The 115,331-nt window shown below is 53.8% G+C and overlaps 3 protein-coding genes and 2 long non-coding RNA genes across 9 annotated transcripts; 2 read left to right on the top strand and 3 right to left on the bottom strand.

Moving 5' to 3' along the window:
- Positions 1 to 14,975: 14,975 nt before the first annotated feature.
- TRIT1 (tRNA isopentenyltransferase 1) lies at positions 14,976 to 38,788 on the bottom strand. 3 transcript variants are annotated; one of them, XM_039511242.1, is made up of 12 exons: positions 38,447 to 38,788; positions 37,277 to 37,514; positions 27,007 to 27,147; positions 26,049 to 26,147; positions 25,284 to 25,432; positions 23,560 to 23,702; positions 22,409 to 22,520; positions 21,855 to 21,967; positions 21,144 to 21,221; positions 18,829 to 18,938; positions 18,219 to 18,336; positions 14,976 to 15,607 (listed from the first exon to the last, which is right to left on the bottom strand). In XM_039511242.1, the coding sequence occupies exons 2-12, from the start codon at positions 37,355 to 37,357 to the stop codon at positions 15,459 to 15,461; spliced, it is 1,293 nt and encodes a 430-aa protein (XP_039367176.1). In that variant the 5' UTR covers positions 37,358 to 37,514; positions 38,447 to 38,788; the 3' UTR covers positions 14,976 to 15,458. The 3 variants fall into 3 exon arrangements, with proteins under 3 accessions (XP_039367176.1, XP_039367175.1, XP_039367177.1); XM_039511241.1 differs by lacking the exon at positions 37,277 to 37,514; XM_039511243.1 differs by lacking the exons at positions 37,277 to 37,514; positions 38,447 to 38,788 and adding an exon at positions 37,945 to 37,964.
- Positions 38,789 to 42,888: 4,100 nt separating this feature from the next.
- Positions 42,889 to 49,818, bottom strand: MYCL (MYCL proto-oncogene, bHLH transcription factor). 2 transcript variants are annotated; one of them, XM_039511904.1, is made up of 3 exons: positions 49,693 to 49,818; positions 48,666 to 49,186; positions 42,889 to 45,517 (listed from the first exon to the last, which is right to left on the bottom strand). In XM_039511904.1, the coding sequence occupies exons 2-3, from the start codon at positions 49,168 to 49,170 to the stop codon at positions 44,955 to 44,957; spliced, it is 1,068 nt and encodes a 355-aa protein (XP_039367838.1). In that variant the 5' UTR covers positions 49,171 to 49,186; positions 49,693 to 49,818; the 3' UTR covers positions 42,889 to 44,954. The 2 variants fall into 2 exon arrangements, with proteins under 2 accessions (XP_039367838.1, XP_039367839.1); XM_039511905.1 differs by lacking the exon at positions 49,693 to 49,818 and adding an exon at positions 49,498 to 49,629.
- On the top strand, positions 47,275 to 48,324 carry LOC120389377. Its single transcript, XR_005590896.1, has 2 exons — positions 47,275 to 47,340; positions 48,062 to 48,324. It is a non-coding gene; the product is annotated as an uncharacterized LOC120389377 (long non-coding RNA).
- Positions 49,819 to 72,131: 22,313 nt separating the features above from the next.
- Positions 72,132 to 89,397, bottom strand: LOC120389149. The gene is made up of 3 exons (XR_005590784.1): positions 89,270 to 89,397; positions 72,595 to 72,647; positions 72,132 to 72,207 (listed from the first exon to the last, which is right to left on the bottom strand). It is a non-coding gene; the product is annotated as an uncharacterized LOC120389149 (long non-coding RNA).
- MFSD2A (major facilitator superfamily domain containing 2A) lies at positions 88,930 to 110,981 on the top strand. 2 transcript variants are annotated; one of them, XM_039511454.1, is made up of 14 exons: positions 88,930 to 89,102; positions 91,590 to 91,715; positions 93,331 to 93,455; positions 100,814 to 100,937; positions 101,503 to 101,581; positions 102,326 to 102,498; positions 103,108 to 103,198; positions 104,781 to 104,902; positions 105,679 to 105,762; positions 107,083 to 107,166; positions 107,691 to 107,803; positions 108,219 to 108,362; positions 109,003 to 109,179; positions 110,235 to 110,981. In XM_039511454.1, the coding sequence occupies exons 1-14, from the start codon at positions 89,013 to 89,015 to the stop codon at positions 110,287 to 110,289; spliced, it is 1,587 nt and encodes a 528-aa protein (XP_039367388.1). In that variant the 5' UTR covers positions 88,930 to 89,012; the 3' UTR covers positions 110,290 to 110,981. The 2 variants fall into 2 exon arrangements, with proteins under 2 accessions (XP_039367388.1, XP_039367389.1); XM_039511455.1 differs by lacking the exon at positions 88,930 to 89,102 and adding an exon at positions 89,212 to 89,271.
- Positions 110,982 to 115,331: the final 4,350 nt, after the last annotated feature.

The raw sequence follows: 115,331 nt of genomic DNA, 5'->3' as shown, positions 1-115,331 counted from the left end.
GCAACGCTGGGCCCTGCAGCAGCGCTGGCGACGGCCAGAGTCGCTCCGGTGGCCTGCAGCGGGGGGAGCCGGGAGCGGTGCCCGTTTGCAGCCAGGGGAAACAAACTGGACCAGCGCCACTGATGCCCCTGGCTCACTGAGGTTGCCCAGCTCAGTTCAGCCGGTGTTTGTGCTGCATCTCTTGGCCAGCAGATGGCCCCACGACACTATTGGAGGCTGGCTGGTAATTGCATCGCTGCTCGTTTGCCCAAGAGCTCCCAGGCCAGAGCCCCATGCCCCATGCCCCATGCCCAGGCTCGGTCTCAGCAGCGCCAGAGAAATCCAAGCCCTGGCAGCACCTGCTGAGACGCAGCTGCCAGAGCTGAAGCCGTCAATTCTCTGCGCACGTTTGTATTAAAGAAGCCGAAGAACGGGCCGGCCGTTATGCTGGGGCTGTTCCCGTGATGGTACCAGCCATGGGGGAACGGTGCGGGAGTGACGAATGGGAGGGAATTTCCAGCCCGCAGTCAGCGGCGGCCCAGTGAGAATCAGCGAGCTCAGGGCAGGCCGAAGGCCACGCCAGGCCTGGGAGCTGCCCCAGCTCCCATCAGCTCCGAGCCAGGGCACCACGGTACAGCCCAGAGCCTCAGAGGCCCCCCGGGGACACGCCTCACCTGGGTGCGTTGGTTGAAATGGAACCTGCCCCATCGTGTCTGGATGTACGGCTGGGCCCAAGGGCGGGGGGGGGGTCAGGGTTTGTATCGACTTCAGCCCCCAACCCATTTATCTTTCTGGCCCAGGCACCAGACTCCCAGTCGTTGCACTGGGGGCACCATCTCCCCCAGCCCCCAGGACCGTGCCCCCCTACCTGTCCCCCCGCTTTCAGCTCCTGCCTCTCTGCCGATGACTCCCACCTTCACCTCTTCCGTCTCTTCCTCAGCTGCCTTTCCGGTACCTCAGGCAGGACATCTGGCCATGATCCATCAGCTCCAACTAATCCCAACCACTCCCCCGCCTCTAGCACAGGCGACAACCCGCTAGCCCTCGCACCCCGCCCCCAACAAGCTCCTCCATGCAGATTCTCCTCCCCACTCCGGGGGGTGGGGGGGTTAGCAGTGGGAGTGGGGAGGAGGCCTCGCTCCTCTCCACTGCAGCAGGCCCTGCCGTGCCAGTCTCTGGCCTCCACCCCCAGCCCAGCCACATCCCTCTGCCCTCCTCAAGTGCCCCTGGCTCCAGTGTCACCCCCTCCCCATCCCCTGTTTTGGAGCCTCTGCTGCTACCTGCATCTCAGCTCCAGCTCCTCGTCCCGGGCCCTCCGCTCTGCCCCTCTGGGCTCCACAGCACCCCAGGCCTGCGCAGCCTCCCATTCGCATCCCCCCCCCCACACACACACACACACTTTCACACTGCACACACTGCTCAACGCCAGGCGGAAATGCACTGATAAAACTGTACACAGCAAGACAGGCCAGAAGCCCTCTCTGGAGCGTTTCCCCGCTCGCTCGGCCAGTGCCCCCCGCAGTGCACATCGGGGTATCCGCCCCACCTCCGCTGCACACGCCTCGGGGCTGCAGACTCGCCTTATGCCGCGAAAGCGTCACCTGGCCAGCTAAGCACGTTGCAAAATTGAAAAGAAGTGTGTGTATGAGGGTGGGGGCGGCCTTAACGCGATTATTTATCAAATCACCAGTCTTGTGCCTGGGACACTGAACAGCTTTGCCAAGGGCCCTTTCCTATAACACGGGCCCAGACAGAGCTCCCATTGGCTACAAGGGGAACATCGCGGGCATCAGCAGCGCAGGATCGGGCCCAGACTTCACCCTTTGGTGGGTTTGTTTGCCAGGGGGAGCCAGCGCCTGGCGCCAGCTGCTGCAAAGACAGCGAATGGCACCGGACTCCAGGAAATAAGCAGCAATCGGTGGGTTATGTTAAACGCAAAGGAGAGTCCCTAAGGGAAGGAAAAAAATAAAAGCAAATAACCAACCACACAGGCCTCGAGGGGAGGCTCTGTGGTTAGAGTGAAGGCCTGGGAATCAGCCTGGGAATGGTGCTAAGCCCTCGGACACCCTGGAGAAGCTGCAGCTACTGCGCACCTCGCTTTTCCCCTTATTGCTTGGGGCGTGAGAGTAGCTAAGGGCCTCCTACACTTTCAGAAGTGACGAGAGATTTGGGGTGCTCAAGACACCCAAGAGGGGCCCGATATGCAGGGTGAGGACGCGCTGCATTTTCTGGCAATCTGGGCCCATGCTGGGGGCCCCCAAAACCTCCTGTCTCTTGAAAATTCACGGTCATGTTTGTAACATGCTCTGCGCTCCAGGGTGCTCTGACAGAGGCAGGGACCAAGTCTCGGGTGCACGGAAACACAGCCGAGCCCTGCCCGGGCCCTGCCGCCCCCCGCTGCACGGCCCAACCATGGGCAGCAGGTGCTGGCGGCTTTCCCAGGGACCCTGCCGCCAAATCTCCCTCAGTCACCGAGAGGCTCCTCTCCCAACCGCCACTCTCGCGCCGCAGGGCAAGAGTCCAAATTCCAAGAGGTTTTTCATTGTGCAAAGGGCCTTCCCCCGGCCAGTTTTGCCGCTAAGCCCCAGAGCCTTTCCCGCCGGGGCGCTCAGATTACCTCCCTCCCCCGCCCGCCTGATCATAGCAATCCAAACCGGCGCAAACTGCAGCTCTCACTCCCTTTGGCAACCTTCTGACTCCTCTGCCATGCACGAGCTGTTGGCAAGAGCCTTTCTGCTCAGGCCCTCCAGCTTCCCTGGCTGCGTTCCTCCGGGGGGCTGGAATACACAGCACATCCTCCTGCCCCACATCCCTGACCCCCACCGGGTGCCATTCCCCCTGCATCGCTTCAGCCACTTCTCCACTGGGAGCCACGAGTCGTGGGCTCTGGTCCTCAGGCATGTCTCTGTGACTCAGCTTCTCCGTCAGAAAAACGGGGACCCCGGTGCTCACCTACCTTTGTAAAGTGCTTGGAGATCCCCAGGTGAAAGAATCCAACAAAGGAGGGGCTCTGACCTGAAGGGCGTCCCGTGGGCCAACGCACGGACTGCAGCTGGCGCTCTCTGACCAAACGGGTGGCTCCTGAATCCACCGAGGCCTGATTTCCAAAGACGCGGACTTCCTGCAGCCCCCGGGACTATGCTGGGAGTTAGGGGCGTTCAGCAGCTCTGCAGGCCACAGATGTGCCTAATCTTAAGTGTAGGCTCCCAGGTTTGAAAAATTTGGCCTGTTTGTGGCTCATTAAAGAATGTCCCAGACCTCTCAAGCAGCGTATTTCCCCCGGGAACTAGAATCGGACCTTGGAACGGCTCTGAAGCTACTGTCACGTTCTCCAGTATCTCAGCTGGGTTTTTTGTTGTTGTTGTTGTTTTTTTTTTAAGACAGACCCGATTGCACAGAAAACATCAAAAAACTGCAAGCTTGGAGAGGTGTGAACTGCCCCAGTCATCTCCATGCCGTTAACTCAGACAGCCGGGCAATGATGCCAGTGTTAACTATCTCATTGCTCGTGTGAGGGAGGGGTGGGAGGGTCACAGAGTGCCCAATTCACCCCAACTGACCCCTCCTTTTGGTGGGCGGCGTGTGGGATGTGCCACACCACTGATTCTCCCAGTCAAGAAGCAGCCCAGCCCAGAGAAAGGAGCAGAGCCCAGCGCAGGGTCATGCTCAGCACGAGGGTTATGGACTGTTTCAAGCTGCAAGTGGCTAAGCAATGTCTCCCTCTGGAGACAGGGAAGGGGAACTGCCCTCCCCTGCCCCTCCACGTCAGGCAGCTGCTAGCGACCCCTTAGGAATCGCAGCTACAGCTGGGCGGGATGTCCACGAATCCCAGCAAATCTCTGCCTGCCCGGCCCAGGTTTCTCACTGACACCCCGTGTCTCAGCGGGTCCAGGGAAAACCCTGTGTCAACAGGGCACAGCTGGCGGAGCTCAGAGCTTGTCTCGAAGCCCAAAGCACAGAGAGGGCTGCATTGTGGGGCAACCCCGTGCTCTGGTGTGGGCACAACCCAGCCACACCGCGAAACCTGCTCTGCACTGCGGCCTGTTATCAGACCATGGGACTAACGGATCTGCCTTGGCTTTGGCCCAGAGAAGGGGACCCGGGGGGAAGGGGACGTGCCCCCCCCCCATTCCTTGGGTGAGAGCAGGTGGGAGGGCTGGGGCTGGGATGAGGTCTCCTGCTGCAGGCCAACGTTTTCAAACAGCTGCCTAGGAAAGTACCAGCCCTGGGAGGGGAAGGAGCAGAGAGTGGCCGGTGGGAGAAGAGAATAATTCCTTTGTTACTGGCGTTCCCTGAACTGCTGCTCACTGGGCCTGCAGCCAGGATCCAGGGAGTGTCTCTAAATTCTCTCCGCACTCAAAAAAAAAAAAAAGACCCGGGCTTTGCCGCCAAACTGTTTGACCCAGTGGCAGGTTCCTGCTCCGCCAGCGACCATAAATCTGTCCCACCCAGAGTAACAGAACAAGGACCTCAGCCACCCGTAGCCTGTGGGGAGGCAGGGCGCGCCCCAGCTCTTATCGCCGCAGCAGGGAAAACAGTTGGCATCAAATGCTTTATAGCGCGGGAACCACACGCTTATCTAATGGCCTGAGAGTGCAGGAGAACATACTCTGCTCCTGCCATAGCCTGCCGGAGGGGAGCTGGAGCCGAGCGGCTCTTCCCTCCCCAGTGACGCAGCCCTCACCAGGCCGGAGGGCACTATCATCCAACCTGTTTTGTGCCAGTTGGGGTTATTGGGGTCAGGGCTCCAGCGACTGGGGCGGTAGCAGCGGGCTGTAGTGGGGAGAGCACAGGAGTGGTGCTGTAGCCACAGGAGATCTGGGTTCTGATCCTGATCCTTGGGCAAGTCACCTCCCCGCTCTGAGCCGCCGTTTCCCTGTCTGTGAAATGGGGCAAATGGCAGCGACCTCCCTTGCAAAGCGCATTGAGAGCGAGGGACTAAAAGTGCGAGATAACAGCTGGGGATTCATTACTATGAATGGGACGCTTGCCTGGAGCACGAGACCTGCACGGCTGCCCCCGCACACGATGGAAGGAGACTGTCCCGGGCACGTCAGTTACACGACATGCTGCCTCCTTCACTTTCCAGCAGCATCGCCGTCGTTTGTGTCAGAAGCAGTGCCACACCTCCGGGGCCGGCCCAGTGCATTCTGGGACACCTAGTGCCCAGACACGGTGCTGGGATCAGGGGCTTCTGGGTAATTTCCAACCATGAACCAAAGCATTGTGGGATAGAAACGGAAAGACCCAGGGTAGCAATAAAGCCTGTGGAGAAAGCACCAGAGACAGCAGCAGCTGGGCTGATGACACCTCACGCTGGGCATTGTAATCGGGCCGCAGAGCCAACGCTTGGCAGAGCCGCAGGACAGCGGCTGGGCGTGACTGCCGCGTGGCTCGGTAAGCCCCAGCAGAGCCAGTGCCTTGTGGTGTGTCGGACGCTGACGGTGCTAAATACCCTGGGACCCACGTCCGCGGGGGAGAGGACGCAGATGGCTGAGCTGTGTTGGCTCTCCCGAAGGCTGTGGGTTTGTGTCCTGTACTAGTGACCGAGAACGGCACCTGTATCTGAACGCAATCGCATCCGGCTCAGGTGTGTGGGGAACATACCAGCCTCTGGCGCTGGGCGCATGGTGCAACATAAACGATCAGCAGCTGTTGGCAAAACACGGTGTGGAGGAGGAAATGCTGCTCTCAGGACCCAGCCCTAGAGCAACTGGAAGGAACATTTCAAACAGGGAAGTTGGCACCTGGTCGGGAAACTCCCAGGCATCATGTAAACAGCCTGTTTGTTCCCTCTATTTCGGCCAGGTTTGGGGGAAGGCAGCTGCTCCTCCTTCCATGCCCCTGCTCTATCCGTCCGTCCTAGCTCCGGGCACAGACAATGCCAGTCAGGAGCATGGCTGAGCAGAAACAGGCCCAGCTCTCTGCCCGCTGGAGACAACCTTAGTACAGTCACGAGAACCACCCCGAGCACCCACGTTCAGCAGAGCCCACAGGCACTGCTCACCGCCACGGCACGGGGTTCCCTCGGCGCTTGGAGCAGGCGCTAAAGGAAGCGCCCGACCCCCATCGCTTGGGGGAAGCCGATTCCCATGTGACTAGAAAAGTCCCAGCAAAGATGACAAGTGGGTTTGGGATATCAGCAATCCGGTCTCCTGTTCGACCCAACAAGCTGTAAAATCTCTCCCCCTAGTCAGGAATCAGGGCTGAGCAGGAGCAGAAGGGGTTAAAAGGCCCTGGGCTAGGAAGATCTGCCCCTGCTGAGAGCCTCTCCCCGGCTCAGATCCCCAGAGCCCAGGGCCAGCTAAGTGCAGAGATGATTAGCCAGCTAGCAGCCCAGCAGAGACCACCCAAGCCAGCCTCTCAGCTGCGGGTTCCTTAGCCTGCTCCCCGGGAGCTCGGCCACCGGCTGCCCTCTGGCCCAGGCAGTAGCTGCTGGGAGTCACCTCATGCCGCCTGGGAGCGGCTCGGTGGCACGGCCTTTGGGAAACGACTCAGCCTTGGCTTCCACGTCCCCAGGATCATCCCCAGGACTGGCCCTAGATGGGCCACGATGCCCGAGAGCTCCTCTTGCTCCTGCAGCCCCTTGGCAGGGGAGACGCTTCCACTGCTCTAAGGCCGCATCCCATCGCACAGGAGCACCGCACCGTCCTTACCATAGTGAGCCTCCCACCACCTCTTGGCGGTGCTGTTAACCCCACTGAGCAGAGAGCCCAGAGGCCGGGCTGAGCTGTGCCCCGCGAGCCGGCACATCGTGGATTCACCCCTGGCCTTGCCGTGCAGTAACTCGCTGCATAGACAAGCCCTAAGTGACTCACGTAAGGTCACACAGGGCAGCTATGGTGCAGCAGAGACTTGAACCTGGGTCTCCTTGAGGGCCAAGCTAATGCCCTACCCACTAAACTCTCCTTCCTCCCCATGCACCGGCCCCTGCCCCTTCTTCAGCTTGCCAAGGATTTGTGATCCCTACACGCCAGGTGCTTCCCGCCCTTGGGATGCGCTTGCCAGTCTGGGGTGTCCCTCTGCAGCCAGCCCAGACTTCCAGCCTGAACGGGGCACGCAGGGAACTGCCCCCTGGCTCAGTGATAATGGCATAAGATGTGGCAGGAGACTAGAGAGCCACCGGTGCATTTCTCAAACCAACCCTAGGGCTGGCAATTGCAGCTGTAGCTCCAGAAAGCGTGTGCTGTCTCGAAGAGCTGCACACAGGGAGTGCTTCCGCCGCACCTTTGTTTGCTCTGTGCCGTGGCGGGAGAACCGGCTGCTGGCTCCCAGTGAGCTACTGAGCTCTCTATAATTCACTCCTTGTTCCACCCTCACATGGTGGGGCTTGTGTCAGCCGCGACTCCTAGCAACCGAGGCAAAGCCCCGCTCCGGTACAATCGGTGCAAGGCAAGAAGTGCAGGGATTGCGTTCCAGCCCTGAGCGGAGCTGGCAGGGTGTGATGGGAACAGACAGGCATTGAGACTTGCCCAGTGTTCGGGAAGCTCAGATCGGAGAGATCTGCTGGGCCTGGGAAAAAGATAAAATCCCGATTTCCTGATGTGGCTCCAGATCTTCCCCAACGTTTGGGGGTGCTTGGATCCTGAGCCGCAGGGTGGCCCCCTCGCTAACCCGCACAGACATGTTTCTATGCGGCTGTCTATGCACATGGAGATCCGAACACAGCACTGGGAGCCAGCTGCACCCGAGTTCTAGTCCCAGCTCCGCCACTGATTCACTGTCTGACCTTGGACATGTCACTTTTGTGCCACAGTTTGCCCATCTGGTTCACGGCAATGCACCGAACCCCCGCAAAGCCCCTGTGAGGTGGGCAGTGAGCGAATACTGACCGAGGACTTTGAAGATGGAAAGCCCTGGATAAGCAGTATCATCACTAGTCTCTCAAAGAGCGGCGTGTGCATCAAAGGGCAGCCTTCCCCGTCCAGCAATGCAACGGAGGCAGCAGGAGGCGAGTTGCCCCTTGGTGCCGGGGCGTCGATATTTTCAGCACACAAGTCACGAGCAGATTGGAAAAGGGGATCTGGTGTCAGGAACCAGCACCGGGAAATCCTCAGCACTGGTGCCATAGGGTTGGCAAGGGAGTTATTACTGGCTGGTGCCCGAACTCAGCTCCGCCTTGTCACGCCTAGTGGAGGTTTCCTACGATCCACGGGTGCTCCAGTCTCGGCTGCGGGAACTCAACCCCCACGGCAAAGCTGCACAAAAGGCCTCGACTTGGAGTCCATCCACCAGAAACCCCGACCCCAACCAACAGCAGAGAAGCAGCAGGGCTGAGAATAGGAGTCTGGCTTCCAAGCGGATTCCCCCCCTGCTCCTAGTTTAGGAGGGCAGGGTCTGGAGAGACCCAGACACACAGGGCATCTCCTTCCGCCCCCTCCCCAAGTTGGCATAAGAAGAGTTAACATTGTCTTGCTGGATACAGGCACAAACCAACACCGGCCGGCGTGGTGGCGGGGGGGCGGCAATAGAAGAGACACCTTTGACTTGGACGCACAAAGAGTTCCCTGCTCTCATGCCGAGTGTAAGAAGGGAAGCTGACGCTCTCGCTGCTGTCTCCTCCCAGGCCCCGGCTGCACTAAAATCGAGACCCAAAGACCACGCAAGCGGCGCTGCTAATCCACAGTCCGTTTCAGTTTGTACCCTGCAGCTGCCATGTGTCTGCACAAATGTGCCTCCCCATGTGACACCAACCCCCAGACAGCCTCCTACCAGGTCAGAGTCTGCCGGGGCCAGGGACCAGCCCTCTCAGCGTGGGAACCCTCCCCAGGCGGGGCACATCGTACCACCAGGCAGCTGCCAAGTGGGAGTTAAAGGGTCGGGAAGGCTGCGGATTGGTCCCATGAACACCTGTGCACTAGATCCTCTTCTGACTTCGCTCCGTTCACTCCAGCAGGATTGGCCCTAGCGAGACGAGAACTGGGCCCAGTCTCTCATACCTCCACCCCTCTTCTCTCCCACAGGCAACCACCAGCCGATGACACCAAAGGGGAAAGACGCTATCTCCTCCCACACTCAAGGCAGACTGGACAGCATCCTGAAGACAAAAAAACCTCAGCCTTCCTGCCAGCCAGGCCTATCCCCACACCCTCTGCCACAGGCTGAGGCATTCTCCAGCCAGCAGAGAGAGATCACGGCCTTCAGCAGCAAAGAATGATCCCCTGGCTGCTAATCCCTTTGATCACATGACTGGAGACAGTGCTGAACGACAACACAATGGACGCACCAAACTCCCTTCCCATGTGCTCATGCAAATATGGGCTCACCACCTTTTTCCTTTGAAAATCAACAGCGCTGTATTACTGGGGAATCAGCAAAGACAGCCAGTGCATGCTTCAAACTGCTCTGAGGCGCCGCTCTCCGGAGTGCACAGGATGCAGCATGCAGAACTGTCCGCTGTGGTGGGGGCCCATCTGCAGACATTTCCCCGCATGCCTCAGGGGGAACAAACTGGAGAACTTACCGGCCTGGCGCGTGAGACAGGTCTGATGCCAGTGGTACAAGGAACCCAGCAGCTGCGCTGGAGACCCTGCAGAATGTCTTCTCAAAACAGGAGCTGATGCTTTCAATAAAACTAATCATATACATAGTGTCACTTCCCCAGCACCTTCCACTGGAGAACCTCGAAGTACTTTGCAAATTAGTAAGCACTGGGTAGGGTCCCATGGTCTGTGTTCTATAGGTCAGACTAGATGCTCATAAACAGTCTCTTCCGGCCTTAAAATCCAGAGTCCTGTACAGTTCACCGCCCCTGGCACAGTGGGTATTAGCCCCGTTTTACAGAAGGGAAAACAGAGGCACAGCGAGGGTAAGTGACTTGACCAAGATTGCCCAGCAAGTCAGTGGCAGAGACAGGGATCAGAGTGGTTGAATCCTGACTACCAGAACCCTGCTGTTGCCACATGACACCAGTGCCACCCTTAAACAAAAACCAGCAACGGCTCAATTATAATGATTTAGGCACAAGTTTCCCTTCCCCTTTGCACCGGAATTGCAAGTGGGCACTTCCCCATAATCAACGCGGAGGCTCTTTCGGCAGCACCTGCCTCACCTAGGCGCACGTTACACGGGGCAAGGGCCACCTGGCAGCCCAGCCACAGCTGGTCTTGGAGGGAGCTACCAGCTGTGGCCTTCTCCATTGTTCTAGGTTTCCTGATGTTCTCTCACAGAGGCTTTGCCGGAGCAGCGCTCGGGCTGGGTTTATGTAACACAATCTCTTGACCTCTTTTCTCCAGCACCTGTTGCCACGACGTTACCTGATGTCTTCCTTAGGCGAGAGAGGACAGCGTGGAGGGCTCTCGGCTGGCCACGTGTTCTCAGCTCCACTGACTGGGTATTGTGCGGAAACATGTGGGCTTGTTCTGTCCTAGGCTCTCACCATGGTCCGGACACCTGGGCTGGGCTCTAGTCCAATTTCCCTGCTTGGGGTTCGAGTCCCTCGGTGGTTTCTGTAACTCCCTCTCATTGTGCTGCAGAACACAGGGTGGGTTTATAAGCCAGGGAGCGTGCTAGCACCTGGCTGACTGCGGCCAGCTGCAAACGAGGCAGGCGCTGGCACTGCTCTGATCCCAGCCCAGATGGGGCTTTGCTTTGCTGACGACGGGTAGCCCGAGGGGCCGTCAGAACTACACGCCAGGACTAGACCTTCGATAACAAAGGCCCAGCTTATCCCCTTCAGTGGAACCTACAGGAGGGGACTCCGGGGTAGGACATCTCCATGACAATCTCCTGACAGGGATCCCACCAAGAAGCAGGAGGAGACATGGGATTTCCCAGGGGAACAGGCCTGCCCCAAACCTGGCAGAGCCCAGCCAAATTCCCCCGCAGCAGCACAGCTCCATTAGAAGCTGGGGAGTAAGAGAGCGTTATGGTTCCACAGACCCCATTTTAGTAGCGTAGCTGGGCCCTCTCCGGACGCTTTGTTCACACACCGGCAGGTACCGGCTGCGTTTCCAGCTGGTCACTTTCACGTACAATATCAAAGGTGGCACCTCGGAGTTTGCAACTTAGCAATAATGCAAAGAAGGAGCCATCAAGTAACTAAGGTGTAAAGAGACCTGGTTCTTGCAGGTGACCAGGTGCTACTGCTACTAATTAAAAACAGAGAAAAGTCTGAAGGGACAGCTGCAATCTCCCAGGGCTGGGAGTCTGGGATAAACGCCCAATGCTGCCACTGACTCACTGGGTGGCCATGGACGAGTCATGCCATTTCCCCAGGCCTCAGTGATGACACCAATGAAATGGAGACTCTTTCCCACCCTTCCCCAGCCATTTTCAGCAACGGATCTCAGCACAAATGAGGGCGCCGGGGATTAAAAACAGAGCAGGCTGTGATCAAACATCACTCTTCAGAGGCCTGCAGGGGAAAAAGGGAAAGCGAGCTTCCGAGAAGAATCCACAGGGATACAGCAGAAAAGCAAACTGGACAGACCACAGCTACGGGACCAGGCTGGCTTCTAGCCGCTTTCACCAGTTTCAGTTCTCAGAGATGGCTCATCCCTGGAAGGCCGAGATGACCCACGTGAGGTGACAAAAGGAACAGTGAACCCAATGACAGAGCTTTGTACGGGCGAATGAGAAACTCCTGACGAGGATCAGTGCTGAGGAAGAGCGCAAGGAAAAGGGATTTAATCCAAAGGGAAGTAAAGATGGAAGATCTGCCAGGACGGTAAATATCATGGGGAGATGGAAGAGCCACTAGGTCAGCTGGGTCCCCAGGGTGTGGGGCAGCATAAAACAAACATATAACGAGTTTCAGAGATTGCATGAGACAGAGCCAGACATTTTAGGAGCAACCGTTGCAATGAGCTAGTCTGACCCTGTATAACAGGCCATAACATTTCACCCATCAAGCCCAATAATATGTGACTGAATCGTATAAGCTGCTTACTATGGAGACAATGGGAATCCAGTGAATGGTTGGTGACACCCATGGAATGAGCGCTGTGGGTCTCAGTCCAAGTCACGGAGAGTAACTCAAAGCCACCAGCACACTTGGCACTTAGCTGGCAGCCTCAGCAGAGGTACTAAGAATCCCCCCTCTCACCCTTACTCTGCTTTCTCTTCTGTAGGGTTGGGGGCGTCACTCTCCAGGCTCCTCCTGCTAGCATCTCTCCTGAGCGCTAACGGCCCCTGTGATGGAAGGACACAGCTGGGAAGTGGGAGCAAAGCAGGAGCTCCGTGTTAATTGCTGATGGTCAGGGTGTTGGTGGCCCATGAGCTCCAAGGGAGGACTGCCCCTAAGGCAGGCCGTGCATTTCCTCAAACCTCTCTCTTTGGGAACCGACTACCTGCACTTCTAGTGCAGGGTCAGGGCCAGCCTAGCAAAGGTTTTTACTGACAGGCAAGGCTGGGCCTGTGCTGTTTTCTAATCCCACTGTAATTAATTACCTTATCTTTGGCCAAAGTCATGTAGATACAGTGCCTGGTGTGATAGTCCCTGAGGCTCTGGCAGCACAGATGGGAAGGCTGCATTTGTCTGGGGATTAGCGGAGGGCAGATGGAGCTAAGTGGCATTCCTCATCCTCATTCCACTCGAAACTGACAACAGCCTGAAACTCGAGACCCCACCAACTTTCTCAGGGAGGCTGATTTTTAACTGCGCTCTTTGCTGAAGGAGGCAGAGAGGGGGCCGGGTGCAACAAAACCAAGAGAGGGAAAACTGAACAAAGGTCACGCAGCACGGCAGCAGGAAGCCATTCGGGTCTTCGGCAGAACCCAGCCAGAACTGCCTTCAGACCAGGCCGCGTGCTGGCACTTACCTAACACTGGGGGGGGAAAAACAGCCTGTGATGGTTTTTCATACCTAGGGGTAACGTGCAGTTTGCTGGCTAAGTTCAGCTGCTGGCAGGTTCCCCGCTGGCCTCTCAGGGCGGCAGCTAAGGAGGAAGATCATTCAAAGAAGCATTAACTCCTCCCCACTCGAGACTGCAATCCGGAGCCAAGACAGCCTCTGCCCCTTCCCCTGGTATGGAGCATTTCCACTGCTCCAGCTGAATCTGCAGCAGGGTTGGGATCCTGAAAGTCTGAAGTCCACTAGAGACTTTACTTGCAGGATGCTCGGATACTGCGGTGATGGGTGGCAGTACAGGACCTACAGGGGCGGTGTCTTCTATCTGCACAAGAGGAGAAGATGCTCCGGCAAGGCCTCCATGTGCCAGTGACAGGGAGAAGCCTTGCACCTGACCCTTCCAGGTGCTGAGGGCCCTCTACTCCAGGACTCAAGGGGGCTTCTCTCAGGCTCAGCCCTGAATGAAGAGAAGGTTAAAGAGGGACTTGATTATAGTCTGTAGCATGCACACGGGGAGCAAACATTTCATCAGGGGCTCTTCAGTCTAGCAGAGGAAGGTCTAACATGAACCAGGGGCTGGAAGTTGAAGGTTAAAAATTCATCCTGGAAATAAGAGATCCATTTTTCACGGCGGGAGCAATAAAAAATGTACCCAGGCTCGGGGTGGATTTGTCATCACGGAAAATTTTTAAATCATGAGTGGGAAAAGCTGCTCCAGGAATTATTCTGGGGACATTCTCTGGCCTGCGCTACGCAGGAGGACACACTAGATGACCACAATGGTCCCTTGGAATCTATGACCCTTTGCATTTCACCAGTGGATTCATTTCCCAGCTCAGTCACGGGAGGAATGAGATAGTGAAACAGAACCTACAGTCACGCGGGCCGTATCCTCCTACCCCGGCCACGAGAGAGCGCAAGAGGAAGCGCGAGCATCACACACACAACATCGAGGAGAAGTGAAAAGCCCCCACCTGCAGCTCGGTGTCCATCGCTAATGGGATCGTCAATGGAATATGCAGACTAGCAGCAGCTATTTTAGTCGCATAACACTGTTAATCTTTGGAGATAGTGGAGTTCATATTAAACCGATTAGGCCCATTAAATCCATTTTTAACAGGGTGGTCATCTGACAGCACATGGTCCGTGAGGCAGATGGGATGCCTCCCCGTAATCCCGGCCTCATTCACAGTTTGCCTGGATGATCCCGACCCTGGCTGGGAAGACAGGGAGAGGGGGAGGGGAAGAGTCCTTACAAAATAGCAGCGTCGGAAGGTTTCAACGCCGGCGTTCAGCCCTTGCTGATTCCAGGGGAAAAGAGCGACACGTTATTTACAAATTCTCCCTGGATTTATCTTGACTGAGCTACCCCCAGTGGGTCACGCAAATCAACGATGCTGCTTTTCAGGGCATTACAGAAACAATTAAACATCGGGGAGCCAGAGAGCATGTCCCGGCAATTCAACCTAATCCCCAACCAAAGAGCCATCCCCAGAGCCTGCGATAGGGAATCTGTCCGGAGAGACTTTTTTAGTCATTCAATCCATTCCCAAGTGGGCAGAGCCCTGGGGCATTCATCTCATCCTGGCCACACTCAGTGATTCTGTGGCAGCTGCAGGAACACCTTGCGCTTTGAAGGCTAGAAGCCCCACGGGAGAAACCTGAGCCAAAACACAGTCTGCTCCCTTTGCAACAAGAATCCCACAAGCCCAGTCTGAAGACAGAATGGTTTTTACACCGGGAAATAAGGCAGGGTAGCTGGATCTCTTTGATCCATCAGAATGAAGCTCAGATGCATTCACTACCACATAGAAACCCACAGGAGTACATCTGCTCCAGGTACGGCTCTGCTCTCCAAGCATCAATGGATGTCCAACCACGGTATAAACCCCTGGGAATCAGGGTTTAGCTAGGATAGACTCACCTGTTGTCAACTCCAGGGATTTTAGTTCCAGTCCATTGTCAAGATCATTTCAAAGGTGCTAACAGGTGCTGGTGCTTTCACCACCTGCAATATGCAGAGAGATAAGACTACGTTCTGCGCACAGCACACAAAGGGCAAGTGACCGGCTTCCTCAGGCTCTGCAGAACGCATGTCTGGAGAAAAGGGCTGGACCTGGGGTAACATGCAGGCCCATGAGTAGCTCAGGGAAGCCTGGAACAGATCAGAGCTACCAAACCAAAGGGCTAATCGTTTTCACCAAAATGAGAGCGCCAACGTTTCTACTTTATTTAGATGTAAAAAAAAAAAGCCTTCATAAAAAATAAATCAAGGTAGTGAGAATTCCCTAGTATGTGGCTCTAATCTTTTGGCCAAGGCTGGTACGAACACAGTTAATTCTGTCCCTGAGAACGCCTCACTCAAATGCCAGCAAACTAGATCAAACCCCAAGGCTGGGATGCTGGGTCACTGCCTAGAATTAAAAACACAACTCAGCTCGGTTGCTCCTGATGAGCTTGCTTGGAGGTTCAGCAGTTTTCAGGCTGGGCTGGAGAAGTTTGGGGATCCTCACCCCATTCATGCCAGGTGAAGAGGATACGCTCTTGCCTACAGCAGGATGCTGAAAGCAAGACACCCAGCTTCTCCCCAGATCCTTCCTGCGCTCTGCTCCATTCAATCTCGATTCCATCGGGGATAGAACAGCTGCTGACCCGGCTCCCCAGCTGGTTGGCAGATGCAGAACTGAGTCTAGTTTCTGTCCTGTCCCAAGTTCTCTGCCCCTTCACTGGCTCCTTGAGTCTCTGTGACATTAACTTGGCTTTCCACAGCACTGAGCTTTGAGTGCAGCTTCAATCTTTTCTTCAGGTGGTGCAGATGGGACTTCGACTTTGTGTGAGCTGAGGGCAAAGACAAAGCAGAGCTTGTGATTCAGGGGGATCTTGGGGAAAGTAAATACCCAACTCGTCCAGTCCTGTGATGTGCTGAGCACCCTCAACTCCCATTCACTACTGGGGGAGGAGAGGATGCTCATTATCTCATAGGATCCAGCTCTCAAGCCCCTTTAGCCCGTTCCAGTCTCCTAGACTTATTCCTTTCAGGCCAAACCAATTCATACTCATTCTTAGCACTAAAGGGGAAGGCCTTGGTGTGTTTAAAATCCTGTCACCCACTTGAATAATCCAAATGGATAAACATTATATTATATCACACACACACGCTGCACTTTAAAGAGAGGCGCAAAACCATTTTTGTGCCAAAAGACTCACAAACGGGTGACCGCCACACTGCTGACGCGTCTAGCCCTCAGCGAGGAACAGCTGCCGCGAGACTCGTATCACAAAACGGTTTTCGTATCTCATCACGTCGTGAAGTTGGACAATTGTCTGCAGCACCACGAAGCCGAGACTATGTCTTTATAGCCAATATGCCACAGCTGGGTGTTTTGTGTGTCTATAGACTGGACGATGTTAACACCTCCAGAGTTGTGCAAAAGCACAGGTGTGCCACAGGTAGGCTCTGATCCTGCAAATACTCACGCTTGTGCATTCCTTTAAGCACCCAAGCAGTCCCATTGCTTAGGCCTGGCTTACACTCAAAGTTTTACTGGCGTCACTATGTCCGTAAGAGGTATGATTCATTTACAACACAGTTATGCCAGGCAAAGCACCAGTGTACATGCAGTTATATCGGCATGAGGTGCTTCACCAAACCAGAATAGTAACGGCAGTATAAGCACTTTTATGCTGGTATAACAGCCTCCACACTCGGGGGGGTTTGCTGCTCTAATCATGCCGGCATAGTTCAGGCAGCAATACTTCAGTGTAGACATTGCCTTAGTCAAGCATGTGCATATGTGTCTGCAGGATTGGGGCCCAAGGGTCTTTTCCAGACTTTGGGGGGGGGGAGGGGGGCTCCTTCTAAAGAAAATTACATGCAAATCTGGTACTTTATTGCAATGTTATTGGGACACCAGCAGGTTGCAATGAAATCGCACATCTCTGAAATCTTGTTACAAGTGGTACCAAAGTTTAATGGAGACGGTACATGTCTCTCCTGTCATTTGTGAGAGGCTTTCACTTTAAACAACATGACAGTGCAATTGTAAAAAACAGAAAAGAAAAAAAAAAAACTGAGAGGATCATCAGGGCCAGGAGCAGTTTCTGAAACTACTTCTAACTCATTTTTAGAAACTGACTAAATTTCAAGTTGACTCTGTGCCCCCAGTGCTTTCATTTCCTGCCTCCTGTGTTTAAATTTGTAGCGTTAAGATTCCATTTAATGGCAACATTTCAGTTCAGCTCTACATGCGTCCTCCCTCCCCCCAACACTGCTCCGGCACCATTTATGGGTTCGTGCCAAGTATGGATGGATACAGGGGATGCAGCATTGATCAAGGATAAATAAATATTATTAATAACCGGGAACTTGGGCAACACCCCCAGAAAAGGAATTTATGGCCCTGTAACTGTTGCTTACGAAAGTACCACTCTGGTCATGCTGCTTCCTGTGCCTAGCAGCATGGAGTGGGCTCTCAGCTCTTTCAGAGACACTCTCTCCTTGGTGTGTATGGATGTCTTTTAAAATGGCTTCAAACTAGGACAATACATGGATCTCCTAAAAACCAGATAACTACATTTATGATCTAAGCATATTAAAGAGAACTGCTACATTAAAAACACCAACTTCCCTACCTATGTTAGAAGCCACTCCTTGGATCAATAAAACTAAATTAATCTTTAAAACCTAGTTCTCGCTATTAATGCTGCATTTGCTTTCAGCATTTCACTCAGTTTGCACAATGAAGACAGACGTGTCAGTTTCACGTTTGTTGCTAGTCAGTTTCTAGCCAATTTCACTTTGAGGTTCTGAGCTTCAGGGAAGTGTTAATGTGTTTAAAATATTTTAATTCCAATGGGATTCAAATTCAATTTTCAAACTCATGGAAAATGTTCCTATCGACGTTAGATCTGGGAAAAGCTTTAGTTTTACAAAACCTAAATGCTGGAGCAAACCCGACTTTTTAAAAACTTTCCAGGATAAATTATTGTTGCTTTTAAATAAAAAAAAATGGATTGTAAAAGAAACAAGATTCTCGGTGCAGGTTCTCTAACCCTCCTGAATTGCTAGCAAGGACCAGCGGCTCAGAACGAACACTGACAAATTCAGAAGTGATGCGCTAAGAAGCGTGTTTTGACAGAGTGGGCTCCCACCACCCACTGCCAGAAGAGAATGTGAGCTTTACCGTTTCCCTCCCCGCAGCCTGGTGGTAAGAGCTGACAGATGGCTGCTGTGGCATGGCTGACATACCCCCTCCAGGCTTGCAAGTGGCTGCTTTTATCAGAGGGCTGGAAACAATCCTTGGAAGCCTGAGATCATGTGATGAAGGTCATATGGCCAACAGCAGGTATCTGTGGACTCATTTTGTTCCCTTGGCACAAACTGCAATCTCCACATTTAAGTTGTCCCATATATATTCCCTTTCCTCCCCCTCCCCCCCACGGATCTTACCTGCCCATTCTCTGTCCCCAATGATGACTCTGTTGCAGAGCTCACACATGTGATGACTCCGTTTGTCCTCATTTATCTCGCTCTCCATCTTTACAGGGTCTGCCGATGGCTGCCGCCCCTGAGGTTACAAATGTGTCAGGTCAGTTTCTATTCAGCGAGGTTTCTCTCGTCACTGCCACTGTCATGGGATTTGGAGATATGAGGCTTTCCTCCTGACCTTCGGGGGTCGGAGCTATGGAGTCCGTCTCCTCCCAGCATGAGAGGAGGGGTGTGCTTGGGGGTTCCTTGCTAACAGCAGGACAGAGTCGGAAATCTGGAGTTAGAGACACAGCAAGAACCCGTGGCCAGCCTGAGAGGGGCAAGTCTGGAGGCCAGAGGAGTAGAGAGGAAGCCCCTGGAATTGGGAGACAGTGAGCTCTAGGTCAGAGGCCTGGAGATCACAATCTCCCAGGGTGAAGCTCTGGGGAGAAAATCTCAGCTTGTAGCAGAGACCCGCTGCAGTGCTGGTAACAGTCCCCACCCAGCGCAGGACAGAGAGATCAGACACACACCAAATAAGGTTCTCCTAAGCAACAGCTCACACAGACCCCTGGCCACGGCTGAAGCTCACCTGGATGAAGCTCTCCACAATCTGAAGGGCAGGTTTCAACACATTCTCATCCCACTGGGAGAGATCAGACACCTCCAAGCCATACACTGGGGGCACATTGGGTCCAGGGCCTAGGGAGAAACGCAGAGCAGAAGCAATTAGCTGCCAGCAGTACCCCGGCCAATCAGTCACGCTACTCCTGAGCAGTGCGGCCACAGGACCCGAACATCCCTTCGCTGCAGAAGCCCCACATTACCCTCACCAGCTTGTCCTTCAACATTCCGGGACAGAGCGGTCCTGAGACAGGATTACCGGAGACCTTGGTTTGCTAGGAACGGCACCTCCTCAACCCCAGGGTCCAGCAGGGCAGTTTGCAATCCAGGAGCAGGAAAGCAAACGCAACGTCTACAGCTTGGCAAGAGCCAAGCAAATTGTGCCCCCTTCAAAACGACAACCCGCTTCCCACCTGCACAGTCCACTGGAAAAGTCCATGCTCACTCAGCCAGCAGAGGAGACCCAGATGGCTCCAGCACATAGCAATTATGTGAGGTGCAGCTGTTCTTCTAGGTAGGCTCGAGCCTGGTGCTTGGATCAGGTATTTGCTTGTGAGCCTGGTTGCTTTATTTACAGCAGTCACGGCTAACGAGGCCGCAGAGGTGGACGCGCCACGGACACGTCTGCAGGTCGCAATGGGTGGGCTTCATTTGAACGCCTGCATTCGATGTGGGGCTATTTGAAAACCAACCAATCTGCCTCCTGGAGCCAACGCGAGGACATTTGGCACTTCCAGAGGCCTGCCCGGCTCTCAGAGCACTGAGATGTCTGCAAACCAGGCAGCGCACGCTCCCCAGCGATGTCACTCCCCCGCCGTGCTGCCAGGACCCACCTGCCAGCCGGCAGAGCGAGCGCCTCGCCACTCAGACAAAGCCATCAAAGGCTGCGGCATCCGGCAGGTGCTGCCTTTTATTGGGCCAACCACAAGCAAGGTTCTTCAGAGGCCGATCGAAGGCACACCTGTCCCCCACCTGCTGCTCGGCAGAAAGGTGAGACGCGGATGCCACGCACCTGGCCCCAGGAAAGCTCTGCACCCCGTTCAAAGCCAGTCTTTCGGCCTGGTTGGGTTTCTTTTTCTTTTTCTTGCCCCTACCAGCCACCTTTCAACAAACGCTCAGCTCCCAGCTGCTGATCCTGGCCCTGCTCCAGGGCAAGGGAAGTACCACTGGCTTCCTGCCATCATGGTGTCCACGGCAGGCCCATAACAACCAATTGGCTGCAGCTCCTAATCTGGAGGGCAGCTGTCAGTGGGGCTTTTCACTCCAGCCCGGCGTGCGTGTGGGCTCCTGGGGAGAGGTAAACACGACGGGCAGATCCCCCGTGGCCCCTTTCAGGAGAGAGCTGGCCTGTGAGCTGCCAGGGAGCCGACTGCCAGCAACAACTAGCGCAGGAGGAGGGGATGTGTGGAGGGACGGGTGGCACGTGGGGCTTTGTTCTGCTGGGATTTTAGCCAGCAATGAGGGAGCTGGGAAGGGTGGAGACCTCCCTGTCACCGCTGGACAAGCAGGGAGCGGTGCACCGAAGGGGGCCAGGGAGGGAGCTCAGGAACGTCCACTCCAGGTGGGATGGGACTGACCACAGACAAGGCCCAGGCAGCAAGGTCTTGGGCAAGCCTGGCCCAGATGGGCTGGGAGCTAAGCAGGAACAGCACGTCCTGATGTGCCCAGGCAGCCTGAAGACAGGATACACCCAAAGCTTCCTCACAGCGGAGGCTGCGGGACAGATCCCGGTAATCTGGGGAGCGGGCGGCCTCGCACCCAGGCGGAGAACGTCCAAGGGACACAGCAGGAGGGAATTCACGCAGGAACGGTTCCCTCGGTGGCCCTGGGAGAGCCGTGTTACGTAACTGTCCTTGGACGTGGCCTCCTCCCGGAGACGCTGCTATTTATCCGGGTCCGGCCCCCTCCCTCCAGAGAGCTGCCTTGGCCGTAGAACCACAATGGCAGAGGAGAGCTCTTCGCAGGGAGGGGGGGCTGCGGGGAGCAGGGTCAGAGCACGCCCTGTACGCAATTCACCCCCCTTGGGAGAACTCGGAGCCCCCCCACGGGCTGGACAGCAACTGACAAACCAGAGTTCGCTCGGCCACCAATAGCAGCAGGCTCCCTTCTCCAGCCAGGAGGACGGAGGACGCTGCACAGAGGGATGGAGGAGAAAGAGGAGGGCTGGGACACTCCCCAGAGCAGATCGGGGAGTGGGGCGTGAATGGGGTAGAGGGATGAGAGGGGAGGGGACACTCCCAGGGCAGCTGGGGGCGGGGGCGAAGGAGGGATATAAACACTTACGTCTCAAGAAGCGGTTTCGGACCCACTTGTTCTGCTTCCGGGCGTATCTCTTCGTCACTAGTTTCAGGGCCTGGATCCCTTGCGAATGGAGGTAACAAAGCCCGTGTGAATTAGGCTCCAGTGGGAGCTAAGCGTGGGGCAGGGTGTGGGAAGGTGCGAACCCCAAGGGAGGAGGGGGATGCCCGGGCTAATGGGGGGGTGACCTCTAGGCCAATGATCAGGGAAGTCTCTCAGCAGGGGAAGGACTCTCCAAAGGGAAGTGATGGAAACACCATCATGGGGGACAGTTAAAATTCGACTGGGCTGGGCCCCGAGGAACAGACTCTAGGGACGACTCTACAGAGGGCTCCAAGGGGGTGGATTGGAGGCCTCAACAGATCTTCTCCATCTTTGGCTCCAACCAAGGGGCAAGTGAGCAGACCCCTGGCTCACCAAGCAATGGCAAAGGAGTCTCCATCTCCCTCAGCCTCTAAGCATGGGAGATACCCTGCAGCCCAGCTCCAGGGAGCCCTCCCCCCGGGAGACAGCCTGGTTCAGCTGGCCAAGGGGCACCAGACTCTGCCAAGTGACACCAGCACCTCCTACACTGCAGGGCCTGTCAGGCGTGGATGGCTGGGACCTCCTGGGCCATTGCAAAGTGCGGCTAGGGGTAGACACGAGACCCCCCTCAGGTGTGAGCAAGCGACAGCCTCCTGGGCAAGCAGCTCCCACCTTTCTCCAGCAGCGAGGCGCTGGTCTCCTCTGGGCACTTCCCCTCTGTCATAAGGTACTCGTGGAACTCCTTGAAGCCAATCGACTGGAAAATGCCATGCTGATAATCCTGGCTAGAGAAGGTCACAGACAGTGGGTCAACCCCTGTCCGCCGGAGCAAGGAGCTGCCCCCCTCTGTGCTGTGTCCCCACAACAGCAGCTCCCGTGGGTTTAGAGCGGCACAGCCATCACCAATCACATGGGAGCGACCCCAGCAATGGCCTGGTCAGAGATGTGGGGTGGGGATGTCCAGGTGCCCACACGAGGAGCCCGGCATCAGGATTTACAGCCAGGAGGTACCAGCCCAATCCTGGATGTCACAGGCCACTAACCACCCTCTAACTACCCGCACACCAAGCCCTTCAGCCACAATCAGCCCAAGTACTCGGCTCTCCAGGAGACTCACGTATCGTGGGCCACAAGCAGCCAACAGGAGCACTGAGGTGCACCAACGTCCAAGGCCCCTGCAACAACAGGGGATTGATTGAGTGTGAAGCAGCCAGCCGAACACTCACCAGTTCTCAGCCACCTTCTCCCGGTTGTAACGCCGGTGGAAGTCCCGCAGCTCCTCCAGGAGCCCCGCTGCCACCATGTCATCCACCCGCTTGTCCAGCCGCACATCTAGAGCTGGCAGAGATCACAACAGCCATTCACACACCCCGAGCTGCGTTCGCAGGAAGGAGAGCGCACGGCTTCCCAGCCACATACACCCATGGCAGCAGGCTGCACCCAGGACCTCCCGAGGACCATGCGCATGGCTCCATCACCAGGCACCCTAAATCCTCGCGGGGGGGCACTGCCAGCCGTACGCTCCACCCCAGAGATCTCCATACTCACAAACCTGCTGCCCCATTCACTGTGTGACTCCCACATCGAATGCCCCCTCCCTGCTGGAGCCAGGGCACCATCGCTAAAGTTACTGAAGAGGAACCAGCGACCAAGAGACTGAGCATCGAACTCACGCTCTGATCCCTGGATGGCAGCACTGGGCCATTCCATACTTGCCAAGGAACAGGCCAATGGACAGAGGACAGGAGCGGCGGACAGGATTCCTGGGTTCTATTCCCAAGGTGGCCACAATCCCGCTGTCTGAGCCTAGACAAGTCACTTCACTTCTCCCTGCCTCAGTTTCCCCATCTGTAAAACTGGAATAATTCTACTGACAGGGGGTTGTGAGATTTACGGCACAGTAACAGGCCAAATCCTGCTCTCATTAAAGCCAATGGCAAAACTCCGATCCTTTTCGACGGATCCAGCCTCGTGTTGGGTGATACGCTGAGAACTCGTAGGAGTCCTGCACCATCAGAACCCCATTGTGCAGGGCACATGGGCATGACCCAGAGAGCGAGGGGGTGAACCCCAAGGAAGGGGGACTGCTTTGGAGGGTATGAGTGGGAATCGCCAGGGCTAAGGAGAGGGCACCCGGACAATCGGGGGGGGTCTCACATTAACCCCACACTGCTCAGCCGGGGTGTCTCCTTGCTGAGGCCCCCTCCCCGGCTCAGACCAGGCACTGGATGAGGTTGCTACACAGCAAAATGAGGAGACTACACGTGGGACGGGAGAGGCCCGGCCTGCGTTTCAGGTGCAGAAGGAAGCCGGCCCCGGCCAGGGAATGGCTCTGCTCGTTCAGCCAGACGGCGGCTGGTCAGAACCCGCTCTTTACCTGCCTGGTCTGCGTAAAGCCACAGGATACAGGAGTTTGGGTACTTCAGGGGCCCCCCCAATGGGCCCCCACCTTCCTCCTCTCGCTGCCGATGCAGGAACTCGCTATGGGGGATCCCAGTTTCTTCAAATACTTGCAGGCTCCTGTACAGCAGATGGACAGACAGAGGCAGCTCAGAAGCTGGGTTCGGAGCAGATTTCCATCTGCCCAGTGCCCTCAGGGATACAGCGAGAGGGAACCTTGAACGCACAGGAAAATCCAACCCTCCCACCTGGGGGAAAGGTATCTGCCCCTTCCTGGAGCCTGATGTACTGAGAATGCCCAGAGCCAGCTACCAGCTCCTTGGGGAAGAGGCCGGGGTGGGAGGGGAGGTGTAACACATGGAGCACCCAGCTGGCTGACCATAAGAACCATCCTCCAAAATGGCGCCGAGACAGGCCCTACGGGGGTAGGGGAGAGGTGCTGGCACCCGTCCTGCCTCTTCCCGTCAAGAGTCCCTGCAGGGAAGGGGTTGGTACCACGGATCAGAAAGGTCACAGAGCAACAGAGGCAGCCGGCAGCACAATGACTGCGTCTCTCCCGTGCGAACGGGGTGGGCGTCGCTCCGCTTCCCCTGCGGGCAGGGCTGGGTTGGGAGAGTCTGTTCGAGGCGACAAGTCCGATCTTGCCGCGGCCCCGTTCCCACAGCTCCGCGGTATGTTACTCAGCCAGCACGGCAGCTTTCACTTTAAATAGCTCCAGAGAAGCTGCTGCTGCTCTCCCTGCCAGGTAGGGGCGGCCAGCGCACTATGGGCCCAGGGGCAGTGTTATACCGGTTGCCAATGGCCACCCTATTTAGGGCCACTGGAGGTCCTGGCCACCCTCGCTGATGCCTCCGAGAGCAGCAGGGATGCTCCTGCTAACAGGCCCTAGGCTGGCAAGTCAGGGCTGGGCTTTGGCTCCCACATTGGTCCCTTCAGAGCCCGAGCTGGGTGATGTCCCAGGCACAGTCCTAGGCCGCTCCAGCCACTCGGGGGTGGGGAACGGGAACCTGCTCCCTCTGGCTTTGGGCAGAAAGTCGCCTCCGTTGCCTGTTTCCAGCTGTCTCCCTGCCGACTGAGCAGCACCTTTCATAAACCCCCAAATAAATGCAAATCGCACCCTGGTGTCACAGGCAGCAGCTGGGACTTTCACTCCCTCTCCCTGTCAGAACACCTCCACCAGCCCGGAGCAGAGATCACGGCCTCCCAAAGAAAGGCTCTGCCCCGTCTCTCTGGACAACGGTATTAGACCCTCACAAACCACCCGGCCTCTGGCTGATCCGACAGAGTCCAAGAACCAGAGACTGCTCTTCATCCAATGCCAGAGAGATGAGAACCACCCTCCTCCAGCACCCCAAAACCTCTCTGCATCAGCGGGAACCAAGAGGTCAGATCCAATTCCTCCCTCTCTGTGATGTCACTCCATGCAAGCCCTGCCCCTCACCCTCCTCTTCCTTGTCTGTCCAGCCTCCGCACTAGTCTAGTGAGTGGCAACGGAAACCACCGAGAGGCCAGCAAAGTTTGTTCATCAGAAGGTGGACAAGAGGCGACTGGGCCCAACCTCCCCGCGAGGGGCTCAGCCATGGCAGATCTGCAGAGAGGCCCAAACCTCAGCTGGCCTCTAACTGCAATAGCAAGGGAGGCTGCGAACGGCATGTGCCGCAGTGCCCCCGAGATCAGCTCTCTCCAGCTAGACACGCTCACCTGGCCACTTTGCGCTTATCGTGGGGATGCAGCTTGGCAGCCATTTCCGGGTCCACTTGGCTCAGCCGGCAATGGAGCTCGCGGCCGTCCAGCTGCTCCAGTTCCACCCTCCGGTCGGCTGCTCGCCCAGGGGAAGGGCTGGTCTTCTCCTGTGGGGCACAAAGTCAAACCTCTGCAAATGTTCCTGCAGGTCGAAGCGAGACCCAGCTCAAACCTGCTGCGCGTGGGACCCTCCGCTTCCTAAGGGGGCGATGGTGGGGCAGATCAGAAAGGAGCCGAAATGAAAACGGGGCAGCCAAATCTCCCCAAGCTCCGGGGCGGTGCAGAGCCAGACCCAAACGTCACGCCTCAGGCCCAGCTCCAAGCAGAGTTGCTGCCTACGAGCCTACCAAAGACCTCCCGGGTCTACCACCTCGCGCAGGGCACTGGCCCCCCGCCATTGGCTAGGGATTGCGGCAAGAGCCTTCTGCAATAGAGTACCACCCACAGCATCGGTAATCTGCCTCCAGGCACCTGCTGGGTGCTGACTCAGCTAACAAGATGCTAACGCAATGCAACCATGTCCTCACCTCTTGGCGACTGCCTTGGGCTGCTCCCGAGGGAGCGCGTTACCTGCATGAACTTGGTATGTTGTTCTGCAAAGGGTCACACAGCATCGTGTAGCGTTTCAAGGGAGGAAGGAGAATCTGCTTCCAGTCACAGCAAGCCCAGCAGTGAGGAGGGGACCTGCCTCGCCCAGGAACTGCTGCCCCCCAGAGCTCCTACCTTGGTATCCACAAGGACCTTCCAGAGCAGGGACTCGATGTAATAGTTGGTGCCTCCCACAACAATTGGGATCTTCTCCCGAGCAAATATATCTTCAATGTGCCCGGTTAAGGAGCGTGAGACTCTGCGAAATCTCAGGATTCGATGGAGGGAAAGGGAGCTTGTCACAGCCCGTCTACACCATGGAAACAACTGTGTCTGGCTGCTACACACGTCTCCAGAAATCCAGTCTGGTCTTGTAGCATAGACAGGACTGATCCAGGCTGAGCCGGAGCCCTGCTACTGCTAGGTCATAGCACGTCTCAGGGACACAGATACATTTGTTCAAGCCTCTCTGCAGTACAAACTAAACTTGGCTTTCCTCTGTCAATGGACAATGGTGCCGTGACTGCGTCTCTTGATGCAGCTGGGTATAGAGTAGACCAGCACCTACTCTCAAATCCTGGGCTCCCTGCATGATTCCACTGATCTATTTCAAACCTGACCAACTTGGGTGTGGGCTGAGATCATCACCCCCCTCTCAACTCCACTTCTCCCCACTAGCCGCGTCCAGGCCCAGCGCTAATGCTGCAGGTGGCACGTGGCAAGGCAGAGGGCTCTACCCGACAGCTGCCCGGGTAACCCCAAATTCGAGTGCCTTCCATCACGCCAGCAGCACTGCTTTTATAAAACGCTGGTTGCCGAGCTGCTCCTCTTGCTGGCTACGGCGTCTGGCCTGACACGAGATGACCAGATGCCCACACATGGACAAAGAGAGGTTTGGACAAGCTAATGCTTCTCCAACAGCAGCAGCTCAACTTCCCACCACCTTTAACATTCTCTCACCAGCTTTAGTTTTTAAGGAAGCCACTCCTGGAAGACAGCGAACGGCTGATCCAGGCAATCGCCCGGGCCTAGGTGCAGGGAGGAGCCAGGTATGTATTTGTCTGGCCAGTCGGACTGCTCTGTGAAAGGATATCAGGGCGGCTGCTTTGTTCCGGAAGTCCACCACGGTGTAGTTAGAGACCAAGGGATCCACAAAGCTGATCATGTGGTGTCTGCACAAAGCCTGCTCCTGGGGAGAGATCTTGTTTGTGATGATGTCCAGCCCCTTGTACACCTGGAACACAGAAAGCAGGAGATAAGGGTCCCAATTCCCCTTCGCTCCTCACAGAGCCTTCCCCCGCACCCCCCCACCACACAGGAAAAGGGAGGGATTTGCTCTCCCTAGTCCCATGACCACAGACCACTTCAGCTAATCCTTCATGCTCTCAAGACATTCCCCTTCGTCCCGCTCCCACCGCCCTCTGACCCAGCCGGAGATCAGGGCACGGGTCATGCAAAGGCAGGCCGGCTTCAGCCCTGGCATAAGCGGACTCGCCAACCAGGACAGCATCTGCTTGCACCGGGGCCACATACAGCCCCAGGTGTGTTACTGACACAAGCGTGTTCCAATGACCCAGCAATCGGAGAGCAAGGGCAGAGCCACTGATCACGGACGGGAACCTCGCCGAGCCCGGCTCCAAAGTGCCGCCCTCAGACAACAGCCTGTCTTCACGACCCTCACTGGGCGCTTTGGCTGGTAAAAGTTCAGGTGCAGCTCTGTCCAAACGCAGGGCCCCGAACAGAGCACAAAGTCTTGTTTGGGGACGAGAGCCCTCTGCAAACACCGACTGACTCCACGGAGCCCCTGGTAAAAACTGAGCTTATCACCCGTTTCCCCTGCTCGGTGACACATCCGGCCAGGTACACAAAGGAAAAAAGTTATCAGCTCAGGTCAACATGCCCCAGAGAGAGGGGGCAGCCACTCTCTGGAGTTGCATTAGTTCTGCCAGGGGATTAGAGGCCCTTAGAATAGAATCAAAGTCTCCAGGTTTCGAGGTAAGATGATATTTACCAAATCTCAGCACCCAGGCAATGGGAATTCTGGGCTTCAAAGGGTCCTGGGTGCAAGCCCCAAGAACTAGTGTGAGGGCAACAAGGGAGGGGAGAGTGGTAAGGGAGCTGCACAGAGGAAATGCCTGGAGAGCTGGAGGCTGAGGTTTCGCTTAACACCTGGAGGGATCCCAGTGTAAGTAGCCCAGGGACCACATGGCCACCCTTAGTCTAGGCTACAATCCTGTTAACAGGAAACCCCAGTGGGAAGCGCAGTGCAGAAAACCCTGTGGGTTCCATTTACAATAATACCACCAGCTCTTATCGAGCATGTTTCATCAGCAGATTTCCAAGTATTTTACAGAGGAGGGTCAGTATCCTCCCTACTTCACAGCTGGGGAAACAGAGGCACAACGCGCGGACGTGACTTGCCCACAGCAGGCCAGTGACAGAACTCAGGTCCCCTCTGGCCCAGTCTAGTGCCCGATCAGTTAGATCACAATTCTAAAAAGATACACAGCTCCCTTTGGGGGGAGACAGGAACTCACGATTCTGACCCGAGTCCCCTTCACCTCTCCCCCTCAGCTTCCCCAGCAGTAAAATCAGGGACACTACTCCCCTACCTCCTGGTTAGGGTGACCAGATGTCCCGATTTTATTGGGACAGTCCTGATATTTGGGGCATTTTCTTATATAGGCTCCTATTACCCCCCACCCCCGTCCCGATTTTTCACACTTGCTGTCTGGTCACCCTACTCCTGGTACCTGATGAGTGAGGCACAATGGGCGTTTGGATGGACTATGCAGTGCCTATGCCCCGCAGGGCTAAGCTAGCGAGCGGGGGTGGCACCTGGGGAAGAGAGAACCCTGCCTGTGTCCAGGAAGGGCAAAGGACTAGCACCAGATTGTTATTCTGAGAAGATCAAAGACACACTGGCTTCCCCACCCGCAGCTGGGGCCCTTCCATTTTCAACGTTTGCTGAAAATTCAAGGGGTCTCTGGTAGAAATAACCGTTTGACCAGAAAGTCCAACTCACTTTGGGTGTGTCTGCATATGACTCATTTCTGTCAGCTTTGTAACGTTTCCTATCATGGGCCTGGGGGTCAGGACTCCTGGGTCCCAGAACTCCTGGGTCCCATTCCTAGCCGTGCCACTGACTTGCTGGGTGACCTGTGGGCAAGTTACTTTGCATCTGCATGCCTATTTCCCTGTAAAACGCAGACAAGGCCTCCCGACCTTTGCAAAGCACGCCAGTCTTTTCAGGTGGAAGGTGCTGCAAAGGGTGGGCAAATTCTTATATTCTGTCTAATACAAAAGGAACATGAGATTATCCAGAGCCAGCTGCTCTGACTGCTGCGTTCTCTTTGGAGTGATCTCACAGCAGAGTTTATCTCCCTGGTCTGAAAGGGCTGCAGGCTACAGTGGAAATCTGATCAAAAAAAGCTGGCAAGGTAGAGAAACAGAGAGACGACAATCAGGAGTAAGAAATTCTCCATTGTGGCTGCAGCTGCTCTTTTCCACCCTGGGTAAGCGTCAGCCCTCCCCCACCCCAGCTCAGAGTCCCAGCTGACACCACTTCACATGGCAGAAACATACATAGAGGCAGCAATTCAGCTCCCTGGATGCTTCAGAGCCCAAATCAACCAATGCCCCATTAGTGCAGAGAAGCGCATCCCAATCATGTCAAGCCCGCGTGCTGATCTGGTGATAACACACTTGCATGCCACACACACACGCGCGCGCCTCTCTGCACATACCGTCTGCAGCTGTTCCTGCAGCTGAGTGGACGTACAGACCTACCTGTATCCTCTCCTACAATGGTGCAGTACAGTGCATGGTGCGCTCTGGAAGAGGTGTGTTCTGGGTAGTTACCGAAAGAAAATGCACAATCACGGCTCAAACCCGATGCACCACCCCCCTTCAGGACCAGAAAAAGAATTGCTACCACAGTCATCAAACTGAGTGCAGAGAGCACTATTGGATCTGATTATTTTCTGAGCCCCTGACTAAGAACATCCCTCAGCTAGGTAGTCTGGTATCGCTGGGCTATTCAATCCCCTCTCTTCTCCTACTCCCTCCTTGCAGAACAGGAAACAGACTTCAGAGCACTTTTCATGAGAAGATCTCAAAGCACCTCACATTGTTACATCCCCTGTGAGGCACTCAGGAAGGACCTGCCCATCACACAGCAAGTGAGCAGCACAGCACAGCTGGGACTGGCCCCAGGCTGGTGACTAGCCGCTGGATCGCATTCCTTGATTTAGGCAACAGTTTTTTTTTCAAAAACAGGCCAACCCTTCTGAAGGACTCTTTGTAAACAGCCAAGCTCTGGATCCAGGCAGCACAAACATCAAGGGCATGCCCAGGATCCACCATCTGGGGCGTGTAAATATCCCGTTATGGCCAAAACTAAGGAACTACCCAGTGTAAATATCAGAGCCTCGCTTGCAGTGTAGAGCCTCAGCTCTAAGGAATTCGGAGGGTCCCATGAGGAGAGCTCTTTCAGAAGAGCGTGTTGTTACACTGGTGGGTATGTCCCTTGCATGCTTCACGGCACAAGTCTCTTTGGTGCTGGATGCCCACGGACCCTGGCACTGGCCTGGCACAGCACAAAGATGCTGCTGGCAGCCCGGGCTGAGAAGCAGCTGCGCCACTGCTCTAAAGAGCCTGCAAACAAACCCAGATCAGAGTCCCTAGCCCAGCGCTCCCCCAGGACACTCAGTGCGAAGACACTGCTCATAAAGCAGCCTCTCTGTCCGGCAATCAGACTTCAACGCCGTAAGGGGGACTGTGCCTTCTTTGTGTGAGACACCCGCCGAGGCCCTGCTTTGTAACCACGGGGTTCAGCCCCCAGGGAGGCGCATCTCACGGGCTGGAGTTTTCTGTACGTGCCAGGCCTCAGGTCAGAGCCTGCGCTGGACTAAGGCCCGTCAGCCTGGCTTGGTGGGGCGAGAGCAGCCTGTGGCACCGGAGAGCCAGACGGATAGAGCCAGATTCATCCCACTCTACTTCTGCGAGCTGCCAACCCTTCAGCCCCCCGGTCTCCTGCAAGCGGCGCTCCCTGGATCACGCTGGTGACTGGCTGGGGAGAGGCGGAGGACCATGGAGCAAGCCACCCCGCACGCCTTCAGCCCGGGGCCTCCCTCTAGTTTGTAGATGTTTTGCTTCCCTGCAGACGGGGCCCCCTGAGTAACTGCACCCAACAGGAAGGAAGGAAGGCTGCCCCGTCCCCCAACCGTGCCAGCTCAGGGAAGGGCTGCCCAGACACTCAGGCCACGTCTACCCTGGAAACCTTGGCGGTACAGCAGTGGCAGTTAGGGAGGTGACGTTTTGCAACACGTCTGTACGGCAAAAGCCCTAGCGTGGTTACAGTTCTACCAGTACCAGAGTCCTTGTGCTGCTATCGCTCATTTCCTTCACTCAAGCGATCGGCGCCACTGGTACAAGCTGCGTCTCCATGCGGAGAGTTTGCCGGCAGAGTTATACCGGTAGAACCGCCCCAGCAAAGCTTGTCTTGTGCAGTCCTGGCCTCGGCCGGCAGCAGCACGGACAAGCAGCTGCAGCAGGACCTGCCGACTCTGCCGACGTCATCTGTGCCCGATCGCTTTCTCCCCTCGTTTTGAGTCTGGCCATTCCCCCCGAGCTGATTGGCCATTTGCTCCAACACCCTCCACATCTTCTCTGGCTCAAGCTCACTCCATCTGTCCTCCGCGCACCCTCTCTTTTCCTTTCCCCCATTCGCCTTAGCCCCCTTAGTCTCTCATTAGCTAATTCTCCTCCCAGCACCACCACACCCAAACCATTCAAAACAAAACCACCAAACCCTGGCACTAACTCGACAGGTACCATCTGTCACCCTTGCTCCTGCGTTACAGCCCTTAACCCTGCGTTGGTCCGTTTAGATCACTAGCTCTTCAGGGCAGCGCCAGGCACAGCGAGGGGCCTGATCTCAGCTGGGTTTCCGAGGCCGTCTCCTAATAATAATGCCCTGGGCCGCTCAGGAGATCGAGGGCAGGGAGGAAGAAGGAATTTACGTTGGCCCCTACAAAACAGTCAGCAGATTGGGGAGGGACCGTTGCCGATATCTGCCAAACTCTCTGGGCCTCGTTCCTCCACTGGACCCCCGTGAATTGGTCCTTCTAGTGTCATATCTCATTTCAGGAAGCTGCAGAGAGAAACCAGATCCATTTGCTTGTTTAATTTGCCCCTTGGGTGCCAGGCTTTGAAAGCACCAGGCCCCGCCCCAGCCACCCCCTTAACAGCATCAAGAAGAGGAGCGGCTGCCTGCAGCCAGTCTCCATAGGGGCGGAGGCGGCAGGAGGGTGACCAAATGGGCCAGCCCTGTGGAAATGCAGCCAGCTCTGAGCACAAACACAAACAGGGCTCAGCGCAGACAGAAGGAGATGCCCAGGAGCCAGCTCCCTGCCCGAACCCCATGGCTGGCTGCAGCCTATTGATTACCTTCCGCTATCTAATACAGTCAGACCCAGGGGAGGTACTTGCTTGGTGCAATTCAGGTCTGCTGTGGCTAGATACAAAGCCGGCGGAAGTCAATGGGAAGCCGCCCTGCCCAGGCAAGACCCAACAGCCTTTCCGCTCCCCTGGTTCACACCTGTTTCCCCGAAATCACAGCCACACACACAAATCTCTTGCTAAGGGCTGGACTGGACTAGCTGCAGGGGAGGCGCTGATGGGGGTGGGAGCAGGGCTAAAAGCGCCCCCGCGCCCTACATGGGCAGAGCTGGGATTTACAGGGCATGCTCAACCCTTCAAGGTTCTCCTGAGAATAAACACGGAGGGAGAGGCTCCCTGGCTATCTGGAAACAAGAGGAGGAGGAATGTGGTGTCAGTGTGTGGGCTGGGAGCGGAACAAAGGGAGCCTTTTACACCCCCAGAGCAAAGAGAAAAGAAAGATTCCAGCAGCTGGCTGGCTTCAGGGCCTCGCCGCCGAGATCTCCTTGCGCTGTACGCTCATGTCTATTTGCAGCCAGCGTTTCAGATAAGCCTTTGTTACTGTCTAAGGCCCCAAAACAGATTAGTAGCAGCCTGGAGCACCAGTCCCCTGAGTGCAACACTGAGAATAACACCACTGAGCACTGCTACAGCACTCAGATGTGGGCCACGTAATGGATTCATCCATAGCTCTTAAAGCATTTCCCAGAGGTGGGAGAGTATCGAGGTGGGGAAACTGAGGCACAGAGCGCGGCCGTGAAAGTCATCACGCCAATCACTATTAAAAACAGACCGTAAATGACAATCCCTGCCCCAAAGGGCTTCCGGCCTAGAAGACAAGACCTCACAATGGGCACATCAGGGTGGGGGAGATGGGGTAACACAATAACCGCATGTGGGCCATTTCTAGCCTGTCAGGAGTGGTAGGCACAACTCAGAGGCAGCGTAGCCTCTATGATATTGTTATCTCTAGCTTGCTTCTTGCTTGCTTATATTTACCTACCCCTGGAAATTTCCACTCTTGCATCCGACGAAGTGGGCATTCACCCACGAAAGCTCATGCTGCAAAACGTCTGTTAGTCTATAAGGTGCCACAGGATTCTTTGCTGCTTTTACAGAACCAGACTAACACGGCTACCTCTCTGATACTATGAGATCGTTGGCATTATGAGAGGAAGGATGGTCCAGTGGTTAGTGCCATTGCCTAGAATTCATAAGATCTGGGTTCAAATCCCTGCTCCGCCACAGATTTCATAGGTGACCATGGGCAAGTCACTTAGGCCCAGACTGGTATTTAGGGGTGTAACTTCCACAGATTTCAGTGGAATCTGGACCCCAGCCTCTTTGTTCCCCATCTGTACAATGGGGAGAAGAGCACTTCCCTACCTCAGCAGGGTGTGTGAGGATAAACACGGTACAGATTGCTCAGCCAGTAACGGGGCCAGCTGAGTACCTAAGACAGATACAGCTCTGAAGAGGGGCGTGACGTTTTTGGCTGGGAATTTTCCCCACATGTGGTATGGGGAGAAAGGTCACTCAGCAGCCTGATGTGAAAGGAAGGAAAGGGCCACTTGTTTCTTCAGCTGCCTCCCATTAGCTGGCACTGCAAACAGGGTTATGCCAGAGCACAGCTTTCGCAAAGCACCTGGTAGGTTTCTGTCTGTTTTCTCCGGGGCAGCCCTGGAGAGCGGCTGTTACTCCTAAAGGAGGTTCATTAGGATTGTGAGAAGTGACAACACAAAATGAAAAGAGTAAAAGCCCCTTTAGATGATCCTGATATCTTGAGGGGCTGTGATCCATAACGCAGCCAGCAGGATCCACAGGCACCAAGAACACTTGGGAAATACAAGGGTCCCTGCGAACCAGGCCTGGGCCGTACTATCACGAGAGCCGGCAGTCTCGGGACGCTGCCATCCCCTTCCTCGGGCCCAGCTTTGACTCAAACAGCTCCCTAACCACTGTCCGCATTTGCCAGATGTTTGCCGGGTGCCTTCCGTGACTGGATAGAGCCATCTCAGCATGCAGCGGGTGGCTGTCAATTAGGAATGGGGGGGTGAGTAAAAATGGACTGAGAAACCCAAATCCAGCCCTACGCAGCAATTCACCAGGATCCTCAGGCCCGAAGGCTACAGCCAGCTCTGGGCTCCGCAGAGGGGAGGCATATGCCACAGGAACACTACCAGAAAGAAGGGAGACGCATTCTTCCAACTGCTAAGAGAGCCACCATGCTGTGTGGAACACAAGTGGGGGATGTGTCAACCAGCTCCAATCTACACTAGGTCTTCAGGCTACCCAGTACCTCTGACAGGCCCCCTTTGCCCCGTTGCCTGGCAGCCTCAAGAGGCCACGCGGAGAGGGGGCCTCTACTCGTGGCAGCCAGCCCCAGCCAATTCTGCAGAGAAACGGAGAAGGCAGGACAGAGCCAGAATCGCTTGTTTTTCCATTGACTTCCACGAGATGAGGATTTGATCCTTATTGCAGCAGAAACATCTCATCCTAGCCATAAAAAACCTGCCATATTCCTAAAACAGGGGCTGCCGATGCTTTTCCCCTCCCATAACACTCATTTTTTCCTCCTGTGACCCCCCACGACTCAGCCTCATTTCTGCTACGCCAGCCAAACCAAGTCACGGCCCCCAGTAACTTGTTAAAGTTCACTGTGCCCTAAATCGGCATTCACATCCAGTGCACATTCATCTGATCATTGTACATTACCCTTGCAAAGTTTCGCCTCCTAGAATCCGTCCAGTGAAAGCTTTGGGCTTGTTTAGACTAGGAACATTTGTACCAGTGCAACTATATCAATATACGCTACGTCTACACATACTTGAGCTAGCACTCATCAAGCTAGCGTGAGCACAAAGAGCAGCGTAGCCATGATCGCATACGTCACGGCAAAGCTACCTGGCCCACCCGTGCTACTGCAGCTTTGCTGCTATTTATACCCCCACTAGCGCAACTAGGTGCATGCGAGCAGAGGAATCAAACCCCTGGCTCATAGGGTAGACGTAGCCTTTGTGACACTTGTGGAAACCCTTAATGAAGACGCTGTACTAGAGAGATTTACCCCCAATAACTTATCTTGCACTGAAATGTCCCATCTAGACAGGGCCTTAGATTCCGGAGAAAAATAGGTTACCTCCTCCCTCTATGAAAACCCCTTTGTGATCTACCATGGAGTCGGAACCCCAAATGTGATGACAACCGTTCTATAGGACTAGCAGACCATTCACTAGGAATATGCTTGGCCTCCTGAAAACTGTTCTAAGTGCTGGTCAGCATAAAGGACTCCTCACCTTGTGACTCCAGCAGATATTCCCACATGCACGTGGCTTTCTAACATACCTAGGTCAAGCACTTGAATTGATGGTAAAAAAAAAAAAATTGGAGATATACCAATCTCCTAGAACTGGAAGGGACCTCAAAGGGTCATTGAGTCCAGCCCCCTGCCTTCACTAGCAGGACCAAGAACTGATTTTTGCCCCAGATCCCTACGTGGCCCCCCTCAAGGATTGAACTCACAACCCTGGATTTAGCAGGCTAATGCTCAAACTACTGAGCTATCCCTCCCCCAAAGGAGGATAGCCCTCAAAGACACCATGACAATGCTGCACAAAGCTTCACGGTGTTATGTTCATTTTGTCATGCCAACTTAGTTCAGGCCCCAGCCCCACCTCCCTATGTTTTAAAATCTCCCACATGAGCAAAAGTGTTTTCATTACTCGTTTTAAATTCAGTGGAAAGAGTTTCTAGACTATCCCCCCCTCCCGTGTTCAGAGCCTAAACGGCAGCCGGGAGCTAATACACAAGAACCAGAAAGTAAAAGCAACAAGTCCAGTTTCAATGTCTAAACTGAGTGAGGTGCAAAAAGACAACAGCGCAAAGGGGAGGGAAACATGTTGACAGTTTAAAAAAATGATTTCAGGTTGAAAAGGTAAAAACCAACACCTTAAATTTGGCACCAGATTAAAATATTGTAAAAAAAAAAGAAGCTTATCGTACTATTGCCACAATTTAATACAAAACGATTAAAAATGTTAAAGTAGCAATCCCTCTGCAGTGTTTGAAACCCAAATATCACAACACCAAGAACCTCAGTGAAAGTGACTATAAACAAAAACAAAATTTACTTCATTGATTTTCCTTGTACAAGCTAACAGAAATCCAACAAGTAAATAAAACAGAGTGACAGGTACAATGGAAGCATTAACATCATTCGCTTGTAATAAACTAACATGTTATTAGTAAGATAGCTAAAGAAATTGATTTGTTTACATGGGCTTTTTTAAGGTGACATTGTCCCTTTCATGATCTATGGTGTCATTAGTGACTAATAAAGAATTGTTTTTAATATTATTTCTCTTTAGGCTAAAAAGGACTAGTCTTTTGTTGGTAAATGTCAGTAAACATCCATTTCAAAAATAAGAAAAATGCAGTTTGAACACTTACAAGAGTTTGATTTAAGGATGTTTACTTTGTAGAATTTGACATGTGATTATGGCAATTTGTGTTTTAACAGATATAAACTTAACTTTTTTAATCTCAACATCTATTGATATTAAATAATTATTGTCTGACCCGCTCCCCAAAAAATCTCTTGTGACTGTGAAAATGTTAACTGATAAAAATTGAAAAAACGGCTTAAAATAAGCATATTGTAAATTATAAAAATATAACATTTGAATTCTGCCAAGCCTATTTAGCCAGCCAGTCCCTTTAATAAGCAGTGATAGAAGCACACAACTGAGCTTCCAGATTGGATTGTTATCTTCATTTGGACCCTCAATGACCTCTCCAATGGCAGACCCCCGCTCCCAGAGTAACAGGGCTCCATGCAAATGCAGACCACCTACACAGAGCTCAGTGCAGGAACAGGGCCGTGAGCTGCTGTCCTGTTTTATTTAACATTGTAAGCCCCTGACCTTGCATTGGGATTCATTTATGGAGGTCTCACGTGCTCCGCAGAGCCTTATTGACTTCAATGAGACACAACAAGAGTCCATGCCAGAGGATCCCGATGGGAAGCTGTGCTTATAAGAGCAAGCATGTGAGCTTCAACTTCCATTCTGCATTCCCTGAGCTCGTCACTTCTCATACTGATTCTTTCTGGGTTTCAATTGTCCAGGCCCAGTCTCATTCCAAAGGTGAAATTATTTTTGGCTGAGGGGAAATTTGAACAAAATCAGTCCCACCATTTTTGAGTTATGCATGTGTTAAAAAACAAAGAAACAGATCGCACACACACCCCGCCCCCGGTGAAAAGTCAAACTTGGCTTGTTTGTAGAGATCTCACCAAGTTCCGGTGAACAAAGAACAAAGACGTCCCAAACAGGTTTAAAGTTATGGGTTGACTCCTAGACACCATCCTAAGCGCTTCCAGGCCCTGTTTTGGGCTAGGCCAGGGGTAATTCTCAACAGCACGTCCGGGCAGCAACTGGGAGGCTGAGGGTCTCCCAGCTTGAAAAAAATTAACACAGAGCCTCTATCCTGAAGGCAAGTTCATTTTTTTAAAAGGACACTTGCTGCATATTTCACAGAGAGGAAAATGTCATTTGATTGAACTGAAAGACACACACGTTGTTCCACCTACCACATCTTCAGGAAGCAGCGTTGGTTCTTAGAAAACAATCTGCAATTACGCTGAGTCCGGTGGGGTTATTTCCCTCTGGGGTGTGTGTGTAACGGGGGGGGGGGTATGGGGTGTTGCACACACCTCGGTGAGTTAGGGGAAGCCAGAGCAGGGGCTCCAGGCTGCAAACCGCAGCACGTACTGCACAATAACAGGCCCACGCTGGGCTTTGCAATTGGAGGGGCCCCAGCTGCAGGGAGAACGGGGAGCTGCGGAGTCAGAGCAACCCCCCACCTGGAGGGACGCTTTGCGGGGCTCGCCCTTGAGTTCACCCCACAAAGCCCAGAACCAGGGCGGGGTAGCTGGGGTCTCCTGGCTCCGCTCTGTGGTGCAGCGATACTCAGCTCCTTCTCCCCACGCAGCCCTCGGGAGGCCCCGGCTCCGCAGGCCTTGATCCCTGCGGGGGGCTCCGAGCTCCCTCCCCGGCCGGCCTGAGGCCCGGCTCCCCCCCGCCCCGCGCTACCTGCATGGAGTCGGCGCCGACGATCTCGCCGCCCAGCCGCAGGCCCAGCTGCAGCGCCAGCTCGGATTTGCCGGTGCCCGTGGCGCCCAGGATCACCACCAGCGGCAGCGCCCGGCGGCCGGGCCTGGAGAGGGAGCGCGCGGCGGCCGCGGCCATGGCGGCGGGGAGGGGGGGGCGGAGCGGCCGGCGGCTGCTATGGGAACGGGAGAAGGGGAGGGACGGAGGAGGCCTGGCTGCGCCCCTGGGTGGGGGGGGAAAGAGCCGGAGCCCATTGCAGGCTGGGGCTCTCCCGGCCAAGCCAGGCCCTTGCCCCGGGGGTGCCCGCTCCAGGGCTGACATCCGGCCCCTTAGGGTGACCAGACAGCAAGTGTGAACAATTGGGGGGGGGGAATAGGCCTCTCTATAAGAAAAAGCCCCAAATATCAGGACTGTCCCTATAAAATCGGGACATCTGGTCACCCTAGGGGCCCTACACAGGAATATATTTATCCCCCTCCCCCTGACACACACACACCCCACCCCCCCGTGAGCTGCTGGGGACCATCTGCTTCCACTGCTCTTGGGGGCAGGGCCCGTTTGTGCAGAGCCTGGCACAAACGGGCCCCGGAGCCGGAGTGGGCCCGACCGTACCCCGGCTAACGATCACCTAGACATGTCCCATCCCTAGAAACCAGCGCCCGCCCCGGAGCTTCACCCTCATCCCTGTAAAGCCCTGGCAGTGCGAGAGCTAAGCCCCTTGGGAGCTGACTACAGGGATCTTCCTTTAGGCTGTTATGGGGGGCCCTGGTACTGCAGCAACAGAGAAGTGGAGGGGTAGAAGAGAAGTGGACTGGGGGAGAGGGAGAAGGTTACCATAGCAACAGAGGAAAGAGGGAGAATGTTACTATGGTGACTAAGTGCATGCCCTACAGAGGGATAAAGAACTAAAGCGGCAACAGGGAGAGATGGGGAGCAGGCAACTGTTACTGTAGCAACAGAGAGAAGAGGGAAGAAAAAGATGGGGGAGACTGTTACCAGGGAGACAGTAGGAGGAGACTGTTACCAAGGTAACAGAGGGGGTTCTCTGACTTCTACTGCAGCAACAGATACAGAAGAGGGAGAGAAAATGGCTCTTATCCTAGCAACATACATCTTTTGGCATAGCAACAGGGAAAGCTAGAGGCAGCAAGGAGACATATCATTGGAGGAGATGAGATTATAGCAGGCTTGCCAAACTGTCACAAACTTTACCAACCCAGGCACAAACACCCGCCACCACCCTTCAGCATGATAAGAATAGAAAAAACATGATTCTTTACTCACCCAGAACAAATTACTCACCCTGTACAAGAAGAATTTTGCAAGAGTGTAGTAAAAGTTACAGTCGCAGAGTAACGCATGGTCCATGGAATGGTAGAATACATGCAATATGAAATGGGGTGACCCCTCCCAAAAGGCTTGGTGTTAACAGGACAATGTGAACTTAAAAAATTGGCTTTTGTCTGAAACTGTTTACTATTATTACAGCTAACATCTGAGAGTCTGATTGCTGAAGGAGATTAGAGGGGGAAATATGCTTTCCCTTTGTTTATTATGTGCTTTTGGCAGCACTGTGTGTATAGTCAGTTTCAATATTTACCTTGTACTGTCAGTTTCCCTGGGTCCTTCATGTAGTAATACTAGAAAAAGCATGTTTAAAGATAGGAAGCTGTACTTGAAAAGTGACAGAAAATGGCAGGAAGCTTCATGGACAGGTGTAACATCGAAAGCTACTTTTAACTTGGTTTTGAAATTGACTAGATTTCAAATTGACTGATCCCAGAAGAACTTGTAACTTCCAAACACAAATAGCCCTGTTTGTTTCATTTAAATATCTTTCATACCTTCTGTCATTAAGCCTCTGCCCGCCCACCCTCCCCCCAAAATAGGAGAAAGCCCTTTAAAAACCTCTCTGTAAGTAATTTTAACAGAGTAAAACACCATCCTTATAAAAATACCCTGGCATCTTTAATGTACACACAGAAAGTCTCATTCAAGAGATGCACACATCCATGCACACTTTATTCGATTTGTCTGCTTTGGGTAGATGTCAGGTTTATTTAATCCTGATGTATTTTTAACCTGTGCTTCCAATGGGTCTATTTCAAACACAAGGCTTACTCCACTAACCATCCTCTTCAACAGTGGGTTATGATTTGGTCTGAGTATTTTATGCAAACCTAATTTTTTTTTTTAATATGCTCAGACTTATCCCTAGCCAGACCTAGCTCAGGCCTTGGCTACACTGGTGCTTTACAGCACTGCAACTTTCTCGCTCAGGGGTGTGAAAAAACACCCCCCCTGAGCGCAAGTTACAGCACTGCAAAGTGCCAGTGTAAACAGTGCCCCAGCGCTCCCAGCACTGTAAGCTAATCCCCACAGGGAGGTGGAGTACCTGCAGCACTGGGAGAGCTCCTGAAGGCAGAGACCATGTATTTGGCTTATTACTACTTCAAGCCAGGACGTGCGACAGTCCCACCCAGCACCCTTAGTTCCAGCACTTATGCTTCCAAGCCAGCTCAGTGCACAACTTTACAGAGATGTCTCCAGAAATTGTTTTTTGCCTGTGTACAATCCAACCGCTAAACTGAACTAAATGGAGTCTCTGGGTGAGATTTTCAAGGGCATTTAAAACCCAGATCCTCAACGGTATTTAGGCTCCTAACTGCCACTGAAATCAATCAGAGTTAGGTGCCTAAATGGCTTAGCAGCACACGTCCCATTGACTTGCAATTAAACTTGTGCTAAACTCATGGAAATTCATATACAAATCCCACCTTCCATCTTTTTCTTGTCATGCTCTGGGACAAGCAGACTGGACGAATAAGAGAGGATCAACTCAACCCCTACTGCTGCATTGAAGAGTGTATCTATTCCTTCCCACCCTGCCCTCCTGGCACAATAAATCTAGACACTTTGAACCTATATTCTTTACCACAAGTGTTTTGTGTAGAGGTGAGAGCAAGGTATTAGGAGTCAGAACACCTGGGTTTGACTCCCAGTTTGGCTGTGTGACCATTAGAAGTCACAGCAGAGTATTCCAAGTTGAACTCCAGTGTCTGTACAATGCTTCAACCTCATCTGATGCAACACACAACAGAAGTGTGGCACAACACAACATGGCAGCTATTTCAGGAACCAAAAGAAACATGGAGCTTTGATTAATCATTCTTTAAAAGACTTGCATCTGACTAAGTGGGTATTCACCCACGAAAGCTCATGCTCCCAAACGTCTGTTAGTCTAATAGGTGCCACAGGACTCTTTGCTGCTTTTGCTTCATTCAGACAACTAAACCTCTCTTTAAATGGTATTTTAGCCCCATTCTAGAGACTGCCTTAGCAGTAACACGATGCCTGCGCTTCATTGCATTTAGTACAGGATTTTGCCTCCAGAAGGAGTTAAAACCAATAACCTGGAATTGTTAATGGGTAATAAATATGCTTCAAATTAAGGTAAAAAAAATATTGCAAACTCTGCATATGGGGATGTAGGGAATTCTCTGGTAGCCCCTAAAGGGAAGTCTAGCCCCCCTCCCACCCGAGCAAGCAATTTCATTCCCCGTCTGAGCTTTCCTCTAGTTACTCACTGACAATTCATCATCATATTCATCTTGATGACCTTCAGGGGCAGTGAATTCCGCATGCTGACTGCTCTGTAGCACCATTAGAAGAGTTTAAAATTACATCGAGTCCCTCATTAGAGGAACTCAGCTCTCAGCCCCTCTTCCTCAATAAAACCACTTAAAGAGAAATGAATCTAGGTGATTTGTTTCCCAGGACCCACTGCTGTAGCCATTCCACATTTTACATTTCATGAGAATGCCTACACAAAGGGACTAGTCTTGCTCGCAGGAGCTTATGTGCTGCTTAAAGGAAAATATCCTACTGTTTGGTTCTAAATATCTTGCACTCTAATTTCTGCACCCCCCCTCCCCCAAGCCATCATCCAAAGCCTTCCCCAAGGGCATTTGGGGATCTAACAGCTGTGATAATTCTCTAGACACACATCTGTCCTATAACTGTGCTCAGTGACTGTTACTTGCCTGGGATAGCTCAGGCACAGTAACAGTGCCTGTGCTGATGTTTTGATCCTGCCATTCAGGGATATGGCCAAATGGCCAGAAGACAGCACACGCCCCTTCCTATAAAGACAAAGCTTTGTGAGTGAGATATGGTGGCCCTTCTCCAACAGCAGAGGGAAGAGCTGTAGGTGAAAGTCCTATTGACCCAGCAGCCCTCCTTAGCTTTGTGCATAGTTTATGGCTCATCTTAACCACTCATGCAATAGCGATGCCACTGCACCCTTCTCCAGGGCCCCCGCAAAGACTCAAAGCTGGACAAGTTAGTTAGTTAGGGCAGCTGCAGTGGCAGTTATCCCCCCTGGAAACAGGCACCCAGGGAACAACTCTATGGAAAAAGCCAACCCAGTCTGTCTTTGTAACTTATTTATTTATGAAGTGTGAGGTAATGAAGAAAGTGCTAAATCCGACCACAGTGTTAACTCTAAAGTTTCTCAATAGGTCAGTTAGGAGGCAGACAGCTCACCGGCTGCTCTGTGTGTCTCTGCTGCAAAGTCGAGGGTCAGCCCCATCAGTGCCAAGGGAGATGAAGGCCACCTGTCCTACTCCCCTCCCCACATCCACTGGTTAGTATTCACAGAAGAGGGAGATTTGTGAGGAGGTGAGAGAAGACACTTGGCCAGCTGAACAAACGCCACTTCAGGGAGGGTCGCTGCAGGTCAGCAAACAGGAGTCCTGATCAGATCCCTTCTAAGAGGTGGCTTCTACCCACCTAGTAAAGACAAAGTAGCTCCAGGCAACAATTCGATCAGCCCTTGTCATCAGTCCTGGGCTACAGCTGGGATCTGAAGCAGCATCGCTCTTAGGAGCCTGCTTTTGGGGAATACGGGAAGTCAGCCACACAGAGTAATTTTCACCCTCATCCTCTGAGAGAGAGGGAGAGAGAAAGAGGGGAAAACCCCATTCAAAAGCCCATTATACTGCTTGAGGAGCTGGGCCCCAGATAACATCCCCCGCCCCAGGAATCTCTCACTTAATTCCCCAACAGTAAATCAGAACATAGGACCTGGACTCTCCTAGAAAGGCATTTCCCCCCCCAACACATACTCTCCACGCTGCAGCAGGGACAATGCACACACTCCCCAAAAAAGGTTTACAAAAAGACAAATCTTTAACAATACTCTTCAAAAAAGTTGTACAAAAATACAGTATTAAAAAAAGGGTCCTCCAGTATAAGACTCAGGCAGTTACAGCAGCAGTTCCTAGAACACAACCCTCAAGACAAGCTACTGTGTAAAGTGGTAAGAAAGTGAGGTACAGTCCATGTCAGTCTCGGTTCTTCTCCAGGGATAGGAGTTTATCCAGGCATCATCCCACCCCTGGGAGAAAAAGGATCTTTAACAGCAGCCCTGGCCCCTAGAGAAAAGCTTTCCCAATGCACTTCTAGGCGTTCCCCAGCTGTCACTGCTTCTAGAGAGATGGACCCAAACTGGACCACCAGATTGCAACCCCCTTGTATTCTGGATCTGAACACCCTGGCCTAGATTCTCTCGACTCAGTTGCAGTGGAGCAGGAGCCACTTAGGAATTCAATGGACTTCTTCTGGAGGGGATGTGTTGGGTACATGGGCTCAGTCCCCCCTGCTGCAGAATAGGATGGGGGATGTTGTGAAGGGTGGTGGTTGGGGAGGCGGGCCAGTACGAACCCCGAGGATGGGTCAGGGAAGGGACGGTGGAAGAGCACCACACCAGGGGAACCAGTGCTGGGGTTGGGTGGAACGACAGAAGTTGGGTCAAACTTAATAGGTCCATGGCAGCACCGGCCATGTTAACAATCCACCTAAAACTGTGTGTGTATGAAAGTAAATCCACAGAATAGCTGGATTCAGTGACAGGTCCTCTCTGTCTGACTGAGGATCCTGCCATCTCTAGGTTTGGGTTGTCCACTCAGGCCCCTAGTTTGGAAAAGGGCCTCAATTTGTAAGTGCCCAATTTCAGGCACCTGAAGCCCAGAGGCACTGAGGCAGCTCCTGTGGGCCTCAGCCGGCGTTGTTCCACATCTCTGTTCAGGTGGCTCAGCAGCTCTGGCAGTCAGGACGCAGGTGCTTCAAGTTGGACACCCTCAAAATGAGACACCCCGAACTCAATGGTCACTTTTGACAATTTCAGCCCAAGTGTCTTGCAAAATCCAGTGTCTACATTATTCCGGTGCCAACCTACCAGCGTCCCCAAAGGATGAGAGTTAACTCAGCCCACAGTTGGCAACTCCCTGCTCTGTTAAAGAAGGAACCCGAGACCAGACGTGAATAAGGGAGACAAAGAACCCACCCCCCCGCACAGTTTAAATTTCCTAGAATGCAAGCCATATTTGTGTGCGCTGGCTGCAGTGCATTCTGGGATCTGTAGTTTGGAGGGTTCACAATAACCAAAAATGTGCAAATCAATATTGGAAAGGTGTCAAGTTTTTGGTAGCTAACGTCCCTTGAGATGGGCGATTCGTTTCAGCAGCTGATGCTGTCTCAACTTCAGCTGCCTCTTCTCTGCAGCCATCCTCCTCTCTGCATTAACTAGCGACTGCAGGTACTCCGAAGCTTTGCTCAGGATCACCACTTTGGGGGTTTTGGGACAGTTAGCCAGACCGGGGACCTGATCCCTCAGTGCCAGGAAGCGTGAGCGGAGATCATTTCGCCGCTTGCGTTCTAAGTAGTTGTGGTTTTTCCTCTTGGCCATGTCCTCGCTATCTGAGCTTGGGGCGCTCCCGGGTTTCAGCAGGCAAGGCTCAGGCGATGAGCTCTCTGTGGCTTGCTCTGGGCTGCTCAGGGGCTCCTCCTTGATCTCCTTCTCTGAGGCCTCCTCCTGGGAGCAGGGGTCTGGTGGAGAGCGGGCAGCGTAGTTGTGCTGTTGCTGATGGATGGAGATGTGGAAGTGTTTCATGCAGGGGTCCAGGGGGTCTGCTCGCACGGTGATGGTGACCGGCTTCCTCATGCTGAGCGATTGTCTCTTCTCCACTGTCACCACATCAATCTCTTCACCCTCTGTTCAAAACAGACGCAAGCAAAACAACCCATCACTTGGAATCATTCATCTATTCCCTTCAGCTATCCCTTGCCCAGCCTCTTACAATGGGGCAATGACATGCCCAAAGAAAAAACTATGGTGCAGCACCATACCTGGTGCATGGTGCTCCAGTACCTCTTTACGTTCTGGAGATTAGACAGTCACCCTGCTAGGTTACACTTATCAGGAAGAGGATCATATTGCATGGATCCCAGTGCATTGCATAAAACAATTCTGATTGAGTTGGTCTTTCCCACATCACCTAATCTCAGTCATAGGACTGAGATTTCTCTCCTTAGCCTCAGGCTCTGCACCCTGGGATGTGGATTTTTTTTAGTGTTTCCCTTACACACCATGGGCAACACTCGTTAAGAACAAAGACCCAACAGGCAAGAAATTCCTGCTCCCCCAGCTCCTACAGCTGCACCAGTCCTCACCTCCCCCAGCAGAAAGGAGGGGAGCAAGAGCCTTAGCTGGCTGGGGACAGAGTTGAAGGATAAAGATCTTCCCCTTGCTCCTGCTTGTCGGGCTCTTTCATGGCCCATTGGAATTGTAAATGAGGGATCTGGGGGCTGAGTTGCCCTTTGTTCCTGTTCACTGCAGCTTCGCACTTTAGTGACTTGTTACTTTTCACAAGTTATAAATCCTATTCACCCCCCACCCTGGTATTCTCCTCTCCCCATTCAGCTGGGGGGGAGGGGAGGGGGAAGAGACAATCCTCCCCTCACAGTGGGGGAGGGGGGACATTTTGCCATCAGGTTCAATGAACCTCTAAGCCATCCACCATTTAACATTCCTCCCCTCACCACCTCCAAACACGTTCAGCCTTAAAGGGTCTGAGGGGAAAGGTTATCAAAGCTGTAAACACAGGGAAACAGACCCAACTCTAAAACTCCACTCGAGCCATCCCTGAATTATAGCGGCTACTATCAATTCACTCCCTGCCACTTTCCAAAGACACTCGGTCTTTCCCCAAGAGATTGGAAAGCTCAAATGCAAGCACATATCCCTTGGGCATGGCATTCCGACTGGCTTAGCAACACTTTGCATTAGCAATGCCTCTCACGCAATCAAAACACTGCACCAAGATGGGCATTGCCTCCATTTTACAGTTGGGGAAAACCGAGGCAGAGCTGTTTAATACACTTGCCCACGGTCACGCAGCTAGTCAATGAATAAGACCCTCAACACAGAGCGAAGCGCTAGGCTAGCAGACGGCGGAGGTCTGCCTCTTTTTGAACTCTGGCAACACTCATCATGCCAGTAGATTGTTAAATCAGAAGAGAGGCTGGGACCCAGGGCTCTTGAGTTCCAATCCTCTGCTCGCCGCATTAGACCACATTGTCTCCCATGCCCCCCTAATGCTAGAGAGATTATCCTTCAGGGGTCTTGCACCACTTGGTGATCAGCAGTCTAGAATTGGCTACCGTGGTTTTATTGTTTTAGGTGTGTCACACACACACACACACACAGAGCTATTTCCTGGTTGCTTTGTACCGTGCACTTCTTATGCCCTTTTTTGTCACAAACTTCCATTGTGCAGACAATAGTATCCTTTCCCCATTAATAAAAAAAAATCTGACTGGCTGGGCCCCTCCTCCCAGCCAGCTGGCCATTGGCTGCCTCAGCAGGCGCTTGGAATGTTGCCGCTGCAAAGTTACCCATCTCTCATTGGCCAATGCCCGAGTCACTCACCGAGGCCCCCCTCATTGTTTGCTACAATCTGTTGCTTTTTGTTCTGGGACCATGTGGCCAGGAGCATGTGCCCAAGGGGCCTGGATTCAGATCAGCTAAAGTGCAGGTCAGCGAAGTGGCAAGATTAAAGTAGAACTAATGAATGCAGTCGTCCCCCCGCCCCACTAATTGAGATTAAGCCTTTTAGAGCCTGCAGCCTCCTTACTATCTCCATCATCCTAATGTAATTAAATCTTAGTCCTAAAAGGTGCTGCTTGGCCCAGACAGCCTCATCCCTGGAATGAGTCATAACTAAATTACTCATCCCTGACTCAGTCAGACTCTAGTATTGAGGTCAAGATAATGAGGTGTCTAGCCCTGCACCCCAAGGCTGTGTCAGTACTTCCGTCATTCCCCCCCCCCCCTTCGTTTCAGAGGGCAGTCATTTAAATCTTGCCTGGAGTTTAGGTGTATTGAAATCACACCTCCTCCATCTGGTCACTTATAGGAGCCAAAAAAAAAATTTAGCTGATTGGGAGGATTTTTGCCTGCCATTAAGTGACAAATTTAAGACAAGGGCTTTAAAAATAAAATTGAATAGCATGTATTAAACTTCCAGCCCTACAGATCAAGGCTCACACTTCGTTTTGGTGGCTTGACACACCATCCCCTTGATCACTTTTCACTTTCAGTCTAGTATTTACACCAGTTTTCCTGAGACTGGATAGGACCCAGGAGACAGGGCCCTCTCCCCCCCCCCCACATACCAACCAGGGATGTCCCCAGAGACATGAACAATTGTTTTGTGACGGTCAAAGCCCATAAAGAGATTTTGCCTTTTGTCCTAGGAGGCCATCGGAGCCAGACTTTCCTTGCCAGGCTGCAAAGGGGAAACTGTCTGATCAGCTGAAACCTAGTGGTGGGGGAGCACCTCAGGCTGGGTGCTGTAAATCAAGCCGAAAGGACAGCAATATGGCTGCGATGGAAAGCATTACAAGAGGATCTAAAGCAAGCTGCAAACTTCCCCATGCAGCTTCCAGGCTCAGAGAGCGGTTCCCCAGAGGAACCCAGCGCCGTCTCCTAGCAGGAGGGAAAGATTAAAAATAAAAAAGCCAGCAGATTTCTGGAATCTGAGGTCCCTCCAGGGTCACCCCCTCCCTGCAATGTGCAGGGGTTTCCCCCAAGCAAAAATCCTAGAGGGGAAGAGACCGTTCAGCTTCCCTTTGTTCTTGTCCGTGGGCTTTCCACGAGCTTGGAGTCACAACAAAAGGAGGCTGGGCTTCCAGAGAGCCGTTCCCAGACTGTTTACCAACACATGTGTAAACGGGAGAGCCACCAGCACGGCGGGTTTGCAGGGCTGGAGAAAGCAGAAAGTTCACGGGGTTGCTGGGAACCAGCCCACACCTTGATTTAAAGCAAGGGAGCTTGTGGGTTTTTTTTTTAATCCCTTACCAGAATCGCATTGCCGCTCGGGCCCGGAGGCAGGGGGGTGTTTGTTCTCAGCCAGGGGGCAGGGGAAGACGGCAGCAGGATCCACGCACTCGCTCACCGAGTTGTTGAACCCGAAGTCCTGGGCAAAGGAGGGCTTGTGCGGATTAACCCTTTGCGTGCCCGTGGAGAGTTTCTCGGTCATCACTTTCTCCAGCCTCTCCCGGGCGGAGAAGCCGCTCCACATGCAGTCCTGGAGAACGAAGGCGCTCAGGTTCCCGAAGATCTCCCCGGTGTCGATCAGATACTCCGGCTCCTCCCCGGCCAGGCAGCAGTGGGAGAGCCAGTCGGACCTTTCCCCTGCCCCGGGGCAACAGGCTTTCGCCCCCGCGCTGCACAGGGGCGACATGGGGGGAGTAGGCACCAGCTCGAATTTCTTCCAGATGTCTTCGCTGGGGGCGGTGGATCGGTAGAAATCCTCCTCGGAGTCATGGTCATAGAAGTAATGCTGGTAAGAGTCGAACTCCATCGCTGGAGGGGGCCGCCTGGGGATCCCAAAGTGCAGTGTCAGCATCGGGGTGTGTGGAGGGGGAGAAGAGATAAGCCCCCCCCCGCCCCAAGCCAGGCGGTTAAACACCCCAACCTCAGGTCAGCCTCTGAACCGTGGCCACCCCACGCCCCCCAAAAACTCTCATTACGGGGCGTTCGCGGCATCTTCCCATGTGTGATCACATCCCCACTGAACGCACCCACCAAGGGGTCCCAACCGCCCCAACACACACACAGGGACCGCGCCCACTAGAGACCCCCAAGCCCTAAATCGGAGACCCCCACGCGCGGAGCTGCTCCCACTCACCCGCCGTCCAGCGGCCCCCCCACGCACGTGGGGCGCGTAAGTTACAAACGGGTCGGTCCCCACTACCCGGCTTGGAGCAGGGCAGAGGCGCTGGGGGGAACCGCGCTGCCTCTAAGTTTCCCAGGGTCACCCAACTACAGCCCCTGAAGGGGGGGGGCGGTAAATCAGCCCCAGGGCCCCACCCCCTAGAATCACCTTTCCCCCGCGTCCTGCTCTTGCGCCAAGCGGGCGGCTCGCTCTGGCTACAACCTGCACCCCCGGGGCCGCTTCCCACGATCGCAGCAACCGAGCTGAGAGTCGGGTGCATTGTTCCCCCACCGCCTTATATCCCGTCTGCAGCGGATGGCCCCACCCCCGGCAAGCGGACCCCCAACCAGGGGACTATGATTTGCATAATAGGCGGAGCGAGTCCTTGTAAATCACCTCGGTGTTCCGCCCAGCTCTGCTGTTCCTGCTGCCCCTCCCTCTTGGCCCTGGTAATGGCACAGCAGAGCAGCTGACTGTCCAAAGCACTGGCCGGCCGTGGGGGTCCCACCGCAGCCCACTTCCCAAGGGAGCAGCCAGCAGTATCAAGGAGTGTTTGCTCACAGGCACTGTAAGGCCAATTGAATCTTCCCTGCAGTAAAAAACACACCCAAAGTGCTGCTCCTGCCTGTAAGCTCCACTGGCTAAACTGTTAGTTCAGGTAGATTTAGGACAACTGTGGATGGGAGAGAAGCCCTGAGTCCTACTCCTAGCTCTGGTACTGATTCAGCGTTGACCTATCTGTGATTCTACTTCCCCTGTGTGCTAACATTGCTTGTCTTTGTAAAACATCTGATCTGGGGGGGTGCTGAACACCTGCAAAACAAAAGCAACTTTTGAGAAACATTTTTTTCACCCAGGTTAGCCTGTAGTTTAGCAGCTGATACTGTGGGAGTGGTGGATTATATCTGTTAGAGGAGTGTGTTCAGCGTATACTCACTTTTCTGCAAAGTTATTTGCCTGACTTACTCGTGAGTTGATTATTTATATTGTACTTACAGGTCCCAGCTGAGAGCTGGGTGCTGTTTGTGCTAGGGGTTGTACACGCACATAGCCTATGTCTGTGACGGAGCCTATGTCAGGCTGGAGTATAAAAACAAAACACCCCTGCCCAATTAACCCATCCTGACAACCTCCCCCCACCCCCATGTGTTCAAGGAAGCGGCATTCCTACAGTGGCAAAAATTTCTAGGACAGCATAGGAAAGGGACGCTTATTACGCTACTTACTTACTTACTATGGCTACACTGCGGAGCCTATGCTGTAGTAATAGAGCTTGCAAACGACACCATTTTAATATTTTTATTACTTCTCGTTATTATGCTGTATCTGTATTAGTCTGTCTTGTTTGACTGTGTCATGTGTATTTGTTAAATAGGTAAAACCGTAAAAAGGTTTAAAAATACAAGGTAGATGTTTGGTTGTTTTGATATCAGAGGCTGTTGGATGTAGCATGTAATTGAAGAAACAAACACATAGGATTACAGTAGTAAGAGAGGAAAGGCCTATTCGAGGCATTAAGTTTCTCCCATGAATACAAAGATGGAGTTTGAAAATTCCCAGGCAAATCTCTTGGTGGAATGCTGTGCACGGAGCATATATTGATTTGTTCTTGAACTACTAAAGAATACTTTGGTACAACACGCTCCAGCTGTCACTTGCACCCTCTTCCCTAGTTGTGGACTGACATGCTTGGAAGGCTTCTGCTTTACGTGCATTCAGCCTTTTAGAGAATACTCTTATTTCCACTAAAGAACTAAATTTCTTTGCAAATGCAGCTAATGTCCTGTAATGAAGATGAACTAGTGTCCAAGAACTCTCAGTGCTTCCGGAGTGGGAGGTGAAAGGAGGATGGTGCAGTGGTTAGAGCACTATGCATGAGCCCAGATCCTCATAGGCTTGTTGGCATCTAGCTCCCACTGATTTCTGAGCCTGAGCCTCTGGCGTATGTCTACATCATCATGGGGATAAAAATCCTGCAGCTGGTCCAGGGCAGCTAACTTGGGCTCCAAGGCTTTTATCCCCACGTGGACATACCTTTTGTGCCTCAGTTCTTTATCAGCAAAATAGCAATGATCCCTACCTCTCAGGGGTGCTGTGGGGATCAAATATTTTAAAAGATTATAAGGCGCTCAGATAGTCTGATAAGAGGGGCCATATAAATCTATACCTAAGACAGGCAGAAAAATGATCACCTACTCAAGGGAATACAGAGAGAGTGGGTACTGCTCGCAGCTGATCTCAGCTACTTTATATTGTGCTAATCAACTTTCATTATTTTTCACAGAGCAACAGGCAGGTACTCAAATGGCCCATACCAGATCAAGACCCCACACTGACTCCAGAACCGATTTACAATAGCATCTACATGGAATACAACTGAATGAACCACCTCCCACCCCAAGCTTCTTATTGGATCAGAATCTCTGATTTATCCTAGCCAGGACTACAGTATTAAGAAGCGCCACCATCTGGCGACTAGCTGAAATTGCACCCCCCCAAAAAAAATTCCTCTTTTGTAACCGAAGTTACATAAGGTTAATTAAAAAGTTGGTTACACAAAAAAGGAAGTGGATGTTACCAAAGATCTATTTTCACTTAATTCTAAATGTCAGGTTGAGATGGGATGGAAACTCAGGGTTGGCTTAAAGAATAACATTGACAAGAGGAAGAAGGGGAAAGAAAAAAGAAACTTCATTGGAGGGGTAAATAAGATTTTTAGTTTAAGTAAACATAGCAGCTTTCTTGCTTCTGGACCTCCAAAGTGGACAGGGACTTGCTGAAACCATCCCTAACAGCTGCCCACTTCTGGAGTGCATCAGCCAGGAGCTCAGCTGACACAAACACCCTACAGAACAGGAGTAGGAGGGAAATATTTTGCTAAACGTTGGACAAACTGCTACAAATATGAAAACTGCCAAGAGATCTTTAAACATCCAGGGAGAGCAGACAGAACCTGGAATGTTAAAGTCTCACACTGGCAGGCTCTCAGCAGACATGCTCTGGAAAGATGAAGGCTGAGCCGTACCAGAAAGATCTTAATCTGAATTAGCACATTGGGCCAAATTCATTCAAGGCCCATATATATAGATATATATACAAAACCTCCAGTATTCTAGCCCCAGATCACCACAATATAATAGGAAGCATTCGAATGCTGTATTAGATTTTTATAAGGGACATTGTCTCATTCATTGTCTTGATAATTGGCAGAAGTATTTATATCTATCCACCAGTGCAGTATCTAGTCTAAGCAATGAGAAGTTTAAAGTTAGGCAGATTAAACAGTCTCAAGAAATTGAGGAATATTTAAGGCTTAAAGAAAGTGATTGTGATCCAACGTGGAAGGGAAAAGCCCTTTGAGATTCAATAACGTTATCGGTTACAGGATCTTCATTTAGGATGTTGGTTAGGAAGGAAACTGGCATTGCATTTGGGGGTTGACAGGCTAAGCATTGCAATTCAATATACCAGCAAGTCTCCCTGGGGACGCTCATAACATTGTCACAAAATAGGAACTAAATCTACTTTGGCTGTGCCTACAATTGGTGTTTTTCTTCAGCTTTCTCATTGGCGCAGTAGGTGATGGTGGGAGTGCTGTTACATACAGGACACCAGTATTTTAATCACTGTGGGTAAGATCCTGACAGCTCCGCTTAATTCAGTAAAGCTCTGTCCATTTACAGCAGCTGCGGATCTGGCCCTAGGCTCACTGCAGAGAGAGGACACTGGTGGGCCATCTGCCTACACCCTAGCATTGGTGTTGCAGGAGTGCTGCAGACAGAGTCTAGCTAGCAAATGCAGGTCAGCCTCTCTCCCTTTCAAATCTTTCCATCATTTGCTCCACAATTTCCTCTTTATTCATGAACAGGAGGGGGGCTGGGAGTGCAAAGAGTTAATTTGACTCCAGAACAAAAGCCTGGGCTAACAGATTGAAGGGGAGGCAATTCGCCAACCCCTCTGACTGCAGCACAAATATTTGCATCATTGCTCCTTAATTGCTTCCTCAAGGTCTGGAATGGGGAGCCTTCATTTGAATGGCTTCACCTTTTTAAGCAGAACAGTTTAGCAGGAGAAGACAGGCCTCCAGGCAACACCCCCCACCAGAAGCATCAGGGGGATTTATAATTTATGAGCTGCCGGTGGTGTTCCTGGGGAGGCCTATATGAGAGAGCAGTTGGCAGAGATTCACCCACCAGCATCATCTGGTAAATTTCACACCATCAAAGACTACAGGTCTGTCGCATCTTACATGCATTTAACATGCGCAATTTCAGCTTTACATGGTCAGCAAAAACAAAACAAAAAACAAAAAGAGAAAAATCACAATTTTAATACTGTACCTGTAGTGCGGGCGATTGCGCCCGCCATTCCACTCAATGTAATTTTGACTAGACGCGATTTTCGCTTTACGCGCTGACTGCGGAACGTAACCCCAGCGTAAGATGCGCCAGACCTGTACTCTAAAGCTTGGGAATGCACAAGGCTACAATCCAGGGTCTGAAAACAGGATCATGCAATGGAAAGAGTCAGGCATCTTCAACTCCAGGCATCCCTACCTGCGCCAGTTATAACAATTGGTCGTCTTCGCTGGGACAGGGCCGTTCTAGGGGCTTGGACGACCTCAGCTCCCATCCGTTTCTGCAGAACTTATTTAATTTTAAACGTTGCTGTTCTGGCTGTGGAGATAAGCCCTGCCAGCTGTGCATGGACAAGGTGTCGCCGGCTGGAGACCCCCTGACACAACAGCTCCGGGAAGTGTGAAGTGCACCCCCTCCTCTCAGTAAGGGCTGAGGTGACAGCTTGAAGGCAGATGTTAACTTTCTTGCTGCTGATCATTTTAGCAGAAGCACCCAAGAGAATGTGACTCACGTTATTGTCGAGAGCAGTGGCAGCTATTGGGGGGCACTGAGGGAAAGCCGGGGGCCAGGAGGAAGGAACAATACTGGTCTTGGATCAAGCCTAGACAGCTTGATTCAAAGCCCTGTGGAGTCAGTGGGAGTCTTGCCACTGACTTCATTGGCTTTGGATCAGGCCTCAAATCTTGAGGCCTGGCGGAGAGAATGAGCAGTTGCCCGAGATCCCTAAAGAAGAACGTCCATTGGAGCCTGTAATGGGGGAGGGGAGCAGTTGGCAGTGACGAGCGGATTCGCTAGGGGAGAGGGGACACTGCAGCCCTCTATTGCTAACCCTAGTCCAGTCCGAGCAATGCTGGCGACCATAGGCCTGACAGCTTGCCCTGAACACCTCCTCACATAACCCTGCTCAAAGCAGGTCGCATGGGCACGCAGCAGAGGAAGCCAGCAGCCCAACCCCAGCAAGGCTCTTACCGTTGCTAATCGCAGCGGAGTCGAAGGGTGGGAAGGTTTATTGAGAATCCCCCTGGTGCAGACAAGGCCTTAGAGAGTCCACTACAAAAGAAATATTTCTAGGAACATCTGCATGAACCCGAGCCGGGCTAAGAAAGCCTCAGGACATGGGGTGGGAATTCCCCCACCTCCTCCATCTACGGCCCTACACAATAGGTCAAGTGTGTTAGTGCTGGTGGTTGTTGGAGTGAGGATCAGGGCTGGATGGACAGTTCCTTTGTCAGTTCCCATTAGCCTGCTAATTAGTTCCACGTTGCATCAGGAATAACCAGCTTCCGTCCAACCACAAAGGGGAGGCGCCACACTGCGACTTGGTCCGTTCAAAATTCTTCAGAGGTAGTTCCAGGGTTCTGCAGTCTGAAGGCTGCCTCTGTAGGGTCCAGCCAGGCTAGACTGCACAAGGAGAACTAATAATGTTGTTGCTAAGGTATCATTTTAAAGGACAGGCGCTGTAGCCATGAAGAAGATGCCATGTCAATCAGTCAGTTAGAATGATACGGGCGGAAAGTCTCCAGGAAGTGAAAGCGATCTACAACCCTTTCACCCAAACTGAGGGCCATGACGCTGACCGATTCCAAAATGCAGCCACTGCTGGGGTGGAGCGCAGCAACCGAAGATGGTGTAGTGCAACCCTCTAGAACAATCCAGGCCAGGGCTCATTAATAGTGATATATCACTCAGTGATCATGCTTGCTCCTCCCGAAGGTGACAAAGCCTCTATACAGAAGACCGATCTTTTCAGCATGGCAGGTGGAAGGGGAGAAAGGAACCCAGCATTGCTCCTTAGGGCACAGAGGTCTTTTTGCTGTTTCCACAGCACGTAGCACAAAGCGGGTCTAGTCCTCAACTTGGGCTCCTAAGCGCAACCACAATATAAACACCATTGCGAATACGGCACCAAGTTCACATGGTTAGTTTCTTTTCACCTGATCTATTTGGTCAATCAAAGCTTACGGCACACACCGATCTGCTGCACACACCGATCTGCTGCACACACCACGGTGGGATAATTAGGTTACATTTAATCAGAGTAGGATAAAGGTCATCTAGAGCTATTAGATCATAGCCAGCAAAGCCACCTGCAAGCCTAGCAGGGCGAAATCCATCCAGAAGGGTGACTGCTAGAATAAAAAGGTCTAATTCAGGGGTCCCCAACCCAATGCCCTGAGCCCCTGCCACACACCTACCCCTTCTGCACCCCACACCCCACCTCCCTGCCCTGAGCCCCTGACACTCCCCTGCACCCCACACCCCAACTCCCTGCCCTGATCCCCCTGCCGCACCCCTACCCCTCCTGCACCCCACACCCCAACTCCCTGTCCTGAGCCCCTGCCACACCCCTCACTCCCCTGCACCCCACACCCCAACTCCCTGCCCTGAGCCCCTGCTGCACCCCTCCTGCACACCGACCCCCTGCCCTGACCCCTCTGCCACACCCCTCCTGCACCCCACACCCTAACTCCCTGCCCTGAGCCCCTGCCACACCCCTCCTGCACACCGACCCCCTGCCCTGACCCCCTGCCACACCCCTCCTGTACCCCACACCCTAACTCCCTGCCGCACCCCTCCTGCACCCCACACCCTAACTCCCTGCCCTGAGCCCCTGCCACACCCCTCCTGCACACCAACCCCCTGCCCTGACCCCCTGCCACACCCCTCCTGCACCCTCTGGGGCAGGGAGGAGGAGGAGTTGGGGTGGGGATTTCGGGGAAGGGGTTGGAATGGGGGCAGGGAAGGGGTGGGAATAGGCAGGGCAGGGGTGGGGCCTCATGGAAGGGGTGGAGTGGGGGCGGATCCCCATTCCCTGACATCTAAATCAAGCATAGGCATTTCTAAATGTAACTTTTGGCAGCTTATTAAAAGCTGGCCAGGCCTGCTGATGGGTGACCAAGGTGGGTGGGAGACCAAGACATTCTGACCTTCAACCGATCTTCTGATCATTCACCAGCTTTACATATCTGCAGTCAATGTTTGTTTCTTTCAAGCCATAAAATTGGCCAGCTGAGAGAGAGCAATTGTCTCTCTGATCGGGTGTTCTGTCTGGACACCGACCGGCACTGGATGGTTTAAAGGGAAACCATCCATTTAACGGGTAGTCAGGAAAAACAAAAAAGAAGTTGAAAGTAGTTGCAAGTTTCACACCTGCCCCAAGTCCTCCGGGCCAATTTTTGTGGTTTTACAATCACACCATCCTGTTTTTCAATTGTTTTTTACTATCCCCTGTGACTGTGTGAAAGACCCAAACAAACTAGGGAAAGTAACTGACCAGACAGGGGAATACAGTGAAACTGACGGCACGCAAAGTGCTGTCAAATGCGCAAAGTAAACACACTGACCAAAATCACTATTCTGCAAAGATCATAGGGATTTCTCGGAATACCAGGAGTTAAATAATCAGAAGTGGCATTTTTAATTTGAGGGTGCCCCTTAAAACGGAAGGGACAAGCTCCGCAATAATGCGCCCAATTGTGTACAGCATAATCAAGGGAAAACTCTTCCTTCTCACCGGCTGGGAGTCAGTTTACAACCCCATCACTTTCAGGGCCTGTAAAATCCAACTGGCAATTCACCCCTGAGGAGAGCAAAGGCCGAGGGAGGAGGGATTTATTTACTATGTGCTGCCTCAGAAGAACACTAAAATAGTTGTGTGTCTAGGTGATAACTTAAGGGCTTCTCAGCAGACTGACAAAAGCCCTGGAGATGGCAGCAGCTCAAACCCAACCTTCCAAGGCAGGGAGAATCATCTCAAGACCTATTTAGTGAATCGTTAGCTGTCTTCACAGATGGGTAAACTGAGGCACAGTGAGGTCAAGGGCCCATCCACACTATACTTAACAGGTGAGTGAATGCTGCCCCCAGTATTTGCAAATATGCTTTTGAATCAACCCCCCGCTGCATTCTCCGGGAGACGTTATTCACAATCCCTTCCGCTCCTGCTTTCTCAACAGCCAGCTGAGCAGAGCATGGAGCCAAAGCTGATCCGTACGGAGTGAAAGCAAACAGTGATGCAACTATGGGCGATTCACGGACACCCTGCCAGCGGAGCTGATGGAACAGAAAAGGGAGAGAAGTGAATTCAAACTGTGCACACGGCAGGTAAGAGCGATTGCTGTGCATGGGATGGGCCTTTTCACACCCAGCCGTTTCCCTGCTCTCCCTGGCCAAAAGCACAGAGCCAAAGAGCTGTGACTACCCCCTTTGCAACAGGGACAGTGCCCCTGTGTGCTAATTATTATCATGCCTCTGGACGGCACTCGGATTCCTCACTGATGGGTGTAATATAAATTCCTAGGCGAACAGGCGACTGAAGTATCTGCAATAATGATGGTAGGTGACTGACAGAGACCAACAATTCAAGAGATCCCTTAGCAAACAGGATGGGATCCTGAACAGCAGTTCTTCAACACCACCCCCCCCACACACACACACACACCGCCAGCACCCAGATAATTATTCAAAGAAAAGATACAGCCCTGAGACCACTGAGTATCCTTCATGCATAGGGCCAGGCATGTAAAGACACATGCAGTTATTTTGTGTGAAAGCAACAAGGGGGTGGGGGGAGTGTGAAGTCTAACAAATAAACCTTGGGGGGGGGGGAAGAGAGAGAGAGAGAGAGTGTGTGTGTGTGTGGATCTCAAGGGGTTTTAAATCCACAGAGGCACATAATTTCTTGAGAAAAGAAAAATCTCCTGTGCATGGTTAATTACCTGATATCTAGCTACTTATCCTGCCCCCATCACCGGGAGTCTCATACCACCACCCTCCATTGCTCCTCTACCCTCTCCCTGAGAGAATAAAAGCAGGTTTTCCTCAGCAGATCTTCCTTCTGTTTCAAAAGGTTACATCAGCCAATCGAGAGGACGGAGACACAGGCAAATGGGGAGGATCGACTCCTCCAAGGAACAGACACCCCCACACCCACCACAGCAAACAAGCGAGCTGATGAGAATCACGGTCTGAGCGTGGACGGGACAATCTGGGAGCCGCAGACTGAAGGTTTAAACTCCATGGAGAAGCTGGTGGTTGTGAATCAGTCGCCCCACTCTTTGCAACAGTCTACACCAGCTACAGCACACACCTTAACCATGCTCCCTGAACTGTGCTGAGAGCGAGAGCTGGGCTACAACCACCAAGGCTTTGGCCCCATTGAAAACACCTTTCAGTGTGGGTAGGTCCCGTCTGTGCTCCAAAATGGAAGCCGGCTGTAACCACGCCCACTGTCAATGCGGTGCCCAGGAACCATTCAGTGGCAGAGCCGTGGAGTTCCCGCTCCCCGTGCAAGCGGAGCTGCCCACAAACGAACCCCAATGTACTGCAGACGGTGCACTCCCAGGATGCAGCGTGGTTCCTCCTGGAAGCTCCAAGAACACAGGGTTCAAGGGGTGGCCCAGGCAGGGGCGGCCCTAATCCTCGTGGTTTTTAGTGGTATCTATGAAGAGCAGCTGAAGGGCTTTCAGTCCCCCCAATATAAACACACACTCCAAGCTACACATACACACATGAACTATACAAACATCTCAATATTAAAGCTGGGCCGAACCAACCCACCCCCGCGAGCCAAGCCCCTTCCCCTCCAAACGTGGGGGGAACGCCTGGCTTCTGGCCCAAAGTTTGTAGCTTGTCACTGTGTGTGTAATGAGCTGAACTTTGGGGTCTCCCCTCCCTCCCCCCACTTCTATTGTGCCTCTCATCCCAAAAGACCCCACAGCGCTTTGAAACCTATGGACAGCACCACTGAAATGCAGCCACCTCTGGGGGGGAGCTCCAAGTCAACAGGCACACAGCACCTAGTACAACGTTAGGCGGAGGGGAAATATTGACCCAGGCCCCCTGAATATTCCTCCCCTTATCCCCGTCCCTGCACACACAGACAGAACTAGCAGCTCAGCATCACTTTGACGCTTAGCTGTTTCAAAGCAGGTGAACTACAGTTCAAGCTCTTCCCTCAAACAGAAACCCGGCTCACAAGACTCCCCTGCACTGATCCCTTAGGATCTGGGGGGGGTTCACAGCTGGCAAAGTCCCAGCCCAACCACAACCTCCTGACACAGAGGGTTGAGTCCTGGGCTTGTCCCATGCGGCCAGAATAGGACCCTCCTGCTGGGGTTCCCCTGGGCTGCAGGCCCATCTTGGAGTTTTGCGTCTCAGGATCTGTGGTGGGAGGGTGGAGGGAGGGGAAGGAGGTTGCATTGAGATGCAAACGGTAAATCTTTATGGCCAAATGCCTTCCCCAGGGCACAATAGGGGGAGCGAAGGGCCCTGGAGCTACAGCCTTTGTCCATTGGCATGCAGGGAGCAGCTTGCTGGCTGCAGAAAAGGGAACCAACAATGGCACATGAAGGAAGAGGGGCTGGTCCCCTGCCCCTCCCCCTGCCTGTCCCATCCATCAGGGAGGAAGGGCAGGAGACCGGAGGAATGTGGGGCTCGGGCCCTGCTGGAGACTCCCAGAGAGACGGGTGCAGGCCAGGGCCTGAGTGAGAGGACAGGGGCTCTGTCATTGCAGCTTGAGCTGGGTCAGGCCAGGACGGAGCCTGGGTCCACCAATCCAGCAGCCCTGGTTTCCCTTCCCTTTGCTGCCACAGCTCCTGGGGGGGAGGAGGGGGGTGTCCTACAGAAGAGGTTTGGCTCCATGCTGGGAAGGTGGCCACAAGAGGGGTGGGTGCTGCTGCCCAAGCAGAATCCCTGCATTACAAACTGGAGGGGTTGGCAGTGCCAATGGCTCGGAGGGGAGGGGGGCACCAGGAGGCCAGCAGACCAAATCCATGAAGTTTCTGGATGGCCTGATCCACAATGGAAACCAGCCCTCCGGTGCTACGGCCTGGCCTCACGTCCTGCTCAGACAGGGTGTGCTGCGTGTGAAAGCAAAGATCATGTTGCCTTGGGACCCAAGCCGGACGCCTGGCCCCCTTCCACTTGGGCAGACACTTCCAGCTCAGCACCACTCCCCGATCTCTCCCCCACCACCCCCAACCTCCCCAGGACAGATCGCTCTGTCTCTCTGCCAAGGGAGGCAGCCCAGCCGGCAGCACCCAGATGTGTGCCACTCCGCCTGCCTGGCACCCTGCCTGAACCCCAGACATGGCTCCATTTACTGGCTTGTGGGTGCAGCGAGACCCCGTCCAGCACAGGCCGAGGGACAGCAAAGCCCCCCACAGAGCCCCGCCTAGAGCAAAGGGGTGGGGGGGATGGAAACAGAAAGGCGCTGGGCCCAGTTCGGCTCTGACCCATGCGGACGAGAACCAGGCGGGACGCCACGACCTCAGCAGCGTTACACGGGGCCGGGGCAGAATCTGGCCCGATGTTCTGGCCAACCCCCTTGGGTTGGAGCCCCGCAGGGAGGCTGCAGTCAGCACGGTCTCTAGGGGCAGCCGCATGAAACGCACTAACACAGAGTCCAGGAGATTACACCTGCCCTGCCCCAATGCACGAGCGAGACGCACGAGCTCCGCGCCCGCCGCGACAGACACTAGCCCGGGCAGACGTGTAGACTGACAAATAACAGAGGCCATTTAACATCTCGCCTCTGGGCCCCATCCTGATCCCACCAGAGTCAATGGCTCAGGATCGGCCCCTCCATCCAGACCGTGCTGCTGAGACGCAGCCGGTGGCCCCAGCATGGCTCTGCAGGGTTATCTACCTACTCAGCAGGATGAAGGGTGGAGATCCAGCGACTCCTCCAGCTTCTCCCCGGCAGCATCCGGTCCCTCACAGGGGCCTCTGAGAGCCTCACTCTCCCCCGTTGCTTCTGCCCAGCGGAGATTTAGCTCCACCAATTCGCCAGCCCCCTTTGCTGTTGCTTCTGCAGCTGTTTCACCGGCGGCTCGGGTCTGGATTCCAGCCTTCCTGCCGGCAGCTGCCGGCGCAGCTGTGCGCACAGCTGTGCAGGCCAGGGTGAGCAGCAAGTCAAACGGCTTCTTTAGCCGGGAGGGGGAAAAAAAATCAATAGTGACCCAGAGGCATCTCAAGCAGCGGGAAGCAGATGGCTCTGGGGCTGGGCAGAGCGTGTAGAATAGAGCTTAGAGGTGCTTGTTCTAGGAGGTATCAGGCTGTTCCCGGCCACACTGGAGCAGAATAGGTTGGGTGTCAGTGAGGCCTACCAGGCTGAGGGAGCCCTTCCAGCCCAGCCTGGTAATGGACTGGGAATCAGGAGACCTGGATTCAGTTCTCAGCTCTGCTACTGCTTTGCTGGGTGACCTCAGTCAAGTTGCACACACCCCCGCCCGCCTGTGCCTCAGTTTCCCCCTCTGTGGAATGGGGGTGATGGAGGGAGGGATAGCTCAGTGGTTTGAGCATTAGTCTCCTAAACCCAGGTTGTGAGTTCAATCCTTGAGGGGGCCATTTAGGGATCTGGGGCAAAAATCTGCCTGGGGATGGATCCTGCTTTGAGCAGGGGGTTGGACTAGATCCCTCCTGAGGTCCCTTCCAGCCCTGCTATTCCGTGACACTGACCTCAGTTGTGAAGCCGGCGGCCTTGCAGGTGAACAGTAGGAGCTAGAGGCACAGGGCAGGTGAGAGCAGAAGGCTTCAGGCTCACAGAGGCCCCCAAACAACCCAGGCCACTGGTGTCAACTGTTGCCCAGTTCACCAGAGCTGGCAGACTTGTGAGGGAGACTCGCCACCTTCTGGTACCCTGTGGAAAGAGCAGACGTTACAACAGGAAGCAGACAGGTAGCAGCAGCAGCCTCGAATAGCCACCTCAAACACACCTGCATCAAACTCTTATCGGTGGAGAACGTGAGCAGCCAGTACAGGCAGAGGTCTGGTAGCCTGCCTGATGGCTAGGCAGTATTATTATATTATCCCATCCCATGCCTTGCTGGAGGATCTCAAAGCACTTTGCAATCTCAGCCCTTCCAGCATCCCTGCAAGAGCATGAGTATGACCCACCTTATCGATGGGGAAACTGAGGCACAGAGTTCAGTGACTTGCCCGGATTCACAGAATAAATGACCCCAGGAGCTGGGAATAGAACCCAGGAGTCCTGGCTCCCAGGCGCCCCAGCCCCACAGGACACAGCCTGTGCATCTAAAGATACAGACCGTCTACAAAAAAAGTGGATCCTGTTCATTTTATTTAAAAAAAACCAACAACATGCAAAATGCATTTCATTTCTTTTGTATTGCAATGCGACACAACGCTTCGGAAGGTCTCACGGCCGCTTTGTACAGACAATCTTGCCTGTGGTATTTCAGCTCACCACACCTGTCTGGTTCCCCGTGCTGCCGTCAGAAGGAGGAACTCTCTCTATAGATAGCAAGCGTCTTAGGAGCAGAGAAGAGAGCCACGCCTCTTGGCGGGGGCAGTGGTCTGTTCTTGGTATTATCATCGCTGGCTCTCTCTATGACTCCGGCCAAGTCTCTGCTCTGTGCCTGGCTTTACCCAGCTCCATTTTACCTTCCTCAGAAGCAAGGCTGAGGCTGAATTCAGCAGACACCGGGTAGTTCAGCAGATAAGGGCCTGGGATTCAAGAGATGTGGGCTCTATTCCCGCCTCTGTCTTTAGCCTGCTCAGTGACCACGGTCAAGTCACTTCACCTCAACTTCCCCAGCTGTAAAATGGGGCTAATGCTACTTGCCATTCAGATCTCTGGCTGGAAAGCGTTACATGGGACAGATATTCTGGGTGGGGATTTTTAGCCAAGGATAAGACCTATTATACCCAGAGAACAGAATTCCTATGAACACTCTTACTGTTCTGTTATACACCATCATTATTTAAATGATGCAAAGGCTCAGGAACTAGGGGTGTGGGGGGTGCTGCAGCACCCCCAGGTTTTACACGGGGCCTGGCCACAAGCCCCACTTCCCAGCCACTGGCCCTGCGCCTGGGACTCCGCACCCAGCACCCCACTCCCCGCTCCACGCCTGGGGCTCTGCTCCCGTGACCCCGGCCCCGCGGTCCACTCCCGGGGTTCCGCTCCCTGGGCCCAGCTCCCCACTCCCGGGGTTCCGCTCCCTGGGCCCAGCTCCCCGCTCCCAGGACTCCGCTCTCGGCTCCACGGCTGGGACTCCGCTCCCGGGATCCAAGTCACCAGCTCTCCACTCCTGGCCTTGTGCCAGCCCCCAACCTCAACCCCCCCCCCGAGACACAACCCTGCTCCCAGCCCCAGCTCTGGGGAATGGGGGGGCCTCGGACAGGGGTAAGGGGGGGACATGAGGCAAAAAGTTAAAACTGCTTTCAGCACCTCGACCATTAAGTGTCCCAGCGCCACTGAGATGATGTGAACTCTAATTGTATCTGTCTCTTCTGTACCGCCAGGCCTCCTCCCTCAGCGCTCGTCCTCTCTTTGGCCTTTTATTCCACCTTCTAAATCAAAATGCGGCTCTGCTCCTCCAAGCGACTCTGCAAAAACGCCTCTGGAGGGACCTGGGCTGCGTGTCTCTCAGGGACTCCCAATCACACCTGCTCTGCTTGCAAATGACACCATTCCTCCTCCACCCCGGAGAATCAAGCTGGATCCTGCTCGCCAAATCCTGGCTTGTTTACAGCTGATCACCCCCTTCATGTGGAGCAGGTTTGCCCCGTGACGGGAACTTTGTCAGCAATTTGCTTGATGCTGCACAAAAAGGAATAGGCTCCTCCGAGGCCCGGATATTTAGAACCCAAACTCCCACTGGTTTCAATGAGAGCGAGGCACCTAAATCCTTTTGAGGATCTGGCTCCAGTTCACTCTCATCTCCCTTTGTTGGCTCGAAGGAGCAAAGAGCAAGAAACACTCACCCTAGTCACTGCAAGCAGGGGATGTGGCTCTGGATCCAGCCAGGTTGCGGGTTTGTTGGGAGGAAGGTACCACGTTTGCTTACAACCCCATGTCCAGAGGTGATCACTGAGTCTGGGGATGCCCCATTTCAGACACGGGGCCAGATTTTCCAAGAAGCTGGGTGTAGCGGAGCTGGTGGGGGATGAACATCCATTACAGGTGAGGGAACCTGACAATCTGGCCCCTTGCACCTGATACCCACCCTGCCTGGCTGCGGACGGGGAGCCGCAGGTCTTGGGCCGTGCCAAATGTCAGGCAGTAAGGGTCCAGATCTGCCAAGATGGGAGTTAGGCACCTAAATATCTTCGAGGCTCAGGGCCTGTGCCTCAGGTTGGCCTCCCCAAAGCAGAGGCCCCTGCAAAGTTTAGCCCGGTTGACCTTGCATAGTAGGAAGTGGTTGAAGTTAATTCGTGTACTTGGCCACTAGGAGGCGATGCAGGGTAAGAAGCTGCTCGCTTCTGGTGCACATTGAGTTCACCAGGAGGTGCTTTTAGTTGAAACTTTCCAGGGTTAATGACATGATGAGCCCCTCCCCGCCCCCAACAGCTGCTGAGCCCTCCTATCTCCTGCCAGGCCTGCTGCTTGTGCTAAGCCCGGGCACCTCTAGGCTTGGCAGTCCGTAGCCCCGGCGCTTGCTGCATCAGTTAGGAGTGTAAACGAATTGCTTGAGCCCTGGCGCCTCTTTTGTTGCAAATTAAGCACCGGGCAGAGTGCTCCTGATGACTATTAACAGGCGCTCCCCTGTGCAGGCACAAGGCAGGAAGTCGCTACCCTGCAGCCAGAGATGAGATGATTTATGATGTGCATTATGGTAGCGCCCAGGACCCCATGGTGCTAGGAGCTGGACAAACATTGAGCTAAAAGATGGTCTCTGCCCCAAAGAGTTTACAGTCAAAGCCTGCCCGGAGGTGTGGGAGCTCCCAGGGGGAGCTCTTAACTACTGTATTAGTGTGAAATGTGAGGTGCCCCTGGGGCAGGGAGGCAAGGTTTTGTTTACAAACAGAGGCAGGATGATTAAAATAAGGATCTGGAAGTCTAGCCTGTAAAAGAGGAATCCCTGGGGGGAGGGGGTTGTTTTACAGAGAACTCAGGGGACTCAGGAAATATACAGCCAAGCCCTCTGAGCCAAGGTTGCATTCAGAAAAGGGGGAGGTTTGGGGGTGTAGGTGAAAAGAAGGGGCCCGAACCAAGGGCAGGGCTAGCAGTGGGATAGAGACGTTCCCACCCTACCTGTGGTACTTACGTGGTCCCATCACCCCGTCGAGCTGAGCGCCTCACAAAGTCTAACCTATTTCTCCCCACAGCCCCTCGCTAAGGCAGACCGGGGCTGTTACCCCCATTGTCCTGGTGGGGCACTGAGGCCTACACAGCCAAGAGGGCCAGATTTTCAATGGTATTTAGGCACCTAGTGGGATTTTCAAAAGTGCTTAGAAGGTTCCGTGCTTTGCGAACCCCACTAGATACCCGCCTGCATCCTTGGGCGCCTAACAGGCTTTGAAACGCCGTCCTTAAGGCACTGGCCTGAGGACAGACAGAAAGTCCCTGGGCGGAGTAGAACCCAAGTCTCTCAGGGCTAGTTATCTGAAATCCCTAGTGTTTTCAGGTGCCTAAGTAGCCCCTGGAATCATGGTTAAAGTTGCCCTTCTCCCCCTCCCAAAATCTGAAATGACGTCGCTGCCTGAGGTGCCCTCTCTCCTGTTACGGGCAGGGCTCTATTTCGAATGGCCTGGGTTTGAATACACCCCTCTTGGTGCTTTCTCCACCTCCGTTTAGCTGTGTACAATGAAAGCCCCTGGCTGTGGTTAAGGGTAGCCTAGTGGGCTGACCCTACGTTGGGGAGCCAGGAGATCCATAATTCTAATCCTGGCTCCAACCCTTCCGGCGCCTCTAAGAAGTTATTTGGGCCTAGATTCTCAAAGATAGAGAATCTTAGGTGCCTAACTCCCTTTGAAATCAGTTCGAGTTAGGCGCCAACACACCTTTGAGGATCTGGGCCGTAGGCTACAATTCTCAAGTTTCTACCACCTTTGGGTGCCTCAGGTCAGGACTACACAGCAAACCTCGCTGGCATAGCTGCGTCGGTTGGGGTATGAAGAGGTGGGGTCCCTGATTGACGCAGCTGGGCCAGTAGAAATCCCTAGTGTAGACACAGACCAGCAAAACTACAATTTTGCCAGTATATCTTATTCCACTGGGAGGGGCTGGAATACTGGCAAATAGTGGAAGCAGCCCAGTTTGGCTGGTATAAACTGCGTCCACACTGGAGTACTTGGCCGGTACAGTACGCCAGGGCAGCTCTGCCGGCAAAGCCTTCCGAGTGTAGAACTGGCCTCAGATTTTGGGGGCTCGGCTTGTGACACTTTAGAGAGGCCTGATTTGCAGAAGTGCTTTGAGCACCTGCAACTCCAGCTGGCGTCAACGGAAGCGGTCGGTATCCATGCCTCTGAGAACTAGGTCCCTTGAGGGGTCTCAAAAATGGAGGCACTAATGAGCAGTGGCCACTCTTGAAAATCTTGGCCCAAACCTCCTTGCTAGATTCATGCAGGTAAAAGCCTCCGTATCACACACACACACACCCCCGACACACACTAGTAACGAGTACCAGCTTTTCAACATGCAGAAACGATCATTTTAAGTGGCAACAGCAGCAATACGGGGCTAGTTTTCAGTTGCTTGAGTTTATCATTTCTGCATTTTGAAGAGCGGGCGCTGTACTCTTTACTAGAAGCAATGGCTCGTGTGTGCTGTCAGTAAAGCGGGGATGTTTTAATGCTTTGTACCGACCCTGTGTGCACTGGTTATTCCGTTAATACAGAGAGCCCGATAATGGAGGGCCGGATAAACGGGGGTCTACTGTATTTAACTCAAATGCCTAACAAATACTTGGCAGGGAAGCTCTTTGGTAAAGATTCAAAGTCCTGCTCATCATTTAAGGCCTGTGAAATCTCACGGTCCACTTCTCTAGGTCCTCCGAGGAGAACTTCAGCAAAAACTGCAAAATCCATCCCTGCCTCTTAGAGAGAGAGAGAGAGTGTAAAATCTTCAGGCCCTTCTTTATCCACTACAAAGAAGCCTTGAAGAACACAAGCCTCGTCTTCCTTCCCAGGTCCCCTTTAAACGAACCTTGTGGCCAGCGCCAGCAGCCGAGAGGCTCTGGCTGAAAGCGAGCCCAAGGAGTGGCCATGCTGCTTTCCGCAGCCCTGTTTGACCTGCTCCCTGCGCAGCAGGAGCGTGACGCTGTGTGTGCATTCCCTGGGGCAGGCTTTGTGCTGCGTGCTTCCCTTGCTGGGACAGGGGCCCGGGGTAAACAAACTCTCCAGGCTCATCCCAGGAATCCCGTCCCCCAGCTTTGAAAAAGAAAACAGGTCGGTGGGCGGGGAGCAGCATAACCTTTGGAAAGTTGTGTGATGATGTGTCTGGGGAGATAAGGGACAATGACACAACACCGCACCACAGGGCCACGTGATCAGAGAAACACAGACGGAGCCCGCCTAGGGGGCCGCTGACTGAAGGGAATGAGCGGCTCATTGTCGACCAGCTGCTATTTTAGGGGTCTGTCCAGCAGAATTATTCCAGGCCTAAACTGTAGGCTGTACGGAGGTTCCATCCGGGCACTGGTTACATCCAGTTCTGTGAGCTGCCTAACCTGTAGCTGATTCTGCTGGGGAGCCAGACTAGAGATGAGCCCAAATAACATCAGAAGAAAACCTCACCCCTGAATCTTTCCCTGACACTCCAGCTGACCTCAAGCCCGGGTTTAGTGTCCACCCTGGCAATGAGGTAACCAGCCCCCGACAGCGAAAAGACTTTGCTCAGGTATTAAATGCTGGCTCAGAGGGACTGACCGCCCCACATAGCCAGAGAATGGGACTGATTTTAGAGTCTGCATTACTTGCATTGCCCTGGACTCAGAGCGTGACCCAATTGTGCTAGGAAGCGCTGCACAGATCCATTATAAATCAGAAGAGACGGGCCCTGCTCTGAAAAGCTGACAGCCTAACTAGCCCAAGAGTGGGAGAAGTGAAGGGACGTCCCTATTTGGCTGATGGGGAATAGAAGCCCAGAGAGATTAAGGGATTTGCCCAAGGTCACAGAGTGGCAGAGGCAGGAATTGAATGCAGTTTCCTGATGCCCAGGCCTGGCCTGCACCATACAACCACCCTCTCTCTCAGCAACGTGCACCCCAGAACCTTTCCCTTGCAGGTGGTTCTAATCCAGCCCAGATCAGCACTAGCAGTGAATGAAAACCGCCCCCCCAAGCAGCCGTGAGAGGGTATCAGCCCAGGTGTGGTGTCAACTGGCAAGTGTGCTCATCTCCCCAGTGCCCCCAGAGCAGGGGAGTCAAGGAGCGAATGGGCGACAGAGACAGAAATATTCCCTCCCCCATTCCCCAGCGGAGGCTGCTGCCTCTCAGTGCTGCGATTCTGCCAGCATTGCATGCACTGCACCCGGACAGGAGTCTGCAGCGCGTGCTACTTACTCCTGGGTTTGTCTTGTCAGTGCCTGTCCAGCACCCCACGGGCTCTGGGCAGAGGCTTTAGAAGTGCAATTAATTATTAGCGCTATTGTTGCGATCGGTTCTGCTTCCTTCATCCCCAGCACATCAAATACCTTGGACTAGTCCTCTGGGACTCCTTCCTCGGGGAGCTGGGCAGGAGGAGCAGCAGCTCTCCGAACACTTGTGCCAGGCAGTGGAAGGCTTTGAAGGTGCCGAAGCATCCGCCAGGGACAACAGCTTGCAGATCAAGCAGCCACTTCAAAGGAACCCGCCGCGGCCCCTCTTGCCCCAGCCTCTCAGAGCTCTTCCAAACCCCAGCCCAGAGAGCCTCCCACCCAGGGCACTGAGGACCCCTTGCCTGTTTGCAGAGCACTCAGCAGCAGGCTTTGCAAACATTGGCTAATTGATCCTCCAGGTGTGATTCGCCCCAGGCCACACAGCAAGACAGGGGCTGAGCCGGGCATGGAACCCAGAAGTCTTCACTCCCGGGGTGCCCGTCCGGGGTTGGCGGCTGTCCGGCAGGACACCGGCCTAGATACAATTGGGATGGAGATTCCTAGGGTCCTCAATGCCCGGCTTCTGCCTCTGCTGATTGGTCGTCCAGGCAGGATTTGGGAGCGGCTGGCACAGCGCTTCCTCTCCGGCTCACAGGTTGGGGTAGCACAGGGCCAGTTCTTGGGACAGGTCTCTCCCCCTTCAATAGCACTGGCATCTCTACAGGGCGCAGCTAACCCGAGCGGGAGGTCGAGCCGTGTGACCCAGGTCAGCCAGGGGAAAGAGCCCCGGTACGGGCAACAAGGACAGAGCATGGAAAAGTGCAGGGAGGAGGAAGGAAGGGTCCATCGCACCGGCCTCTGGGAGGCTCAGCACAAGCTCCCTCAACGCAGCTCAGTCCCGACTGGGCCTCTCCACTGCACCTGAGCCCTGCCCTGCAACCCTGCTTGCCAGTCCAGTCTGAGCCCCATGCACAGCTCTGCTGGGGCCCCCGGAGCTGCAGCCCCTCTGCTCTTCCAGGCCAGGGTGCACCCCGCCAGCTCTGCCGGCACTCCTGGGCTGGCGAAGGGCAGGGAGGCTGGAGGGCACTCGCCCTGAGGACGCTAGGCTAGGACGAGCCCATTAAATCCATTTCATTTGGAGCTTTTTATGCCAGGGTTTGCACAGGAGGTGAGAGGTGGCTTCGTTAGCCCAGTGCCCAGCCAGGCCCGTGAAGAGTAGGGGCAGCTCCGGGTCCATGCATTGTTCTTCCCACCCTGATCGCAAGACCTGCTCCGGGGTCTCACCGCTTTGTTAATGACGGTGACAGATGAAGCCAATTTCACAGGCTATGGAACAGTTTCTTTTAGCTCCTGTCTGTCAGATCCGCCCCACAGAGCAGCACAGGCTCGGGCCATAAACCGGTTTCATGGCTACGTCACAGGCCCCAGCCCTGGTGTGCTTAAAGAGAGGCTCAAAGCAGGACTCCAGAGCTGACCCTCCAAACTCTGGGAAGGTTCAGATCCTGATCCAGGTTTATGGGGGGTGGGGACACAACTCCCAGCACCCCCAAATATGGGCAAAGCTGGGATCTGTATTGGACCATGGCAGCTAAGGGTTATTTTTAGGTATATCGGGTAAAATACATGGAGCTGGAGTGGGGGGAAGCTGCCTTTAGCCCTGGTGCTGATTTAAAGCCAGCCCAGCTAGGTGGTGGCAGGTATTTGGGGGACAGCGTGGAATCTATTTACATTGCTCATAGGGGCCCCCCATTGCCACAGGGCCTGAGTGACTCGCAAACTTTGATAAATCTGTCACACGGCCCCTGCGAGGTGAGGAACTGTCTGGATCCCCATTGTAGAGTGAGGAAACCCAGGCCCAGAGAGGTTTCACTGACTCGCCCAAGGTCACACAGGGAGTCAGTGGCAGAGCCAGGAACTGGGCTCAGATCTCCTGATCCCCAGTCTGGTGCCTTAACAAGACTAGCCAGCCGCCCAGACCGGTAGGCCGTTCCAGGCCTATTGCAGAGAGCGGGAGAGGGTGGCCTGCATTCCTTACACACAGCCTCCTCTGCCAGGGACACAGCTCCCCAGGCACAATGACCCAGGCAGCATGTTCCGGGAAGACCCCTGGGAGTGACTGCCTGGAAATAGCAGGTCCAACAAGCCAGGAGGAGAGAAAACTCTTTCCATTGCCATTGGATGTTAGTGGGGAGGGAGAAGGGGTCATGACCGGGGTGCCCAGGCCCTGGCTGGCACAGGAGATGACGCTTTGCCAGAAATAATTGCTCCACAGGCTGAATTATTTACTCCGGCTGTAACTGCCCCTTCTGACATGATGTCTCAGAGAGGGGTCCTTAGCCACCAAAACAAACACTGCCCAGGACAAGCGCCAGGAACTCCAGAGGCATCCGGACTTTAGCCCTTGGGTTAGGATGACCAAACGTCCCATTATCTCACCACCACCTCCCCAGTTCTAATTTTTCACACTTGCTCTCTGGTCACCGTACCTTGGGCAGACAAGATGGAACCTCCGTACAGCCCACCCAGCGCCATTCTGATCCGGGCGGGTCTGGGACAGCAATCGGCATCAGCACGGCTTCCCCCCAACACACTTTCTACTGCCGCGCGTTGAATCTCGTCCTCCCGCCTCTTTCGGACAGTTTGGGGTCTGTTTAGACTGGAAGGGACCTGTGTTTGCAGCACCGAGCACCCTGCCAAGGTGCCATAAACGTAACACTGAGAATTAACGTTATTCCGTTACCAAGAGCCCCAAGGCACTTCTTTAACTTTTGCTTTCAAGTATCAGAGTCAGACTCTGCTGCCCAACCAGCTGAGCAGCCAGGTTGCAGGCGTATCAGCTGGATCACACCATCGATTGCTAGGGAGCAGCCAGCAGCGCTGCTTTCCCAAGCCAATCCACTGCCTGACCTAGCTGCACCTGTTTTATTTTGTCCCAGAATCCTTTGCTCATTAAAGGGGCTGGCTGGGAATTTTCCAATGAAAGGGTTTTATTCAAGCAGAAAACACCGCTTCGTCGACACCAGAACTGTTTGCAGGAAAGGGTCAGGTCTGACGAATCTCCTGATTCAAAAAAAAAAAAAAGTTTCAAAATTGGTGTTTTCTAAGTGAAAAGGTTTTTTTTCAGTTCTAAACAACTTTGTTTTGAAATTTTAGTTAATTTATACTAAAAAAAAGGATTTTTTTAAAAAAAGGTTGAAATTGAAACAAAGTTTTGCTCAATCGGATGCAATTTTTTATCAGTTTGTGAAATTGTTGAGATTTTTTACTTTTCATCCCTATTGGGGACAGGAAAATGTTTCAAAATCTTGCACGTTCTCACAGGACAGAAAAACCATTTCCTGCCCGGCTCCACTCATTATTCACTTCCCCTGGCCTGGGCACCACCCAGCCCTCCAGGGCTGCCAACAGATCTGTCTGGTTTCACGTACAGTGAAACAGTTGCCTCACCTCTGCTTGTGCGCTGGACTGAGACTTCCTGAAACCAGCCTCCTTGACATAATCTGGAAGCAGAGGAAAGGCACCACAGGCAAAGGGATGAATGAAATAGACACAAATACACGTGGGAGGTGCAGGGTCTTCAGACAGCAAATACTGCACGGACTCTCCGCCCTGCAATTCCGGGTGTGCCCAAATGGGGTCTGGCCACTACCAGAGCCCCTAAGTGCTGGCACTCTCAGCAGGCTAAACAGCAATCACAGATGCTGTTTGGTCTGGTGGTTAGCGCACAGGGCAGCGATCCCGCAAACCTGGGTTCTACACCCCACTCTACTACGGTGTGACGGCTGCTTTGCCTCTATGCAGCAGCATCCCGGGCCGCACAGCTCAGCAGTCATGTCGCACTCCCTGTCAGTACCCGGATGGGGGAAGCTAATGATCCAATCAGTGGATCAAATTGGGTGATGAATCCTGGTCACGGGCCACCTGAGGCACATCGCACATAGGCGAAGCAGCAGCAGGTTCCCCATTTGTGAGCCGGAGTTAATAACCGCAGGGTCCCGGGGCCCTGATTCAGGACAGTGCATAGAGTTCAGCATGTGCGTAAGTGCTTTCCCCGATCTAAGCTACAGCGCTAGTCATTCAGCCTGCCTGAAGTGTGCCAAAGACTTAGGAGAACAGGCTGTGTCTAACTCCCTAGGGGACACGAGAAAGATGTCCCAGAGGGTCTAACTTGCACAGTGTTAACAAATGGAGACCGGGGCACATACCGCAGGTACCTGCGGTTCCTGCCCAATCCATGCTTGGCAAGCCAATAAGGTATCCTCGAACCGAGCTGTGTGCAATGGCAGCGCGGCCTTGGGACACGGGGGTGACCAGACAACAACTGTGGAAAAAATAGAACAGGGGTTGGGGGTAATCATCATTCATCATTCATCATTCATGATCTCCATAGTCTTCTATCCTGGGCCATTCGCTCTAGCTGGTTCCACGTATAGGTGCCTATATAAGGAAAAGTCCCAAAAAACGGGATTGTCCCTTTAAAAAGGGGACATCTGGTCACCTGAGGGCAGGGGAGCGACTGGCTGTGCACAGATTTCACAGGGCTCCGTGGGCTGGTCCATTAGGGTTGCTTTGCACCGTGCTGATGGTGCAAAACACCTTAGAAGGCTGGGGGAGGATTCTCCCACCATACAGGAACCTTCCAGGGGTGTAGGGCCTGCGGCTGGAGGAGAGACAGCTGTCCCTGCCCCTGATGATCCCCAGCTCCTAGAAGGGTCCCTTGCAGGCAAAGGCAGCCGAGCGTTGAACAGAGGAGTCCTGAGGCAGCTCTGCTTTGTGCCAGGGAGCAGCCTGGCACCCCAAGGTGCTAGGATTGGCCTAGAGGAGCTACCTTTGCACCCTCTCTGCTCCCTGCATCAAGTGCAGCCTGCCCCTGGGCTCAGCTCTGCTGTGGATAATGGGGCCCACCAAGAAACAGGCCCCCACTTCCGATGCAGAAAGCAGAATAAACATCTGTAGTGTGCGGAGCTGGGGAGGAGGGAGCCGCTCAGTGAAATTGCATTTGTCATTTCCCCATCACCCCTGGCAAAGAGCCACAGCCCAAACTCATGCTAGCAGCACTTTCCCTGGCCTCTGAGCCCCTGCCCTGTCTGTGTTTGGTATGGAGCGGATCCCCTCAGGGGAGCCAATCCCAGTCCGCCCCGTCTCCCTGGGTGGAGTCAGGAGGCTGGGGAAGCATCTAACTACAGGGCTGTAGAAAGACTAGAAGGGATCTTAACCCTTCCACGGCCACCCTGTGCTGTGAACAAGCCTCATGCACCAAACCACCTCCTCCTCTTTCTCCAAATCCTCCCTTGCAGCACCGCGGCTTCCTTCTCTGAGAGTTCCTTCACCACCTCCAGCTCATGTCCTGGCTGCCTTGGGCCTGGGCCGAAAGAGCACCCCTCCCCCAGTGTTGCCAACTCTCACGGTATTTGGGGTTTGTTTTCAAGCCCCAGCTCCTGGAGGCATGTGATCGGATGGGACTCTCAGCTTTCAGTTCAAACCAAAAAGTTTCTAGGCTTTGTAGTTGCAAAGACAAGCTTAAAAACGGGACCCAAGTGTGACCCTAACTGTTCAGAAAGGAAAAGAAACCCACCATATATTATTTGTGAGACGTGATTTTTGTCTCATGATTTTTTATTTCTTGGGATCGGCAAAACTGAGCCTTTGACTTATGGGGATAATCAGATCAGGGTCTGAATCCAAACTAAGTGACTGTCACCTGGCTTCATAATGGCTCAGAACCCCCAGCTTCTCTGAACTACAGGGGAAATTTTGGGTCCAGATCTGAACATGGGCCTAGCGTTAGGCCTCTTCCTGCTCTGTTTGTTCTCCTGGGAACATAGGAAGGACCAGACCAGGGAAGCATCAAGTTCAGTCTCTGAAGGAGCATCAGCACCAGCTGCTTCAGATTCAGGTGTGAAACCCCTTCAATAGGCATTTATGCAATCGCAGACCTAAGAGAGAAGTTATTTTCTAATCCCAGGCATTTAGTGGTTGTTTTATTTCCTGAAGCAGGGACATTTCTATCCCTTTGTACATTAAATCTGAAGCAGTTGCAAATACATTAACCTAAGGGGCTGCTTCTTTGCACGGTTGGTGCTCAATATTAATAAACGAAGCTAAGAGCACTATCATGAGCTGATGAGTCTATGTGACGTGGGAATCGTAGGAGTAACAATGAGTGCAAATAAAATGAGTACCCTAACACAACGGACATTTGGTCTTCCTGCAGCACCTTTCATCCAGTGCTCACGAAGTGCTGTGCAAACACTAACCAGTTAGTCCCTCACTGCTCTCCAGTCTCATTATCGCTGCCTTATAGATGGGGAAACTGAGGCACAAATTGGTTATGGGACTTGTCCAAGGACACAAATCAAGATCTGTACTAGAGCCAGGATTGAAACTAAGGAGAGAAAGAGATGAGCCACGAGGTTAAGTGATTTGACCAAGGTCAGTACCAGAGCCAGGAAAAGAACCCAGGAGTCCTGTCCCGCACTCACTAGTTCTAACCACACACCTTTTCAGCCATATATCCCATATTTATATAGTGCCAACAGTGCCCTAGGCACTTAATAGCGAGGAATGAAGACCAGGTCCCCTCCCTGAAGACCTTGCAGTCTAAACACATTCCTCACAAAAACAGATTTCTACTTATGTGGAAAATTAAAAGAGCTTTAAGCAAAGGTTGCTGATTGAAGTCTGTTCAGCAGTAACAGATCATGTCAATATATTCAGTAATGTGATTTTGGGGTGACACAGGACCCTGGGTACGTACAGGAGTGCAGACATATAGGTGCTTATACAGCAGGTGTATCGATCTGATCATGTGTAGGTCTGTGGGTGCATAGACTCAAGGTGCAGCATTTGCACCTTTGACTGTGATCCTTTGAGATCCCACCCACTAAGCAGGGTTAGGCAGGCTCATGACCTCTTTGGGAGCCCTCCAAGGAACACTCAGGTGTGGCCAAGAGGGATGCTCATGGTTCGGAAGCTGGGGCTTTTCCCCCAGACTATACTCAAGGGGTATTTATTGGTGATTTGCTTGGTGGTGTTCTGAGTCAATTTCAAACCCACCTTGACACTAGAGTGCGCTGCGTGAACAGAGGCAGGATGATCTTTTGGATCAGACGAAAAGCCAAGGTTCTGAACACATGGTCAATTAAAGAACATGCGGCACTAGAAGAGGGGTGTGAGAGATCAGGTGCACTGACCAAATGCTGCGGCACGCACATACCCTACATGCTTGAGCTGGTGAATGAAAGGTCTTTCATTGGGCACGGTCTGATTTGTCACAACTGAAACTTGGGGGGAAAGGGTCAGTTTTGACAAATTTTTTCACTCAATTTTGGGGGAATTTTTGGATTTGTCAAAATGGCACATTTTTACAATGAAAAATCCCAGTTTTCTGGTTCAAGATGACTTTTTGCTTCAAAGTATAAACTAATGATAGTCAAAACAAACAAACAGTGGCTGAAATCAAAATGAAATGCTTCAAAATGATTGAAGCAAAACTTTTTGCTTGACCCAAACTATTTTATTTTCTGATCACCAGTTCATGACAACTTTTGAGATTTCAACTTTTCATCCCAAATCGGGCTTGGAAAATATTTTGATATCTCAACAAATATTGTGGAACAGGAAAAACATTTCCCACCCAGCTCTATTACGTACTTCAAATTCACTCTTTTGTTTCAATTGGATAAGAGATCCCTCTCCACTTGCTGTTCTAAACAGCTGCTGAGTGTGCTGTTAGACAACTGCTTTGCTTCACCCAGGAAGCAGCGAGTGAAGAAATCTGTAATACTTGCTCATAGACATCAAGGAATTAATGGGACACTGCCAGTATCAACTCCAGCACACACAGGCAGGATTAAAACTCCTTATTAACCCTCTCCCCCCCACCAGACACAACAACATCATATTGAAACAAGATAACAACTTAGTACTGAGAGATAGGTACAACACTTCCTATTGGTGGAGGTGCTGTCTACACTGATCATTAAAGACCTTAGTGCTTTGGGATCCGTTGGGATGAAAGTGATAGAACTGGGAGCAGCTGCTGCTGTTCACGTTTAAGTTTGTAGATGCAGAGATCTGGGGTTTTGTGGTTGCTGTCAAATGTTCCAGCCGCTTGGGTGTCACTAACGAATGGTGCAATCCAAGCCCAGTGAAGGTCGCAAGAGGCAGTTCAACTTCTTACACGTGTTTACAGTCTAGGGGGAGGGATAGCTCCGTGGTTTGAGCATTGGCCTACTAAACCCAGAGTTATGAGTTCAATCCTTGAGGGGGCCACTTAGGGATCTGGGGCAAAAATCAGTACTTGGTCCTGCCTAGTGAAGGCAGGGGGCTGGACTCAATGACCCTTCAAGGTCCCTTCCAGTTCTAGGTGATAGGTATATCTCCTATTATTTATATATGATTATAATTATTAAACATACAAAATGAGGTTTCCAACTGGGTGTTAATTTAATCTATTGTGCGGCCTGGGCCTCTCTAGTCATTCAGCCAGCTCCTCAAAGGTGCTTTCCCTATTCAAGCACTGGGAGCTAGGAGGCCATGAGCCAAGCCTGCTTCCCAGGCAATGAGAGGGATGCAGAATTCTAACCTTGACCTCTTGCAGGAACGATACAACCTCGTCAACACCGCTCCGGCCTATTGCACTATCCATCAGCAGATCCCAGAGCAACGTTGATGAGTTAAGTTTCATAACCCGTGTGTTTTGGATCATCCTCTTTTCGCGGCCCGTGCCACTGAAGTACTGAGCAGATAAACTGCTTGCCCACGGTCACACAGGAAATCGGTAGCTGGGCCGAGACTGGAGTTAAAGCACAAGTCAGCAGCTTTCAACGGCTAACGCATGCTTCCTCTATTAACGCAGCGCATGGAACCACAAGAGCGGAGGAGGTGGCATCAGCGGAGGGAAAAGAAAGTTCAGAAGAATAAAGCAATTTACTTTTAACAGCACGTTCTAGTCCCTGGACATTAGGATCAGACCTAGAATGTCTGACTTCTCGTCCTGATTTCTTTTGCACGCCGTGCCTTGGTCTCCCCATCTGTAAAGTAGGGATGCTATCTACCTAACCACGCAGGTCCGTGCGGCGAGGGTTAATTGCTCGGTGTTTGTAAAGTGCTCTGTACCAAAGCTTGGTCTAGTGCTCCTGACTCTGGAGCCAAGGCTGGATGCTCTCTGGGGCAGGGACTGTCTCTGTGTGTCTCGATAGCACCCAGCACAACGGGGCCCTGCTCTTGGCTGGAGCTTGGAAATGCTACCGCAGTACAAAGCGCCTTGAGTCGGGCACGCAAAATCAGGGGCTGCTTCTGCAAAGGTTGGCCGTGGTGTATGAAGCCCCCTGGGCATCCACCCATGGGGGGAGCAAGACTTAGTCTCGCCTGGCGTACTCTTGAGTTAGGGCAAGGGCGAGATGTTGCCTCTGCCCATGGCTAATGCCAGGGAGAGCTCTTGGCCTATGCCCATGGTTAAGGGTGAGGAGGAGCACACAGGGCATACGCCTACGGCATGGCCGTAGTTTGGGGGGTATACGGTGGGGTGATGCTCCCCGCAAAGTGCAAGCCTTGGGCAGGTGCGGAATTTGCCTCACACACACACAACTCCATTGGCCTGGTTGGAGCTGCCCCTCCAAATCTAGAAGTCAAACTACACCTGTGACCTCCGGTTTTAGGCCACAGGGAATCCCACCCTCACCTGCCCATCCTACTGCTGGGGGGAGAGTCTCCATAGCACGCTGCAAGCCGGCCAGATCTCAGCACGCTTCCATTCCTTCTCATCACCCAGCCAGCCCCGGAGCGTTGCCTTCCCCTCCACTCGACCCTTGGACTCTCCGGGGCTCCAGCACATTACTAGAGGGTAATTTAGATCCCACAGGGAGGTCCTGAGGTCCCTTCCAACCATAGGCGCCGACTTATATGGGGCTCTGGGGCTTTAGCCCCATGAATAAATCCCAGGCAGGGGCTCTGCCCCACCAATATTTTGTCCTGCCGCCGCCGCCGCCGCCGCCGCCAGCTGCCGCGCCCCCAGCAGAGCTCCCAAATCCCAGCGCCGGAATCAGGCTGCCTGCTGCCGCCTCCTGCTGCGGAAGCGCCCGGCCCGCCTCCCGGCTGCGGCGCGGCTGGCTGGGAATGGCCTTCTGGCGGCCAGCCCAGCAGAGCCCCCGCCCCCTCGCGGGCCGGCTGCGGCTGGGATTGGTGCGTTCTGCAAGGCGGCCCAGGAGGGAATCCCAGCCGCTTCCCCCAGCAGCAGCCGCGGCCGAATCAGAGGCTCCTGCTGGGCCCTGAAGCCCAGGTTGCAGCGCTGACTGGCCAGGGCTCTGATGCTTTGCGGGCAGCTCTGGCCCAGCAAGCAGCCGGGCTCCTCTCGGCTCCTCCTTAAGCCTCCTGCCCCCAGCCCAGAGGCAGCCCCGCGAGGCCAGCCCAGAGCTTGCAGCGCTGCCGCAGCTGGGCATTTAAAAGGCTCCTGGCTGCGCCGGCGGCGGCTGCAGCCCAGGGCTCTGGGCTGCCGGCCGCTGCTGGGGCGCAGAGCCTTCTGGGCTTTAGTTCAAAGGTGGAGCAGAGCTTTAAGGTGCCAACAGACGGGGGGCGCTAAGCCCAGTGCAGCCCAGCCGTCAGGGCTGAGGCTTGCCAGGTCTCAGGCCCGGCAGTCAGAGCTGTTTCCAGCTGCGGTGGGGGCCCTGCTGCTCCTGCTGCGGCCGGCGCGCCTTTAGATCCGCTCTTCCAGATCTGGCTGAGCTCTGCTCTGAGGCCTGTCCAGGCAGCCCCCAGCCCTTTCCCGCCAGCCGCCCCCGCCTGTCTCAAGGCAGCTGGCTCTGCTTTTTGCCAGCAGCCGGCTGGATCGGCCCTTCTGGGCTGCGCCGCCCAGCGGAAAGGGGCTGCTCTGGGATTCCCGGCCGCAGCTGGGAGCCCAGAGCCTCTGATTCCCGGCCGCGGCTCTGATTTAAGGCCTGCTGATTCCCCCCGCGGGCCACCCAGAGGCTGCGGCCGCCTCTTGCAGGCCCAGGCCCAGAGCTCTCTGGCCCTGCCCGCAGCCGGGAGGGCTCTTCTGCTCTGGCGCCCCCGGCAGCAGCTGGAGCTCTCTGGCTCTCCGGCCATGCAGCGCAAAAGGTTCTGGGGGCTGCGGTTGCAGGCAGGCTGAGAGCCTGATTCCCTGCAGGCAGGCTGGGATAAAGCGCAGCCCTCCGCTCCCTCGCGGGCCAGGCAGGATGGGGCCTTTCTGGGCTGCGGGCCCGCGCCTTCTGATTCTCCCCAGCGCGCTGGATTCCCGGCGGCCGCCCCAATGCCCTCCCTCTGCTCTGCCAGGCAGCGGGGCTCTGCCCCTGGCCCGCGCGGCGTCCTGGGCGGCCCTTTAAAGGGGGCCGGCTCGCCCCTGGATTCAGAGCCGCCGCTGCCCTTTGTTCCGGGGAGGCTGCCGAGTGCAGCTCCCGGCGCTGCCGCTGGTAGCGGGGCAGCCCAGAGCCCTAAAGTGCGCCGCGGCTGTTGTTTTAGCAGGCCAGCTGCCTGCCTCGGGTTAGCGGGCCAGCCCCGGCGGTGGCCAGCAGCCCGGCTTTAGGCCAGCAGCAGCGCCCTGGGTTTAGCGGCGGGCTGAGTCCTCTGCCAGCCCAAGCCCTGCAGAGCAGCGGGCCTCTCGGCTGGCTGGCTGCCCAGGCTCTGCCCCTGCTCTGATTCCTGCGGCAGAGTTGGGCTCCCCCAGCCTTTGGGATCCCAGCCCCCAGCCCCCCAGCCCCTCCCCCCCCCCAGCCCCCCCCTCCCTTCCCCCCAGCTCCTGGTCCCCCCCCCCCTCCCCCCCCCCACTCCAAGCCCCTGCCCCTCCCCCCCTATCCCCCCCTCCCCCCTCCCTCCCCCCCCCGCCCCTCCCGCCCCCCCACCCCACCCCCCCCTCTCCCCCCCCCCCCCCTCCCCCCCCTGCCCCCCCCCCTCCCCCTGCCCCCCCCAACTGCCCCTCTCCCCCTCCCCCCCCCCTGTCCCCTCTCCCTCTCCCCCCCCTCCCCCCTCCTGCCTCCCCCCCCCCCCTGCCTTCCCCCCCTCCTCCCCCCCTGTCCCCCCTTCCACCTCCCCCCCCCCCCCTGCCCTGCCAACTCCCCTGACTGCCCTGCTCCACTCCCCACCCCCCAACTCCCCATCAAGCCTCCAGCCCTCACCATGCAGCTCCAGACAGTTGGCTCCATGCAGCTCCCCAAGCCAGCCTGCTCTCCTCTCAGCTCACTCAGCTTACCCAGCCCCCCCCCAGAGCCTGCAAGGCTCAACCCACAAGAGGATTCAGCCGTGCTCCCAAAGGTCAGCACCTGCTCCCCAAAGAAAAGAGGTCAATATGGGAGAGAAAAGCCCTGGTTTGGAGGGGGCAGTGGAATGGCCTCAAATCAGAGTCCTAATGCTCAGACAAAATGGAGGCAAAGGAGAGAAGAGAGGGGAGGTGGGAAATGCTCTCGTGGCAAGAGTGGAAGCCTTGGGGAGGGGAGCCAGTGCTCTCCGCGAACATCTCCAATGCAGAGCCTGGGGCGGGATGCTGTGTCTCCAGCTCTAGCTCCCAATCATAGTCTACCTTCCCTTGGGGCCGCTCAGAAGCATACTGTCTCCAGGGCAAGCCCATGCAACCCAGACTGTCGGCCAAGAGTCAACTCAGATGAGCTGTCAACAGTGCAAAGAGAGTAACTTTATTAGATGCAGAGACAGAAGCCAGACAGTTCAGTAGAACAGGCAGAACAGCCTTAAACAGAGTTGCTGTGGGTACAGAGAGAACAACCCAGAAGGGTCTCCACACTTCTCCCCCCTCTGCAAAATTCTCCTTCCTCTCACACCCCCAGCCAGCTCCAAACTGACACCAACTCTCCAACCTCTCTCCACTCCCTTCTTCTCCCTTGTTCCCAAGCTCTCTTCTTACCCACAAAGCACATTGCATCTCTTAGGGAAAATGAGGCTTACTGGACACATTCAGACTTCATATCCAGAAAGTGGCAAGAATGCTTCCAACCCTGATATTCTCTGATCTGAGCCTTCAGGAGCTTGGCTTTGACCTACTGTGCATCTTTGACACACAAAGCCCAGGCTGGTCTTTGACCCCATGCCCCCTCCAGCGCTACACTAACAAATCTTCAGCAAATCAGACGCTGGGATCTTTGGACTCCGGTGGCCTGAGCTGAGCAGAGTTTGATCATCATGGTTCAGCGTGGCAATGCTTCTACCTCCTGACACAGGGTTAGGAGGCAGCAGGAGTGGCCACACAAATACCTGGCTGGTTGATAAACAAACGGCAGCCCAATCTCACCGGAGATAAACCACGCGGTTCACTGCCCCCATGGGCATCTGGGACAGGTGGAAGGACAAAGGGCAGCGTCCTCACGCAGGGGAGGTCAGCGTGATAAGGTGAGCTCTGCAGTGGGTTCCCAGCAACTCTCTGCTGCCCCTCCCCAGCCCCTTTTGTCCGAACCATGAGCCATTCAGCACCAGCTAAACCTAAGCAAATTCTCTAATGACAGGTGTCGGCATTGCATCTTCTCGCTCCCAGAGCCAGCACCAATCGGGAACGGCTCAGGGGGTGGAAGGAGCTTTATGCCTCTGGACATCAGGCCAGGGGGCTTCCATCTGGAGCCGGGTACCACAGGAAGGGGGCACTAGAAACGCTTCCTAGGAATGGGGCCCAATCTCAGCCCAGTCCTGCAAGTGCTACCACATACAAATAACAACCAGGCTTGGATAGTCCAGCAACAAGCATCCCAGCCCCTTCAGCCTGGGCAAGAGATCCTGACAGACAGTGGGACAGGTGCTGGAACAAGGGCTTCCATGCGCCAAGCCTGCAGGCTGGGGGTCCTATCCGGAGCCGAAAGGAGCACATGGCCGGGTGGAGAGACAACATTCCCAGGTACAAAACGCAGCAGTGGAGAGGAAGGTGCCTGGAATCCTGTCCCAGCTAGAGGGTGACCAGACAGCAAGTGTGAAAAATCAGGTCACTTTTATAGGGTTGTGGGATATGGTTGCGTATAGAAGACAAAGCCGCTAATATTGGGACATCTGGTCACCCCAGACGGCGACTGCCATGCCCAGCACCAGCCCATCCCAACCTGTGCCCCGCACCACCCCAGTCTATCTTAGGGTCCTTTTTCTATATGCAGATGGTCCATATGCCCAAACACACACAGGCTCCAGACCCACGCGTGCACCCACCCGTTCACACGTATTTGCACACACACCCCGATCCTTCCAGACAGAAGACTCCAAAGAGCCTTTTCACCTCACGCCCTTACGCTCTGATGGCAGTGGGGGCCTGGGTGACATGAGTTTGGTGGGTCTCAGCCCGGTTCTGAGAGGCCAAGCCCAGATTGCACCATCCCAGTTGGCATGCCTGGCTCCCCTTGTTGCATAACTCAGCAGAGAGTCTCAATGTGCCATGGAGACAGAACTCCCCTCTCAGCCCTAGAGGGGTCTCTGCACAGCAGGGATGAGGCACAGGAGGGGCAGTGTGAAGGAGTCTGCAATGCCCTGCCTGTGCCATCCCCGCTCTAGGGATGAAATGGAGACCAATCTGGCACAGTCAGTACTAATACTGCGTCATTTCTACTGCAGTAGCGCCTAGACCAGGACAGGGACCCATTATACTAGACTGTACACGCACAAGAGAGATGCAGCCCTTGCCCTGCTGAGATTACAGTCTAAGGCCCTGATCCTGCGATGGGCCCACTTCGATCCCTCATGGACCAGGGTCTGCTGGCAGCCATCACAGCGCAGATTCTAAGGCAGGACTGCCACTGGTGCCTTTCACAAGCACAGGAATTCTACCATCGCCCTCCCGTAACATCCAACAAGCTGGGGGGTTTCCCCCGGTCTACTTCAGAGGCGCCCCTGGGCACACGTGCACCCTCGCTGGTCAGCCTCTAGGAAATGAGATCAGCATGGAAACTGAGCCAAGCTGGGTTTAAACCCTGGGAAATCACCAGGATAAGAGAGGGGACGTAATCCCCAGTTGACTTGAAAAATAAATCCTTGAGCCTCATTGAAACAAAAGGGCCATGTGTGCCCGGGGGGGTTCTTCCCAGCTGCATGCTTTCTATCAGCTGAGTTCTCACAACTCAGAAACTGTATCCGCGCTGGAATGCCGGGGGAGAGTTACGGCCGCTGTGCTAAGAAAGACCATTCAACGGCCCAGTTGTTCCCCGGCAGGGCCGCAGCAATATGTGACGACAGTGCAGCACTGGCTGGGTGGGCAGGTGTTCTCATCAGGTGTGCGGAGGAGTCTCTCCGGGGGTTGATTGCCCGCAGGGACAGGGGATGTGAGTCTAGAGGAGGGGTGCGGAGGAGGAAGAACTGAAAGCTAGAGGGAGCAAGTCTCTTTGTTACAGTCGGCATGATGAGCCTCACCATCTTCTTCCGCTATCACTGAGGCAAACCTTGGACCTGCTTGTGGACTATAAAAGGGCTATTTTCTAAACACACCAGAGTCTCCAGTGGAAGCCTTGAGGGCCCGTGCTGCAGCAGGACAGCGGAGAGAGTTCGGGAGCTGCTCGCTGTCGGATCTGAGGAAGATCACAATGCAACGTGGCCAGATCTCAGCCCGAGGGAGTTAAGAGGTTTTCTTTGCTCTTGTCCCTGGGCGCCTGTCACGGTGATTTCCGTTCTAGCATATTTACTCTTGGCTCCTCGGCAACAGGAATGAAGCTGATGGTTCCTAGATACGTTTGGTGACTCAAAGCCTCGTGATCTGCTGCGTGCACTAGTGACAAAGGGTGACGCTCACCAGACTTGTGTTGGTTCCAGTAAGCTTAGTGGACACAAGTTTGGCTGTGGCGCTAAAGCTCGACCCTTATTCTTCATTAAGCACCTGGGCCCCCCTTTCCTTTCCTTCTCTGCCAGGCCCCTCCTCGGGTGTGATCCTCCAATATGCCTTCAGCTTCCTTCCCATCCCTCAAATTGGGCCCAGCTCTTCCCAATGCACAATTATCAACAGGCCCTTCCACACAGGCCACTCCTACCTTTAATTAGCTCTCTGCAGGGCATGGTAGTTCTGGCAGATTTCCAGCCAACCCAGAACTGAAGCTCTGTGCACTCCCATGTGCACTGCACCCTTCAGAGGCCCCTCGAGGTGGGATCTTCACCTGAAAGTAGGCTTGAAGGAACATGAGGCTCCCTGGGGAAACGAAGGGGGGGGGTCTTATACTGGGAAGGGCGTGAGAGGGTCCAGGGAAAGTCAGAAGCTTGCTGAACAGGTCAAGGGAAGGGTCAGAGCCCTGTGGAAAGTCAGGGAGAAGAGAGTCTTTCTTCAAACTAATCTGAACATTGTAAACCTTGCAGGTTTTCCTGGCTTCAGTCCAGGGTCTGGGCAGAAGTTTGGGCTGGTTATGTTTCCTGAATTAGGACAGATAGACGCACACGGTACCAACAAATGAAGAAGGCAATATTTCCATGAGGTTTGATCTCACTGACGCCTAGGCTGTCATGACCCACCCAGCCCACGGGGAGACATTTCCACACTGTGGGACATCAGCCGAAGCCATGTGAAAGCATCTGCCGGCAGACCAGCCCTTTGAGAGGAGTGGAAATGAGGTTAAACTCAGGTATACTTACCAAATGCCCCCACTGCCCGGGGTCTGCAGGGAAATCAGCATTAAAACAGGTTTCAGGCAGTGTGGTCTACTGGGTAAAGCACTGGACTGGGATTCAGGAGACCTCGGTTTTATTGCTGGCTCTGCCAGTGGCCTGATGGGTGACCTTTGGCAACTCATTTCAGCTCCGCGCCCCAGTTTCCCCATATGTAAAATACAGATAATGATACTGCCTTTGTAAGATCTACTGAGGAAAAGTGCTCTATAAAAAGCTGGGCATTAATTATTACATCAATTTTCACTTCCCTCTGAAACGGGCTGGCATTTCCTAGATTGCTAAATAGAACCCAGCCCACGTCATCCTGCCATGTCCCAGGTAACTGAAATCTCACTAAAAGAACAGGAGTACTTGTGGCACCTTAAAGACTAACAAATGTATTGTAGCATGAGCTTTCGTGAGCTACAGCTCACTTCTTCTTCGGATGCATAGAATGGAACACACAGACAGGAGATATTTATACATACAGAGAACATGAAAGAAAGAAGTATGCATACCATACCAGGAAGTCTAATCAATTGAGATGAGCTCTTATCAGCAGGAGGGGAAAAAACTTTGAAGTGATAATTAAGATGATGGCATAGAGGTGTGGAGAGAACAACACATAGGGAAATAGAATTAATTAGTGTAATGAATCAACCATTCCCAGTCTTTGTTTAGGCCAGAAGTACAGAGTAGTCCTACTAGGACAGGCCTAAACAAAAAAAATAACAAAACAAAACTAGCCATCACCAGCCCCCCTAAAACCTCTCTCCAGCGCATCATCATCATCCTATCGTAAATCCTTAGATGATCCCTCCAAAGATGATCCTTGGGAGACACAGCTCAGGGGGCCACAGACAGCCTCCAACTGGAAGCAAAAAACCTGCAACCAAACAACCGCAACCAACCATACAACATACACTACAACTCTTATCCTTCCACAAAGCCCCAGCTCTGCTCTGTCCAGCATCCATTTCAAGTGATCCAATACACCCATCATCATCATCATCACACATCCCAGCAGCCACAGGGCATCACCCCCTGCCTGCTGCTATATGTGCCCATGTGCCAATGCCATGCCCCCATGCCCTCTGCCATGTACATTGGCACACAAAGAAACCAATAATAGAAAAAAAAAAATGGAATCAAACATACATCAACATCATAACATTCAAAAAACACTGGGAGAACACTTCAACCTCACTACCACTCAACAGACTCACTTGCAAGACAAAAACAAAAAAAAAAAAAAAAAAAAAAAAACAAACAAAGAGAAACTGCTGAACTCGAATTAATTAATAAATTAGATACAATTAACTCTGGCTGGACTGGGAATGGTGGGGTATTACACTTATTTATTATTATTTTCCCTATGTTAAGTTCTCCTCTCCCTTCTACATCTCTATTTTAAGTCTTACTTTCAAATCCTTTTTTTTTCTTTTTTCCTCCTGCTGATCCTGCTCATGTTTTTTTGATTAGACTTTCCCTGTCTTCATCTCTTTTCTGTTCTTTCTACTGTTCTGTATTGTCTGTGTGTCATGTCTGTGTGTTCTCTGTAGCTGTCTGAAGCTCAGAAAAGCTCGTAAAAGCTCAGTCTAAATAAAATTTATTAGTAGTTTGTTGTTCTTTTTAATTGCTTCTTTGCTGTAACAGCTACTCTGGCCTGAAATCTCACTGTCATTCATGCTTGTCACAGGGTGATGTGCTCTGAACTAAGAAGTGGTAGGAGCATTTCATAGCAGATAATAAAGAATTTGAACTAAAGTATGTTCAGAACCTGTCCCGTTCCTGCCCTGTCTCTCCTTCTCCCGACACCTCCCACAAAAAAGAATCCCACTTTTGCACGATGACCACAATAAAAGGCTTCGTGGCAGTTAAAAGGAGAACTGCAAGTGAGACGTTCAAGCTTTTTGAGGAAACTCTCCATGTTTTCTGGTGGAACATTCTGGTCATGTCTTGCAAATAGCACAAATTCAACAGAACAACTGCGGGGGAAGAGGGCACAGTCACTGGCTGACGTCAAGTGGAAATTCTAGCTTTGTAGAGCTAAAAGACAGAAAGATGAACCTCCCAGGAGCCACCTGCTTAACCCCTGACAGGTGCTCAGAGCACGGAATGTGATCAGCGGTGGCAGAGCAGTAATGCCTGGGGATGTTACAAAGTCACGTTCTACCCCTTTCCCAGAAATGGTTCTCCAAATTCCTACGTACAATCGGGCTGCAGCCTCACTGAGCAGGAAAGAAGCAAAAACCAGATGTCATGGGTGTTTTAGAGGAAATATTCCTAAAGGAGTTAATGCTTAAAATCCCTAGTTTATGACATTGGGATTCTTCCGAGTAAAAAAGAAAGCCATGTAGACATAGTCAATGCATTTGTGAGCTCTAGTGCGAGTGTGTTGGCTGGTGGTTAGCGAAAGGGGCTAGGACTCCAGGGTTCTAGTCCTAGTTTGTGGGAGGAGAAGTGGGATCTGGTGGTTAGAGAAGGGGATAGACAGGGAGTCAGGAACTGCTAGGTTCTATCCCTGATTCTGCCACACTGATTCTATGTGAAAGTCACTTAATGCCTCATTTTACTCACCAGTGGTTAGAAGAACTGAAGGAGCCATTGTTTTCATTTGCATTCTGTGTCAGAAAGAAACATCTGCCCTCCCCCCCTCTAAAAGAAAGTTTGGAAGTTTTCAGAACTGTCTCTCCTCCAGGGTCTCCTACCTGGATGATTCCCTGTTCTGTTCATTCCCTCTGAAGCACCTGGCGCTGGTCACTGTCAGAGGACAGGACGCTGGGCTACATGGACCATTGGTCTGACCCAGTCTGGCCTTTCTTATGTCAGGTGGCTGCAGATCCTGCTTCTCCTCTCACTTAGGTGCAAACTGGGAGAAACCCAGCTGAAGTTACAGTGGCGTAAATGAAAGGAGAGTCAGTCCCTGGGCCTCTATGTATATTACAACTTACACGCAGAGCTGTACTGATGTTATGGCACTTCCAAAAAGAGCCTATTGTCAGCTGCTCATTTACCAAACAATCTGGGCTAGAATTTCCCACGCCGAGTGCCTGCCTGGGGCTGAATATTGTGAGCGGGGTTGTGTTGCCTTGAGTCTGTTCTATGTGGGTCTAGCCACGGGAACGTGGGTTGGCTGGGCCCGGGAGGCCGGGCAGGGGGTGTGTCCCTGGAAAAGGGGAGGTGATAGGGAGAGAAATTAAATGCAACCAACCCAGCCTGCAAACGGCCCATTCATTCATCCCGCCGCTGCCTGGCTCCAGCTCCGCCCCGGGCCCCACGCTCGGAAGCTCCCTCGCAGCACCATGGCCAAAGGCAAAGGGGCGGAAAGCGCTTCGTCCACCGGGCTGCTGCAGCCCAGCCTCCTGCAGCAGGGCGAGCTGCGGCGTCCCAAGGTGCGGGGCGCGCGGGCTGGATGGAGCGGGGCGGCTCCCGGGGAAGGGAATCGAGGCTGGTGCGGGGCGGGGGGGTATAAAGTTCCTCTCCGGGAGGGAGAGCCCCGGGGGAGACACGGAGCCGGCCATGGGGCGAGAGCCGGCCCGGAGGATGCGGCTGGACGTACCGGTGTGTAGCCGGGTCGGAACCGTGGGGAGGGGGCCGGCGGCTGCTCGCTGGCCGGGGATGCGGGGAAGCCCCGCTCGCCCTTGGCCGCACCCGGCCGGCTGGAGCTCGGGGATCGGGCGCGCCGCTGGCTCCGGCCCAAGTTCATTCATCAGAGGCCCGGGCAAACTTTTCTTAAAGGAGCCGCGTCCTTTCTCCGCAGCCGGTTCCCCCCGGGCTGGAGGCGGCCGGGCGGGGGTCCTGGGGGAGGCACAAGGCGATCTGAGACCCTCCCCGCCAAACCGCCTCGTGGGTAGGGGGGCTTCAGGGCTGCTTGAAAACGACCCCCCCCCCAGCTCATATACCTGGCCCGGCCCGGCTCGGCTCGGCTCCAGAGCCCCTTGGGGCCGGGATCGGGGCTGCGCTGGGGCCTGAGGCTCTGGTCGCTGGTGGCCCGGGCTCTGGGGCTTTGTTTGCATTGAGTTTGTCTCTGGACAAACTCCCCGAGGGGGGAGTGGAGTGTGTGTGGTGGGGGGGCGGCTGTGTTATCACCCAGCCTCTGGGTGCACCAGGGAACGGTGTGAGGTGATTCCCTTTCACAGCCAGAGCTGGTGTGACACTGGCCTGCTCCTACCTAGCACTAAGCGCTTTATAGACCGCTTGTTATCTTCCCGGAGCTCTGCACACAGCATCTAATCCTTGCAACAAACACCCCTGCCAAGTAGGTAAACACCATCCCCTTGATACAAAGGGGGAAACTGAGGCACCTGCCCAAGGCCACACAGTGACTCACCATCCCAGCCTTGCCTGCTTAGCCCTGCGGACAATAGACTGCCTAGCTAGGGGTGCCAACCCTCCAGAATTGTCCTTGAGTCTCCAGGAATGCGTCCAATTGGCAACCCCGTGCTGACCAGGATTGTCTGATTGTTCACTTGTATTCCCTGTCTGTCTGTTTCTGTCGTCTCTTGATTGGAAGCCAGGACGTTTTGTTCTGGGTTCGTACAGCACCAGGCGCGATGCGGCCCTGGTCCAATAATAATAACGATTCTCTCCCAACTGGCCTGCTGGGGGTATTGCCAAAGTCCGTGTGGTGTGTCTGTGTTGTGTAAAGTGGCGAACTAGCAACTTCATCCCCAGGAAAATTGTTGAGGCATCTTCTTTTGCTCCTGGCATTGCCACTTTCCCGTGGGAGAACTCTGCGTGTGCCATCAAATCTCCTCCCTGTTTTAATTAACCCAAATGCCCCAGGGCTTTGTCTGCCCTCTCTGTATGTTTCGATGCAGCTGTAGCTCCAATTTGGTGATGGTATCAGTTTGCAGAATTAATTTTTGACATCACGCCTGTCCGTAGCTGGCCTGGTGGCTCTCTGCTTCATTTGCATCTCCTCCCCAGGGGACCCCCCCATCTCTTAGTTAAAACTCATCATTTTGAGAGGGCCGCACAAACCAGGGCAGGGAGCAGGTGCCCTGGTGTGACGCTCCGGATTCTGAGGCTTTCATTGAGAGGCTGAGGAATTGCACACGCATCGTCTGTCCCTTTTGCCTGCGGATCATTGTAGGTTCAGAGGCTCCGCCAGATGTGAGAAGCGAATGGAAACCGCTCTGGCTTATTCTGTGTGATGGGCAAACCCAGCCCCCTGTTAGCTGTAAATCTGGAGGCGCTGAGCCCGTATGTTCACTTAAACAAGCAGTTAAATACAGTCCAGCCTTCTGGAGTATGAGTAGTGGGAGAAATTATTTGGATGCTGCTCGACTCTCCCTTGAATTCCAAGGCCTCTGTTTAAAGTTAAGGATCTGGCTAGTTGGAGTGGATTCTGGATGAGGATGAGGGAACGAACAGCCTGGAAGGGATGGCCGGCCAGGCTGAATTTAAGCAGGGGATCTGAGCAGTCTGTATTCAGTGCTAGCGGGGCCTTTAAAAGCCACTGAATCAGGCTGTTGAAATCTGCTCTCTGTGCTTCCCTTCCTTGGCACGTTCAGTCAGAAGCGCTGATCGGTGACCGTGGAAGGCAGTAAGGTCTAGTGGTAAGAACAGGGGACCGGAAGTTAAACGAGCAGAGTTGGGACAAGCTCTATATTGTCCTGGATAAGTTGGCACCCGTTCACCGTGTCCTCGACTGTCAAACCGAAACGTGAGGGGCTGTTCCGTTCTTTACAAGCGAAGTGGAGACCTGTGAGCAGGCGGAGCCTGGAGGGCTGTTTGTAAGCTCTGTTGTGGTCCTAGATTGTAGGTGGACGTGGGGGAGCGATTGAGGGAGGGGGAAGCTCCCTACACTTGGTGGTTGTTGCTCTGACTTTCTAGGGCCAGGCCTACTAAGCTGCTGCCTTTCATTTCTTTTGCAGAAGGAAAGTAAAGAGAAGCTCTCTGTGTGCAGCAAACTGTGCTACGCCGTCGGCGGCGCTCCCTACCAGATCACTGGCTGCGCCCTGGGATTTTTCCTGCAGATCTACCTGCTGGATGTCGCACAGGTAATTCTTTCAGCCAGGCTGGCTTGCCTGGCGCCGAGTAGCCAGCGTCGGGGTGATACCTGGGGGCTCTGGATGCAAGCGTGAGATTCTCTTAATCCAAAACGCATCCAGTGGGATCTAGTCGTCTTACGTGGCTATTTTTACTCTGACTTGATCTCGGGACACGGAGCTTAGCAGGCTTATGGTCTCCTGTCAGCGGAAGCACTGGATGGAGAGAGATGGGGGGCGAGGTTCCCTGATGGGCTTTTCTACTTGCCCAGCAGACTGAGGTTCCCTCTATGTATAAAGCAGAGCAGGTGCCTGATGAGAGAGATGCCCCCAGGCTGTCTGGCTTATAGCTGAGGCGCTTCCTTTCCTAGGAGGTGTCGCATTGAGGGGTGCAGGTGTAGGGGCTTGCCATTGGCTTAATCAGCTGACTGCTGGGAGGCAGCTGATGGTGAGAGATGGGATTTAAATACAGGGTGCTCTTGTGATAGGTGAGTTCAGAGCTGTGAGTCATATGGAGGGGAACTCCTCTCCCTCCCCCCACCCCCCAGGGCTTTCCCACACAGTAACTTTCAGTGTTATCTTAGAATGAGTCCCAGATTAGCTCTGCTCCCAGTGCTGTGTCCCTTTCAGATGGGCTTTTAGCAGGGAGCGCCCTTGGTGGGGGTGGGGGGGGAAGTGACCTGAAATTCAGGTGCCTACATATGGATTTAGGTGTCAAACTTCAAGCCAGAAAATTCTGCTCTGCATTTCTAAAATGCTCACAAATTCTCCTCCAGAAAAAAGGAAGCCTGGATCAGATTGGAGCGATTTCTTCAGCGGGCTTAGAGCTGGGTTCACAGTTGCTAGCGTTGGGGGGCAATGTCTCCTGGGTTTTTACTCCCAGCTTTGCTGCCGATGTCCTGTGTGACCTTGTGCACCGCTCTGTGCCTCCATTTTCCCCATCTGTAAAATGGGATAATACTGACCCTCCTCTGAGTGTTAACATCTAATGACATCTGTTATGTGCATGCCAAGTAGGAGCATTGGGCCGAGATGCTCTTCTCTTTCTGGTGCTGATGGAGGGTCTGGTGCTGGGATTGGTATCTGCAGAGAGCTCTATATCCTGATGGGATGGTAGGTGTGGGTTGGTAGGGACGCTGTTGCTGGCCATGTTTGTGGCATGTTCTGGATGTAGCTAGGATGGAAAGGTGATGGCTTCTCCTACATCCTTGTCTCCGAATGGGATTGTGGGCAGGCCAGGGGACAGACTTAAGCTGACACAGGACACTGGAGGTGTTTAGTTGGTGTCTGTTGCAATGAAATTGCCAAGAGTTTAGTGTGGAATGGGTAGGATGGGATAGACTGAAATCCTACTTCCAGCGGCAGGCTGCCTCTACCAGCCCCTAGGGTAGCCATCTCAGAGGGGGAGAAGGGTCAGATACTCCCCTTGCATCTAAGCCACCCTGGAAACGTGTGGAGGAGGGGCCCATGTGCACCTGCTCCATTCCCAAATGCTAAAGGTCGAGGCTAAGATCTTCAGGGAAAGCAATCAGCCGGGGGAAGGGGTTTTGACAGCCTCGGGGTCATGGGGTCTCTGGCTCCTTTCCAAGGCTCTCCGAGTCAATGCTGTCCTCTCTTTCTATAACAGCTGGACCCTTTCTATGCCTCCATCATCCTCTTTGTGGGTCGAGCATGGGATGCTATCACCGACCCCATGGTGGGCTTCTTCATCACTAAAACCCCCTGGAGCCGCCTCGGACGCCTGATGCCCTGGTAAGGGAAGCTTCTTGGAGCTGGGGATTTTGAGGTTGGGGCTCAGCAAGGACTAGCTTGGGTTCCCTGGGACACAACGGCAGCAGGGCCCTTCCAGGTCGGCTTTAGGATCCTGGGGACTTTCTGGAGAGTAGAGGCTCGCACTGGCTACCCTGCATTTGCCTCTTGCGTCCCACTTGGAGGCCTCAAAGAAGGGTTAATGTTCTCCCCGTGTTACATGTGGGGAACCAGAGGCGCAGAAGAGGGAAGGAACTTGCCTGAGGTCGCACCGAGAGTCCGAGCTGGGAATAGCTCTCAGGTCGGTGCGTGTGTGCAGTGAGTGGAATGGAACAGACGCTTGGCAGTCAGCAAAAGGCTGAGTAATCCGTAGATGGCTTATAAGTTGTGAAAGATGCCTGACTGATGAGAAGAGGCCCTGGGGACAAGGAGGGAAACTCTGGGTCTTTAGCCTTTCCGCAGCCTCCAGATAGGTGAGAGGGGAAACCTTGCCGTGTGGGAATCCGTGAACCCAGCAATCGATAGTTAAGTGGGGCTCGCTCTCCCAGAAACGACTCGAGTTCCGCTGCTGTGCTGGAGGCGCCGTGCCGTGGTTATCGACCCACGTGCAGCTGAGTGGCTGGAACTCCCTGGGGTGGGGCCGGGGGCAAGGACTGGCAGCTGTGCCGAGCTCTGTGGCCCTGAGCGATAAGAGAATGCGCTTCTGGTGGTGGGCACGCTCCTGTGGGGGGATCTTCGGGGTGACTTTTCTCCCTTCCCCCTCCAGATCCCTTGTGACAGCGGTGGCCACTCCTCCCAGCTCTCCTGGGAAGGGATAGTCTGAGCACTCAGCTGGCTCTTGATAAGTCAGACCCTTGATTATTTGTGGATTGTAGTAGTGCCCAGAGGAGATGCCAGTTGTGGACAGGGCTGCCCAGGGGGAGGGGAGGGCAATTTGCCCCAGGCCCCCCAGGGGACCCCATGAGAATATAGTATCTATAGTATTGCAACTTCTTATGGAAGGGGCCCCTGAAATTGCTTTGCCCCAGGCCCCCTGAATCCTCTGGGTGGCCCTGGTCGTGGACCGGGTTCCATTGCGCTAGGCGCTGTATGAACACAGGGGACGGGAGGGAAATGAGATACGGGGCTGGGGGACAGAGAGAGCTTTGTAAAGTCAGCTGCGGGGGAGGGGACACGTGTCTGTAGATTGGCATGTGACTCGTCAGGCGGAAGGCACAGTGTGTTCTTTTGTCGCAGGGCTGGGACACGTTGTCGTTGGGGTGGGAGGAGGGGAAGGTTCCTCCGGCTTGTGTATTGAGATATATACACACACACTCTGCAGCTGGTGAGACGTGTAAGTTGGTACAGCTGCTTTTATTGCCACCTGCCCTGGCGGAACGGGGGGCGCGTCCCCATGAAGGAAACGTACAGAGTTCCCCCCTCACTGCTCATGACTGTTCGGCCGCGCTAGCAGACCCGCGTGTCTGATCCACGTGGTTTCTGAAAACCCTGCTACAGATCAGTGGACACCAGGGTTGCTACCATTGCAGGAACTGAATCCGTGTTGGCAGCGGTGGGGGATTTCCAAGAGCTGTAGCCTGTTCTGAATCCTCCTCTTCTGAGACGCTTTTAGCTGTATGTTCTTCTCCATGGAGCTGGTTGGGGGTGGGGAGGAGTCTGGATAGGACATCGAAGATTATTCAAACCAACCTCACCCCCATCCCAGCATGCACTGGGCCTGAGTCCCCTCTCATCCGTGTAAATCAGGAGTGACTCCACTGACAGCAATGAGAACTGGGGATGTAAAACCCATGTCACTGAGAATAGAAACAGGTCCTCCACTTGTCACTATGGGCTGCCCATTAGACCCTACTGTCTCCGGGGGACAGAGCCGCAGGGCTTTGTTCAAATACGCGTGTTGCGGGGTGTCAGGCTTGGCTTTTTGTCCAGACGGGTTTCCTGGCAAATTTGCCCTATGCTGGGAATGAAGCAGTTGGAAGGTGAGAGCTGCCTGTCTCCGGAGCAGCAGGTGGCATTGCAGGATTGTCCATCCTGGCCATTCAGGAGGGGGTGGTGTGTATGGGGGAGGGGGTGCAGCCAAGACTGTTTCTGATGCACCTGTTACTTCTGCAGCCAGGGTCAGTGGGTTGCGGAAAGTCACGTGATTTACAGCTGATTCTGCAGGGGGAAAAGCAGCAACTGGAGACCGGGCCTGAGTTGGCAGCAGCAATACGTGTGCTCTCCCCTGGCTAGATGGTCTCACTTTGCGTTTCTCTGCCCGCCCACTTTGGCAAGCGGGACTGTAGGCACTTGCACGGACCGGATACATCCAAGAGAAGCAGGGTGGGGATGGCTCAGAGGACTGAGCGCATGGTGAGGGGAGGCAGCACCTTCCCTCTCTAGGAGGCCGGGTTCTAGTCAGCTGCAGGGTGCTAGCAACTGAAAACCGTGGCTCATTGGTCTCTGTGGAATGAGCTGGTCATGCAGGCAGGTATCTGCTCACAGAAAACAGCACTAGGGGTCGGCAGAGAAATTAGGGCTGTGTCCGGGGGCACAATCTCCACCTGCTGCCTCTCTGGGTGAGCCATGCAGTGTTCGGAGGCTTGGCCTGCATCTGCCCTGTGGCTAAAGAGCAAACGTCCGTCTCCAGGGCAGTCGATCTAGCACCTGGCAGCATTGCTGGATGTCAAGTAGAGAAGGCAGGTGGGGGTGGAGGAGATGGGGAGGTGGAAATTAGCGGGACTGGTCCTTTTCCCCACAGGCGGCGGTGGCATCCCTCTGCTCCCTGGGGTTCTAATGGAAAAACGTGGTGTCCTGTTTTTGTTGATCTAAACCAGGCTTCACGCATAGACCAAAAATAGTTTCCCTCCCCACTGCGTGTGTTGTGAGGTCTTAGGAATTGGAGGAATGGCTGTGAGTGAGGAGCGAGCAGCTATCTGGGTGGGCTCCAAGGCAGAGCTGGCAGAGGGCTGTTCTTTAATAGCTCTGTATTTGAACATCGAGAAATGCTTGGAGTCCTCTGGTGTGCTCCAGTCTCATGCCTTTAAGGCTGGGCTTGGGGAGAATGGTCACAGGGGACTTAATATTCACATTCCACTGAACGATACTTGCACCCTTCCAATTGTACTGGGCCTTGGAATCCTGCCTCACTGCTACGGCAGGGGAGCAGCATGTCTGCTAGTTGAGCATGGTGGTGTCTATTCGTGGCTTTTACACGTGTTTGCTCTGTGTCGTTGGGCAAGTAGCTGGGTGCCCGACTGTGCCACCTTTTGGTGACCCTAAATAGCTAGAACTATAGCCCGTCCCACTGACTTAAATGGGACTCCCTGAGCACGGGCAAGGGTGGCCCAGCTGGGGCCCTCTCTCACTGTGTATCTGTTTCCCTATCTGTAAAATAGGAATGATATTTAATTTTTCATCCATATAGCCCCGAGATCTCTGCCCGGTTAGTTTGTATAACTTGCTTTTAATGAGCCCTGATCATCACCCGTCAACATCCTCTTATAACCTGCTTCATAATAAACAAGGCAGATCTACCAAGGAATTTATTGGTAACTATTCTAAATATTACCCCCAGCTGTACCCTTTTAATCTGTGGAATAAGGTCCACTTGGTGGGGACATCTGGCCGTAATTCTGCTGAGTGTGGTGACAAGGGGCGGTGCTTGTGTCCCCGGAACCCAGGATAAAATTGTAAGCTATACAATGGCTTGATAGTTCACTTACCAAAATAAAAAAATAAAATAAAATGTCCCTCTCTGGGGCCCTCTTGTTATAATTTTGGTCTCTTAAACTTGGATTCCCCTTATGCTCCCCTGCGCCCCCAAATTCATCCCACGTGGATTTCCTTCTCTGTTCACTGAAGTCACCCTAACAGCTGTGCCAGCCCGCAATGTGCTCCCTCTGATCCGAGTGCCTTGGGCTCTCAGCACCCCCTTTATTTAAGAGGCCCTGTTGCAAACCTCAGTTGCAGATAACTCAAGATCCTGTGTCCTATCCCCAGACCGTGGCTAGGGAAATGATTCTGCTCAAGCAGAGGAAACAGTTAAAGATTAAGGGCGGGGGTGGGGGGTGCCGCTTTTAGAGGAACATGCCATCCCGACTTGGCCAATGGGGAGGCAGGGTGTGCGGCATAGCATGGTGGAGTCTGTTTCAGATGTCTCAGCTTATTGCAACAGTCCTGCTCAGGGGTTACTAGGAGTCAGTCTCCTGGTTGGAAGCTGCAGCATGAGTGGTGGCTGCGGGGTGGGAGGCAGGGTGAGCTGATCTACTGATTCCTTAGCTACCCAGCCCACGCACATGACTCTATTCCCAGGTGTCCAAGTAGTGGGGGGGGGCGGGGGGGAAGTCTGCCCAGCAGGCATCCGAAATGTACCCTTGTTTGTAACTTTGCAGCACACCCCTGCTGCACTGCTGGGGTGCCCCCTCCGCAGCAGGCCTGGGAATGTGTTTGCTCCCAGAGCTTCGGATCTGCGTAAAAGTTTATGGAAATTCTGAATGACTCAACGTGCCCGAGACGCGATAGGAGAGGAGTGGCTGCCGGGCTCTGTGCTTTCCACGGCTTCCTGGCCTTGTCATCACACTCTCGCCTGCTCCCCGCCCCATGGAAATGACCGACGCAGGGAAAAATGTGAATGTCGGGTCATGTATTTCCCCCTTTCTCCCCTCATGTGGCTGCTGTAATGTGCGCTTAGATACAGTGTCTCACACCCTGGGAGTTTAAATTTAACTCCCTGTCTTGCCATGTCAATCCAGAAAGGAAAGAGACCCGTTCTCCTCTCCGTACTGCAGGAAAAAAGAAATCCGGATCCTCTCTCAAACTCCTCTGGGATTGTAAACGCCATGAGGCTGGGACTGTCAATTGGCAAGGGCAAAACCTGGCCCAGTGAGGCAGAGTCTGATGGGGGGCTTCTAGGTGTTCCCACAGCCTGCGTGTTTCAGTCCATTTCCCCATGGGACTGACTTAGTCTTAGCTGCAGCATTCGGGGTGGGAGTCGCTTTACTCCAAAGAAGAAACTGTTCCCTTTCTCCCCCCCCCACACATTATTGGAGGGGCCATTCAGACCTTCCCAGGAAAAACTGGGATGGATCAAGGTACCAAATTCCTGGGGGATTCTGCTTGGCTCTCGCCTTGTGGGTTCTTGCTGGTGGTGCCGTCCTCCCTCTGAACCAGCTTCCCCCCGCCCCATCCCACTCCCCTGTGGGATACAGTGATACCGAATGGAAACTGGAAAGGCCTTATCCCTGTTACTGCCTGACCTCCAACGGGCCCCGGGAGCTGTCTGTCAGTCCCTGCGGTGGAGGTGACGTTTGGGTGGGGGGACAAATCACTCCCTTCGCCTGATTGTGAGGTGGGAGGACCCCCCACCCTTGCCCTTCTCCTGATGTGGGGAATCTCCTTTGCTCTCTCTGGGTAGGTTTACGCTGGAGGGATTTTTACCTCCATTTCCTTAGTCGCCAATTAACATTCGCGCCCTTGTAAAGGCTGGACGCTCCCCAAGCACTTGGTCCCGGGGACAGCAATGTGTGTGACTCAGCCGAGCGAAAAGGATAAAGGTTTGGATTGGGGCTGATGGGCCGTGCCCAGCCTCCGAGCTGCTGCAGTATCCCCAGGTAGTGCCAGCCTGCTAAGCTGACTGCAGGGTAGAGGGGAGGATTTGGGCTCTAAAACCAGCTCCCGTCTCTTGTTCTGGCTAGCGGTGAGCGAACCAGCTCCCTGGAGCTCTGCTGGCGGGTACTGTAGATGTAGGGAGTCGCTCCCGGAGCCTGACGCAGGCTTCCTGCTTTCAAGTCCACTTCCACCTCCCTCTCTCCCCACTTCGGGCCGGATCAAAGGAAGGACCCGGCTAGTCTCTGGGGTCTGAAGATGAACTTTTCCTTTGCTAACCGATGTCTGTCTCTGCTTGGGGAAATGGGCCTTATCCCGCCCTCCCTCAGGCCGGAGGCTTGATTGGTGTGTAAAATACTCCGGGATCCTTGCAGCTGTGCCCTGCTAAGACAAGCCAGGCTGCTTGCTGCTCAGCCTCCGGGCGACTAGGATGTGGAGGGAGGGTTTGCTGCCCGAACTGGTTCCTCCACCCTTGCACCTCCCCCTGTGCAGAGCACTGCTCGGCTTAGATGAGAGCCAGGGACAGAAGGAGAAAGTAAGCATGGAAATGGTGCCCTGTCCCTTCATCTTGTACAGACGGGATGGGCAGGGCAGGATCCAGGCCCCAAGGAGTTTCAGGGTCTCTCGGACACTGATCTGCCTCTGCTGGGAAACCATCTCCTAGCTGCATGTGCCGTTTTGTAACGGCAGCATCTAGAGTCTTAACTGGGAGCAGGGCCCGTTGTGGGCTATGAAAGCAGGTAATGGTCCCAGAGCGCTTACAACTTAACTCATTTAAACATGTTCTGTGGGAGCAGATGGGTTCTCAGCTCCTTGCTGTGCCCCATCCCTCACCCCGTTCCGGCCCCGCATCATTTCACCTCCTCCAAAGAGACAAACCGTTGACCTGACATCCCCTCTGCTTGTTCGCCCAGCAGCCCCATGCTGCTCCAGGCAGGGGATTTGGTCTCCGAGATCAAAGCCTTTCTCCGCAAACCTCAGTCAGGGCTTTATCTCTTGGCTCTCTTCTCTCTCCCCATCTCGAATGTTCTGTGTTTTAAATAGCCCCTTTGTGGAGAGGGCCGGGGGGCTGCGATCAGGATTACAGCACACAGTTTAGAGCAAGTAGGGGAAAGATTTAAGACCAAGTGCTTCAGAGGAGCCTAAGGGGTTTAGGTGCCCAGATCCCTTTGAAATTCAGTGACAAGTGCCTAATTGCACATTGAGTTGTGAGCCAGCAGTCAGGAAGGGGAATCTGCCTAGGAGGTTGGGTCCTCAGCCACAGTACCGTATTAGGGCATCATGGGACCAGCATCCTCCCACAGGGCTCATGTGATGTGGCATTCAGCAGTCTCTGGCTTCGGGTTAACTTGGGGTAGTGAGGTGGCGGCAAGAGGAAAGCATCAGAGGACATGATCAGTCAGGCTGGAGGACCCTGTTAGAAGCGCCCATGTCCCACTCTGCCCGAAAAGCTGCTCCTGTTTGATTAGATACAGAAATTCATATGGGCCTATCTTCTGCATTTCTAAGTACCTACCCCCATGAAATGGACCAGTGGTCCAGCTACTAGACCATCTTGTCTCCAGTGGTGGTCAACGCAGGGTACTTCAAAGCGAACTCCCTGATGTGATGCGCCCAGTTGCACAATATTTTTCCCAAGGACTGGAACTGCTTCTTGGAGTGGCTCATGTCCTGCGGCTTGAGGAGCAAGGCCCTTGTATCAGCCCAGCTGCTGTGAGGGTGGATGCTTGTCGCTGTTCATGCTGATGTGTTTTCTCTCTCTCATTCCCCCAAAGGATCATCTTCTCCACTCCATTCGCTGTGATCTCCTACTTCCTGGTATGGTTTGTGCCAGACATCTCGAGTGGCCAAGTGATGTGGTATCTTCTCTTCTATTGCATGTTCCAGACCCTTGTGACGGTGAGTCCACCCTCCATGCACACAACTGGACTCCTTTTTTTTGGGGGGGGGGGGGAGAAGCCAACCTTTTCTCACCTGCCCGATGGAGCCAAGGAGTGGTGCCACAATGGCAGGGTTGGCACAAGCCACCCTGAAAGGAGTGAGCGGCTGAGAGCATCCATAAAGGCTGTCCTTGGACCACCAGTGTCATCTGGGTTTCCCGCCGTCCTGATTATACAACTCACAGACTTGCCTCTGGCCATGGGGCCAGCTTGTTGGCTGATCTGCTGCGGGGACCGGAGAGGCGAGACAAGTCATAGCTCATCTCCTCCTCCCTCCAGCAGTTTGGGGGACCCCTCCAAGGCCAGCCCTGGCTGGGGTGGAGCATTATGGAGGGGAGCGAGGATAGTCTGTACCTGGATGGAATTTCCTTCCCGCAAAAGAATCTTCCAACCCACTCGACCTATGGTCTGCTGTCAGCATCTCATTGTGGTCTGTAGCATGAATTCCCTTGACCTCCATGAATGTCTTTACCCCGAAGGGTTAACTTTCTCTCTCTTCCCATCCGCCCCGTTTCTCCTTGCAGTGTTTCCATGTTCCTTATTCAGCGCTCACGATGTTCATCAGCAGGGAGCAGAGCGAACGGGATTCCGCTACCGCCTATCGTAAGAGCCCTTCCCATCTCCCTTACCATTGCAGTGTCAGTGCTTTTCCCCCTCCCACGGCTTGGGTGCAGCCGCAGAAGTGTATATGCTCCCGGGGTTTGGCTGCTGGTCGCTGGGAGGCAGCAGGGTTCTCCATTACATGTGCAGGCGTGTGGGGTGGGGATGTTCCCTGCTGCTGCGGGATGTGTATAAGATCTGCAGGTGTACAGCCATGTGTCAAAGCGTGTTTGCACATGTACACATTAGCAATGAGGATCCTGTTCTGAGAGTCTTAGCTCTCTCAGATCCCACTTATTAGACTAAAGGGACCCTTGGTTTAATAGCCACGTCCAACCAGCCTCGTGGCATGAGTCTGTCTGGACGGGACTCTGCCTGCTGGTACAGTGGTTTGTCCGCTGGAGAGCACAGTGGCTAGAGCAGGAGACTGGGAATCTGGAGCTCTTGGGTTCTGTTCCCAGCCTTGACGCTGAGCGGCTGTGTGACCTGGGGCAAATCCCTTCCCCTCTCTGTGCCTGTTTTCCCTCAATGGGGATACCTTCCTCCCATAGGCTTAGAGATCTAGAGAAGCGACTGCTCTCCTCTCTGGCTGGGTGGGCACAGTGCGTCACTTGATGACTTTAACGTTAGGAATGTGTAGACATCCAGATGTTTGCCTCTGGAGGAGCAGGCATTAGCAACCGCTCTCCTCACTCTGCTGGGCCAGGGTGTTGACGCGGTAATGACCCGCCTGGCTCCTCTGTTCAGGTATGACGGTGGAGGTGCTAGGCACCGTGCTGGGCACGGCCATCCAGGGGCAGATCGTGGGCCAGGTGGACACGCCGTGCATTCAGGACTCCCGCCTCCTTGGCGTGTCTAACTCCTCGGTGGCCATGGAGGAGGTGAACGTTACCCGTGATGCCGGCTCCCTCACAGACACGGTAGGTCTGTGGCACCCTGGCCGCTCATCCTCCCCCTGCTCGGGGACTCTCCTCTTTCATTGCAGCCTCTCCCGCGCTGCCTCAGCCGGACTCTGGAGGCAGGAAAGCGTGTGAAAATCATGTGCTGAGTCGCTTTGCCCTGCCTCCAGAGAACTCCCTGCAGCCTGAGGCTGGGTCCCACTAGCTGCTGTGTAATTAAGGAACTTAGGGGTACCATAGGAACTTGGGGGTACCTATCCCCGTGCAACAGGTATGGAGCTAAAACACAGTAGAGCCTCGTGGGTCATCGGAACTGGATTCAGTTGCAGAAGCAAATCCAGGTGCCTGTAGGGTGCATGGTCCCTTCGTTTATGGTGAGAACTGGCTGCAGAGAGGGAAGCCCATTGTTCGGGATCCCCTGGCGTTATCAGGGGTGGAGCAGGGAGCTTTTTATGCAGCCCCATAGCACAGCATAGACTCTGCCCCACCCAGTCTGTAGCGAGAGCTCCGTCCGGTTCTGCTGGCGCTGGCACAAGCACTACACTGGCTGCGCCATTGTACCAAGAGTGGCTGGTAGAAGGGGCCTGGCGGAGCAGCCTCGCTAACTGGACCTGCATCTGTCTTGCACAGAGAAACGCCTACATGATGGCAGCGGGAGTCATTGGTGGGATCTACATACTCTGCGCCATCGTCCTGTTTCTGGGCGTGCGGGAGAAGCGAGGTGAGTGCGGGAGGTGGAGGGAGTCCCTTGCGTTGGCATTTGCAATGTCCAGAGTCCAGAAGGGCTTTCCAAGCAACAGACCAGGCTGGACCCTGTACGTGGGTCATCTCGCCTGTTTCAGAGGGGTTAGAACAGTGGATCCTTAGCCACAAGTCTTTCCCCTAATCATATGGGCAGAAAGTGGGGAACAAACCTGGAAATTGGGGAAATTGCAGGAGATGGGAATTCCTTTTACAAGCTGTCATCACCTGCTTTAGGCAAAGCTGCACCCAGGGTCATTCTCGGGCTTTAACCAGCCGGCCAGGAGCAGACGACAATTTTTTATACTGAACTCTTTTTAAATGGGCCCCTTTGTGAGCCAAGTGCCTTTGGACTGAAGTCACCCAGGCCTTTCAAACCTGAGCTGTGTTTAGAAGGCACTATCTTCAAACAGCCCCTCCCCTGGCAGGCACTCTCCCTGCTATGCTAACTGAACACATCCCACGCTGGCTCCCAACCCTGCTCTTAGGCAGTTAGTTGGGATCTGGGAGGGAAGTTCAGCTCCGCACGAACTGGGAACGCTGCCCGTCCCGCGCTGAACCAACATGCTCCAGTATGAAGAGCAGAGACCAGGGCGCTTGTTACACAGATGAAGCCCTGGAGGGGGTAGGGTTCCATTCGAGGGCGTGGGCTGGGGAGGGGTGTACGGCGCGAATGCAAAGGATCCTGTCCTGGGCTTGATGGGTTCTTGCCTTGGTTTATTCACCCAGTTCGATGCCTGGATCCCAACTCTTGCTCCTCCCACTCCTCTCTTCCAGGCTGGTGCTGTTGTCACCTGCTTATCCGCCAAAACTAGGGCGAGTGGGAGTCCAGGTTAATGTAAACCAGGATAGGTATGGAGTGGGGGTGGGGGACACACAGCTTCAGAGACCCATTTCTTGTGTGTAAACCTCCATGGAAAGACTGTGTCAGTGGCAAGGTGGCACAGCTCACTGGAGAATCTCAAGGGGACCCTGTTACTGCAGGAAACCATCTGGGAGAACTTGTCTTCCTGCCTAGTATTTACACGTGTCAGTGTTTTGCTGCCTGGCTTTGGCTGACAATGTCTGGCCTCCAATATGCTGGCTGGACTCAGGCTATTCCATAGCTGTGATAATGGCATTTATGGGATTTATTTCTGAGCCCAGCTGGGTTTCATCCCGCTCTCCCCACCCTTAACAGGACACTCTCACTGGAGCAGTGCTCTACTGATCATGGGACAAAGGGGAGCAGAGATCTGGGTGCCAGGGATTTTAGAATTTTAGTCCCAGCTCTGCCACTGGGTTGCTGTGTGGCCTTGGGTGAATCACTTAACTAGTCTGTGCCTCTGTTTCCCTATCTCTAAAATGGGGACTTGCCTCACAGGAGTGGTGAGGATGGGATGTCTCATCGTACTTGGGAAGATCACTGTTACGGGCGTCAGCGGAGGCTGGCTAATACTGAGTCTCAGGGGTGCCTTTTTCATACCCAGTGTAGTGCAGTAATGGGCCCCCTGACTGTTATAGCACTGGGGCCCGTTATGCCAGGCTGCCTAATCACCTGCTGATCCTGCTCTGCTCCCCAGATGCCTCTGAGCTCCAGTCGGATGAGCCCATCTCTTTCTTCCGGGGGCTGAAGTTGGTGATGAAACACGGTGCCTACATCAAGCTGATTGCTGGCTTCCTCTTCACCTCCCTCGCCTTCATGGTGAGGAACTGCCTGGGGAGGGACCATGTGGCTTAGAGCCCGCCCGGAGGTGGGAGGAAATGCATGACTGAGGACTGTCAGATGGACCTGTAGGAGAGCAGGGGGGTGTGTGTGTGTCAGTCAGATATCAGAAATCTGCACAGAGGCAGATAACATCAAGGTGGGCCGTCCGCCCTGATCGGAGGTGAAATATGTGCTTCTCTTCATGCTGCTGGTAAACATGGATTGTGCCTGCTCGCTCTTTTCCTCTGCTCAGGGAACTGATGGAATCTGTATTCCATCTTCCTCCTGTCTCCAGCACAGCGATCGGTCCCCTTCCCAGCACGATGCGAGTGCCGGTACCTGTCCTCCTGTGACCTAGGCCTGTTAGCCCTTCTTTGACCCTGCCGCTCTGCTGGCCTGGGTCGTATTTACAGATGTGTCCGGACAATCTCTGCCCAGAGAGGGAATTCCTGAGCTGATGCATTGAGGGCAAAGGGTGTTGGAATCTTAGACCTGTTTGCTGAGTCCCCTTGGAAGGGGTGGGGGGATTTCCCTCCCGCTACAATACACTCAAGGCCTCCCTACAGCAGCGGCTGCGTTCGTACAGCCCCGAGCACATCTGGGCACTGGGTCCAGCTAGACCACTTCAGCGTTTTCCCCGTGGGGTGGGTCTGGGGGCTGCAGGGAATCCCGTTTCTCTGTGGGAGGCTGTTCAGTGCATTTCCCCCCTGGAAGGGGGAATCTCCCTGTTCCGTTCTGCTCTGCTGACCTCCCGGGTCTGTTTCCTTCCCCAGCTGCTGGAAGGGAACTTTGCCTTGTTTTGTACCTACACCCTGGGATTCCGCAACGAATTCCAGAACATCCTCCTGGCCATCATGGTACGTATCGAGTGTGCGAGTACGTGGCACCCCTCCCCCGACCCTGCCTGCCTGGGCTAGGCGGACTGTCAGCCCTTGGAGGTAGCGAGACTGTCTGTACAGCGCCGAGCACAATGGGGCCCTGATCTCCCTGGGTCCCTAGACAATACAGTAATAAACATGAATAATAATAATAATAATCACTGTCCCCGTCACCTGGCTGTCTCCTCCTTTCTATACTCGGGAGCCCACTGGTTGGTGGGGGCAGAGACTTGACTGTAGTGGTCTGAGAGCCTGAAGCCGAGATGGGGAGCCCCAGGTGAGAAGCCGGGTGGTGAGGGGAGATCAGGGCTGGAAGAGCCTGGCATGTGGGGGAAGGCGACTGGAGGTTGCCTCAGGAGTGGGGGGAGGGGTAACAAGTTATTTAACGTGGCTCCTGGAAAGACACGGCCAGTTGGCAAGAACAGCGAGTCCTTTGTCTGCATTTGAAGCCGACCATGAAAGACGGGAGAATAAAAGCCGTGCAGGCCCTTTGTCCAAACCCTGCCATGTTTTTTCTTTCCATGGCGAGGGGTGTGGGGGGAAAGAGCCCTGAGTGGTGGCTGCAGGGAGGCGCTGAATGGAGGGAATGGAGCGGATTGTCTGGGAACCCTTTGCATGTTGATAGAATGGGGGAGGAGGCTGGGGGAGCATTGTGGCGTGAAACACTTTGCCCTGCCAGAAAGGCAGTGAAAGAAAGAAAACCCGCCCCTGGGTCTAAGGAAATGCAAGGGCTCGAAATCAATGGAAGCAAGAGACCAATCCCATAGCCGAATGCACCTCCCTGGCCCCACGAAGACCCAGTGCCTGGTCTAACCCAGGATGTTGGTCGTGTCTGGCTGTAGCCTGTTGGGTCTCTTCTGTTCTAGGCTGGCTCCCAGCAAGGCAGGGGCTGTCTTTCTTCAGAACAGCCTGGCAAAGTCGTCACAAACGTTCATCAGACCTGGTCCAGAATAGACTCTTACAACACTTGCCCTCTGAGGACGAGTGGACGGGCTTTGCAAGACTGCTTCTGTAAAGGCGCTGGAGCGAGTCTAGGTGGGCTTCGAGAAGGTCCTTTAGAGCCAGGATGGTCTTGTGCCTAGAGCCTTGTGTGGTTGACTGAAACACCTGAGGGGGCTCCGAACCACAGGCAAAAGAGGGTCCAAATTCATCTGTCATGCATCCGAGCCTGACCTCAGGCTGACACCCCAACCAACTCCATTCCTGCTGCATTAGAGGTTAACACCTGTCTGGTGGACAAGGCATCTATGGAGACTGGTTGGCCTGAGTCATGTGTCTTTTCCCCTCTCTCTCTTGCAGCTCTCTGCCACCTTGTCTATCCCCCTCTGGCAATGGTTCCTCATGCGCTTTGGGAAGAAAACTGCTGTGTATGTTGGGATCTCGGTGAGTAAGTCTCCTGGGGTAACAGAGAGGGGCAGAGAGTGGTTTGTTGCTGTGTGCCTCATAGGGAATCCTAGCAAGTGGAGGCGAGGAAAGACCAGAGCAGGGGATCTAAACCTCACCCCTCTAGGTAGCAGTTCCAAATAGGGTCAGGAGTGATCAGAAGTTACCACCATCACCTGACATTCATTCACTGGCCTCTCTCTACTTCTTAGTGGTGTCACAAAGGGCACTTCTTGGTAGTCACGGCGGAGAGGCCAAGGACAGACTGGGCCATGGAGACTGAATTATCCTCTGAGCCTGGGAAGTGGGCCCTCCAGGGCACGGTGTTGGTGGGACAGCATTAGAGAGGTTGCGTTACTGCTGCCTATGCTGTGGGTAGATCCTACCTATCAGCCAGCACCTCCAAGTGCTGAAACTCACATGAGAGGGAAGATGGGGGGAGGCCAACGGGCTCGTCAGGTCCATCTTGATTATCTGCTGCCCGGCGGGTGAGGTGACACCTCTCTTCTTTCCTGGCTCTGCAGTCTGCCATCCCCTTCCTCATCATGGTTGTCGTTCTGGAGAGTAACTTGATCGTCACCTACGTTGTGGCCATTGCAGCTGGGATCAGTGTCGCTGCTGCCTTCCTCTTGCCGTGGTGAGTGTGAGGGCTCCGGGCTCAGGCAACCACAGAACTACGATCCCGCGTTGTCTATCACTGCTAGGCTGGTAGACACCTGTTGATGCACAAGCTGTGACGTCTGGGCTGATGTCTCTAGTGCTGGGCGTCGGATCCAGGATGAGGAGATTGCTGAGGTCTTCAGCCTTCTCTTGTCAGTACGCGGGGCATTGTGGGCCTTTTCAGTATGAAGGTGAACCCACAATCTATGGCCTTTTCCCAAGTCTCTGCCCCTCTGTACCATTATTGGAGGGGAAGTAACTGGAAGTCTGTAATTTGCGGGTGGGGACCTCCCATGCCTCTGCTTTGGAAGGGGAAGTGTGGGCTCCACTGAAGACTTGATGGTCTCCTTAGCCTCTGTCTGAGGCTCACATACTCTCCTCTCTCGTCTCAGGTCCATGCTGCCAGATGTCATAGACAACTTCAACCTCCAGCACCCAGACTCCCGTGGCCATGAAGCTATTTTCTTCTCCTTTTACGTCTTCTTCACCAAGTTCGCCTCCGGGGTGTCTCTGGGGATCTCCACACTCAGCTTAGAGTGAGTCCTTTCAGCACGCCGAGCCTGGAGGCAGGGGGGCTTGTTAGGAGAGCTGGTAGCTGGAAGAGAGAAGGAAGGCTTCTCTCAGACCCTGCAGTCTGGAGCTTCTCCATTTTTAGCTACAAAACCACGAAGGGAATTGGGATTAGATGTCCAGAGGCTGGCACTGAAGGCAGCTCCAGGTGCATCTCCCCTGCAGCTTTTGTGGTAGGAGGGAGGCTCATTCCAAGTTTGCAGTGACCGGCTAAGTGGCTTGCTCAAAGTCACACAGGATGTCTGTGGTGGAGCAAGGAGCTCAGCCTAAGCCCCAGGCTGACACCCTCATCACTGGGCTGGCTTTCCTCCATTGCTCCATGAGGGGGATGGAACAGACCGCATAGCTGGGAGCTTCTAGACCACGGCGGCTGTTGGCTTTGGGGTTGGAGGAGGAAATGCTCCTTGCTAGATGGAGGAGGGTTGATGCGATGCTAAAGCAGCGAACGCTGGCTCAGCAGTAATTTCCCTGGGAATCCTGATCTATCTCATGGCCGTTCTTCCCCTGAGAGGTACCTCTGGAGATCTAGGACTGAGCTGGTGTGGAGAGAGGAGGCTGGTAATAGCCTCACGCATTTCCCTTGCTTGACCGTTCCTGTTCTCTTAGCTTTGCAGGCTACAAGACCCGGGGCTGCTCCCAGCCCGAGGAGGTGAAATTCACGCTGAAGATGCTGGTATCGGCAGCCCCGGTGGGACTGATCCTGCTGGGCCTGCTCCTTTTCAAGCTGTACCCCATCGACGAGGACAAGCGGAGGGAAAACAAGAAGGCCCTACAGAATTTAAGGTAAGGGCTGGCACGGCCCTCTCCGTGCTGCGGGGGAGGGACTGCGCTCCTTGAGTTAGGCAAGTTCCAGAAGAGAGTGATGAGGAAGGGCAATGGTTCTCACTAGTGCCCTGACCAGCTGCAGTGCTGGGAGAACCTGCCCTGGCTTTGCAGGTGGCTAGTCCTTCAGCCCATAGGAGCTGACCATCTCTCCCATGAGGATCTGCACTTCCAGCTAGCCTCAGCACACCTGCAGCCCTAACGCACGGGTGGCTGTGAGACCCTGCCACACTGCAGGTAGCATCTGAGGGCTGCAGCGCCATAAGATGCCAGGGGCATAGCGTATCGCTAGAGGTGGAGCAGGACTCCCCCAGCCGCGGCGCTGCCTCCGGTACATTGCTGTGGGATGGTAAAGTACTGCAATGAACATAAATACACGTGGAGTGCTGGGCATTGCCTGTTCCTGTGGCTGCGGTGGTGCTGCTGCCTGGCTTTCCGCTACGGGAGCGGACGGTCTCTGCTGCTTCCCCCAGGCCTGGCTCAGGGCTGCATTTACCGATTTGGTGGCGCCTGAGAGGTGTGGGGTGTGTGTGGAGGGGGGGGGGGAATTGGCTTTACAGCTGGGCCTGGGAAACGAAGCCTTTCCCTAGAAGGCCCCTATTTCAATCTGCTCCAGGACCGTGTTGAGAAAGCTGTTGAGCATTTCACAACCATTCGGTGGCCTTTGTTACAAGGGGGTCGGGCCTCCATCCAGTTCCTAGTGGAGGGAAAGTTGTCCACATAGCAGAAATGGCTGCTGGTAGTCTGGGCAGAGGCCAGGGGCTGAATGGGGCTGGAGAGGGGAACATACAGTTCACTCCAGAGCCTGGAGACGTTGGCAGCAAGTGGGGAGACTGGCCTGATTGTTCCCATCCTGCAGCGAAGAGGAGGGCTCCCTTCCCCGTAATGATCCCTCGCTAACCCCCTCTGGCTCGCTGGCCCTCGCTTTCGAGCCCAGGGCACTCTCTGCCTTGGGATACCAGCTGGAGGGAGGGGGGCCATTCCTGTCTGATGCCCACCAATCCTTCCCTTCCCAGGGAGTTGGAAAACAGCAGCGACTCGGACTCCACGGAACTCGCCAGCATCGTGTGACCCCGGCTCCCCTCCATCTACTGTTTATACACTGGGTGTCTTCGGGACCTGGACGGGGTCGCTGCCGAGTAACCCCATTACCCGGAACTCCTGGAGATGCTGGTGATGTGCTACGCGGGGCTTTGTGGAGCATCTGTGGTGAATGTTACATGGGATCTGCGGGCAGTGGTCTCAGGCCATCCATGGGATCCATAGAGTGCCGGTAGTGTACGTTACACGGGATCTATTCAGCACTGCACTGATGTGCCTCTTAATGAACAAACACTACGCCAGCCTGGCCCCTGCAGCGCTGTCTGCAGAGCATAGCAGCCTGGGCCAGGAAGCTATTGCTCGTAACACACAGGAGACTTGTGCGTACTGTCTGCCTCTCACACATTGATTTGCCTGGTACTGCAGGCACTGAATATGGCACAGATCCTTGCAGTATTGTCTCTGGATCACTCGTGGACCCATGTGGGGCTGGTAGTGTACATTACACTGTTAATGTGAATGAGATGAAGGTTAACTCACCTGTACTATCTGTAAAATAAGGACACTAATGCAGAAAGAACTGTTTTTTTATAAAGTCTAATTAAGTAACTTAATGATGTTGTAAATAGAAATTATTTTTCCCTATTTGTATATGTCTGTATGGAATCCAAACTGGAACTATTAATATTAATTTACATAAAAGTGGGGAAATGTCACCTGGATTGGTGTGATGGATTTATTTATTTCCCCCCTCCGCCCCCCCCCCCCCCCAGTGGCTATTGTCCTTGCGAGGACACAAGGTAGCGGAGAGTCAGAGAGTGCCAGCTCTGCTTAACCATGCAGGGCACATTGGCACCCTTCCTGTCTAGCTGGAAGGCTGATTCCAGGGCAGAAATGTCAGTCAACTGGATGAATTCTCAGTTCCCTCCCCGCAGAACTGGAGTCCTTTAGATTCCCAGTTGCACAGACCTGAGTCCCTCTCCTCTAGTCACCCTGTAGGACTGACTTCGCTCACAGACCCAAGGCACTGGAATGCCTTAATCCCTGGCACTTTGAATGTGCTGTACATGCACTTAACCCTTTCCCTCCTCTCTGCTCAACACCCACACTGGAAGAACCCAACAAAGCTCTGGTTCTTTTCCTCTAAAAATCAATTGGGCGGGTGGGAGATGAAATAAAGGAACCAGTTGCTGAGATTCTCAAGGCCGGGCTGGAAAGGGGAGAGGTGACTGGGGACCAACAAAAAGCCGCCACCACCACTTTTCCGTGACACTTAACAGGTAGGTGGGCCAGGCCTTGCTAGAACCCCCACCAGGCAGGTGAGGTTTCTACACCCTTGGTTTGGGGGCCGGGGTGGGAGTGAGAGCCAGGGAAGGGTCCGTGCCTCACCCAAGGCCAGGGGGTAGGATCTGAATGAGCAGCAATAAAGCTGGAAGCCTTGGGTCTGATAAAGATGCAGGCTCTTAATGAGGGACAAGCCGGTGAAATGCAGTCAAGGCAAAGGAATGCGATTCAGCTCAGCGGAGGAGGAGAGAGGACAGCTGGTACCGTGGGGGCAGGAGACCGAATTCAGCCTGGGCTAACACCTGCAAAGCAAGTGGGAAGGAAGGGACCTGAGAGGCTGAACTTTTGCTATTCCAGGGCATGGTGCAGGAGCTCTTTAGGGCAGGGGCTGTCTTTTATTTTCGGTAAGGACTGTGCACACTTCGGGCACTGTGTGAATAGTGTACAGATGGCAAGAAATGCGGGAAGGGGCAGAGACTGAATCCAGAGGGAGTGGCATGGTAGGAAGGGGTGCATGACTCCTGCCCTCAAATACAGAACAAAGTGAAGTGCTGTAATGAGGCTTGGGTTTATAAATAGAAAAGGGGATTATGTCTTCAATGGGAATACTCGACAGGCCCCCGCTTAGGCCAAGAATGCGGCTGAGTACAAAGGGAACATCTAGCAGAAGAGAGCAGCCGGAGCAGAGGCTTTTGTCAGTCAAGCGGCAGCGCCCAGGCTGCAGACCAGGACATGGGGGCTGCTCAGATGACCCCTATTGAGAATTGGGGGCTGATAAGATGACAGTTGAGGAGGTGCTGTCTGTGCAAGTCCAGACCTAGGCAGCAACTGAGGCTGGGGGCAGCGCTGGGGAATGCTGCCTTGTTTTGCAGCCAGAGGCTGATAAAAACCTCTAGGCTACTAAGCAAAATGGGGCTTTACCATTCATTAGAAGAGAGCTGCTTGCAGGAGACAAGCAGAGGTGGAGAGAGGGGTGCGTGGGAGGGATGTCTGCTCTGTGAACAGCGGGGTAGGGAATGGGCTCAGAAAGGACTGGGCCATGGGGGACTCTGGAGAAATGATTTTAGGCCCAGACGAATGCCCAGGAGCAACAGTTATCAAAGGCAGCCTTAGAAATGGCCTAGAGGAGCTGGGGGAGCTACCATCCTGCTCCCCTGGGAGCCTGTCTTCACAATGGCAGGGGCCCCCTGATTTCATCTCCCCACCCCCGGCCCAGCTTGGCTGAGGTAGGATTCGCTTAGTCGGTCTCTTTAATGACTGGTCCCTTTTGTGCCCTGCTTTGAACGCAGGGTAAAGCACAAATTCCTTCGCACCCCCTGCTCTGTGGTTCTGATGCTTCTCCTGGGCCAGGGAGTTATTCGCTGCACTAAGATGTCAAATAGAAGCTGGATTTTCCCCCCCACCTCCTTTTTCCTCCTTAGCAACCACCCACCCCACCCCAGTTTCCTTACAGGTCTCCCACCACCTGCCAGCCAGGCCATGGGCTGCTGGTTGCCAATGGCTCCCAGGGAAAAAGAACAAGCGTTTAACGATGCCTGAGTTTACACACAGTTTTCTGTTGCAAAAGTTTAGCGTGGCCACATCTGGGGCCCCACATGGCCCGTAACATTGGTCATGCCTCAAACACCCATGGGGCAGTAAAGGAGTTAATATGAAATTCTCCCTCCTTAAAAGCAAAAGTCTGAAGGGGTTCATAGTAACAGGCAGTTCCCTGCCCAAGCCCATATGGCTCCCCCACACACACCCTAGAAAGGATGGGGAGGGCAGAGAAGGAGCACAGGGTGTTTGGAGAGAGAAACAAGTATAGTGGCAATTTAGGTCTGGCCCTACACAGCCCCTTTCTTTGTCTCGAGGCTGAAGCCTGGCATGATGCTCGTTATCTATAGTAATATGCAACGTGCTAATGAGGAAATCCAAAGCAACACTGATAGGCTTGATATGTTATCTCTCAGCAGAAGGTCAGTTGCAGCTCAAAAACTTTTCAAACAATTGCCAAGCAGCCCCACAGCACCCCTTCGTGCTAGGTTAATTAGGGATTACTTCACCCAGCACCAAAGGGCAACCATATCTGGGGTGGAACACTTTAACAGCATTGCCAACCCCCAAGCATTCAAAAATCACAAAATTGGCTTAAAAATCATGAGGGTTTTTTTTTATAAAATGTTTTTTTCTTTGCTTTTGGGTTTCTTAGCCTTTAGGGCCATACTCAGGCCATGTTTTCAAGCTGTTACCTGCAACCATGAGGGACAGAAATCTTTTTTTAAATGAAAGCTGAGATTCTCACAATTGCATGCCTCCAGGAGCTGGGGCTTTAAGAAAAGCACCAAATATCAATGTAAGACTTTAAGATTGGGGGTGAAAACTGCTCTGTCTTGTTGAAACTACAAAGGGGAATGACTCATCCCAAAAGAGGGGACTGAGACAAGAAGTTGAAGCTTGAACGAAGGCCTACCAACTTGGGGAAACGAACCAGACTAGCTCCCCCTGTGGACACTTGTTCTGGAATACACATGCCTTTTTCTGATTGATCGTAATTGGTGGTTTTTCTCAGCAGAAAGGTGAGTTCTGACAGCGATCTGGAGGAGGTGACAGGCAGATCTCAGCCTGCGTCAGTGCTAGCTCATCGCTAGTGTCACGCCATCATCGGTCGCCAAGGGGGGGGGGGGGAACTGTAGTGTAGCCAGGCCGTTAGCGTTTAACCACTCTGTTGTCTAACCCTACCACAATGAACGGCAGCCGCAGAGTCTGCTAGTGTAGGGAAAGCCACAGAAAGAGGAGACAGAAGATGAAAGCGCCAGGGTGTCCCTAAGAGTCGCAGCCAGAGCTGGTGCCTTAAGAAAAATGGTAGCCAAGTCCCTACTGGTGCCTTAAGAAAAATAGTAGCCAAGCGCCTACAAGGGCTGGTTAGAAGCCAGATGATTCAAACCAGGTGAGAGGAGCCCACAATGCACAACCCATCACCATTATCAGCACCTACCTAGCCCATGTGTCGGCTCAGCAGCAGCCCAGAACTACAGACCATGGAGACTGAACTAACCTCCCCGCACCAAGACTCATTGACAAGGTGCTGTGCGGAAGCCTGCCCTTCTGCTGCCTTTACTGTACTTGTCTGCAGGGCTTTTCACTGCACAATCGCCTTTAAAGCGAGAGACGTGCTGATGCTATTTAGCACCGAATAATAAAAATGGCCTATTAACATGGTCACAAGGTGCAGTATGTTCAGGACCAAATTGCTGCAAGGTTGGGCACGATTCGTCTGTCTTCTAGCAAGGCTGACCATAGGGAAGGCTACCGAAAATTAAAACGCTCGACGCTCTTTTGACTGCTCTGCGCTATTGTCCGTCTCAGCCACGCTCGCAATGATCTCCCGGTTGCCAGGGCTGGCCTGGTTTTGGATGAGTCTAAACAGATACCAAAACTTCCAACAGCATCTCGCCGGTGGAGATGCGATTCAATGAACGGTGAGTTTAACAAAACCCAAACAAACCCCAGAGAGCGAAAGCCTCTTACTCAGTTAAAAAACGACCAGTTCAACTATTGAAGAATTGTACCACCTGCTGGAGCAATGGGAAATGGCATCTGGGTGTATGTGTGTTGCAAAGCTTCATGTAAAATTAACTAGAACGTGGGACGGGACTGAGCTGTCTACTGACCAGGTCTCTCTGTCCGAGCTGCCCAGTGGAATGTCACGGTCTGAGCTGTAGCCACACTGGTCCCAGGATATTAGAGAGGCAAGGTGGGGGAGGTGGTAGCTTTTACTGGATCAACTTCTTTGGGGGAGAAACAAG

The sequence above is a fragment of the Mauremys reevesii genome, linkage group 23 (genome assembly GCF_016161935.1).
Source record: "Mauremys reevesii isolate NIE-2019 linkage group 23, ASM1616193v1, whole genome shotgun sequence".
NCBI lineage: Eukaryota > Metazoa > Chordata > Testudines > Geoemydidae > Mauremys > Mauremys reevesii.
The sequence above is the reverse complement of the archived record's forward strand: the minus strand, read 5'-3'. Positions and strand labels throughout refer to the sequence as shown.

Excerpts from the sequence above, each read along its gene's own strand:
- MFSD2A (XM_039511454.1), top strand. The coding sequence starts at position 89,013 with ATGGCCAAAGGCAAAGGGGCGGAAAGCGCTTCGTCCACCGGGCTGCTG. Across the intron at positions 107,167-107,690 it reads CTGTGTATGTTGGGATCTCG|TCTGCCATCCCCTTCCTCAT; the intron begins GTGAGTAAGTCT and ends CTGGCTCTGCAG. Across the intron at positions 108,363-109,002 it reads ATCTCCACACTCAGCTTAGA|CTTTGCAGGCTACAAGACCC; the intron begins GTGAGTCCTTTC and ends CTGTTCTCTTAG.
- MYCL (XM_039511904.1), bottom strand. The coding sequence starts at position 49,170 with ATGGAGTTCGACTCTTACCAGCATTACTTCTATGACCATGACTCCGAG. Across the intron at positions 45,518-48,665 it reads CGAGCGGCAATGCGATTCTG|AGGGTGAAGAGATTGATGTG; the intron begins GTAAGGGATTAA and ends TGTTTTGAACAG.
- TRIT1 (XM_039511241.1), bottom strand. The coding sequence starts at position 38,785 with ATGTCAGCCCTGGAGCGGGCACCCCCGGGGCAAGGGCCTGGCTTGGCC. Across the intron at positions 26,148-27,006 it reads GGAACAAAGCAGCCGCCCTG|ATTGAAGATATATTTGCTCG; the intron begins ATATCCTTTCAC and ends TTAACCGGGCAC. Across the intron at positions 18,939-21,143 it reads CCGAAACCGCTTCTTGAGAC|GCCCTGGACCCAATGTGCCC; the intron begins GTAAGTGTTTAT and ends GTTTCTCCCTAG.